Below are 144,179 nucleotides of genomic sequence, written 5' to 3'. Positions count from 1 at the left end.
GCTAGTGTCAGGTTTGGGGCTTTGTGTCTTCCTCTTCGAATCCTGCCTCGGGCATGGATGTGTGTGATGTCCTTAGGTTAGTTAGGTTTAATTAGTTCTAAGTTCTAGGCGACTGATGACCTCAGAAGTTAAGTCGCATAGTGCTCAGAGCCATTTGAACCATTTTCCTCTTCGAGGTTTTTAATGTAGTTTTATTCTTGCCAGGCAGTCTATATTTGCACCGTTTCTGACTTGGACATTTCTAATATATCTGTTGTTTGAATAAGAGATTAGTACATTGTCAATATGGAGTTCACCGATGAGTAAGTTCGGTGATCTCCGTGTCATCTGTTTTGATAATTTCTTTTTGAAGTGTGCTGACATGATTTTAGTGTCGAATATTCTGAAGAGTTCCAATAATGTTTGTCTGTTTTGGTTGATCCATTTATCTGCTCGAAATTTTCAGATTGTTTTGTTACACTGTCTTTCTTTGGCCAGCTGTGCACTGAAGTCGCCCAATAGAATTTTTACATGTTTGTATAGAATTTTAGATACGATTTTTTGTGGTGTTTCTCACAACTTATCTACCTTTTCTTGGTTGTTTTTATTTTCAGCATTGATAGGCATGTGTGCACTGATTAGTGTGTATGTTTTATTTGCATACTTTATGGTGATTGTCATTAGTTTCTTGTTTACAAGCTTCACGTTTGTCAAGGTGAGTATGTCTCTGTTGACTGCAAAAGTGATTCGTAATAGTGGTGTATTTTTCAATATTCATTTGTGTGTTGTAACTCTGAAAAGTCTGTAGTTCCAAAATCCAATGAATTTTCAGCAATCAGTTTTCTTTCTTGAAGTGCCAGTATTTGAATTTTTTTTACCCTAATTCATGCAACTTCTCTGCTGGTACGAGGATATTTGTATTCATCGTCTCGAAAAAGGTTTTGGTGTTTGGGCGAAGTGGGGCAGAGGTCTTCGACACCCCCTGTATGCGTGGCAGTCCAGAACAGATGGTACTGGTTATCTCCAGTTTTTGATGGATGTCCAGTTTTTCTGGGACTTGTATGTTAGTTCTAGAACAAGAATTCCATCCGCACCTTTGATGTTCAGAGGCTGACCACTTTGCCGCTTGATACAAGTCACACGCGAAGTGGATAGCGCAGGATGTCTCCTCCGTTAACTCCGCCATAATGATGCTCTTCATCACCGCCTTCATTGCCGCTGAACACCTTACGCTGCAGACTCGTTCGCTTCCCCTCGCCTCTTACAAGGCAGCAAGTTAAGCTTCTCTGCCTTGTCGTCTGGAACACTCGGGACTGAGCCACCTCTTCACGACAAGGACTAGCCTCTGGAGGGATTTTGTATTACATTTATTACGATAAGCAATCTTGGAGTCAACTGGTAAGCTTTAGACCAATCACTAACTTCCTCTATATTTCTGACGCTGTCACCTCCCTGTGTACAAATATACTGGTGTCAAAAATCAAAGCAACAAACGGAAACTTTGCAAGGTTTCGTTCATTTTGTCACAAAACGATATAAATATGTGATAAAAGTGGAAACAATGTAAAGAATTCAGAACGTAAACAACTGCAACATTCTAAGACGTAGACAATCATGTTCTTCGTTTTTTCCAACTTTTCGGATTTGCACACACATTCTGACAATTGGTTAATGTGCTCAGTATGGGGTGTGACCTCCTCTGGCAACAATACAAGCCCAAAAACGACGGGGCATGCTGTAAATGATTGTGATCAGTCTCTTATTGTGGCAATAACGCCCGTTCTTCCTGCAGACCTGCTCGCAAGTCTTGGAGAGTGGTTGGCGGATGCTGATATAGTCCAACGCATCTCCCTATTTCATCCCAGACATGCTCTATGGGATTCAAATCGGTACAACGAGTAGGCCACGCCGTGTGTGCAATGTCTTCCGTTTCCAAGGAAACGTCAGCCACCTGTGATCTTTGAGGTCGAGCATTATTATCTATCAGTACATAGACTGGGCCCAGAGCTCCGCCGAGCAACCGCACATGAGGTACAAGATCTTGTCACGATACCTGACAGCAGTTACGTGTTGTTGATTCACTCACACAATTTCGTGGAGAGGCGTTCGACTGGTCAGTATAATCCCTGCCCACACCATTAGCGATCTTTCTTGATATCCGTCTGTTACCACACTGTTTGGATACCAAGTCACATTCCTCGTTTACTGCAGACTCCAAATCGTCGAGAATCACTTTCCAGAACAAATCGGGACTCACCTGTGAAAAGAATATTGGCCCGCTATTCGACTGTCGAGCCGAGCGGAGTGGCCGCGCGGTTAGAGGCGCCATGTCACTGGTTTCGCGGCCCCTCCCGCCGGAGGTTCGAGTCCACCCTCGGGCATGGGTGTGTGTGTTGCTCTTAGCATCAGTTAGTTTAAGTAGTGTGTAAGTGTAGGGACCGTTGACCTCATCACTTTGGTCCCTTAGGAATTCACACACATTAGAATATTTCGACTGTCGAGGTAGCATGTTGACGACTCTGCTGTAGACGTTCCTGTGGTGTCACCGCCAGACACCACACTTGCTAGGTGGTAGCCTTTAAATCGGCCTCGGTCCGTTAGTATACGTCGGACCCGCGTGTCGCCACTATCAGTGATTGCAGACCGAGCGCCGCCACACGGCAGGTCTAGGGAGACTTCCTAGCACTCGCCCCAGTTGTACAGCCGACTTTGCTAGCGATGGTTCATTGACAAATTACGCTCTCATTTGCCGAGACGATAGTTAGCATAGCCTTCAGCTACGTCATTTGCTACGACCTAGCAAGGCGCTATTATCATTTGCTATTTATCTTGTGATGCATGTACCGTTAGACCGATGTTCACCAATTATGGATTAAAGTTAAGTATTCCAACAGGTACGTACTTTATTTGCTAGACTCAGATCCTTTAACTGTTCCAGACCTCACGCCAGCCTACGTGAGCTTAAACGCGTGCCTTTCGGCTTCACCTCCTAGTGGCTTGGCTGTCTTGCCAAGTCACAACAGTTCCCTTCTGTGAAGACACTGTGAGGTACACATTCAGCAGGTCTCCGACAGAAAAGGCTACTCTGTCGAAGCCTTCTGTACACCGTTTACCTCGATACAACACGTCCAGTGGATGCCAGTTGCCGTGTGGTACTAAGACTGTACTGTCGTGCCCTTACAGCCAAAAACGGTCTTCTCTCTGATGTCACACATGGTCGGCACTGTCTTGGTCTCTGGGATACAGTTTCGGTCTCTATAAATTGTCGCCACATCTGAGAAACAACAGAACAATTCACATTAAGCCATCGGACCATATCAGTTTGCGACTGTCCAGATTCCATTACTTCTGTCGTCCTCGACCACAGGAAGTCTGGTAGGTGTCTTCTCTGTGACATACTGCACCGTTTGTGACTGTCTACACGGCTATTGAGGGTGTGGGACTGCCCGGAAAACATTACCCCGTTTGAGAGGTGCCCTGACGCCATCGATGACGTGGTTGTCCATTGACTGGAATGCCGTCTTCCGTGCAGAACATAATAGTTCGGAGATCTGTTGACAGTTCGTATGATTACATTGTGAATCAGACACAGGACTGGGAAATAGCGGTTTGTTACTTTAATTTGGGACACCAGAGTACGTCACCAGCGAACAACCTCAGAGAGGTACAGACTTCGTTCGTCAAGTCATTTATACATACTGTGAACTGCAGTGGCCTGTCATACCTTAAGGTATGCCAGACGCAACTTTCGCTTCTGACACCTCTTCATTAGCAATGGAACTCAAGAGTTCTGTTCGTTAGGAAACCCTCAGTCCAATCCCACATCTGTTAGCAAATGCCGTATGCACGTATTTTATTTATTAGACGACGCTTAGGAAGTGTAGCGAATGCTGTCGAGAAGTAAAGAAACACTCCAAGTGTAGACCTGTCTGGTCTGTTTGTCTGGACTGGTTCTGTGATTTGTTTCTTAAACGGGATAACAGACCGGCTTTGCCTAAAACGGCGTGGGAAATCGCCAAAAAACAAACCCAAGCTGTCTGGTGTCACGGAGTAACTGTCGTCAATTCCATCCACAGATTACACCCGGATGAAGCTACCTGCCCCACAAGACGACACTCTACGGATTAAGTCTGCCCTTTTTGCAATATGTTCATGTTGTTGTAATCGTTAGTCCGAAAACTGGCTTGATGCAGCTCTCCGCGCTGGAGTATCCTGTGGAAGTGTCTTCATCTCTATGCAAGACCATCAAAAACATTCTGAAAAACTTATATGGGTGCCGCAGGATAGGTTGTACTGAGAAGTAACTATTAAGAAAAAAACGCGATATGTTGCGACGTTTCCGAGTAAATTAGCATTTGAGTTAGCCGGTCAGGCGATTGTGAACGGCACGCCAGTTGCAATTAGTGTCTGTTGTTCTCAAGACGTAGATCATAGTACTCGAGAGTGCTCAGCCTTTGGCTTGGGTTCGATTCTTATTACCGTCCTATGTCCAATTTTGTATCGCTATTTTTTTCGTTTTAGGAAACAAAGCACACGTATGGAGACACCGTCTCTGGCGGGCCGCTTGAACCTGCGCGTGCAACGGTCTCATTGCTTACCTTCAATGCTGATTAACTCGGAGACGGCGCAACGTATCGATTTTTTTTCTTAACAGTTATTTCTTAGCACAACTTACCCTGTAACACTCTTACAAGCTTTTCGACTGTTTCTGACCGCCATGTATACAGCTGTTGAAATTTACATTCGTTTCTGCGTTACCTACAGGCATACTCACCGTGCTACTGTATGGTGCGTAGCGAAGGGTGCCTTGCTGTCATTTCCTTTCCTATTCCACTCTCAAATAGAGCGAGGGAGAAACGACTATCTGTATGCCCCTTACGAGTACTAATTTCTCTTATCGTCATGATTCTTACTCGAAATGTACGTTTGCAGCAGTGTAATCGTCCTGCAGTCAGCTTCAAATGGCGGTTCTCTAAATTTTCTGAGTGGTGTTCCTAGAAAAGACCGTTGCCTACCCTCCAGGGATTCCCATTCGATTTCCCGAAGCATATCCAGAATACTTGCGTGTTGTTCTAACCACCGGTAACAAATCTAGCACCCAATCTCTAAACTGCATCGATGTCTTCATTTAATACGACCTGGTTGGAATCCCAAACACTCGAACAGAACTCAAGAATGGGTCGCACTATTATCCTGTATTGATGAACAACATTTTCCTAAAATTCTGCCAATAAACCGAAGTCGACCATTCTCCTTCCCTACTGCATTTATTAACTACTCGTCCCATTGCATATCGCTTTTGCAACGCTACGACCAGATATTTAATCGACAGGACTGCGTCAAGTAGCACATTACTAATGCTGGACCCCTAATCCTGCAGTAAACCGATGTTACGGATGTTGCATTGCAATTTCGAGGGTCCGTTCTTTTACCGTTCCTATATACAGGAGTCACCTGCGCTTTTTTCCTGTGGCATGGGATTTTGCGCTGGGCGAGAGATTTGCGATAAATGCAGGCAAAGTAAGGGGCCAGTCCGGTAGACTATTCTTTGTAAAACCTAATTGGGATTCCATCTGAACCGGGCGACTTATTTGTTTCCAACTCTTTGTTATTTCTCTAAGCCAGGGATGCCTAATACTATGTCCTCTATACGGAAGTCAGTGCGATCGTCAAACGAAAAATGTTTGTACGATTCTCCCGCGTGTACGATTTCTTACACGCGAAATTTATAACTTCGGCTTTCATTTTGCTGCCTCCTATTTTCACACCAGACTGGTCAAAAGTGACTGGATAGCAGCATTCGATCCACTAACCGATTTTACGTAGGACCAAGCATTTCCTCGGGTTCTCGGCAAGATGACGATGGTAGGTTGTTTTATCCTTCGCACATCGATATTTTTATCAGAAATGCGTACCTCTAATAAATTTTGCCTGTCGTCATTTGCGCGTTCCCTTCTAAACCCGCCGGCCGGGGTGGCCGTGCGGTTCTAGGCGCTACAGTCTGGAACCGAGCGACCGCTACGGTCGCAGGTTCGAATCCTGCCTCGGGCATGGGTGTGTGTCATGTCCTTAGGTTAGTGAGGTTTAATTAGTTCTAAGTTCTAGGCGCCCTCAGAAGTTAAGTCGCATAGTGCTCAGAGCCATTTGAACCTTCTAAACCGAAAATGCAACAGTCTTTGCTTACTCAGCATTTTATTAATGTTGTTGTTAAACCACGGTGAGTTTTTACCACCCTTAATCCACTAACACGGCACATACTTCTCCAAAGCTCGATTTACAAACCTTTGAAACGTTACCCACAGTTCATCTGCTAACGGTATTCCTTCCCCTCGCATACCCCTTACCCTTCTTCCTCCCTCCTCCTTATTGACACACACCATTTCCACTGTTACTAAATTTTTCCTTGATGGCTCAGGATGTGTCCGATCAACCTGTTCCGTCTTTTAGCCAATTTGTGTAATAGAATTTCTCTCCAATCTTATCGTCTAATCTTCAGCATCTTCCAGGCATAAACTTCCAGAAAAATCTTCCCAACACTTCAGTTTATGTCGGATGTTCGCGTAATTCCCTTTTTTTGGAAAAACTTTTATTTCAAAAATGGTTCAAATGGCTCTGAGCACTATGGGACTGAACAGCTGAGGTCATCAGTCCCCTAGAACTTAGAACTACTTAAACCTAACTAACCTAAGGACATCACACACATCCATGCCCGAGGCAGGATTCGAACCTGCGACCGTAGCGGTCGCGCGGTTCCAGACTGAAGCGCCTAGAACCGCTCGGCCACACTGGCCGGCTAACTTTTATTTCTATTGCCAGTCCATTTTACTTCAGCCAGTCTATTCATACGAAGGGTAACATTCTTCTTACTACTACTTTTGCAGTTATTAACGAAACGTTCTCTTTAGTACGATGACCACTAATTCGTTTTCTGAAAAACGTATAATTGGGAGAAATCGCATATGTTGGAGCCACAGCAACGAAAAAGTGAATCTAAGCTATTTGTTATATTTCAAACTCAAGTAGTCTACGTGCAACTATATCGGAGACCCAACGGAAACGTTGCCCAAATTGTTCAGATATTGTCCTTTGTATTAGGTAAGTGTAATGTGAAGTCTTTGAAAGAGTACTGATGCTCAGGAATTTTTTTCCTGAAGTGAACGTATGAAGCTGCATTTTCGTATGATACTAAAGTAAACTGCCTCATCTCTTGTAAACAGAAATTACGCCTTGCACAGATGCAGTGCTGCATATGTTACTTATGTCTATACAAATGATCGTACTTAATTAATGCTGGTTTGATTAAAATTTGCTTTGCTTAACAATGGCGCGTTATCTCACAGGGTTGGGTAATAACAACGAAGATAGCATTTGAATAAAACTCTTAGTAGCGCTGAGTGTGAAGTACCCAACTTGGTAGGCTCATTAATCCTTAGACAGCAGGTAATGTTCTAAAAATATCTGAGTATTAGCGTGAATAGCATCGAAGTCCGGGATTTGGGCTGCAAGCACATAAAACGGCAACGTGCAGTAGCCTCTGTCCGTATCTTAGCAGTCACGCACGCTCTTTGGGCGGCAGAGCGCCGAGTTGAGAGGGGAGATGTGCTCAGCATATCTGAGCCACGGCTCTTGTCCGTAATATCCATAATTCAGGTAATGAAACCTGTTTGCAGGAGAGAAACCGGCAGTAATGAATACGGCCATAAATACTTCAAAGTTGATCCTTACACGCCATCGTTCAGGGTCCAACGGCGCGTGTTTATTTGCATCAGCTAGACCCTCCACGCTGCCGTCCGACGCACACGACTCGAATACCGATAGAATGTTTCAGGTAGCGGAGAACATTAGTTCAAACGGTTCTACCTCGGGATTCGTGCAACATTTACATTCGGGACACGTCGGTGGAGAGACAAGCGTTTTGATCACTTTCTTCGAGTTCATACCTTGCCGTTTTGTGGTGATTCCTAACTACCGATGGTGTTATGTCGAAAATACTTCTATTAAACTATGACGAACTTGCTTTCAAAAACTGCACAGATTCATGCTGATGTCCTAGAGAGTAGAAGATAAATATGAAATAAATGTTGGCCGGCCGGAGTGGCCGAGCGGTTCTAGGCGCTACAGTCTGGAACCTCGCGACCGCTACGGTCGCAGGTTCGAATCCTGCCTCGGGCATGGATGTGTGTGATGTCCTTAGGTTAGTTAGGTTTAAGTAGTTCTAAGTTCTAGGGGACTGATGACCTCAGAAGTTAAGTCCCATAGTGCTCAGAGCCATTTGAACCATTTTGAAATAAATGTAAATGGATCATACCGCCGTTTGAATTTCGACCAATTCATACTGATTTATGTCTTTCTGCACTATTCTAATAAATTTTGCGATTTGATACCTTTATTACTAAATTTGCAACCGAGATAAGTGGGACATTTTTACGTCAGTGAAATCCCATTCCAAACGTTGGAGGTTAAAATTTACATTCGGCCATCCAGATTTAGATGCTTCGTTGTTGCTATTAATCGCTTAAGACTAATGCCTTCCGAAAAGGACATGACCGCATTTATCCTCCATCCTTCATCAATCAGAACTTCGTCGTAGGCGTGGCATTAAACCCAGAGTTCCTTCCTTGCCTTCGTAAATTTGATATTATGTTCGAGCCGATGTTCCATCTTTAATTATATTGCTTTTAGCAAAACATTAACGACCGAACAAAACAAGAAACGAAATAGAATTTTCTGTAATACCACCTCGTTGCTATACGACTTTCTTCATTACGCACAATTAATATTAACCAGCCTCTCACCATATAATCTTTGACGCTGACAGACAAGCGTTAGAAGTAAATCGCTGAACTGTGCTTCTGAACTACAATTTTTCATCGATTTTCTATGCCACTCATTATCATGAAAGGCAACAATCGATATTTATTCCTTTTCGATCAAAACCTCTTCCTCCAATTGTCTAGTCAACCGTGTTCATTCTGCTTCCACCCACTGAAGTGTACTCGTCGCCTAAAAGAAGAGGAGGAGGCAAGTTTGCTGTGACATTTTTTGCAAAAATTACGTTTTATGTATCATAAGCAGGTAGAAGCAAAGCCGACTGCGTGATTAACTACTTTCCAGCGTAGTTTGTAAATAGTTATTTTAGTCACCAACAAAATGTGCTGTGGGTAAGCTGTAACGGCCTGAACGTTCGAAGAGAACTATGTGCCAAACCTTTCGTGCTTTATAGATACCTTGTCCTTCATACGCAGAATTGTTTCGTTTCTATAACACTGTGAAATAGATCAACATATATATGACATATAATCATAGTTCTGCACGTGAGGAATTGTATGAAAGAGACGTATAATGGCATGTTATTTTACCCAAAAAAATAAACATTTCTTTGCAGATATATGTGTGCGAATATTGTCTATGTATAGGTAAATTAGGGCACCTAACAATAAGCAAACTTAAAATAGCCATTTAAAATGTTAACATACTATTTCTGAAGTTTTTTCGGGTACTTTTTACAAGAACGACAATGAGCAAATCTGTGTGGACGAACGTGACTCCGAACAGAAGGACCGTGAAAATTGTAAATACGTGTTTATGGTATCAGCGCATATTATTCCTGACAGTTAATTATATCTACTTTAAATATTTGGATAACATTGTTTTGTAAATTGACTCATTTTGATGTCCTCGGTTACAATCAAGCATTCACTGAATTTCGTTCTTTCTTCCATGTTAGGCTCTTTTAATACTTCCATGTTGTCCATAAAGCATTGCAAGTAAACACGACAGTGATGAATGCATTGGACTCGCTTTCGGGAACAGTTGGGTTCCGAACCCCGACCGAAGTCGATTTCCTTTGTTTTCCCTAAATCACTCAACAATAATGCTACGATGAGTCCTTTAAAACAATTTTGGCCCAATTCTTTTGCTGTTCTTTTCCACTTCGAGCGTGTGATGTCTCCAGTAATCTTGTCGTAGAATCTACTTCTCGCAAAAGTAAGTTCGTTTAGATACTATTTGGAAGCGTAAAAATTAGAAGTGGGGTTTTGTTCTTAAAGCCGAAAAATTTGGCATTTTTTGGCACCGGGGAACTGAACTCATACCGCATGGTAGATGACTACTAGCACACCCTACTTTTTGTTAGCACGTTTTATTCTGTTCCAAGCTTTCTTAGCTCTTGATGTAGGCAACTGGTGTGTTTTTCTGTTTTATAAACAAGGCCTGTCTCTCTAACACGTCATATTACGTTATTCTGGATAATCAATCATGTAGCAGAAGTACTCATCACTATGCAGTAGAGAAAAGCCTTGCTCAGAACCGCCGCCGACCGGGATGGCCGCGCGGTTCTAGGCGCTACAGTCTGGAACCGCGCGACTGCAACGGTCGAATCCTGCCTCGGGCATGGATGTGTGTGATGTCCTTAGTTTAGTTAGGTTTAAGTAGTTCTAAGTTCTAGGGGACTAATGACCTCAGAAGTTAAGTCCCATAGTGCTCAGAGCCATTTTCAGAACCGCCGCGTTCTCGTATGGCTTGCTTATAGCCTGTAACTGCATTTGTAATTAGCCTGTGTATATACAGGATATTCCAGCAGGAGTGGTCAGTATCCAGGGATATGATAGGAGCGATCATTCGAGGCAAAAGAGTCTAGTAAGCATGGGGCTCTAAAGTTCATACCTTATGAGCTATGGGCACTTGTACAATAGAAGAGATGTGATTCCAGCAGCGAAGATAAACAACAATTTTTTCTTGTTTTGGCCCATACTACCCTCTCCTTAAAAGCGAAGACTGGCACCGGAAGAGGTTTGTTTCACAGAATCTTAGATGAACTAGTGTTCATAGCTCTTAAGATATGCATTTAGTGCCCATGTTAATTAAATGTTTTTGCACCGAATGATCATTTCTGTCATATCCCTGAATATTCAGCATTCCTCCTAGGACATCCTATATGCATGCTGTGAAGTATTTTTACTTCCGTTTTAAGACTAGGGACTACAAAGTTCTTATTTCTTTGGTCCCACTTTTCGTACTATTATGAAATCTTTCCGTTTCGATTGGTTATTCAGCCGAACATAGGGGTCTATTGATTTGTAACAGAGGTCACAGTATCTGCAATTGAATTTACAGAAACTTTCGTGTATGTAGCGAGTCAATCATTACATTTCGAAGAGTGTTATCGGCTACTTCATAGATATGGGAACAGCAGCGGTTAACTTTTTATTTCTTAATAATTCCGATTTAGTTAAATAATGCTAATTTTGTGAACTTTGAGACGCTGATAAAGATCAAATTATTTCGATAGAACAGCACGCAAGTGTGCGTTGTAAGAGGTGCCTCATGACGATTCAACGGTTGCCACCCTGCTTGGTCAGTTACATCGTATCTGCTTGACTCACAATCTCGCATAACGGCACAGCTTTCATCCGTGATAGATCTGTGCATCTATCTGAGATTACATTAGCGTGGTTTTGGTGAGCCGCAGTGTGTTTATAAGAAAATGATACAGTTTGCTATCCTCTATGAGCAGACGGTATGAAGGGACAGTGATGGTTCAAATGGCTCTAAGCACTATAGGGCTTAACATCTGAGGTCATCAGTCCCCCTTAGAACTACTTAAACCTAACTAACCTAAGGACATCACACACATCAATGCCCGAGGCAGGATTCGAACCTGCGACCGTAGCAGCAGCGCGGTTCCGGACTGAAGCTCCTCGAACCGCTCTGCCACAGCGGGCGGCGGGACAGTGATAAAAACTACTTTTTCAGGTAGTGAAATCGACAGTTACCAGTAAGCCCCTTCCTCTATTCGCATCATTATTAAAAGGTAACATCGATTTTTATCCTTTGCTACCCGAAAAATACATACTGTGGATATGAGGAGTCAGTGAGTGTACCTGGTCGGAGGTATGATACACGCGTTTCCCGCCGGTAGCGCCCACTCTCTCCTTGTCTTTTGTTTCCTCCTTGTCTCCGACAGACGCATAATGACTGAAGTGAAGAGAGCGAGGGAGATTTCTCCGTCGGGCGAACAAGATTTATATAGCTCCGTGTACCAATGCACTCACCGGTACACGACGATGACACATCGAAGTTTCACTCGTGCCTCCCTGTAACTAGTTGCGGACGAAATTGTAGATGTAAAAATCATCTCTTGATTAAGAAGAAGGGGAGAAGAATGGCGCCACACGTATTTGATCAGAGAGATTCGTGAGCGTTCTGTACTCGGAAATATGATACAACAGAATCATGATGATGAAGCAGTATTCGGCAGGGCAGGCATTCAGCCCGCGCCAAGATAAAGAATAAATTCCTGCTCGGAACGCGGGCCGGCAGAAGGAACTGCTTTGTCAGAAAATCATACGATTTAAAGTGGCTTTCGGTCCCACAGAAGGAAGGTGGGAAAAAAGAGAAGTCTTGTCTGGAGCCGAGCGTGCCGCCGGCAGGACTATGGGAGTATATCGCAGCGTACGTCGCTGCTCTTCCGTATGCACTCCGTTCTCTACAACTGGTTCTCCCGTCGTGTGGCTAATCGCAATGCTGTTTAGCGTCCTAAATATGCATACATAGACTGCACCATAACGCGTAATTAACAAATACAGGACAACTCTTAATGTTGTGCTGACAGTTACCGTTCTTCCAAACCTCACATCCGGAGTCACTGTCTCGTCAAAAACCGCGTGCTGAATATATTAAGTATATTCAGAAAACTGAATCTTTGTGTGACTGCGCCAAGGGCTGGAATAGATTTTATTTGAAATCTGTAGTTTGTACAGCTTCTTTTACCTTGAAACTTCGTGGCAGATTAAAACTGTGTGCCGGACCGAGTCTCAAACTCGAGACCTTTGGCTTTCGCGGGCAAGTGCTCTACCAAATGAGCTACCCAAGCACGACTCACGCCCCGTCCTCACGGCTTTACTTCTGCCAGTATCTCGTCTGCTACCTTCCAAGCTTTACAGAAGCTCTCCTGCAGGAGACGCCGGCACGGTAACTCAGCGTGTTCGGTCTGAGGGATAGCTGCCATCTGTAATAAAAACTGTGTCAATGGATCAACAACGAACTAAAACGGGTGTCTTGCGACGTCCGTCCCGAGCAGATACAACGAACAAAAACGAACAAAATGAAATTAATTTTAAAAAAACCTTGGTGGAGCACTTGCCCGCGAAAGGCAAAGGTCCCGAGTTTGAGTCTCGGTTCGGCACAAAGTTTTAATCTGCCAGGAAGTTTCATATCAGCGTACATTCCGCTGCAGAGGGAGAATCTCATTCTTTTACTTTGTTAGTCTAGAGATTAGTTGCAGTCGTGGTGTTATCTATATCTACATCAATACTCCGCAAGTGACCTGAAGATGTGTGGTCGAGGGTACTTCTGCAACCACTAACTAATCACCCTTCCCTTTTCCATTCGCGAATGACGCGTGGAAAAAATATTGTCGGTAAGCCTCTATATTACCTCCAATTTCTCAAATTTGCTCGTTGTGCTCATTTCGCGAGACGTATGTGCAAGGAAGTAATTTGTTATCAGACTCTTCCCGGAAAGTACTCTCTCAAAATTTCAGTTGTAGATCTTTCCATGTTGCACAATGCCTCTCTTGTAACGTCTGCCATTGCAGTTTGTTGAACATCGCTGTAACGCTCTTGCGCCGACGTAACGATCCTCTGAGGAAACGCGCCGCTCTTCGTTGGATCTTCTCTTCTCTCTCTCTCTCTCTCTCTCTCTCTCTCTCTCTCTGCCGGCCGGAGTGGCCGAGTGGTTCTAGGCGCTACGATCTGGAACCGCGCAACCGCTACGGTCGCAGGTTCGCATCCTGCCTCGGGCATGAATTTGTGTGATGTCCTTAGGTTGGTCAGGTTTAAGTAGTTCTAAGTTCTAGGGGACTGATGACCTCAGAAGTTAAGTCCCATAGTGCTCAGAGACATTTGAACCATTTCTCTCTCTGTCTCTCTATCAGTCCTACCTAGTAAGGGTCCAGACTGCTTAACAATACTCAAGAATCTGTCGAACAAGCCACTTCTTTAGTGGATTATTTAAATGTCCATAAGACTATTTCGACGAATCTCAGTCTTGTATCTGTTTTTCATACCAGTTAGTTCATGTAGTCTTTTCACTTAAGGTCACCCCGATAAGATACTCCTAGATATTTTACGGTAGTTACTGTTCCCAGAAATTGCTCATAAATAGTGTGGTTGTACAGTAGTGGATTTTTTTTCTTGTACCATGGAAACTCAAGAGAAGTAGTTTTAATTGTTCAACAGAGATCTTCTCTATGAATTGAAAGACTTCTCCACTGTTCTATTTAATGCCGTTAAAACTACGCAGGATACAACACTAATTCATTTTACTTCTCCTCTATTGGATAAAATGGGTCGAAAAGTTTTTAATCAAACAAGAATATATATCATAAATCCACTGACTAATAGCAACGTGGTCACTCCTAAGAAACTTTGTAATATCCAGAAACATCAGAAAATCTTGAATCAACAGAGTGTATCAATTCTGTATTAAAATGAAGAGATTCCTCCAGCTGTATTTAAGGTGTCAATTTTATTTTGGCAACTAGTTTCAACGTTGTAACAACGTAATCTTCAGGCCCATACACTTGCTGACGTCAACTGCTTACGGCTGATACTAGAAGTCAGTGGTGAGATATGGACGTGCTCCGTGTGGAAGGTGGGTGGTAGTTACTTACAGCCAACTGGAACATTATTTTAGAAAACTGCTATGTTCAATGCGAAGAAAACAAGACGGGATGGCAAAAGAATTTGGAACTAAAGCAGACTAGCGAAGTCTTGGGACTATAACAGAACTGGCAAATGTGTTCTCTGAACAGTAATAAATATGAGAGGAGGGATTAAAATTGAACAAAAAAAACTGACAGAAGCTATTAAACCTCATATCACAAAAATATATTTAGAAACATTGATGGTTGTTGAGGAAATAAAAATCAGAAGCCAAATAAACATTCAAGGCAGTATAGGAGAACATAATTCGATGAGGCAAATAACTGATACGCCCTTTCCGAAACTCAAAAAGAGAGCAATCGATGGAACACGAAATTTAAAAGTTGTACAAAGAGAGATGCTGGTGATATCTTAGAATACACATGTGGGTTAAAAGAAGAAGCTGAAAAGGAACAAGTATTGTCACTAGGCAGCAGACCACAAATCTACGTCCCCTTAAACAACCTGAATAAACGAACGTAACAACAGACCACATTACAGAAGAGCTATTACTGAAAGATGTATATTATGTGAAGTAATAACTGAAAGGTTACACTTAATTGCTGAACAATAGAGCGCTGCCAGCAGGATTTATAGAAAGAGGAAAGGTTATCCTAATTCAAAATGCAATGTTTGCGATTCTTCAAAATTGGTAACTATACTGCGGTTTCCAGATACTTTAAATGTCTTGCTATGCATTAGATATATATTAAAAATTAGTCATCGCCTCGTTGGAGACTAGTTCCGTACCTTATTCATCCAGTATTTGAGAATGAGAGCACCTAGTGACTTGCAACAAACATCACACACAATCTTAAACGTAAGATTTTCTTGCTGGTAACTCCCACAAAATGATGAAACGAAAAACATTTATAGTTCTTCCCCGTTCATGCAGAGATATTGCCGCATGAAGTATGACGTTTTAGTTTATTACTTCTTTACTACTAACTCTATTCGCAAAACATTTCATATACAGTATGTACATACAAAAATCTGTCGTTGTGCGTCACTTTGTTCAGGAGGTACAACGTCATAAACATTGCAACACTTGAAAATAGAACTGTAGGGCGAAATTTGCTGGATATACAGGTGCAATATGTGTGCAAATACGTGTGAAATATGTTAAATATACGAGGGTTGCCCTGAAAATAATGCGCCGCATTTTTTTTTCTCAGCCGGAAACAGTGCTACGAAAGCGAAACGTTACGTATGTATTATTTGAAGTCTTCTGAGTGAGTGCGGCAAGTTTCCATCACTTCCAACAGATAGCGTAGTTGCAGAACAGTTTCAGAATGGCTTCTGTAGATGATGTACGTTACAAGCAACGTGCCGCCATTGAATTTCTCACTGCAGAGAAAGAAACTATTGGGCATATTCACAAACGCTTTTGCAAAATCTATGGAGCATCTGCTGTCGACAGAAGTACAGTTAGTTGCTGGACACAGTGGGTGAGGTCACCAGAAGGCCGTTCGGCGGAGCTCCACGATTTTGCAGCTGTAGGGGAGACGATCCACAGCTGTCACACCTGACATGTTACAGCGATCTGATGTCATTCGCGAGGACAGACGCATTACGACTCGGTAACTGGCGCTACATCTATCAATCAGCAAAGGATATGTGGATGCATATTGAAAAGTGTGAGCAAGATGGGTAAGAACCACTTCTTGCAAAGGAGCAGGAGGAAATGTATACGGATAGGGGGAGGAGGAGATGGAGAGAGAAGGGAAAGAGGAGAAGGTGGACAGAAATGGAGGAAAAAGAGATGAGGAGAGAGAGAGTGGGGGGGGGGGGGCGGATGGACAGAGAGAGAGAGAGAGAGAGAGAGAGAGAGAGAGTAGGAGGAAATTGGCAGAAAGATGGGGAGCAGAAGACAGACAGACGGAGAAGGGGAAGGAGGAGATGGAGACAGACACGGGGGAGGAGGAGATGGACAGAAAGGGGTGGAGGAGGAAATGAACTGAGAGACAGGAGGAAGAGGTGGACAGAGAGAGGGGAGGAGCAGGAGGTGGAGAGAGAGAGGGAGGGGAAATGGACAGAAGGAGAAGGCAGAGGAGATGTATAGACAGAGGAGCGAAATGGAGATGGACAGAGACAGAGGAGGAGCAGATCGAGAGAGAGAGACAGAGAGACATAGAAGGGGATGGAATTAAAGAGGAGGTGGAGGAGATGGACAGAAGAGGAAGAAGCAAGTGGACAGATCGGGAAGGAGCAGACGGACATATGGAGAAGGAGCAGATGGACAGAGGGTGTACAAGAAGATGGGAAGAGGGGGAAGGAGATGGACATAGAGAGGCGGCGGAGGAGGTGAACAGTGTGTGTGTGTGTGTGTATGTGTGGATGAGATGAACAGAGAGAGGGTTGGAGAAGATGGACAGAGAGGGGGGAAAGCAGGAGATGGACAGAGAGCAGAGGAGGAAGAAGTGGCCGAGGTGTTTCTCGGCGAACAATTGTCATAAATCAAAACATTTTATCTGTCTTTCTTATCACGCTTTTCATTAATGAAGCAATTGTTGACACGTTTCATAAGCTTCTCTCGATTCCAGAATGTCTGAAGGTACCCCCCTAAAATTAATATTTTAAGCATGGAAGCAGTAATATTTTAAAAAGAAGGTTGGTACTTGGAATTTTCTACTGCGTCACTGTAAATGACTTGACTGTGGGTTCTTGGTGAAACAACGTAATTATTAGAAAGCAAAACACACTTTTCGTTTGTGTTTCATTTAATTTTAGTTTACAGGATCTTGATTTGGTGTTCCGAGCCCATTTTCTACTGTGGCTCTTTCTGAGATGTTATTCGTGACTTTTAGTGTACTATGAAACAAAGAATCTACAACCACTCCACGGAGACAATAAACAACAATGTGCTTAACTGCAAAGGTAGGCAGTCTCTCGTGAATAAAGGGGAGCGTATAAGATCACTTACATAGATTGCAGATCGTATTGTACAGGAAAATTATTGTAATATGAGTACACGTGATTAAAGGAACATCATTATGAATAATGGAAGTTGCAGAAAACAAACTCTATCTTTGCATATGATTGCTTAGATACAAACCATAAATATTCCGTAAATTTCGAAATGCTGCCCTCAGGTCATGGCTCGAAAAAGTTAGAAATTAGTAAACATCCGACGAGACACCCAGAACATTTATTGCGCAATCAAATGGATTTTGGTTCCTTAGCACCACTGAATATTACAAGAATAGCTAAAGGAAAACTGGGTTGATTCCTTCACTACACACAATTAGCTGTTCAGTTCAATAGCTTGTACCGAAATCTCCACCACTACATAATGTGAAAACTATCGAAACAACCGAGATCAAGTGTTATGAAGTTAATAATACCCTATTGCCAATGTTCTGTGGTGAGCGACTCGTTATTTGTGTAAACCTGTATAATCTGTTATACCATAATGCATCAGTGTCTTTGTAAATTACTTACTTTCCTTGTTATTTTATGCAAGCTCTTGATGAGTTTGGAAGTACAACTCAATTTCTTTGGATGTTGTTGATTATTTGTTTCATAGCATAGCTGAAGAGACAAATAGCATTTTTGAACAGTAACGCTTGGAAAAGGGACTGTAGTACGAAATCAAATTCGTTTAAAACAAATATTTGTGAAACATAGTTAAATAAATGTTTTTTCCCATGAAATAATCTCTTATAACCTAACTGGAAAAAAAGTTAAGTACCAAGAAGAGAAGGAGGAAGTGAATTGAAACTTCATCCATTGAGTTTTTAAATGGTTTAATTTCAGCGATAATAAAATCAAATTAAATGGGCAACGAAACTGGCAGAATAAGAAAACTGCGGGGGCATTGGTAGTATGATGTTTCACCTCCGTGGCCCTGGATGCATGCACTGATACGGGTGTTAAAGTTGTCATACAATCTTTGTATCCTCCCCTGATGTACAACAGCCACAACTGTTATAAATGGTGTCCTATATTCTGGATATTGGCACTGGAATGAAACATACGTCAGAGATCGTTCCACACGTGTTCTGTCGGGGACAGAGCGAGGAACCTTGAACCCTTCTGGCCAACACGGTGTGGGCAGTTCATACAGACGAGTGTTGTTCCGTTGAAGGATGGGTCCTATACCCTCAGCGCCGCCATAATTCCAGACGATGGTCCCGCAGACTCGACACTCATAGCGGAAAGTGTTGCGTCGCCCTTCGTCAGTAGTCCATACTTCCCATCTGCGTTAACAGGAGCATATTCAGGGCACGGTGATTCAGTGGCCTAAGAAATGAAAGAGGAAGCCGCCTTGTAGAATTTTGCACAGAGCATGACTTAATCATAGCTAACACTTGGTTCAAGAATCATAAAAGAAAGTTGCATACCTGGAAGAATCCTGGAGATACTAAAAGGTATCAGATAGATTATATAATGGTAAGACAGAGATTTAGGAACCAGGTTTTAACCTGTAAGACATTTCCAGGGGCAGATGTGGATTCTGACCACAATCTACTGGTTATGAACTGCAGATTGAAACTGAAGAAACTGCAAAAAGGTGGGAATTTAAGGAGTTGGGACCTGGATAAACTGAAAGAACCAGAGGTTGTAGAGAGTTTCAGGGAGAGCATAAGGGAACAATTGACAGCAATGGGGGAAAGAAATACAGTAGAAGAAGAATGGGTACCTCTGAGGGATGAAGTAGCGAAGGCAGCAGACGATCAAGTAGGTAAAAAGACGAGGGCTAATAGAAATCCTTGGGTAACAGAAGAAATATTGCATTTAATTGATGAAAGGAGAAAATATAAAAACGCAGTAAATGAAGCAGGCAAAAAGGAATACAAACGTCTCAAAAATGAGATCGACAGGAAGTGCAAAATGGCTAAGCAGGGATGGCTAGAGGACAAATGTAAGGATGTAGAGGCTTGTCTCACTAGGGGTAAGATAGATACTGCCTACAGGAAAGTTAAAGAGATCTTTGGAGAGAAGAGAACCACTTGTATGAATATCAAGAACTCAGATGGAAACCCAGTTCTAAGCAAAGAAGGGAAGGCAGAAAGGTGGAAGGAGTATATAGAGGGTTTATACAAGGTCGATGTGCTTGAGGACAATATTATGGAAATGGAAGAGGATGTAGATGAAGACGAAATGGGAGATATGATACTGCGTGAAGAGTTTGACAGAGCACTGAAAGACCTGAGTCGAAACAAGGCCCCGGGAGTAGACAACATTCCATTAGAACTACTGATGGCCTTGGGAGAGCCAGTCATGACAAAACTCTACCACCTGGTGAGCAAGATGTATGAGAGAGGCGAAATACCCTCAGACTTCAAGAAGAATATAATAATTCCAATCCCAAAGAAAGCAGGTGTTGACAGATGTGAAAATTACCGAACTATCAGTTTAATAAGTCACAGCTGCAAAATGCTAACGCGAATTCTTTACAGACGAATGGAAAAACTGGTAGAAGCGGACCTGGGGGAAGATCAGTTTGGATTCCGCAGAAATGTTGGAACACGTGAGGCAATACTAACCTTACGACTTATCTTAGAAGAAAGGTTAAGGAAAGGCAAACCTACGTTTCTAGCATTTGTAGACTTAGAGAAAGCTTTTGACAATGTTAACTGGAATACTCTCTTTCAAATTCTGAAGGTGGTAGGGGTAAAATACAGGGAGCGAGAGGCTATTTACAATTTGTACAGAAACCAGATGGCAGTTATAAGAGTCGAGGGACATGAAAGGGAAGCAGTGGTTGGGAAAGGAGTGAGACAGGGTTGTAGCCTCTCCCCGATGTTATTCAATCTGTATATTGAGCAAGCAGTAAAGGAAGAAAAAGAAAAATTCGGAGTAGGTATTAAAATTCATGGAGAAGCAGTAAAAACTTTGAGGTTCGCCGATGACATTGTAATTCTGTCAGAGACAGCAAAGGACTTGGAAGAGCAGTTGAACGGAATGGACAGTGTCTTGAAAGGAGGATATAAGATGAACATCAACAAAAGCAAAACGAGGATAATGGAATGTAGTCAAATTAAATCGGGTGATGCTGAGGGAATTAGATTAGGAAATGAGACACTTAAAGTAGTAAAGGAGTTTTGCTATTTAGGGAGTAAAATAACTGATGATGGTCGAAGTAGAGAGGATATAAAATGTAGACTGGCAATGGCAAGGAAATCGTTTCTGAAGAAGAGAAATTTGTTAACATCGAGTATAGACTTAAGTGTCAGGAAGTCGTTTCTGAAAGTATTTGTATGGAGTGTAGCCATGTATGGAAGTGAAACATGGACGATAACTAGTTTGGACAAGAATAGAATAGAAGCTTTCGAAATGTGGTGCTACAGAAGAATGCTGAAGATTAGATGGGTAGATCACATAACTAATGAGGAGGTGTTGAATGGGATTGGGGAGAAGAGAAGTTTGTGGCACAACTTGACTAGAAGAAGGGATCGGTTGGTAGGACATGTTTTGAGGCATCAAGGGATCACAAATTTAGCATTGGAGGGCAGCGTGGAGGGTAAAAATCGTAGAGGGAGACCAAGAGATGAATACACTAAGCAGATTCTGAAGGATGTAGGTTGCAGTAGGTACTGGGAGATGAAGAAGCTTGCACAGGATAGAGTAGCATGGAGAGCTGCATCAAACCAGTCTCAGGACTGAAGACCACAACAACAACAACACCTCCAAGTCTCCAGTCGGTGGAGAGAGATGACACAGTGTGACTTAGTAAGTCAATTACTTGTGGCCGGACGACCGTTACAGATGTGAAGAGATTACGATGCGTTTGGAGCATAGTAGGAAAATCTACGCTCTACAGATCTGACCGATTTGAACTTGGACGACGCGTGTGGTTTATCTCAGACGTCCTCACGCGCCACATGCCTAGACTTTGCGCAGTTCGATCTTCCGGGCACATGCAGACCTACAATAACGCTCCTTTGAAACTGGTATGTGCTGGTAATATTGCCTACCGCGATCACACGATATTTACCGTGATCTTAAAAATGCTCACTAATAACCTTGATAAATGATCACATTATGACGACACTAGTGCTCTCTAGTGACCGTTCTTGATGTCACAAATGATTTAGAATCTATTTCAGGTGTGTCCCAGGGAAGTATGTTGAGACCCTTTCTGCTCTTATTTACACCACCCGTCCAAAAGATTCCGAGACTGAGTTTATTCCTGGCGTACAAGCTACGTTAGCCCAGTAAATACGGTGGCAGCTTGAAGCAACAACTGCAAACACCACAAGTGCATACGACCTGCGAGTTGCGAGCAGGCGGTGTTAAGCAGTGGACGTACGGCCGTAGTGTGTCAACGTTGTTGTGTTCATGACATTCTCCAGAATGTTTTGAAGAAGAGAAAAGCGTGTGCAAAGTTTTCCCCGCAAATCTTAACATGAATGGTCAACTGTTTAACAACACACCTGACATTCAAGCCAATGCGACGAGTGAATTGAACAACATCCCAAACAAGGACTTTTCTGACAATTTCACATGGTTGTAAGAATATTCTATGCGTCGTAATATAATGCAGAGTAGGGAGGCAGATTATTTACAACGCCTGAAGCAATCAAGCCAGCATCTTAATTTTCTCTCCTTTTTTTTTTAGTCCGGTCTCAAAACTTTTTGAACTGACAGATGCATGCCAGTGACCTGAGAGACAATATTAATAGTAGTCTCAAACTTTTTACAGGTGATGCAGCCTTCTATTATGAAGCACTATCTAAAACAAAGCTACAAAAATATGTAGTCGGGTCTTGATAAGTTTTCAAAGCAATGCAATGACTGGTAGCTTGTGTTATATGCTTAGAAATGTCAAACTGCGCACATCACAAACATAGAACTTAATATCCTACGACAATAAATTCATTGAGTGACAACTGGAATCAGTCAAGTTATACAAATGCCTAGTTTTAACAATCTTCTGTGAATGTGAAATGATATGTTCACATAATTGACAACGTCGGTAAATCTGACGGCAGAATTCGGAGAAAATACAGACCGTCTACGAAGGGTATTATTTCCCAAATATTCCTTCGATCGCCGGTCGGAATGGCCGCGCGGTTCTAGGCGCTACAGTCTGGAACCGCGCGACCGCTACGGTCGCAGGTTCGAATCCTGCGTCGGGCATGGATGTGTGTGATGTCCTTAAGTTAGTTAAGTTTAAGTAGTTCTAAGTTCTAGGGGATGATGACCTCAGAAGTTAAGACCCATAGTGCTAAGAGCCATTTGAGTCATTCCTTCGACCCATCCTAGAATGTGGCTCATGTTTGTGGGACGCATATCAAATAGCACTGGCTAAGCAAACTGAAATTATACAAAAGAGGTCAGGATGTATGGTCACAGATTTGTTCGACCCACGAGAGAGTCATTCGAAATGCCGAAAATCCTGAACTGGCAGACGCTTGAAGATAAACACCAGCTATTCAACAAAAGTCTACTTAAAATGTGCCAAGAACCAGTATTTAATGACGATTCTAGCGATATACTGCAGATTACTTTGTATCGCTTTCGCAGCAACCAGGAAGACCGGATTAGATTTTTTTTTTTTTAAATCTTATGGGACTTGGCTGCTAAGGTCATCAGTCCCTAAGCTTACACACTACTTAACCTAAATTATCCTAAGGTCCAACACACACACCCATGCCTGAGGGAGGACTCGAACCTCCGCCGGGACCAGCCGCACAGTCCATGACTGCAGCGCCTCAGACCGAGGGAGGACTCGAACCTCCGCCGAGACCAGCCGCACAGTCCATGACTGCAGCGCCTTAGACCGAGGGAGGACTCGAACCTCCGCCGGGACCAGCCGCACAGTCCATGACTGCAGCGCCTTAGACCGAGGGAGGACTCGAACCTCCGCCAGGACCAGCCGCACTGGCCATGACTGCAGCGCCTTAGACCGAGGGAGGACTCGAACCTCCGCCGGGACCAGCCGCACAGTCCATGACTGCAGCGCCTTAGACCGAGGGAGGACTCGAACCTCCGCCGAGACCAGCCGCACTGGCCATGACTGCAGCGCCTTAGACCGAGGGAGGACTCGAACCTCCGCCAGGACCAGCCGCACAGTCCATGACTGCAGCGTCTTAGAACGCTCGACTAATCCCGCGCGGCACAGGATTGGTCTATCTCCAGCGCACACAGAGTTATTTAAGTAGCCATTCTTCCCGACCTCCATACACGAATGGAAGGAGAACATACCGTAATATCTGGTGCAATGAGAAGTACCTTCAGTCTTCACGGTGATTTACATAAAATAGCTGTAGATGAAGATACACTGACCAGTCACATTAATGTGACCGTCTGTAAAAAGCGTGAATAACTATATTTGCAGCGCAAACCTGTGTGACATGTATAGGAAGAGAACGAATGAGGTTCTGGAAGGTACCACAAGGGATGTAGAGCCGTTCTGACCCCAGTGCCGTGGCCAGTTGCACTACGTGTCTCAGCTGAGGATCCATGGCACGAACAGTCCGATCGATTGGCTTTAAATCCGGGTAGTTTGGTGGCCAGGGGAATACGTTTAACTCATCCTTGTGCTCTTCTAACCACGCACATACAATTTCAGCTGTGTGACACGTGGTATTGCCCTGCTAGTAGATGCCCTCTTACCGAGGAAGCCCAAACTGCGTGTAGGGACAGACATGGTCCCCTAGGATAGATGCACGCTTGTGTTGATACTTCGTGCCTTCTACAATGACGGGATCACCCAGGGAATGCCCTCCGGCCTCGACCCTTCCGACGATTGTTGCATGGTACTTACTTCCAAACGCTTCACGCCGTACCCGCCAACGGCCGTCTGTCACCTGAAAAGCCCACCTGTTGCCCCTCAGTTGACATCTGTTAGCGGTATTGGCCTGCAAAATCCAGTATTCCTCGCCGATGAACAGCAGTCATCATGAAACAGGTGCCTGCTGCGAAGGCCCATTCGCAGCGACATTCACTGAATGGCCATTGAGGGGACACTGTAGGTAGCCCCTTGTCTGCGCAGCGACATTCACTGGACGGTAATTGAGGGGAAACTGTAGGTAGCCCTTTGCCTGATTTGGGCGGTCAGTTGCTCAACACCGTCTCGCCGGAGGTTCGAGTCCTCCCTCGGGCTTGGGTGTGTGTGTTGTTCTTAGCATAAGTTAGTTTAAGTAGTGTAAGACTAGGGACGGATGACCTCAGCCGGCCGCTGAGGCCGCGAGGTTGTAGGCGCTTCAGTCCGGAACCGCGCTGTTGCTACGGTCGCAGGTTCGAATCCTGCCTCGGGCATGGATGTGTGTGATGTCCTTAGGTTAGTTAGGTTTAAGTAGTTCTAAGTCTAGGGGACTGTTGACCACAGATGTTAAGTCCCATAGTGCTTAGAGCCATTTCGATGATCTCAGCAGTTTGGTCCCTTAGAATTTCACACACATTTGAACATTTTGAGTTGCTCGACCGTTGCATATCTATTCGCCCCTAGACGTCTGCTCAGCCGTCGATCACTCCTGTCATTTTATGGCCCAAGGTGCACTATAGTTTCCTCGGCGCCGTTTTTGAATAGCGCCATTTTGCCATTCAAGGTATATTTTAACTACGGCGACATGTAAGCAGTTTGGAAACTTAGCTGTTTCGGAAATGCTTCCACCCTTGGCCCGAAAGCCAATGGTTCATACTCTTTTGGACGTCAGATGAATCGCTCCGTCTCCGTATCATAACGACTGCACTGTTATCCGCGTCCCTCGACATGCTTTATGTGCCCTCCACTGCTGTACTGCCACCTGCCGTCGGTGAGTGGTTACTGCACGCTAACTTGGAACATGGGCGGTGCTCACATTAATGTGACTGGACAGTGTAGTGTATGTGTGTATCGAATTACGTGTAAATAGTTTAATATTATCTATTACGGGTGTAAGATAACGGTTGTTACATTTTTACAGTATAAACTGGTAGCCATTCCTCCCACATGATTATGAAGAAGCTGCCTTCGACAGTTTAATGCACAGGGCAGTCAACCTACCACTGAGCAGGGAGGCTAGAGAGATGGAAGTAAACGTGATTAAGACGATAGCGGTTGATAATAGTTACAATGTACAAGCTGTTAATAAATTCTGCGCAAAAGTAATAAGAACAGAAAGAATAAAACAACGAAGAAGAAAATGGTCACTGTGCCGTATTTTGGATCAGTCTCGCAAAAGATCGCTAACATTTTTAAGGCGCATGTTGTTCAAATAGCGTTCCAGACAAAGTCTAGTGAGGCACAACATGACTTCGCAAAAAAGACAAATAATATCTATAGATAAGGAGTCAGTAAAATTCAATGCACATCTTGTGGAGCGAAGTACATTGGGCAGACAGGAAGAACATTTTCGATCAGATACAAGGAACATAAAGTTGATTTCAGACTGAGTAACTGTGGCAAATCACTTTTTGCGAATCATTTATACGAAACAGGCAATCCCCTTAAGTGAGCAGAAGACGACTTGGAAATAATGAACATAGAAAAGAAGCCGGCCGCTGTGGCCGAGCGGCTCTAGACGCTTCAATCCGGAACCGCGATGCTGCTACGGTCGCAGGTTCGAATCCTGCCTCGGGCATGGATATGTGTGATGTCCTTAGGTTAGTTAGGTTTAAGTAGTTCTAAGTCTAGGGGACTGATGACGTCAGATGTGAAGTACCATAGTGCTCAGAGCCATTTGAACCATAGAAAAGAAACGGAGGAAACTCGACTTGCTGTTAGAACTGAAGATCGTCACTCATGATAACGGAATGTAGATTTAGAACCGCCTCTTTGAAGAAGCAGCTAGAAACTGGCGATCGTGGGCGTAGGAAATAAGGATAACGTTGGTGACCAATAGAACAGATATTCGGTTCAACCAATAGCTGCGCTTACGCAGTAATACCGCGGACATGTTAGTTCACAACAGCCGCCTGTCTGCAGAAGCGTCTATTTGACAGTCTTGGAGCCCACAGCAGCTCAACAGGATGTGGCCTCGTGTAGTGCGCGGTGTGGAATGGGACGGCCACTGGCAGAAGTCGTCGATTTTAATGTAAGACGAGGACCCATAGTCCAATGCGTTGAAACTTCCCCTTTGAACAATTTATACAAGACTGTGCTTAAACTGACACACAATGTTTTTAGCGCAACGCAATCTGACTTTCAAAAATCCCTACAAAAGAATGGCCCTGACTAACATTAACCTATACGTTTCACAAATCACTTACCTCACAAAAATCTTGGTTACTCGAGCTACTGCAATACAGCGAGCACCACTACTGCCAGCTAAATAAAAGATTCAAACTACGGAAGGCACTAACTACTGATAGGGATAGTTAGCAAATGAAAGATATTAATAGAGAACAAACAATGTATTTACCTTAATAGTCATAATATATATAGCAGTTCATGAGAAATTACAAAACTCCGCCATCTCTCTCCCCACATCCACCACTGCTGGCGGCTCACCTCCCACTGCACAACGCTACGCGCTGTTCACATCCAGCTGCCGCTGCCCAACACTACAATGGCAGACAACAATGCAAACTAGCCACAGACTGCACACAGCACAGCCAGTGATTTTCATACAGAGAGCGCTACATGGCGGCGGCGTTACCAATATAAGAACCTGAACAGCCTACTTACATAAAGAAAACATAAACAGCCTACTTACATAAAGAAAACATAAACAGCCTACTTACATAGCCCCCATGCTCCCCACAAAAAATTTTACAAAATATTTTTGGGCAGTGGCCAAAAATGATTTGAAGAAATTTTTCATAATCACAATAACAAAGATATCAAATGCACACACTTATTGATACAATGTTGGTCAAAAGGTAAAATTTTCTCACAGTCCTTAAAGACAGTCCTCATCATTCGTCACAGTAAAATTGCAGTGTTTTTCTCAAAGTCTGAGCAGTAAAAGAAAATGCACACAGAAGTAGTGGATTTCCATGCAGTCTTGAAGAAGTACTGTTGTCCTTCCAACTGAAAGACAGTGCTGACTCTTGACATGCTGACAGGTAATGGGCCACAACAGAGCAAACCCACAGCAGAGTCATTCGACGGTTTGAAGAAGATTGGTAGGTAGGTCATCACAGAGCAGACCCACTGTAGTCCTGGTAGAGACTGTGGTATTGGTGGGCCACCAGAGGTGCAGACCCACTGCAGTCCTTGTAGAAAGTGTGGACAGGCCCACTGTAGTCCTGGTAGAGATGACCAGCAGCCATCTGTTGTGATTGTGCAGGTGCACAATCACCAGTGAAGAGTCTTGCAGTTAATATAGCAAGTCCATAACCACCACTTGTGCACTCACGAAGTTTTTTGGAATTGTCCTTAGAACGAGCAATGCTGTTATCCAGTCCCTTGCTGAATTATCAGCACACGTGCAAACACTAACAGTCCCTACTTCTCACATATTGTCCATATATTACGACCAACAGAAACGTGTGCAGTGAAATGGAACTTACAAGTTACTTAATTTGATTAACTGGTGTCAATTACAATATTATAACACGAAAATATAATTACAAAGGTACAAAATACATCATTAAAAACATAACAATACAGATAACATTTGTAGTACACGCTTTACAAAAGAATAGAAATAAACATATACATCAGTGTTACAGGAATTATGACAAGAGTACAAAAATAAAAGATCAGAATCACTTTCGAAACATCAACTTCACACATGAGCATTAAAACAAAACAGAATAAATAATGTGTAAGCATATTTATAAGGTAAATAACATATTATTAATGCCAATTATATTTGAGGATAACAGTATTCCTCATCATAGTGAATGTAGCTTAGTATTAGAAGAAGAAAAAATCCTATGAAACTACACAGAGACAGGAAGAAAACAAATACACAAGGGTACACAAACATATAGTGGGATAATACAAAAGGAAAGGACAGGGTTTGTTGTACTGCAGTATTTTGCAAACAAAACTTTCTTTACTTCTTGGAGATCTCCCTTCATTCATCATTATTCCCAAAAAGTCCTATCTATACCTGCTTTCTGTATTCTATTCATATTTCTTTCAATATAATTATTTCTCAGTGTACAATACTCATTTTGGCCCAAATCTTTTTCATATAACTTCGCAACGCATTCTTTACCTACTCTCCATAGTCAGTTTCTTATATAGTCTACCCCTCTTAAGCTAACTTAAATCTACTGAGCTCAGATGCTAAACTAAGGGACGAGGCAATGCAGCATCACATAAAACAATTAATATAAACAGCAATGAAAAAAAAAACGCAGATTTGCGAAGCAAGCAGCATTAAGAAATTAGCAAAGCAATTGTAATATTACAACTAATCTAAGGCAATGTGCAGCAAACAATAAAAATAAATCATTAGTAAAACTGGCTTAACAGAATAATGTAAAGTCAAATTCAATAACACTATGCCTGGCAAACAGCAGCAACTTATACCTAAACATGACATAGCTCAAGCAGAAAAAATATTATTTTGTAATTGTATTTTCATGTTGTAAATTTATAAGTGTATAGACACCAGTTCTTCACATTAAGTTCCATTTCACTGCAAAACAACAATGCAGATAAGGGAAATGTATATTCACATCTTAATGTCTATGTAATTAAAGTAGTGCACCACAACAACTTATTGTAAAAAAAATATTACCATGTACTTGAAAAGAAAATTATGTGTTCAGTTACTGTTACTACTGTTACTGGTCCCTTCTTATTGTTCTTTCCTTTCCAAGTGCTCCTTTTTTTAAAGAATGTGGATCACAAAATTATCATTTAATAGATCTGTTGACAGAAAGTGTTCACATTAGCAAATGCATCTAAGTTTATTTTATAAAACTAATGCTGTAACACAGCTGGAAAACAGGTATCAAATGAAATAAGCAATTACGCAGACCAAAGCATAAAAATATCATTCAATAGTCATGTGACATTTCATAAGTTAGTAGAAATTCTCTCAACTCTCGTAGAAAGACGCTTGTCGTAATCAGGTGTGCAGATGTAAAAATATTTCTCGTCATTTCATTAGGCATTTCAGTAAATATCATAAATTACGACCTCCACAGTATGCTTTCAACAAGGAAATGTCAATAGCGAGGATAATGGCCTCCCCCTTTTTTTTTTCTACCTGTGCTTCCGGAAAGGCACACCCTAATGGCTTGTTCTCCAGGTGTCTGACACAGCGGTGTGCCGACGACGCACGTGCAGGTGGTCACTTAACTTTCTTACGGAAATATTTACGACAGCAGTTTCCGCTACAGTGACAGTCTCATATAAAAATTTCACAGGTCGAGAATTTACGTTGCAAATGTGTAGAAACAAAATCCTATGAATATAACAGTGTCCAAAAAAATTTTCACCGGCATTGTGATACATTCACGCATTTACACACATTTCATAACTCTTAAAGTACGATTCTTGGTTTCCAACATCCTGTTTCACAAGTCAAGAGTCCCTAACTTCTATTCATTATTCATATACATATAAACACGTAATCACATTCCTCATATATGGTAGCATCATCTTATTGACATAAACATACCTCAACAGCATAATACACATCGTCGTCGTAAAAATAACATCATAACACCTCAGTCAAATCTCAAAAAAGTCGTAGCTTTCTGCAATAATTTCAAACCATAAAAGATATTCTCTGCTCATTTCAATAGTGTCATCTGCCTCAAACGTACTTTAAAAATCATGATCTCATACCAAATACATCATTCAAAGCTCTCATAGTATCACAATGGTTCCGAGAAAATATGAACAGTTTACAAAGTACAGACAAAATACAATTTCATAAGTGTGAAGTAATCCAACTCTGTAATTGCGTAAACATCTGTCACTGACGTAGTGAAAAAGTTTATCTCTCAGTTAAATGATCAGGTGGCTGTGTAATTCTGTGTTGGAGAAATATGGTACCGATGTGTAAAGTTGTATAAGCAAATACCATATTAGCTGGGGCTCCTTGTGCTTGCCACACACATGGTACACAAAGTAAGCGTGTACCCCCCTGAGGATTAATGTAATTATACCCTCAGGTGTTACAGATTACAGCAATGGAATGAAATGTATCACTGAAAACTTTCTTTGTAATTCAAAAATCTTTAAAAATAAATGTTTAAAGAATAAAATTAATCACTGAAATGCGTGTCCTGTAGCGCTAAATGTGCATCTTGTTGTAAGATAATCTCTGTGGAAGTGTCGTAGTTATTTTCCTCCGAAATCTAAGTTCTGCAGAAGCCAATGTACTTACCTCATGATAAACAAAAGTGAAATGCTTTGCGTAGAGATATCTTAGTTATTATGCTTATTGTTGTGATGATGAAAGCACTGTGCTGTAACGTATTGTTGTGCTATGGAAAAGGCTGTCTCCTTGTAGCTATACCACAAAAGTTACTAATAAAACATGTTTTGCTTTCCAGAAGAATTCAGAAAAACTGTGCAGATATAAAACAGATACACCGCAAAAGCAACAATGTAAATTATGTCACACATTAGTAGTGTCGTAATATAACCGTGTAGCTGTCAAAGAAACCAAATACTAAGTCATCTTTAATCTCACAGAAAGTACTTTAAATCCCAAATGTATTTTCAAGTAAACCAAAATGTTGCATTAAAATCTCATTAGCAGTACTGGTAAATGTTCTAATCGTGCAACTAACAAGCAAGAATGTACACACACAATAACACTGGGTCATCTCTTCACAATAACAATGCATTCGTAATTTCTGTTTAAAATGTTCCCTAGGTTCTTGATTGGATATTTAACATCAAACATTGTTGCATGGTAACAGTTTCTAAGTCTGACAATGCATACTAGAAATGTGAAGTGAAAAGTTTTATGGCAAAGACAAAGTTAAAAAGTAGATTATCTTTCAATAAACGGTTTTACATGTGAAATGTGGTGTAAACCTTTACTCTTCCTAGGACGCAGAGTTTCAACTTTAACGCAATTATCATGTGGTATACGTCGGTAAAGAATACTGGAATTTTTTTTTCTCAAGGTTAGCGTCTATGTTATTTTTCTCTGAGCCAGCCGGCGCACGCGGATGCCTGCGGTGCGAGTCATTGTCTGTTCCTTTGTTGGCGCGCGTCGTTATTGGGATTAGGAGACCTAACTTCTACAAATTCGCCTTGCCGAGAGGGCCCAGCCGTGTCAGAATCCCGCCAGTTCTGATGAAATTGACGTCTGTCGTTATGATTATATCGTCTGTCGTCATGTCGGTAGATTCCGTAGTTTCTTCCTTGTCGGTCACGTGGTGGAGAATTTCTCCCTGAATCGTAACTCCGCGCTGAACTGTTGCGTCTGAAGTTATTCTGTCTCCCCTGGTAATAATTGTTTTGGTTCTCATATTGTCTGTTTCTGTGGTTATCTCTGTCATATTCATTACTATGGAAATGCGATCTTTCTCTGTAACTATTATTACTCTGCCAGTGGTTGTCATATGGGTGGTGTCTGTTTTGGTCACGATTTGCGTTGTAAGAGTAGCCTTTTCGTGTCCAGTTATTGTTTCTGTCATCACGGAATTGTGACGTATGTGACCTCTAGTGATTGTTTTCCTGTTTTCGCATCCGGCGACTGTCTGTGTCAATTTCTAATTCTTGTAGGAGTCCCTGAAAAGCTTCAATGTCGTCTTTGCAACGTCCTGCCAAAATAATATGTCGTAAATGTTCAGGCAATTTGATTAAGCAAATGCGGATGAGTTCTGAGGGGCTGTATGGGTTTGTCAGGTACTGATTCTCGTGCAGCATGTCTTCAAAATATTTGACAAGACTGGAAAATTCAGATTGTTCAAAGTGTTTCAACATCATGATGCTATGTTTTACTCGGTCTTGTGTAGCTTGTGAGCAATATGCTGAGAGGAACGCATGGTAAAATTCTCCTTCACTGTGACAATCGTGAATGACCGATCGCATTCTTACAGCTGGTTCATTCTCCAAGTAGCCACACATAAATTCTAACCTGTGCTCCAATGACCAGTTGGGAGGAAAACAATGAGAGAATTGATGGAGCCACACTTGTGGATGAATGTCGTTGCCAGAATTTTTAAATGTTTTGAATTTACGTGTAGTCATGAACAGCTTATAGTCAAAATCATCATGTCGGCGAGTCGCATATCGGTCATTGTTAGGTCGTGTCGGCCGTTCCATCTCAAAATTCGGTGCACATTGCCAATTTCTTTCATAACTTCCGAAATGCCCTGTGTTATTATTTTGTGGCTGTTCCGTATTTCTGTGTCCCTCTTCCCGTATTGGGGCGCGAGTATCCTCTGAAATACGTAATTCTTGTATTACCTGTGTCAGCTGATCTTGTACTTCCCGGATTTCTCTTTTGTACTGTGTATTGATTTGATTTTGATTCTGTTTGAATTTTCTAATTTGTTCATACTCTTCTGTGTCAGTGAAGGCTACAGTTCTTGTGTCATTCAGATCATCATCTACCTTTGTAGATAAGTTAGTGACCTGATCCGAAAGTTCGGCTACTTTCTCCGATAGTGAACACATTTCCTCAGTGTGTTTTTCTGAACCAAGTTTCAGAGTGTCCATTTGTGTTGAAATCGAATCTACTGTGTCCTTTAAGTTTTCCTGAGTTTTTGCAAGTTGCGTAACCGAATCGGTAGATGCAACTGAGTCAATTTTAGCCCACAAGGTCTCATGATTTTCATGAACAATGGTTTGCAGTTCTTTTATGGCTGCTTCGTGATTCTGTAATGCATTTTCATGCCGCGAAAAAATAGGTTGAAAATGCTCACAAATTTGTGTTTTTACGTCATTACAGACTTTTTGACATTTCGATTCAATGTTATGTATTTCAGTAGTTAAACGTGTTTGTTCAAGCGTGGTGTGAAGATTTTGTTCCATTGCGTCTAACTGTTGCTGTGTTTGTCTCTGGTGTTGTTCCATTGCGTCTAACTTTTGAAGCTTTTGCTGTGTTTGTCTCTGATTTTGTTCCATTGTGTCTAACTTTAGAAGATTCTGTTCTATTGTGTCTAACTTTTGTAGCCTTTGTCCCATTTGTTGCATTAACTGTAATAACAGTGCACTGGTGTCTGAAACATGTTCCTCAGTGCTATTCGGCAACACATTTGAACCGGCAATATTCGCAGTTTGAATAGCAGAAAATGTGTCTTGACTTATTTGAGAAAAGGGTGAGGACGCAAAACCTGAATCTACAGTATTTGCAAGATTGTGTCCTGTCATTTCGGATTCCTGAGGCGAGCTGTTGCCGACCGATCGATCGATAATACTTCCCTGTTCACTAATTGTTTCACTGTCTACAAAATTGTTTGCAGCCCGCTCCATTTCCCTATGTACAATTACCAAATTACTACTTTGAACATTAGTTAATTCATTACTCGGTGGCGTTAACACACTGCTTTCTTCACTGTCATTTCTCAGTTTACTTTGGAGCCTAGTATTACGTTTTTCACACGCCATTATTGTCACAATATTTCACACGACAACACAGAAAAGCACAATTTTAAGAGCAAAAATAAGAGAACACATTAACATAGAACTGAAAATAATATCTAGTTAATTGCAGCTGCGAAATACTTGGTGCAAATCTACATGCATGCCACAACTGTTTTACTGTGCAACAATGAAAAACCACAACTACCAACTACCAAGGAGATTCTCTCTACATTACGCAATAGCAATAAACAAAATCTAAACTAATTACACAAACTACAAGAAAAAAATCAGAAGATTTCAGTGAGGTATCCTCGGCTAAGGGTCGACATATGAAACTTCCCCTTTGAACAATTTATACAAGACTGTGCTTAAACTGACACACAATGTTTTTAGCGCAACGCAATCTGACTTTCAAAAATCCCTACAAAAGAATGGCCCTGACTAACATTAACCTATACGTTTCACAAATCACTTACCTCACAAAAATCTTGGTTACTCGAGCTACTGCAATACAGCGAGCACCACTACTGCCAGCTAAATAAAAGATTCAAACTACGGAAGGCACTAACTACTGATAGGGATAGTTAGCAAATGAAAGATATTAATAGAGAACAAACAATGTATTTACCTTAATAGTCATAATATATATAGCAGTTCATGAGAAATTACAAAACTCCGCCATCTCTCTCCCCACATCCACCACTGCTGGCGGCTCACCTCCCACTGCACAACGCTACGCGCTGTTCACATCCAGCTGCCGCTGCCCAACACTACAATGGCAGACAACAACGCAAACTAGCCACAGACTGCACACAGCACAGCCAGTGATTTTCATACAGAGAGCGCTACGTGGCGGCGGCGTTACCAATATAAGAACCTAAACAGCCTACTTACATAAAGAAAACATAAACAGCCTACTTACATAAAGAAAACATAAACAGCCTACTTACAGCGTTTTTATTCCTTTTCTTCGTGTCGGACCCCCTTTTGCCCAGCGTAGTGCAGCAACTCGACGTGGCATGAACTCAAAAGCCGTTGGACGTCCCCTGCAGAAATACCGAGCCATTCTGCCTCTGCAGCCGTCCATAATTGCGAATGAAGTCCATGAAAGTCTTCAGGTAGGCTCCAAGCAGCCTAAAGTAACCACTGCGCGTCAATGATCAGTTCAGTTGGACAAGAGTCCCAGTCCTTTCCATGTAAACACAGCCCATACCGTTATGGAGCCGACACCAACTTGTACAATGCCTTCTTGACAACTTGGGTACATGGCTTCGTGGGTTCTCCGCCACACGCGAACCCTGCCATTAGCTCTTACCAACTGAAATCGGGACTCGTCTGAACAAGCCACAGTTCTCCAGTCGTCTTGGAGTGTTGGCAGCCAGGCGACTAGCACGAGTTTTGGTGTTCTCGTAAAGATAAGCCATTTTATAAATAACATTTAGTTCAGTACTGATTACGTGGGGCAACGGCCTTGCTGCGGTGCATACACCGATTCCCGTTAGGTCACCGAAGTTCAGCCCTGTTGGGCGTGGCCGGCACTTGGATGGGTAACCATCCACCCGCCATGCGCTGTTGCCATTTTTCGGGGTCCACTCAGCCTCGTGATGCCAATTGAGAGCTACTCGACCGACTAGTAGCGGCTCCGGTCAAGAATACCATCAATAGCGACCGGGAGAGTGGTGTGCTGACCCTACGCCCCTCCTATCCGCATCCTCCTCTGAGGATGACACGGCGATCGGATGGCCCCGGTAGGCCCCTCGGGGCCTGAAGACGGAGTACTGATTACGTGGTAAATAGGTGTATTAGTGTGCTTTTTAAGCGTACCATTAGAGGTTTCATTTTTATTTACTTAATATAGCTTAAAACGCGAAAAGATCGTAGATTCGGGTTACAGTCGTATTTTATGTCCACGTTCTGCCGCCGCAAATCTATAGAATTTCCTTTAATTGTTCTTTGCTCTCTCCAGAAATTTAACTGTAGCGTATTTCTTCATTATTTAATTCACTTTTCCGGAAAGTAGCGGAAAGTTTACGTTGTTGTTTCAGAAACTTTGCACGGTTGTTTTTGTTTACATACAGTTGCGTAAAGGCCAGATTTGTGGAATCATATTTTCGTGTTTATCTGTAATTTAACTGACTTATTGTTGATAAACTGTTACGTTTATCATGAGTGAAAAGTGCTTGAATTGCCGTAGAATTTTTAGGCCGGGGCTTTGGTGTGACGGGTGCTGTAGTTTTTTCCATGTGGGTGACTGTAGTGGCGTGGGAATAGGGGAAGTAAATGAGACTCATCAGTGGTTTTGGAGGATATGTAGTAGATATAGGAAGTTACTAGAAGAGGAGGGAAAATTGCCGCACTTCAGGCTGAGTTAGACAAGGCCAGGGGAGATCTTGACAGGTTAAGGAGGGAAAGGGTAAAAAGAGATGGGAACTGGTTCCAGGCAACAAGAGGAACAGGCCTAGAACTTTTGTCTGACAGCTTCGTGGTGAATGTGGAAAATAGATTTGACCTGTTGCTTCACTTAAAAGCTAGTGAGCCTCAAGCAGTTGCAGATGTAGACAGGGCACAACAAACTTTCAGCAGCAATTTGAAAGGTAAGAATGTAGGGAAATCAGTAAAGAGAAAGAAAGTGTTGTTAGGTAGTTCCCATGGAAGAGGTGTTGGCCAACTTTTGCGGGATGGACTACGATCAGAATACCAGGTCACCATTTTTTTTAACCTAGTTCTCGTCTGGAGAAGGTGACAGAGGATTTAGCATCACTTTGCAAAGATTTCACTAAGGAAGACACCGTGGTTATGGTGGGTGGGCCAGGTAACAGTATTGACAGATATCCTGGGTACAGTATAGAGTGTGACCTGGCAAAGACTGCATCGGCATCGAAGAATACTAGTGTTGAGTTTGTATCTGATCCTGGGCGCCATGACCGACCTCATTTGAACTATTCTGTCAAGAGGGTGAGACACTGGTGTGGTTCCTGTTGATTTTCTCAATAGGTGGGATTATATTAGGCATGGCCTTCACCTCAACAGGAAAGGGAAGGGTAAAGTGGCTGGGAAAATAGGAGGCAAGTTAAAGGGGGAGGCACTGTCATGAGTGATAAAATACAGGGTTCAGAAAAGACCATTTTTTATGGTAGGGAAGACAGAAAGAAACCAAGTTTTAAGAGAAGTTAGGATTGAGACAAACCTTCAGTTTGAGAAAAAAACCAAAAAACATAACTCTAGCTTATTACATCAGCATAAACAGCTGTTGGTTAAGAATTTTCAACAATCAGCAGAAATATATATTTATTACATTATAAATAAAAAACATTTTTTAAAATTTTAAATTCAGTGCATTAATGCGATCTTAGTAAATGAGTGTTGTAAAATGATCCTTTCATATAGTGTTCATTAAAAAAAATGACGATCATACCACTTGGGACCTGTGGAAGGTACGAGGGTTGGAACTTAAATGGTGGCAACTATTTATTCACAACTGATACAAAAGAGTTACATGTTTGCACCTGCTCCTGTCCTTCAAAGTAGTTACCAGAGTTGTGTAGAACCCGTTGCCACCCATGTGGAAGGCGTAGTATACCGTTAGCAAGCCTGTTCTGTTGATGGTCGAATTTCTGGAATAGTTCTCAAGCGAATGCCACGAAGTGGTTCCTTCATCTTCGGAATCAAATCAGAGTCACAAGGACTTAAGTCCGGGGGGTATGGTGGATGGTACAGTACTTCCTAGTCACATCGACCGAACAGAGCAGCCACAGCTTGCGCTGTATGCGCTCGCGCTTTGTCGTGCAAAATGATGGGTGGGTTACGCAGAAAATGTGGCCGCTTCTTTCGCAAAACTGGTCTCAGGTGATGCTCCGAAAACGAACAGTAATACTGTGCATTGACGGTCTGCCGTGGAGGAACGTAATGCGTTAGGATAACACCATCAAAGTCGTACACGAGAATGACTATAACTTTCATCATACTATGGCTCTGATACACTTTCGACTTTCGCGGCGACCCATAACGACGCCATTCCTTGGACTGGCGTTTCAGTTTTGGCTCGTACGATGTGGCCCATGTCTCATCCAGTGTTACGATACGGCGTAAGAAAGCCTTTCCTTCGCGTTCATAGCGCTCCAAGTGCGTCTGAGCAGCGTCGTAACGCACCCATTTCTGCATTTCCGTCAAGTCATGCGGAACCCGTGGTGATGCAATTTTTCGCATGCCCAGGCGTTCCTTCAGGATGCGGAGCACAGTCGTATGCGCTAATCTGGTTTCGTCGGCGAGCTCACGAATCGTATGGCGTCGATCACTGTTCACTAACGCGGCAACAGCATGCACTTCTTCAGAGACGCTGGGACGACCTACCCGATGCATGTCTGCCACAGTTTGACGACCTTCGTTGAAGGCTTTTACCCAACGTGCCACTGTTCTGTACGGCAATGCCGATCCCCCGCACGCTTCTTGAAGACCTTTCAGTTTGTTTTTCTGACATGCTCTACATTCTGAAGGACCTCCTCACTACGGATCAATTGTAATGTAAGTAAATCTAATCTAAACTAGTGTCCAGCATTTAAGGTCACTAACCTATCAGAAGCGCTGCATGCAGTGTCCTCGCGTCGGTCGTCTGCTGCCATACACCATTAGCGCCAAATTTCGCCGCACTGTCCTAACGGATACGTTCGTCGTACATCCCTCATTTTGATTTCTGCGGTTGTTTCACCCAGTGTTGCTTGTCTGTTAGCACTGACAAGTCCTCAGATACACAGTCGATCTCGGCCGTCAAGTGAAGTCAGTCGATCACTGCGTTGTCTGCGGTGAGAGGTAATGCCTGAAATTTGGTATTCTCGGCACACTCTTGACACTGTGGATCTCGGAATATTGAGTTCTCCAAGGATTTCCGAAATGGAAAGTCCCATGCGTCTAGCTTCAACTACCATCCCGCGTTCAAAGTCTGTTAATTACCGTCAAACAACCATAGGCAGTTCAGAAATTTTTCACACGAATCATCATATAATATTGATCGTCCCTAAAGCTGATGCCAGACTGAGATTCATTGGAAGAGTCCTAAGGAAATGCAGTCCGAAAACAAAGGAAGTAGGTTACAGTACGCTCGTTCGCCCACTGCTTGAATACTGCTCAGCAGTGTGGGATCCGTACCAGATAGGGTTGACAGAAGAGATAGAGAAGATCCAACGGAGAGCAGCGCGCTTCGTTACAGGATCATTTAGTAATCACGAAAGCGTTACGGAGATGATAGATAAACTCCAGTGGAAGACTCTGCAGGAGAGGCGCTCAGTGGCTCGGTACGGGCTTTTGTTGAAGCTTCGAGAACATACCTTCACCGAGGAGTCAAGCAGTATATTGCTCCCTCCTACGTATATCTCGCGAAGAGACCATGAGGATAAAATCAGAGAGATTAGAGCCCATATAGAGGCAAACGAACAATACGAGACTGGAATAGAAAGGAGAACCGATAGAGGTACACAAGGTACCCTCCCCCACACACCGTCAGGTGGCTTGCGGAGTATGAATGTAGATGTAGTTCCCGCGCCCGGGTTCCCGGGTTCGATTCCCGGCGGGGTCGGGGATTTTCTCTGTCTCGTGATGACTGGGTGTTGTGTGCTGTCCTTAGGTTAGTTAGGTTTAAGTAGTTCTAAGTTCTAGGGGACTGATGACCATAGATGTTAAGTCCCATAGTGCTCAGAGCCATTTGAACCATTTTTGTAGATGTAGATGTAGATGAGTATAAATGACAGCTCCACCAATGCACTGTCCTTTTATTCCACGTGTATGCGATACTTCCGCCATCTGTATACGTCTATATCGCTATCCCATGACTTATCCACCACAGTGTATGAACGCTGCCATTGTGTTGGGAGAAATTTTAGCGTTTTAAACTCGTGACTTAAGTTTTACAACCTGATAATGAGAGCACTGTCTCTCGAAACGCTTTGTTGAGCTGTGTGTGGGAAAAAAATACGGAAGGCTACCAATTATTACTATGCGTCTACGTAGGATCGTCTCTTCCAAGTCCGTCCCTGATCGGTGAGTGGTCTGCTAGACGGGATGTCATACCTAAAGGCCTGTGTTCGATTCCCGGCTAGATAGGAGATTTTCTCCGCTCAGGGACTGGCTTTTGTGTTGTCCTTATCATCATCATTTCATCCACATCGACACGCAAGTCGCCGAAGTAGCGTCAACTCGAAAGAGCTGCACCAGGCGAACGGTCTACCCGACGGGAGGCCCTAGCCACACGGCATTTCCATCTCTTCCAAAAACATACTTTTTCTTGTCATTGAGTGTGTATTTCCTTTATACTGGAGATTCTGATTCGAAGCTAGTACTCCTGAAGTCATTTTCAAATAGAAATGTATCAGTCATGGACTGTGTGATAGAAGAACCATGAAGCTGTATGTAGGTGCGGCAACTCTTCATAGAGCAGCCCCTTTCCGGTGGGAGCCAAGTCTGCCTGTGCCCGATAGCTGCTTACTGTCAATGAAAGCCTCCTTGTGGTTGCGGGACGCCCGTATTTGTTTTAATTGGAGCCGCTCTGCCTGGATGGAGCCGCCTAAGCACACATCGTTCTTAGGCAAAACAAACCGTTGGTTGCACTTTGTTGTCAGCGACACAACATTGTAGAGATAAGTGTAGGTAAGCCCGCGCACAGTCATCAGCCCAGACTGCGTGTGTGGCCGCTTCGCTGTGAGACACTCTCTGTGTTGCTTCCAGATAGTCGACCTCCTGACACGGCGCTCCCACAATTCATACATTAAGACAAACAATCGGAAAGTGGCGTTAGCTTCCCACACAGTAAATAGCCACGTTCGCTTCCCACCGCAGTATGGTGATCGAGACTAAGGAATTCTTCCCCGTCATATTACGAGGGCTATTAGGAAAGTAAGGTCTGATAGCTCGCGAAGTTGAAACGACAGTGAAAGTCCGATCAATCTTTGCTCAGATGAGTTGTTCAGTGTCTCTAGTATGCCTGTCGATTCAGTTCTGTGCATACCGTGGGCATGCAAAGATGCCTAGAACAATAGTGTCTCCCGCCAAGTATGGGTGTCTGCTGCAAGGTTTCGACTGATGTCGTGCATCCCCACATAACGCACCTTCGAGGCATTTTCTTCTTCATGACAGTTCTCGGCCACACGGTGCAATGGCAATGAGGACGCCCCTGGAGCGTTTTCGATCGGAAGTGTTTGATCACCTACCATACAGCCAGGACTTGGCTCCCTATGACGTTCATCTCTGCTCACTTGAACCACTGGCTATGAAGACAACGTTTTGGCATTGGAAACGGACTGCACACTAGCGTAGAGAAGTGGCGGAAAGCACAAGCAGCTGCCTTATGTGACGATTATATTGGAAAGTTGCTACAACGCTACGACAAGTGTTTATATCGGAGCGGCGACTATGTAGAGAAGTAGCTGGAAGGTGTAACAAACTGTTACAAATATTTCTGATTGTCACGCTGGTTTCCATTTCGCGACCGATCGGACCCTACTTCCCGAAAAGCCCTCGTATTTGTTTGGTAAATTGTTGTTAATTTGTCTGCTTACTGTTGATGCTGGCGAACAAACGTTTCTCATATCTGTATGGTTTGCTAAGAGAACGGCAACTATGGTCCTCAGTGTGCACAACAATACGTAGTCTCGAAAACAGTAAGCTCCTTGCGTGACATCTTGCCAGTGATCCTCACTTTTTGTAGCTCAATGGCTCTCAAATTTTGTGGCTCCGGCGCCCTTAATACATCTGAATTTTTCCGCGGTGTCGTGAGTCGAAACTGTGGTCTGTTTAAATCATTTGAGGTGCGCTGTTGATGAGACTATGTTAGTAAAAAATACTGCGTGTATCAAGAAGAATCATCCAATTTGGCACGTCTATATTTCTGAAACTAATAAACATATACAATGAATTTTGTTTCTTGATGAACGGGAAACTCAAAAGATTTTTTTCGTGCCTTTTCGTAGGTGTTCAGCATGCCCCCCTTCAGATGCACGGCATACGTCAATGCGGCATTCAAATTATTCCCACACTGCAGCGAGCATTTTTTGAGTTACAGCTTCCACAGCTAATGTTATGCGATGTCTCAGTTCATTTACTGTTGTTGGTATCGAAGGCACATAAACAGTGTCTTTTATAAACCACCTGAAGAAATAATCAGATACAGTCAGGTCCGGTGACCTTGGAGGCCAGTAATGTAAGGCTAAACCATTTGGTCCAGTGCGGGGGTAACGATGCACGATACCTCGAACTAACACAACCACACGTTGCATGCACTGTCGCAGATAGCAAGCCACTACTGCCCTTACTACCCGTCCTACTGTCGCAAAGGTTTTTTTCCATTGGCTCTTGCCTTGGCACTTTTTTTCCTCTGCCCTTACAACCGCTACCCTTCAATCGTTTTCGACCACTTCTATCTCCTGATGGACCATGTTAATGAGTAATCTTACCCAGACGCATGGACAACATCACAGCCCGCATCCTGTGACGCCTGATTCAAAAACTAACATGTTTACGGGGGTGACAGTAGAACTTTTGGTTTGGTCACCACGTTGGTGTGGGCGTGGAGGGGCCCCATCCTTTATGATGGTCCAGTGCGACCGATCCATCGTTCAGTAATACTTTGATTTAAAAATTCCCACTCTTCCAGATGCCAGTGCGGCGGTACCCCTTTCAAAATGACTCTGAGCACTATAGGACTTAACATCTGAGGTCATCAGTCCCCTAGAACTTAGAACTACTTAAACGTAACTAACCTAAGGGCATCACGCACATCCATGCCCGAGGCAGGATTAGAACCTGCGGCCGTAGCGGTCGTGCAGTTCCAGACTGAAGAGCCTAGAATCGCTCTGCCACACAGGCCGGCGCGCTGCCCCGTCTTGTTGGTAAATGAAGTCGTTCTGTCTACAACTGTGGGAAAAGAAAGTTCTCAAGCATATCGAGATATGTTGTTCCTGTAACAGTGTTCTCGGCAAAGAAAAATGAACCATACACCTTCTCCTGTGAAACCACACAAAGCACATTAAATCTTGGAGAGTCCCTCTCATGTTGTACCCCATATTCTCACATTATGACGGTTCACCTTTGCATTTAAATGGAATGTTGCTTCGTCACTAAACACTGAGGGTAGAAGAAAACTGTCATCCTCCATCATGCCAAGAACGAAATTACAGAACTCCACACGTTGTTGTTTGTCACCTTCATGAAGAGCTCGCAGTAGATGAATTTAGTATGTTTTCAAGAGTAAACGGCGAGATGCACGGCGAACGGATTTCTGCGGACTCGTTGTGAAACTGTGGCGGATACGTTCGACATCTGTTTCAGATACTTGGGGACGGCACGGCTATTTCCCCTCACACAAACAACCTCTTTGTCGGAAATGTTCATCCGTCGTCAAATGCTCTGTGATGTAGGAGGATGCACACCAAATCTGGTTCGAAAGTCACAATGAACAGCTATTACTGACCCTCACTGCGCAAAACGTGTACACAAAACACTTTCTGTTGTCCCGACACAATTTTTGCTAGAAAATTGGAAATCTGTGGTAAGATCTTATGGGACCAATCTGCTGAGATCATCGGTCCCTAAGCTTAACCTAAATTAAACTAACTTACGCTGCCGGCAGCTGTGGCCGAGCGGTTCTAGGCGCTTCAGTCCGGAACCGCGCTGCTGCTACGGTCGCAGATTCGAATTCTGCCTCGGGCATGGATGTGTGTGAGGTCTTTAGGTTAGTTAGGTTTAAGTAGTTCTAGGTCTAGGGGACTGATGACCTCAGATGTTAAGTCCCATAGTGCTTAGAACCATTTGAACCATCTAACTTACGCTAAGAACAACACACAGACCGATGCCCGGGGAAGGATTCGAACCCCCGACGGAGGGAGCCGCGCGGACAGTGACAAGGTGCCTCAGCCCGCGTGGCTACCCCGCGCGGCCCTTTTTTACTAGAACTGAAGTGGGCACTCACTGCTGCTACCTAGCAGGAACTATGAAAAACTCGAGAGTTTGCTCTTTCCAACAGTACGTTGTTCATGCGCATATCTCAAATAACGTAATAGTTATGATTGTTTTAAATCGGATAATTCTCTTTTGATACAGTCTATAATAACAAACGGATCACTATTTTACATTCACGACAAGTTTATTGAACAGATTTGTCATTAACATAATTAATAAGATGAATGAGCTCATAGTTCTTTATATAACTTCTCAAATTTCGGAATTAAACTGTGTACATCTAATTCCATGCTAATTTCTGCAAGATATTTATTTTTTATTACAGCGGACGTCGAAAACTCAGGATGTTGGAAATGGGAATATCAGTGGAAGATGAATAATCGCTGCTCAATAAAGTTACATGCTACTTCTTATGAAGTAAATTTAGTAGAGGAAGCTTTAGCTCTCAATGGGTCTTGAATCAAGGCAAATTTGCCGATATAATTTGCGTAAAGTAATTTTCCAGCCATCTGACAAACTGTGATAGATGACCTTAAAATACATTTCATGTCGAAAGACGAATTAACTTCATTGGTGTAACAACGGAAAATAGAAATTAATAACCTTTTTGTTGAAGTTTACTTTTCATGACTTAAATATTCTCAGTCTGTTTTAAAATGTCTGTGGTGGATTCTTCCAGCAAGAGATTAAATTAATTTAAGTTTTCAAACACACCACATAAATCTACTAGTTTAATCCAAGAAACCCACTTTCACAAAGTGTGCGGCACTCCCTATTCGCTGTTATTCTTCTTCAAGAAAAGATTGTATTTCGTGCCATAGTGGCAGCGTACGAGACAGTACATTGTCCTGATTGAATGACTGTAGGAGGATTCAAGATGACTTAGACAACATTTATAGTTGGTATGATGAATGGAAATGTGCTGTAAATGTAGAAAAATGTAATATAATGCGGCTGAGTAGGAAAAAACAATGCCGTAATGTTTCGAGAAATCAAATCGGAATCCATGAAGGTAAAACGACGTTGTTCTTTACGCAGAACACTATCGAGAAAATTTAGAGAATGGGCATTTGAAGTTGATTACAGAACGATTCTAGACTCACCAATGTACATTTCTCGTAAGGATGACGAAGGTAAGAGAAGATAAATTAGAGCTTGCACGGGGGCATACAGACAGTCGTCTTTCCGTTTCTGTATTTGCGAGCAGAACAGGAAAGGAAATGATCAGTATTGGTACACAGTACCAGCCACCATACACCATGTGGTGGCTTGCGGAGTATGTATGTAGATGCAGATGTAGACTGGAGAACCATCACGAGTAGCAACAGTACAACGAAGTGGTGTATACAGTTCCCATCTCCTCACAGCTGTTTGAAAATTTTGATCTCACTGGCAAGCTTTTGTATAGTATACTAACAAGGGAAACTCCCCATCGCCACCCCCCCCCCCTCACATTTAGCGGTAAGACGGCCGAGTGGATAGTCCGTCAAAAACTGAACACAGATCAAGCATGGAAACAGGAAGAAGGTGTACTGAACAAATCGAAACAGTGAATGGCCAAGCTCAAGATGTGTAACAGTGAGCGAAACTGTGTAGCGGCGTCGTCGTTGTTATGTGGTCAGGGTCTTGGATTCCGAAGGGGAAGATCAGTGTTCCCCATTATTATTATTATTATTATTTTCACAGAAGTATGTACCGTCGCCCAGTCGTTGACGTGTCTATTCGCTGTATCCGAATTTGTGTCTGTATCGTGGCTTAGCGTCCGTTTGCTACAGCTAGGTGCAAAGAAGGAACCTCCACACGTACATACACTATGTGATCAAAAATATCCAGACACCTGGCAAAAAAATAACTTACAACGCCCGCATCTCGTGGTCGTGCGGTAGCGTTCTCGCTTCCCACGCCCGGGTTCCCGGGTTCGATTCCCGGCGGGGTCAGGGATTTTCTCTGCCTCGTGATGGCTGGGTGTTGTGTGCTGTCCTTAGGTTAGTTAGGTTTAAGTAGTTCTAAGTTCTAGGGGACTTATGACCACAGCAGTTGAGTCCCATAGTGCTCGGAGCCATTTGAACCATTTAACTTACAAGTTCGTGGCGCCCTCCATCGGTAATGCTGGGATTCAATATGGTGTCTTCCACTCTTTGCCTTGATGGCAGCTTCCTCTCTCGCAGGCATATCTTCAAACAGGTACTGGAAGGTTTTTTGCGGAATGGCAGCCCATTCTTCACGGAATGCTGCACTGAGGAGAGGTGTCGATGTCGGTCGGTGAGGCCTGGAACGAAGTCGGCGTTCCGAAACATTCCAAAGGTGTTCTATAGGATTCAGGTCAGGACTCTGTGCAGGCCGTGTAACCACTCCGCCACTGGCCGTGCATTATGAACAGGTGCTCGATCGTGTTGAATGATGCAATCGCCATCCCCGAATTGCTCTTCAACAGTGGGAAAGAAGAAGATGCTTAAAACATCAGTGTAAGTCTGTGCAGTGATACTGCCACGCAAAACAACTAGGGGTGCAAGTCCCCTCCATGAAAAATACGACCACACCATAACACCACCGCCTACGAATTTTACTGTTGGCACTACACACGCTGGCAGATGGCGTTAACCGGGCATTCGCCATACCCACGCACTGCCATAGCATCGCCACATTGTATATCATGATTCGTCAGCACACGACGTTTGTCCACTGTTCAATCGTCCAATGTTTACGCTCCTTACACCAAGCGAGGCGTCCCTTGTCATTTACTGGCGTGATGTGTGGCTTATGAGCAGCCACTCGACCATGTAATCCAAGTTTTCTCACATCGCGCCTAACTGGCATAGTACTTGCAGTAGATCCTGATGCAGTTTGGAACTCTTGTGCGATGGTCTGGATAGATGTCTGCCTATTACACATTACGACCCTTTTCAACTGTCGGCGGTCTCTGTCACTCAAACGACATGTCCCTTCACGATTCCATTTCACTATCACATCGGAAACAGTGGACCTAGGGATGTTTAGGAGTGTGGAAATCTCGCGTACAGACGTATGATACAAGTGACACCCAATCACCTGACCACGTTCGAAATCCGTGAGTTCCACGGAGCGCCCCATTCTGCTCTCTTACGATCTCTAATGTCTATTGAGGTCGCTGATATGGAGGGGCAGTACAACGCGCCTAATATGAAAAACGTATGGTTTTGGGGGTGTACTGATACATTTGATGACATAGTGTACCTTCCATTTGTTCTACAGAAGTACCGCAAGTTATGACGATTACGTTCCGTTTTGAAGTTTTGACTCTTGAATTCCTTTGTTGTGACATAGTTCACACCCGTTTATTTGCTGTGTTCGTTCCTGTGAGAGGTGTCTATGCGACATCTCGCCTGCTCTCACTTGCGAAGGTAATATTATTCTTACCACATGACTTGTATTATATAACAATGTATAATATGACTACAAAAGGGGAACAGACACTTCAGTGACCGGACAGAAAGTCCATAATTTTGTGAAAAAAAAAGAGATGTGAGGCAGGACGGAGATTTGAATACTGATCTCCCGCTTCGCAGTCCAACACAACCACGAGGTTTTAGTTCTTTACGTTTGCTTGATGTTGCATATCTTGAGCTCGGACCGTTCGCTTTTCCTATTTTGAATCTTCTTCAGATTCAGTACAACTTCTTCCAGTTTTCATATTTGATCTGTATTCAGTTTATGACAGGCTATCCATTAAGCCATTTTACCACTAAACCTGAGGGAGATGCGGTGAGGAGTTTCCCTTTTAAGCACACCCGACCAAATATTAGTCACCCCCTTAAAAGAGCTGCTGATCACTATGAAGTGCTGTAGATAGAGTGGAACTGGTACTAGGCTGTTTTGTGATCCTCCACTACTGACGTAAGACATTACAGTGAAACGCTATCTCTGTGCCCGTCGCTTGTATGGAATCTGCACTTAAGACGGGTTGACATGGAAATGTGAAAGACTGGCAGAAATTATCTACCCTGTTTGGACTTGCCCATGAGCTGCCAGATTTGGTGGTGTACCAGGGCGGAATGTCCAACGGGTCTACAAGGAATGGTATACCACTCGCAGCCATGCAACAAGTCAGTTATCCCGAAAATATCCTGACCGATAGGGATCGGAGACGAGTGTCACATCTTGCGAGTGACAATCGTTTCACGCGCGACAGGTATTACTGCCAGCAGTGATCACAGTTACATTTCAACCAGTTTTTGAGCGAACATTGCGAAGGGAGCTGCGTGCAATGGACATTTGGAGTCGGATACCTCGAAAAACCCATTGATTGCAGAGCACATAAACCTGCACGTCTTCACCGGGCTAAACACAGAAACTGCGTTGCAGAAACAACGAAAAAAGCATTGCGAAATTGAAAAGAACGCAAAATCCCCATGATTGGCAAAGTTTTACAGAAGTTCGAAATATGGCCCGTACTTCAATGCGAGATGCTTTTAATAATTTCCACAACGAAATTCTGTCTCGAAATCTGGCAGAAAACCCCAAGAGATTCTGGTCATACATAAACCACACCAGTGGCAAGACGCAATCAACACCTTCACTGCGCGATTACAACGGTGAAGTTACTGATGACAGTGCCACTAAAGCAGAGTTATTAGACACGGTTTTCCCAAACTCCTTCACCAAAGAAGACGAAGTAAATATTTCTGAATTTCAATCAAGAACAACTGCCAAGATGAGAAACATTGAAGCAGATATCCTCGGAGTAACGAAGCAGCTTAAATCACTTAATAAAGGCAAGGCCTCCGGTTCAGATTGTATACCAGTCACGTTCCTCTCAGAGTATGCCGATAAAATAGTTCCATATTTAGCAATTGTATACAACCACTCACTCACAGAAAGATCCGTACCTAAAGACTGGAAAATTTCTCAAGTCACACCAGTACCCAAAAAGGGAAGTAGGAGTAACCCGCTGAACTATAGGCCTATATCACTAACGTCGATTTGCAGTTGGGCTTTGGAACATATACTGTATTCGAACATTATGAAGTACATCGAAGAACACGATTTATCGACACATAGTCAGCACGGTTTCAGAAAATATCGTTCTTGTGAAACACAACTAGCTCTTTATACTGTTAAAGTAATAATTGCTATCGACAGGGGATGTCAAATTGATTCCATATTTTTAGATTTCCAGAAGGCTTTCGACACCGTTCCTCACAAGCGTCTTCTAACCAAACTGCGTGCCTACGGAATATAGCCTCAGTTGTGCGACTGGATTCGTATTTTCCTGTCAGAAAGGCCACAGTTTGTAGTAATAAATGGAAAGTCATCGAGTAAAACCGACGTAACATCCGGCGTTCCCCAAGAAAGTGTTATAGGCCCTCTACTGTTCCTGTTCTATATTAACGACATAGGATACAATCTGAGTAGCCGTCTTAGATTGTTTCCAGATGATGCTGTCATTTACCGTTTTGTGAAGTCATCAGATGATCAAAACGACTGGCAAAATGATTTAGATAAGATATCTGTATGGTGCGAAAAGTGGCAATTGACCCTGAATAAGAAGAAGTGTGAAGTTATTCACATGAATACTAAAAGAAATCAGCTAAATTTTGATTACGTCATAAGTCACACAAATCTGAAGGCTGTAAATTCAACTAAATACTTAGGGATTACAATTACAAATAACCTAAATTGGAACTGTCAGATAGATAATGTTGTGGGTAGAGCCAACCAAAGACTGCGATTTATAGGCAGAACAGTTAGAAGGTGCAACAAGTCTACTAATGAGACTGCTTACACCACGTTTGTCCGTCCTATTCTGGAGTATCGGGTGGGACTGACGGATGACATCGAAAAAGTACAAGGAAGGGCAGCTCGTTTTGTACTATCGCGAAATAGGGGAGATAGTGTCACAGACATGATACGTGAATTGGAGTGGCAATCATTAAAACAAAGGCGTTTTTCGTTCCGACGGGGTCTTCTCATGAAATTTCAATCACCAGTTTTGTCCTCCGATTGCGAAAACATTCTGTTGGCATCCACTTACATAGGAAGAAATGATCATCACGATACGATAACAGCAAAATTAAGTGCTCTTTTTTTCCCGCGTGCCGTTCGAGAGTGGAACGGTAGAGAGACAGCTTGAGGGTGGTTCGTTGAACCCTCTGCCAGGCAGTTTATGGTGAATAGCAGAGTAATCACGTAGATGTAGATGTAAATGTAGAACTTTACAGCATCTGAATGATTGGAAGCGGCTAGTGCGGTTCAACGAGTCGGTTTTCTGCCTCTTATCAAATGATGAACGCATCGTGTGCACCGACAGCCCAGTGAGGCACCTAACCCGTGCGTGGAGTGTGTAAGGTCGGAGATGGTTCTGTCATATTTTTAGATTTTACGTGCAAGTACTTGGGTCCAGTCGTTCAAGTTACCTTTATCATGAACCATGAAGGTTATTTCGAAATACAAGGGGCGTTCAATCAGCAATGCTACATATTCTTTTCTAAAAGCAGGTTGGTTTTGTTCATTATTCCAGTACACCATATTGTTCGCCACTCTTTTGGCTACAAAGCCATATTTGTCAACATAAACTACGTTCAATGCGACACACCTTACTGAGAGGGCATGCATGCGCGCGTGGTACCACTCGAGTGGTCGGCATCGGAGCCAACGTCTTGCAACATGAGTAACCTCCCCATCATCACGTACTAATTCTCGCTGAGTGCATCCTTCATTGGGCCGAATAGATATAAGTCGGAAGATGGTAGATCCGGACTGTAGGGTGGATGAGGAAGAACAGTCCAATCAACGTTCGTGAGCTCCTCTGGGGTGGACAGACTTGTGTGAGGGCTTGCGTCGTCATGAAGAAGGAAAAGTTGAGTAGAGAGGTGTTTGTTTGTGATACGTCGACCACCTCGAATGAGAGTGTCCGCACGTTCCAACATTGCAGGAGTCACAGCTGTGTGCGGCCGGCGATGAAGACAGACGCCTCTCCCGACGAATTAACATGCTTCTGTTCACTGCCAGATCGCCGTAGATATTCTGCAAGTGCCTACGCATATCTGCGATGCTCTGGTTTTTCACCAAAGTAAACTCAATGACAACTCTGTGCCTGGAACGCACTTCTGTTAAATGATTCAAATGGCTCTGAGCAGTATGGCACTTAACATCTGAGGTCATCAGTCCCCTAGAACTTAGAACTACTTAAACCTAACTAAAATAAGGACATCACACACATCCATGCCCGAGGCAGGATTCGAACCTGCGACCGTAGCGGTTTCGCGGTTCCAGACGGGAGCATCTAGAACCGCTCTGCCACATCGGCCGGCGCACCTCTGTTACACACGCCTTTTCAGAGCCTACGTATAGCGCCGCAACCTATCGGAACTTCATGAAACCATAGAGGCTCCACGTTGTTCCATAACAAAATTTGCATTTTTTTAACCGAAATTGGCCAGAAAAAGAAACGTGTTGCATCATTACGTACTGAAAGAGTCTCGTACTAGGAGACCAATTGTTTCCTTTCTTCTAGATCCGATCGTTTTTTGACTACGCTACTCAACATCTTCTACGACGACCACAACAATGTTGACACGGTTGCGCAAAAGGTTTCCTGGTTAACTTTTTCACATGATGAAAGAGGAGAAGTTGTGTTAGGGGCACTGTTTGCAAATTGTGGGTCCAGCTCGTCTGCGCAGGTGTTGAGACTGAAGACTACATATGTTACTTCTGCAAATAGGTGAATGTAAAAAAAGTCTCCTCTGCTACATAAATAAAAAATTGTTTTAGAAGTTTGTTTGCAAGTTAATAAACTTCAGCAGTTTTGTTATGAAATCAAATTATTTGTTCTTTTAGTGATAAGTAATTCCTTTTGTAGCTTAAGAGAAATTTCGGTATTGTATTTTCTGTACACTAAATATGATTTTTTGCCAAACTCACATGATTATCTGCATTTTTACCATCGTATTCAATATTTCCCACTATACCGTATTTTTACAGCTTTCTTTTAAGTGAAAGTTTTTAAACATTTATTAAGGAAAAAACATTTCCATACAGTTGCAGTCTGTGATAATGTGTGTTTGGGAGCTAAGAGCTAAGGATGACTCAAATTTGGAGATCCAACTGCAAAAGTAAATGATACTCCGGAATACCCGAACTTAACCTACTTCGAGAAGAGTGAGACAACATATGACAGTGCTGGCCACTAAACGCAACGAAGGCAGCATGCAAAATTCATGAAATGGACATGGAGTGAACAACATGCTTGGATATGCAAATTCTTATCATTTCAGCCCAACAGCAGGAAGTAGCTAGTAGTAACGTCGTGTATATTCTGTGCATAAGATAATATACCAAAGAGCCACAGCAACTGATTCACCTGCCTAATATCGTGTACAGCCCCCGTGAGCACGCAGAAGTGCCGCAACACGACTTGACGTGGACTCGACTTACGTCTGAAGTAGTGCTGGAGGGAATTGACACCATGACACCTAAGGGCTGTCCACAAATCCGTAAGAATACGAGCGGGTGAAGATCACTTCTGTACAACATGTTCCAAGGTATTCCAGATATGCTCAATAATGTTTATATCTGGGGAGTTTGGTGGTGCCGGCCGCTGTGGTCCAGCGGTTCTAGGCGCTTCAGTCTGGAACCGCGCGGCCGATACGGTCGCAGGTTCGAATCCTGCCTCGGGCATGGATGTGTGTGATGTCCGTAGGTTAGTTAGGTTCAAGTAGTTCTAAGTTCTAGGGGACTGATGACCTCAGATGTTAAGTCCCATAATGCTGAGGTCCATTTGAACCATTTGAAGTTTGGTGGCCAGCGGAAGTGTTCAAACTCAGAAGAGAGTTCCTGGAGCCACTCTGTGACAATTCTGGGCGTTTGGGATGTCGCATTTCCCTGCTGAACTTGCTCAAGTCCGTCGGAATGCACAATGGGCATGAATGGATGCACGTGATCAGACAGGATGCTTACGTACGTATCACTCGTCTGAGTCGTATCTAGACGTATCATGGGTCCTATATCAATCCAACTACACACGCCTCACACCGTTACAGAGCCTCCACCAGTTTGAACAGTCCCCTGCTGAGATGCAGGGTCAATGGACTCATGAGGCTGTCTCCAAACCCGTACACGTCCATCCACTCGATACAATTTGAAACGAAACTCTTCCGACCAGGCAACATGTTTCCTGTCATCAACAGTCTAATATTGGCGTTGACGGGAAGAGGGTAGGCGTAAAGCTTTGTTTCGTGCAGTCACCAAGGGTACACGAGTGTGCCTTAGGCTCCGAAAGCCCATATCGATGATGTTTCGTCGAATAGTTCGCATACTGACACTTGTTGATGGCCCAGCATTGAAATCTACAGCAGTTTACGAAGGGGTTGCACTTCTGTCATGTTGAACGATTGTCTTCAGTCGTCGTTGGTCCCGTTCTTGCAGGATCTTTTCCAGGCCCTGCGATGTAGGAGATTTGATGATTTATCGGATTCCTGATATTCACGGTACACTCGTGAAATGGTCGTACGGGAAAATCCCTACTTCATCGCTACCTCGGAGGTGCTGTGTCCCATCGCTTGTGCGTTGACTGTGACACCATTTTCAGACTCACTTAAATCCTGATAATCTGCCATTGTAGCAGCAGTAAACGATATAACTGCGCCAGACACTTGCTGTCTTATTTAGGCGTTGCCGACCGTAGCGCCGTATTATGTGGAAGGTTTCTCATTTAGAAATTGTATTTGAGTGTCGGTTCTTTGTGGGAGTTCGCATTAGGTCTGGTGTAAGAAGGAGAAACAACAGCTGCTTGGTGTCGCTGTCCGACAGCGGCAGGGTTTTGTTCCATCGGGCCCGGGGTTAATTTTTCCTCAATATTGCTGCCCTTATTTATCGGAATCCCACGATTCCCATGCAAATATGCAAATATGCAATCGATGGGTTCCTAAGGGACATACTCAACGCCATGAAGGAGCTCACTGTCCCCGCGCGACTAGCATCCGAGCTTATAAGGCTTTTTGTTCACTCGGCTGTGCGGAGTTGTGCAGCCACGTCACATAGATTGAGTCAGGAAATGGGCTTATTCATAGTGATCCACACGGACAGTGCTGTCACGTTTAGAGCACCATGGACCGTCTCTCCTTCACGTGGCAGCAGAGAGGCGCCTCGACATGTTGAGCCCAACAACACTGGCACTGGGCATAGCACCACGATGGATCTGTCCGTGTGGGAGGCTCCAGGGTCAACGAACGTCGGCAGATTGCATTCGCCATCTTCATACGGGCCCAGCATCTAGCGTGATGGTACCGGGTGCGATTGGATACTCAACGCAGTTTCTTCTAATTTGCCTAGCTGGAGTGTAGCACAGCAGACGTTACATATCTAGCGTGTTAATGACGACGATTGTGTCTTATCTTCCTCCCAAGGTCTCCATGACGTAAACTTCGAATGAGATAACGCAACATCGTAAGTTGCGCGTGCTGTCCTGACCTACCTCGACACAGACTGTGTACGACGCGCCAGAGACCACGTTCTACAAATTTGTTTCCCATTTAAAACATCTGTTCACGTGTTACCGTGAGTCTCGTACGTCACCACTCGCAAGCCGCTACGACTGATAAACGCTGACACACAATTTGAGCAACATAAAGTACTTATATGTGATCGCGCCCGGGTAGCCGCGCGGTCTAACACGTTGCTTCCCGAGCGGGAAGGCGTTCTGGTCCCCGGCACGAATCTTCCCGGCGGATTAGTGTCGAGGTCCGGTGTGCCAGCCAGCCTGTGGATGGTTTTTAAGGTGGTTTTCGATCTACCTCGGCGAATGCGGGCTGGTTCCCTTTATACCACCTCAGTTACACTATGTCGGCTGCGCAAACACTGTCTCCACGTACGCGTTCACCATAATTACTCTACCACGCAAACATTTGGGGTTACACTAGACTGGTATCAGACGTTCTTGGTGGAGGGGGGGGGGGGCACTGGGAGCCGAACCACACAATAACCCTGAGTCCGTGAGGGGTGGCGGTGGGGTGGGTGTACTGGTGTAGCCTGTTGTGTGGTTATGAACCACTGAGAGGTACGGCGGGACGAAGCCTGTCCTTCGTTTCTACGTCCCCAGTTTAGTACACTATACACACACCAATATGTGATATCCAATCTCTGGTGGAATTGACGTCCAGCAAGGTTGGAGCCTTTGATACAGTCGGAGGTGGTAACTCTGTGCCAAATTTCGCATCTCGTATACCCTCAAATCACCTACAAATATAATCATGTATCCTTCCTCTTATAATGTGTGCACACAATAACGTAAACTCTGTCGACACGCCCTGACGAGCCCATCGGCACCGACCGATCGCCGTGTCATCCTCCGCCAATGGCGTCATCGGATGCGGTATGAAGGGGCACGAGATCAGCACTCCACTTTCCTGGCCGTTGTGAGTTGTCGTGACCTGGAACTGCTACTTCTCATCCAAAAAACTTCTCATTACGTATCATTAGGCTGAGTGCTCCCTGTCCAGCATTCCCACCAATGAAAAATCCCTGGCAGTATCGATACACACAACGAGAAAATTCTCTTATTTTATATCCTTCCTGGTGTCGCAGTTTTAATCTCGAGTAGTGTACTTCCTCCCGTAACCATCACGAGTAAATGAGAAACTTTAGATTCATACAGACATACCGACCGTCGTTCTTTGCACATAACATTTGCAATTGGAACGGGGAGGGAGGGTGATTATAGTCGTCTCTGAGTGCCCTCCGCTACACACCATAAACTGGCTTTCGGGGTGCAGATGTAGTTTCCATAAACGGTAGTAAATTTTCGAGGTGACCACAAAAATATTAGTGTTAGTTCGTCGTGTCTAATCACGTGCCTGTTTCTTTCTCGTAACTGTAACATGCCGCTCTTGAGACACCAGTTTTGAAGCCATAACTGTGAGCTGTCTACAGTATAGTATTAGCATCATCACTATTCTGCTGTCAACTTGCAGTCAGTGGACTGTGAGTTTGCCCATTCATCACAAAAATTGTCGGAGTTCATCCATAAAGTTTCATAGTTGCTGTGTCCTCGGCTGTAATGCAGGAAACTAGAGATACTATGACTCAGGCAAAATATGGCTGAATCTTCAATACATAAATCAAAGCAATTTCTCACGCTAACAAATCATCGAATATAATGTTCCCATTTCTTTAGTTAATGTTATGAGGCGCTTTTTCGACTCATTCTATTGATTAAGTGTGCATTTGAAAGTTTTGTTCCAGGAAGTAGTTGTGGTAACCAAAACTAATGACTTCTCATATTCTTTCAGAACAGACCATGCTATGTGCACGGGTTGCAGATCATTTTTATAGTGATCAGGAGACGCTATCGTTTTCCCAGGACATGCCATTCTAAGATTGTTTTTATTTATCTGCCTCTGGAGGCGAAGATGTTGACGCTCTACAGCCTTCGAAGAAAGCTAAGAAGAACACACAAAAACTCACTTATGTTAATAAAAACTATGTTCTGGAGCTTGACGAGATGTCCTTGTGTGTTTAGTTTTGAATAAATAGGGGGGTGATGATGCTGTGGGTTGCCGCTAACATTTTATGGACACCGGGTGTGAAGGCAATTGATACTGGAGAGAGAGTTATATGAAAGTGGGTGATGGGTGGGTGCTGGAAAGGGGTGTAGGCGGTAGGAAGTGGGTAGAATTGCAGTTACGAATGGGGCCTCGTTTTAGAATTGCAGACGAGGCGTAGGTAAAATGGCGTGGATAGATTTCGGGAATGATTTCATGGGTTCTGAGGGATGGCAATTAATTATCCTGGGATAGAATGTGTAGTGTCGGGAGATGCAAGGAAGACAGGGCACAGAGATAGATGCACTTAAGCAGCCGTAACTGGGGGATACAGTGTGGTACCGGGGTTCAAGTTTCATTGAGATAAAGAACTGTCGAAAGTATACAGGATACGTCTGGGAAATGATACAGAAACAGAGGCGGAGCGCTTGACGTGCAAGGATTTAGATGGAGCTTTGAAACATTCGAAGAGCGGAAATGGATGCAGCATTTGCCTAGGTAGTGATGAGAGTCTTGTAGGTATGTATGATGGTCGGAGTTTTTCGAACTGTTAGCTCTCAACTCTGAAACATTCATCTAAAGTATGAGAAAAAGGTTGCAAACTTGAAAAAAGTAAAAAATTGAAGACGCTATTCACGGAAAAAAGTAGTTGATGCTTACTTCCAAAAAGAAGAACATAAAAAGTTAAACCAAGTACAACGCTCTAACTACAAACTGCAGCTGCTGAAAATATCGCTGCTAAATAATGCTAATTACCGATGTGTCCCGACTTCGCACGGATATCAATCAGTATCTGACGTCCGACGACATGTCCAGCGAAGGAGAAATAAATTATTCACAAAAAACTTTCTCGTGAATCATTCTATCCAGCAGTGAAAACCGTATAGAAATCCTTGCAGGTGTTCCTGATATTCTCCTACGCATACAGATAGAAAAACGCTGGAGGAGACTTTAATTTGCAATATGTGTGGATTGGTATCTGTAGATTCTGGTGAAGCTTCGCTACTCTCTAGAGTTGCTGCGGCTGCTTACTTCGCTGCTTTTCCTGGCAGCCACCACCTCCTCTGCAGCTGACCACCTATTAGTTCACATTATTGGCACGAGATGTCACTGCAAACGCTAATTAAATCTGGAACACTTAACAGTACATACACTCCTGGAAATTGAAATAAGAACACCGTGAATTCATTGTCCCAGGAAGGGGAAACTTTATTGACACATTCCTGGGGTCAGATACATCACATGATCACACTGACAGAACCACAGGCACATAGACACAGGCAACAGAGCATGCACGATGTCGGAACTAGTACAGTGTATATCCACCTTTCGCAGCAATGCAGGCTGCTATTCTCCCATGGAGACGATCGTAGAGATGCTGGATGTAGTCCTGTGGAACGGCTTGCCATGCCATTTCCACCTGGCGCCTCAGTTGGACCAGCGTTCGTGCTGGACGTGCAGACCGCGTGAGACGACGCTTCATCCAGTCCCAAACATGCTCAATGGGGGACAGATCCGGAGATCTTGCTGGCCAGGGTAGTTGACTTACACCTTCTAGAGCACGTTGGGTGGCACGGGATACATGCGGACGTGCATTGTCCTGTTGAAACAGCAAGTTCCATTGCCGGTCTAGGAATGGTAGAACGATGGGTTCGATGACGGCTTGGATGTACCGTGCACTATTCAGTGTCCCCTCGACGATCACCAGTGGTGTACGGCCAGTGTAGGAGATCGCTCCCCACACCATGATGCCGGGTGTTGGCCCTGTGTGCCTCGGTCGTATGCAGTCCTGATTGTGGCGCTCACCTGCACGGCGCCTAACACGCATACGACCATCATTGGCACCAAGGCAGAAGCGACTCTCATCGCTGAAGACGACACGTCTCCATTCGTCCCTCCATTCACGCCTGTCGCGACACCACTGGAGGCGGGCTGCACGATGTTGGGGCGTGAGCGGAAGACGGCCTAACGGTGTGCGGGACCGTAGCCCAGCTTCATGGAGACGGTTGCGAATGGTCCTCGCCGATACCCCAGGAGCGACAGTGTCCCTAATTTGCTGGGAAGTGGCGGTGCGGTCCCCTACGGCACTGCGTAGGATCCTACGGTCTTGGCGTGCATCCGTGCGTCGCTGCGGTCCGGTCCCAGGTCGACGGGCACGTGCACCTTCCGCCGACCACTGGCGACAACATCGATGTACTGTGGAGACCTCACGCCCCACGTGTTGAGCAATTCGGCGGTACGACCACCCGGCCTCCCGCATGCCCACTATACGCCCTCGCTCAAAGTCCGTCAACTGCACATACGGTTCACGTCCACGCTGTCGCGGCATGCTACCAGTGTTAAAGACTGCGATGGAGCTCCGTATGCCACGGCAAACTGGCTGACACTGACGGCGGCGGTGCACAAATGCTGCGCAGCTAGCGCCATTCGACGGCCAACACCGCGGTTCCTGGTGTGTCCGCTGTGCCGTGCGTGTGATCATTGCTTGTACAGCCCTCTCGCAGTGTCCGGAGCAAGTATGGTGGGTCTGACACACCGGTGTCAATGTGTTCTTTTTTCCATTTCCAGGAGTGTGTATTACGCACCCAAAATTACTAAATTATAGATTATATTTAAAAAAAAATGTTCAAATTGTGTGAAATCCTATGGGACTTAACTGCTAAGGTCATCAGTACCCTAAGCTTACACACTACGTAACCTAAATTATCCTAAGGACAAACACACACACCCATGCCCGAGGGAGGACTCGAACCTCCGCCGGGACCAGCCGCACAGTCCCTGACTGCAGCGCCTTAGACCGCACGGCTGATTATATTCACAAACCTTCTCGTGAATCAGTCTGTCTGATAGCAAAACCGTATAAAAATCCCTGCATAGCTCCTGAAATAGGCCTTCACATACAGAAATAAAAACACGGCAGAGAATTTTAGTTTCTAAGATCGGAATCTGAGGCAGTGTGTATGCATAAGCAATGGGACCTAAACCTAGCCACATGTTGTATAAAGAGAACGGGGCCAACGTCGAAGGGACGGCCAGAGAACTATCATTTTAAATTAAATTAAATTGGAAGTAAAATCAGTGAACAACAAGTTATACGAGCATTGGGGATACCTTGGAGTTATCTGTAAGGTAGTGAGTAGTGTAGTGCTTGTCTACGGAGAAAGAACTCATGAACGCACACGCGAGTAACAGTGAGAGGCAATGGTGTGCCTGGAGGGGAGGGGCGTACCTTACGTGTGGAGTGAGGAAGGCAGAGTAGGGGAGGGAGTGAGGAGTGGGAGAGGGGATAGCGGCGCGAAACCTCGTGAAAGCTCCGAGGATGTACTGTATGCCGTGCGTCTTTGCGTTGCTCTCATTTTCTTTGTTTGTTATTAGAACACCTGGATCACTTTCATACGGGTACAGCTAGAAACTAGCGGAGAAAGACAAACATTATTTAATGGTTTATTTCGCACACACTTCACACGTGGAGCAATCGTTCCAGCGCCAAGCCTCGGGATAGAACTACAAGACTACACAAAATGAATAGAAGGTACGCAGCACTAACGAACGTGTGGGTTGCTAGCCGCGAGGCATCCTTATAAAACGGGCGGAAGTGGCTAGAATGCGGCGGGTTGTTTAGAGCGCGCCTGGCAGAACCGCTATGCGAGTCGAGCGCAACATCCTATGAATGGAAGAATATTACGGTAGCCGGGCCGGCCGAGTCAATGTCCTCGTAAACTGGCCGCGCTCCAACCTAGATCAGCGCGCCGCCGATAGCTTATCCTTGAATGCTTGCCAAGTGGAGAGCATTAAAATGAATTGTTACAATTGTTTCTGCCCGCAGCTACACCGTTCCTGTAGGCCCATCCCTTAAACGCGTATTGCGAAACCCGTTCTGGAATGAGCGTGGTGCAGATCGTGAAAGCGTTGTGCAGAACATGCATAAAATACCGCGAGCCGTGCTTTGTACTTCGCAGATGTTACCTTAAAAGCAGCGGAGAACAGTTGTACAGCGTTGAGGCTGTGCTAGATATCTCCCGCTGACATGCTGAAGAACTTTTTTGCCACAGGTAAGCCCTGAGAAAAGGAGCGCAAATATTAGTTTTTCAAGACTGTAAATCACATAGCGAGTTGACGCAGAGTTTAAAACAATGGAATGCAGCACATTTTAAACCCACGACATTATACCTTAACGTACGTCCCGTAGTTTCTCTGAAACCGCTGCAAGCTGTTGCTGGTCGGGTTATTTCAAAAGACCACAGCTGATTTACGCTCCATCCATTTCCCTTCCTTCCTTTACCTTACAAACAGCCCAATTTTTTAAAAATTAATCTGACTTTGCCCTCTTACCCTGTGACTAATATTTAAATACACAGCGTCTAAGAAAACGGTGGGTCGAATCTTTCAAGACACATTATTCACATATGTAAGAATGAAATATTTACTATGAACAACCGTCTGGAAAACTTGATTTACGTGTTTGTAAAACTCTCATATCCTTTAGTAATGGGAAACAAACGAAAACAGCATCAACCAGCATACCATATCAATCTCTTTGTTGGATAAAATACTCGAAATGCCGCCCGATAACATTGCAACACATCGTCTCATTGACTCATAAATGCACTGAGGTATCCATGGTAAATTATATATGGTTTCGCAGCCTCTATCGTTCAGATAAACAGGAGCTTCCTATTGGCCTCGCACTTAGAACTGTGGTAGGTGTAGGTATAGAGAATACGAAGGCCTGGGAACTGGTCTGTCTCCCTGTCTGTCACGGAATGTGTTATTTAGAAGTCGACGAGAACTAACACTGAATCACGGAGCGGCTACATTGTGCAAGAAGTGCATGTTTCATCGCACCCATAATTCACATAAAGTTCGTTTGCTGTGCCTGGTTGGAAGACCATTGGACCCTAAAAAACTCGCCAACAATGCCGGCGTAACAAGAGACCACTTTGAACTTTTAATGCAAGATAGAGTTTATTGTGGTACACTGCTACGGTTTGTTCGTGTGAGTTTCCCAAGATTAATATAATGTGAAGACTTACGGAGACTACCTGATGGCTCCATAATATTTCTTCTTGTGTGTTTGAGAAATGTATCCCGAAAGTTTGGCAATATCTTTTTGTTAAACGTTGCAGGGCAGGTGTTCTATGTCGACTCATTCTTTGATGTCCATTGAAAAAGAAATTACTGCCTCTGGTTAGAACACATTTCGTAACCCCCTCTACAGTGGAAAAAATTTGGTTAATGACTCCCGTATTCACTTCAACACAGTGCCGGAATAACTTGTTTCAAAGTCCACTGTCGAGTTTCAGCACTATCGTCGTCCTACCAAGTGATTTTGCGCAGGACTCGCATTCGGGAAGAGCAGGGTTGAAGTGTTCTCCTAGCCATCCAGATTTATTTTTTCCGTGATTTATATAAACGGCCCACGGAAAATGCCGGGTGACTCGTTTTAAAAGGCAAGGCCAGTTTCCTTTCCTGTCCTCGTAAAATTTCTAGCCTGTGCTCTTTCTCTAACGATCTGCTCACTCAGAGAACATCAAGCCTGAATCTTACTTCGCTCCGTACCCTTGGTCAAATGACCTAGTCTTCTGTCTTTATTGACGCTGATGTAGATGTAATATCAAACCATAAACTTCTTTCTCCAGATCCTCAAAATATTTTCCAATTGCCCTCTTAACGCCGACAGAAGTACAAAGTTACGCAGCGCTATTTGAACACATATTTCTATGGATCCCCTCTGACCCGTTATAAAAGCTATAGAGCACACTTTATCTGAGCTTAGGACTGAAAAACATATTCTGTGTGGAATGGGTCAAGAGGATCTTTGTAACTTCACGAAAAATTGACTTGCACCAAATTGTTTTGCTGCTGACGCAGTTGCAATAATTTGACTTGCTAAAAGCAAAATTCATTGCTCATGAAAAAGAAACTGATTTAGTGCTAGTGTAAGATAATTTTTTTCTAAAAGTAAACTGAATTGTTGTAACAACAATCATTCAGTGTTGCAGGCTAGAAGAAATAAGTTGCCGCGTACTGCACGGTGAAGCGTGATGAATTCGTTTGTAAGTAAAACCTTATGAATGTGTTGTTTGTGGGACGAGATGTTTTATTTGTCCGAACATTTAGTCATATAACAGACGTAGCGAATTTTGCACTTACATTTCTTTCCAAAAATAGTGCATGTTATATCATTTTCTCTAATTTTGCTGTTTTTAGTGTTGTTATGGAACTTAGATTTTTCTATATACAGACTCGATAATAATCGTTTCATACATCAGACATTTACTAGCATACATGGGTAAGACAACTTTTCTGACTGAATCACAGAATGTCCCTAAAATCAAGTATTGTATAATAAGAAAGGAGGAACATCGAACCAACATGAATATTCTGAAATTTAATGCGAAGGAGTGTAAACTTATTATACAGGGTTATTCCAAATGATCTAGACATTGTCAAGTGTAAAAATGTCTATATAGAGATTACAAACTATATGATGATATTTATGAAAACAGCAGCTCAAGAATTGTTTTGTTCTACGCTCACAAACGTTCAGTGTGTAAACCGCTAGTCACACGGCACACACCCAGCCCATAGTCGAGTACGGTCCACACACACACAGTGTCCACATCGGTGTCACAACTGCCCTGTGGGGTAGTGGAGGGGTGAAAACAGTGTCTTTGATGTAACCCCACACATAAAAAACACACGCTGTTAACTCCGGAGAACGTGGTGGCCATGACAACCACCTGATGCACCACCGATCCATCTTCATAGTAGCTTAGTATCCAAGAACTCTCGAACGTCGCAGTGCAAGTGCAGTGGAGTACCAACCTATTGAAAAACGAAATCATCACTCTCCTCTTTCACATGTGGTATGACCCACGAAAACCGCCTTCTCCGTTACTCTGAGAGCGCAGTTGTTGGCAATTACTGTAACAAAAAAACTTTTTGAGTTGCTGTTTCCATGGATGTAATCCTATAATACCGTACTCAATGCAAACATTTTTTACAATCACTTGAAATTGTGTAGGTCATTTTGAATAAACCTCTATAACATCGTTCTGGATTCCCAATATTCCACTGCTCCCTATTTTCTTGAATACCAGTAGACAGTTCATTAAACTGACACCTTAGACGCTTTTTAATTTATTTATCTCCTCCGGCAAAATATTTTGGACAAACCGAGTATATTTAGTGTGCTCGACAATATCGAGCCAGCCGCGATGGCCGTGCGGTTCTAGGCGCTTCAGTCCGGAACCGCGAGACTACTACGGTCGCAGTTTCGAATCCTGCCTCGGACATGGATGTGTGTGGTGTCCTTAGGTTAGTTAGGTTTAAGTAGTTCTAAGTTCTAGGGGACTGATGACCTCCTACGTTAAGTCCCATAGTGCTCAGAGCCATTTGAACCATTTTTGACAATATCGTTTTCCCTGGTGATGTACGTAAGGAGGCGTTAAAGTACACTCTCGTATTTGAAACACTCCGTGCAGAAAGGGCCTCAGTTCATTAGTCCTAGTTTCGATAAAACTGAAAAAAATCATTCTGGACACTACAGAATGAGTTCAAAGCTAAGGGAAAAAAAATCATTGCCGTTTATTGACCGAGTACGAAGCTCCTTAGAGTTTCAATGAATTTGAAGTGTTTTAAAATGAAAAAAAAGTTATTTTGTTGATGGACTGAAGTCTTTTCTGCATGGACCAAAATAGATTTTTACGTTTTTCGTATTTTCTTGGGGAAATGGTAATAATTAATTTGTTAGTTTGAGGGCATGCTTACAGTTTAGGAGTTTCAAGGGATCATGAGCATTAGATAAAGTAAAACAATTGTTTTCAAATCAATATTTATTAAGAAAATAACCGAGAAGAAAGAAATATGCATTACACCATTTGGAGTTTCTTTAGTCATATTGCTCTTGTGGGTTAACAACGTCACCTGTGGGCCGACGTGTAATTTTGTAGCAGAATTCTTGATGTCCATTAGGTATATAAGTGGCTACAACGAAAAGCCAGTCCAAAGGTGGAAATTTTACTTTTTTTATTCAGTCGATAACTAGTTTCGGGCCGAGACCCATTTTCAAAGCATCGTAACATAGTCAGAAATGGTATTTCCGAAGATGTGAAAAGTGTGAAAAGCACTTCAAAAATGTCCAACGAACAGTTAATCTACCAATGCCTTTTATTTTTGTTGCTTTTACTGGAATTTTCTACATGGAATAAGCACAGTTCGGTGCAAAAGTGGATTTTGAAATTTGCCCAGTATGAGAAAGACGGAATGTGTGTTTCACGATACAGTCACTAAACTTGGGTGTTATTACTGATTGACAGAGTTGGTTACTGTACGAAAACTGAATCGTTGTGCTGATGCCCAAATGTAGCAAAATCTCTGTCGCAGAGCGGGAAAGAGTGGCCTTTGACAGGAAAGAATTGATAGATTTTTTTAATTGGCCAATGACTCTTAAAGAGAGAAGTAGCCTTACTAAAGAATGGTTCTTATTCCGCCGTGCACAGTTGTCGGGAAACAAATGTAGCTCTGTAATTTCAGTAGGGAGTCCTGCAGGTAATTATACAATAAAGAACACACCTCATTACATCATTTCTTGGCAATTCCCTCGTGACAAAAGGAAATTCTAGCTTTATTTTTCCCAACGTCATGAATGCAAAACACATTGCAGTCAGATGGCGCAAATAAAATTTTTCCTGGACAGGAATACCTGGTAACTGAATGTTCTGCATAAAATCTCTTGCAGAGATAATACATGCGCTTGATGTTTCATTAGAGTTTCAGCTTCAGGTTTCTTATAGAATTTCTTAGCCTTTCTGTTGTGCACCACATCTCAGACAATGCACACCTTTCCACCACATCATTAAAATAGGGATTTCGAACCGTAACTTTTAACTCTTCACACAAGCAGCATGCAACTCCCTGAAGTTGCCCAAATGAAAAGGAGTAGTTTTCATTGAAAAATAAAGAAAAAGTCTGGTGGCTACATTTAACATCAGTATATTTCTCCTTGAAAGTTTTATGAATCAATTTTCTATTGAGTCTTGCGTCGAAATACATATTTTTCCTCGCAAAGTAGTGGCTTTCTTTCACTGAGTAGCTGTTTTTGTGTTCTCTGATAAGTTTTCTGATTTCGGATACAAAGCATGTACACTGGGGTTGGGTTGTTTTGGGAAGGAGACCAGACAGCGAGGTCATCGGTCTCATCGGATTAGGGAAGGACGGGGAAGGAAGTCGGCCGTGCCCTTTCAAAGGAACCATCCCGGCATTTGCCTGGAACGATTTAGGGAAATCACGTTGTACAATGGGTGTTTTCCCTCTTTCATTATGTGGACTCTGATCTAATAAAGACAGCCTTCTCAGTCGTTTCACTCTCTTCTCAGTTATAGTTAGAAGTGCCGGAAATGCTTTGTAACATACCTTCCTTTTGTTGTTACCCATAGTTACATGGTAAGTCCCTAGGTCGACGTCACTGTACGTCATGTGACTGAGTATAAATACCTTGTCCATCCTTAGAGGGGAGATTATGAAATCGCACTAAAATAAATTAATTTTCATCTGCACCAATGCCTTGAAAGCACTTTAACCTCTTCCGTCTGAAAACATAAAAGAATTCAGTGTAGAAACGTATTTAAGCAGTTAACACGACTATAATACAGAATATTATGTACTACAAACACTAGTAACAGTGTTCAAGAAACTATCGGTGACACCCAGTGTAGCTAAAAACTACCTGCACTGAGATCCTGTAATTTTAGCTGGTATGTGTTTTCCTTTAGAGTTAATATGTTCTTGGCTTACTGGCTCTGCTGTTTTGAAATAGTCCTCTTCCATGTTATAGTATCACTACTTTCTCTTTTCTTCTCTGATCTACTTTTTTCCTGTCTCGATACAGTTATGCCTTCCACCTCTGTCAGAAATGGAACTGGGAATATCATCTGCAAAAGAAATATGTAGGTCTACAGTGTACATCTACTGAATTCCTTTCTGTGGAGAACTGGTTCAAATGGCTCTGAGCACTATGGGACTCAACTTCTGACGTCATCAGTCCCCTAGAACTTAGAACTACTCAAACCTAACTAACCTAGGGACATCACACACATCCATGCCCGAGGCAGGATTCGAACCTGCGACCGCAGCGGTCTCGCGGTTCCAGACTGTAGCGCCTAGAACCGCTCGGCCACTCCGGCCGGCTCAGTGGAGAACTCTAAACTAGAAGCTTCTATTTGTATACTTCTAAGCACTGGATTTAATACTTTTTTGCTCAGTATGACAGGAACACCCATAAAGGTATGATTTTTATCCAAATCTCATTTTGCAAGTTTGTGGCTGATGCCCTTCCTGCATGGAGCAGCTTAAAAAATAGCACTGGAACAGTGAAACTTCTTACTCTTTACTCAGCTTACCTGGATTCACTGAAGGTTGTCACCCGCAATATTAAAATCCTTTTATCAGTAGCATATCTAGGCATTTGAGTAAACTGCATTTGCATTTACCGCTTAGCTCGAATACTCAGTTTTCAGCTCACAGATATGTATAAAATGTAAGTGGATAAGATGAAGTGCAAGACGCATGGAATTACTGTACACGTGATTTGCAAACAAATAACTAAATATATTTTGTTATAATTGAACACTAGAAACACACTCGAGTTTTTTCATGGACAACAGAGTCGACAATTCACCCAGTAACGACTAAAATAAAGTGCTACACAATTCTTTTATTGCGTCAAATGCTTGACGGATATTAGAATTCATCCCAGAGGCTATGGGACAAACCAGTGGCAAGTAGAGAAAGATAGGGTAAGAAGGAGACAGAAGTAGTGGGAATGAGCACAACAAAATTAATTTTTCACCTAGATGTAACGTTAAGTAACGAAAGATAAGAAACCTATGTAAATCACAAGGGCGTAAGCGTACAAAAGCTAAAATTATGACTACAATTATGCAAATTATGACTCGTTTCCAGTCGTAACGATCCAACTTACATGTAGCCTTCGGAACAAAACAAACACCACTCACATGTTTACATTGCAAAGACTTGACTATCTCTCGGCTTGCTGGAGCACTTTCTCTCAGTAACTTCCCAAGTACCTGCACTCTAACAGTTCCTCCTATTTGCTTGAGATACATCTCTAAAATCCCAGTTGTAAATGATTTGAGGAAAACAGGCATGAAAGAAAGAAATTTAAAAAAAACCTGTGCATCCGATATAGTTTGAATCTTACACTGAGGAAGACAGCAACCGGCAACTTCGTACAACGCTATTTATTTATTAAAATATCGCCGTTACCGGTTTCGAAACGATAGGTTCATTTTCAGACGGTTAGTTCACGTTTTACATTAGCTTTCGCCTTTCGTTTTCCCAACTCCTGAAACTTCCTTTGTGTGGCGGTGCCCTACAACCAAAAAGCGGTGTGATACAATGTCTTTTTAACTGTAATTGGGCCTCACAACGATTTTAAGTGAATTAAACAAATTATTAAAGGGAAGATGTTTCGGTTACTTACGATGATAAGTCCGCACCATGTTCCAGTGTAGACTGCTTGTGATAGTGCAGCAGCGAAAAGTGTATGATGTACTTTTTTATGTATATGTATGCACATAATGTAAAGCAATATTCACACACTAAGAAGTTTCATCACATGGAGATATATATACAAAGATGGCGATGTTACATCCATAACAATGCCAAAGACTTCCACTCTCTGAGATATTTCGTTATATCCATGTATGTGACAGCAGAAATTTACAAATTACTTTTGTTACATCTCTTACTATTTACATTAAAAGAGAACTGATTAAAATTAAGGTGAACGAATAAAGCAGTCAGTTTGTTATAAAGTGTTACTGCAGCGATATTACGTAAATATTATAGTATACATTGGAATCAAAGTAAATGATAAGGGCTGGATGTACCTAAATAAATATTACAGCTATGTATATATTATGTAAATATTATGGTCTTCGGTGCTCTTTATTCTATGATGGCTGGTAGTTTTGTGCATGGTAAATGTGGATTTTGAAATGTTGTTCAAACGTATGGCATCTACATGCTCTTTGAACGGAGTCTCAATGCTTCTTCCTATATAGTAAGAGGGCAACTTTTGTTGGGGGTGGGGTGGGGGCGTTTGTTATTCTTTAAGTTGTGAACTACTATCTGCTGGTGTTTGTTGTTTGTTTGAAAGCTTATTTTAATGTTTATGTTTTTAAACAGATTGCTTATTTTATAGGATATTCTCCCTACGAATATATTTTCTGTTGTTTTCTACTGCGTCTTGTGTTAGTTGCATGGTGTACGGCTTCGTTGTGTGACGGATTTTGGATTTTTTATGACAGTTTGTCTATAATGAGAGGGCTGTATCTATTGTTTGAGGCTATGGTTTTAATGAAATTGGCTCCTTTTCCTTTTTGAACTGGTTCAAGTGGAATTTTGTGTAGCCGATTCAATGTGGTTCTAAAATATGCCATCTTATGCTGGTTTGGACGACACGATGAGCTGTTGATACATACATCAGTGGATGTTGGTTCTCTACAAACCTCAAAATGATGTTTATGGTTCTGTTGGTGATTTTTACATGTAAGAGATTTATGCTGTTGTTGGTCTCATGTTCAACGGTGAGTTCAGTGTTTTTGTGCATGCTGCTCAGAATTGTTGCTAATGTGTCTATTTCCTCATTGGTTCAGTCAAAAAGTATAATTGTATCATCAACATATCTTTTGTAATAGATGATTTTTGCTTTTGATGTGAATGTTAGCTTCAAAAAATGTCTGCTCTAAGTGATTTATGTAAATATCTTCTAATATCCCAGTTAGGCTGCTGCCCGTTGCCAACCCACCTTTCTGTTTGTATATTTTGTTATTAAAAATGGAGTAATTGTATGACAGTACGAAGCCGAGTAACTCAATGAACTCGTAGATCATTTATGTACATCTGGCCCTTTTCATTTACTTTGGTTCCAATGTATACCATATTATTTACGTAATATCACTGCAGTAACACTTTATAACAAACTGACTGCTTTATTCGTTTACCTTAATTTTAATCAGTTCTCTTTTAATGTAAATAGTAAGTGATGTAACAAGAGTAATTTGTAAATTTCTGCTGTCACATACATGGATATAACAAAATATCTCTGAGAGTGGAAGTCTTTGGCATTGTTTTGATGTAATATCGCCATCTTTGTATACATACCTCCATGTGATGAAACTTCTTAGTGTGTGAATAGTGCTTTACATTATGTGCATACATATATATAAAAAAGTACATCATACACTCTTCGCTGCTGCAAGATCATAAGCAGTCTACACTCGAATATGGCGCGGACTTATCATCGTAAGTAACCGAAACATCTCCCCTTTAATAATTTGGCAACTTCACTTAAAATCGTTGTGAGGCTCAATTACAGTTAAAAAGACATTGTATCACACCACTTTTTGGTTGTAGGGAACCGTCACACAAAGGAAGTTTCAGCAGGTGGGAAAACAAAAGGCGAAAGCTAACGTAAAACATGAACTAACCGTCTGAGGATGAACCTGTCGTTTCGAAACCGGTAACGGCGATATTTTAATAAATAAATAGCGTTGTAAAAAGTGGCTAGTTATTGTTATCCTCTGTATAAGAGTCAACCTATATTTTGTACACAGCCACGGTCTCAAAATGTCAGTTTTTGACAAAATAGCATTGCGTATCCAAACTATGTTGTGTACTATTTTGCTGCTAAAAACGCTAGTGAACGCAACACACGAAAATGATCTTCGATGGTCAGAGTAAGCTCGAAAACAGCTTCTGCGACCATTGTAACACAGTTAAATAAGTCGAACTAAACGAAAAAACACAAAACTGAATGATAATTCGGTGGAAGAGTTAGCACGATTTGCTGGGAGACCATGAGAGGCAAGTTCAGTTTTTCCTATTCTTCGTGAGCACTGCCGTCCCTCTTTCTGAAAGTGTGACATTTTGTGTGGCAAATATATCTCATACATCTAGATATGTGTGTGTGTGTGTGTGTGTTTTGTGGTGTCATGTTGGTGTCGTATGATGATTATTATAATGGTAATAAAAGGGGGAGAGGTTCAAACCCGGTCCCGCCATATAGCCTACTCCTCTGGAGTAGCACCAATACGCCCGCCGAGCACAACGTCTCCATCCGACGTACGGGCATCCATCAAGAGTGTCACATGCCGTGAGGCACCGCGGAGAGGTTTGGAATTTAATCCAGGACGTTGGCGCGAAGTCTGATGATTAGAAAAATTACGCCACCACCCTTCTCCTCTTTTCCGGAGAGGCAAATCGGAAACTGCCAACAGTGCGTGACGCACCCAAGCGATCACACATTGAAGAATCGACCACGCCCAGCGTTGTTTAACTTCGGTGATCTGACAGGAAGCGGTGTATTCAACGTGGCAATCTCTGTCGAATGGATGAGGAGTAAGTGACAAATTCGCATTTTGCATTACTGAGTATTACATTTTTCATTGACATTAGAATTACTTGCTGATTTTCACTTTTTCAACAGTCTTTAGGAATTTATGTCATATATACTCTCATAGTTGCTTATGCAAGGTGTAACGGGTATAAATGCGGATATTTCTATATTTGGTACCTTAACATGTGCACACATCATTGTGTGGGTTGTTTTTACGCTGCATAGAACAGTCTTCCAACGAACACGTCACTTAATTTACCACCTGTCGTTTTTTAAATGGTTGTAACTGCAACAGTAAGTGGCTGATGCCTGTCAGTATGCGCTAACCGTTTTGCGTCCATGTGTCCCCACTTTAACACCTGACCCCGGTTAAAATAAGCATTAATGGTTTACTGATGCCACATGTACTTGGAAATACTAACCAGCCTAAAACATAATACTTCTAATGCCTGTAATTATTAGTCTGCAAATGAAGTAAATTCTGATGTAGTGCTGTTCAGTACACATTCTCATTCACCAATAAAAAGATCTGCACTTAAAGCCGTCACACACCGGTTAATGTGTTCTTTAGCCTTAAATAATAGCACGCGTTCATGCAAAACGTATATCCTACAAATATCAATAGCTCAAATGGTTTAAATGTCTCTATGCACTATGGGACTTAACATCTGAGGTCATCAGTCCCCTAGACTTAGAACTACTTAAACCTAACGAACCTAAGGACATCACCCACATCCATGCCCGAGGCAGGATTCGAACCTGCGACCGTAGCAGGAGCGCGGTTCCGGACTGAGGCGCCTAGAACCGCTCGGCCACACCGGCCGGCAGCAATAGCTATTCAGCGAAATTATAAGCTGTCTGTTCGAGCGTTTCCGTGTCTGTGAAATCCACCTGCAAGCCAAAGCAGCCTGTTATCTGTCTATCTGTCCTAGTACAGGGCTATTAAAAATGATTGAAGCGATTTCATAAATTCATTGTTCAAAATGGTTCAAATGGCTCTGAGCACTATGGGACTCAACTGCTGAGGTCATTAGTCCCCTAGAACTTAGAACTAGTTAAACCTAACTAACCTAAGGACATCACAAACATCCATGCCCGTGGCAGGATTCGAACCTGCGACCGTAGCGGTCTTGCGGTTCCAGACTGCAGCGCCTTTAACCGCACGGCCACTTCGGCCGGCTAAATTCATTGTAGCTCCATTCATTGACATATGGTCACGACACACTACAGATACGTAGAAAAACTCATAAAGCTTTGTTCGGCTGAAGCTGCACTTCAGGTTTCTGCCGCCAGAGCGCTCGAGAGCGCAGTGAGACAAAATGGCGACAGGAGCCGAGAAAGCGTATGTCGTGATTGAAATGCTCTCACATCAGTCAGTCATAACAGTGCAACGACACTTCAGGACGAAGTTCAACAAAGATCCACCAACTGCTAACTCCATTCGGCGATGGTATGCGCAGTTTAAAGCTTCTGGATGCCTCTGTAAGGGGAAATCAACGGGTCGGCCTGCAGTGAGCGAAGAAACGGTTGAACGCGTGTGGGCAAGTTTCACGCGTAGCCTGCGGAAGTCGACGAATAAAGGAAGCAGGGATCTAAACGTACCACAGCCGACGGTTTGGAAAATCTTACGGAAAAGGCTAAAGCAGAAGCCTTACCGTTTACAATTGCTACAAGCCCTGACACCCGATGACAAAGTCAAACGCTTTGAATTTTCGGCGCGGTGGAGATCATGATCAGCAATTCATGTCATGGCCTCCACGCTCTCCCGACTTAACCCCATGCGATTTCTTTCTGTGGGGTTATGTGAAAGATTCAGTGTTTAAACCTCCTCTACCAAGAAATGTGCCAGAACTGCGAGCTTGCATCAACGATGCTTTCGAACTCATTGATGGGGACATGCTGCGCAGAGTGTGGGAGGAACTTGAGTATCGGCCTGATGTCTGCCGAATCACTAAAGGGGCACATATCGAACATTTGTGAATGCCTAAAAAAACTTTTTGAGTTTTTGTATGTGTGTGCAAAGCATTGTGAAAATATCTCAAATAATAAAGTTATTGTAGAGCTGTGAAATCGCTTCAATCATTTGTAATAACCCTGTATATGTACACTAGATTTTTCTGTTAGCGCAGCGAGACAGACCTCTCTGTGCAAGAGACACGGCCGCATACTATGGCAGTGTTTGAGAATAGGTCGTAAAATGATTTTCAAGCACGTTCTCAATACATAGTGTTCCAAAAATACGCAGCAATATTGCAGGGCGGAGCTCAGAACATGCAGGAGATAAAATACGTCATATGAATATGGGTGCGGAAATAGATATGAGGCGTGGAAATCGGTTACCTAGCACGTGAGAAAATCCAGTTTATTTTCACACTGCTGCAGCCGTGAACTTACCTTATGTGTTTGGGTTGCCCGCATTCTGTCAATATGCTGGCTTCCGATCGCGAGGCAGGAACACATTCAAAAATTACTGGGGTTTGTGCATCCTCTTTGACCACTCACCTGAATTCTCACAAGAAGAGATGCTTCACCCGCCACATACACCAACTCTTTTAAATGGCGCGACAGAAAAAAAGTCCAACTCGTTTAAGTCAGGTGAGCATGGGGGCCAAGCAATTGGTCCACCTCTACCTATCCAGCGATTAGCATAACGACGGGCCATTTGTGTTGGTCAAGAACACTAAATTGGGCAGAGACACCATCGTCCACGAAGTACTTCTATTTCCGGAGTTCTAGTGAAAGATTTTCCAACGAAGGAGGCAACCTTCTGCGCAAGAACCTCCATCCATTCAGGCGGCTGGGAAATACAAGGGTCCTATCAAGTGGACTTATATAATCCCTGCCCAGACGTCGATGGCGAGTCTTCATTGATGGGAAATTTCAACAGTTTTATGTTGACCGACGTATGCCCACTCATACTGATTATGGAAATTCTTGATGCCATCGCGCATGAATATTGACTCATCCGTCCGCTAACACCATTGCTAAAATAGCAGAACTCATGCCGCGTTGTTGGATAAACCACTGACAAAACATAAGACCTGCAGGAAAATCCGCAGGTACCAATGTCCGAATCCGCCCTAGGTGCTACGGATACAGCTGTCGTTCACGCACATGTGGCCACAGTACAGATGTGGCCCAATATGTTGTGAGGGCATCCAGTCGACGCCCTAAGCGCCGAGGACTGATGTACGGTTTCTGGCCTACAGCATCAACGATAGCGTCCTCAGCTGCGGATGTGGTGCGTCGTGGCCGACCTCTTGTTCCAGGTAAAGACGTGAAGCTACCAAGCTCGCGTAAGCGGCAGTGGACTTCTTGGAATACATTCCTGTCGGGGCGGACTGGACATTGTTCGTGGTAAAACCGACAGCTTCTGCTGCATTGCCGTTTGCCAACCCATACATCAAATATATGAATGCACACGCAGCATTTGAATACACCATTGTGTAAAACAATATGTACAGGAGAATCGTCGGTTACGGTACAACATTACAGCAGGGCATTACCTATACCTGGAGAAACCTACCTTACGACCGTGTCTAGTGGCTAGCGTTGTTGCCTCTGGATCACGGGGTCCCGGGCTCGATTCCCGGCCGGGTTGAGGATTTTCTCTGCCCAGGGACAGGGTGTCCGTGTTGTCCTCATCATTTCATCACCATCCTCATCATTCGTGACAGTGGGTAGATTGAGCTGTGTAAAAAAATTGGACTATGTAAAAATTGGACTGTGTAAAAATTGTCCGCAGCTCGTGGTCGTGCGGTAGCGTTCTCGCTTCCCACGCCCGGGTTCCCGGGTTCGATTCCCGGCGGGGTCAGGGATTTTCTCTGCCTCGTGATGACTGGGTGTTGTGTGATGTCCTTAGGTCAGTTAGGTTTAAGTAGTTCTAAGTTCTAGGGGACTAATGACCTCAGCACTTAAGTCCCATAGTGCTCAGAGCCATTTGAACAATTTTTTTGTGTAAAAATTGGGACTTTGTACGAGAGCTGATGGTCGCGCAGTTGAGCGCCCCACAAACCAAGCATTATCATCTTACGACATCGGCAGCTGTGTACATGCTAAATAATTTGTAATAAACATCCATTTCCGGACCCATGTACATTTGACATTTTTTTATCTCCTACATGTGCTGAAACTCGTCCTGAAAGATTGTCCTGTATTTTTGCAATACTCCATATTTGCCGTAAACTATCAATGAATCGAAATCTGCTACTCGTTAACGCATGCAGGCAGCCTTATGCTTGTAGAAACATGTTACTTGACGTTATTTTGTAATAGATTTCACTTCATTCCTCTACAGAAATTTGTCCCCCATCTCTAACAACTGGCTCTCTACTGTACAAATGTCTACATTACTCAACAATTTTAGGAGCTCTTTTTTTGTAGCGTAAGGCGTCTTGTGCTCAAACTGCAGTACATTTAAAGAAATAAAGATGTCTGTTTTCTTAATGCCTATAAAGGAATTTTATTGTCATGAATATGTGCACTGAAAATTTCGGTTGAAAACCATATACCAAATTTGCGCTGAAGAGAATGTCTTTCGTCCGCTTTTAACGTGGCATGACGGTGTTATTAGTTGCATGACAGAGTAGGGAAAGGCCATAAGCAAAGGACGTGATGATACGTTTTGTGGGAATTGCCACAAAGTGAGCGGCGCCGGGCTTCACGTTCTGGTTCTGAAACCGATTCGCTACGCCTGTTCCACATTCGCACGGGGAACTAAACAGGCTCATTGCTGCAGTTATTCAGGTCGTTAAGTTGTAGTGCAAGCAGGCAAGAATTACGTTTCCAGGCGACTGGCGCTCGTACCTTAACGGTTCGTTCTACGGCTCTTCTCGTGTCTTTTATGGAATCTACCATACACGAAGATCTTCCGAAGTCCGAGATGTTAGAGGCTTCGGCCAATTACTCTCTGGTGAAAGGGAACTAATGAGTTCCCAATGACGACTACATCATAATATGCCTTCTACGAATAAGAGTCGCCGAGAGAAATCTCTCACATATGAAAAATGAAGACATATTGCAGCTCACACTATCACACTTTATCCACACTACATCTCTGCTTCACCCTGTAGTTGACTATGTTGCTCTCAAACTACACTAATTTCCAATATCCATTAAAGTAGAACTGAGAGTCGTAACGCATTTCAACTGGTAGTCTTACTCTCAGCCGCTAATTTGCTATGCACAGCTTTTTAACACGGTATTTTGTTAGCAGATGGCAAATACACGGCGCGTTGCACGAGAACTGTGAGCTGCCCGGCTACATGTGCTTTTCCGTTTTGTCGCGAAGGAGGGAACTTTCAAGTCGGCTATTGCATTTGAGTGTTATTAAACATATATAAATATGTTTACACTAATTTACATGAAAGTAAAGTAATATTTTAGGCACTGGAAGGACTCAACTGCCTACGTACAATATCCTATACTTTTTAACATAAATACAAATAAATTCATCTATATGCTTCATTATGTTCAGAAAACCTCATTTACTCGAAAAAAACTTTAGTTATTCTTGAGTTTTCAATGTTACTTATAATCCGTCTTGACTGCAAAATTTTTATTCATATGACCGGTTTCGGTTCATCTAGAACCATCTTCAGATCTGATATTTCGGTTATGAGAAACCCGTCCAAATCCAGCAACTTTCACATGCAGCATGTTCTAGATGAACCGAAACCGGTCATATGAATAAAAATTTTGCAATCAAGACGGATTATAAGTAACATTGTAAAATCACTGATTGCTGCTATCCTATCAGACATTATGTCTGTTTTTGCAAAAATTCTTGAATTTATTGCGATAACCGAGGAACATTTAGGTAACATATGGAACCATTATTGTTATTTTACAAAACACCTAACTCCTGTTAGCTGCAGTTTTTCCACATAGGGTAAGTGCAGAATGTCTAATTGTACTCAGCATCTAACAAGGATCTCGCTCTGCTTCGTGTTCCATATAATATCGGCTCAGATGATTTCGTGAGAACAGACTGGCACATACAGTTTTTTCGCACAAGAACAATACCGTACACTAGCAACCGCATACAGAGTCTCATTTACACCGTTGCTTCTTATTTCGTTGCGTTTATTGTCAAAATGACTTCTTATTCAGCCCTTTCCAGTTGGACATAAAAGACTCTTTTCCACTATTTGAGGAACGTAACGTGATGCCCAGAGAAATGTGACGGCAGTATGCTCTCCACCTGGAGGTGAAAGTTGGAAAGTGTTCGATGTACAGCAAACATTTATTTATATGTTCATAGCTCTCTGGAAACCTGCTCCGTAATGTATCTTAAGCATTTCATACAAGAAATTCAATGCACTAATATTCTCTACACATTTTTTAAAAATTATTAGCTCTAGTAATGTAGCAATGGAGGTAGCAGTATCTACAATATAAAGCAACAATAAAAATGCCGGGGGGGGGGGGGGCTTGTGGTTCTAGGCGCTACAGTCTGGAACCGTGCGACCGCTACGGTCGAAGTTTCGAATCCTGCCTCGGGCATGGATGTCTGTGATGTCCTGAGGTTGGTTAGGTTTAAGTACACTCCTGGAAATGGAAAAAAGAACACATTGACACCGGTGTGTCAGACCCACCATACTTGCTCCGGACACTGCGAGAGGGCTGTACAAGCAATGATCACACGCACGGCACAGCGGACACACCAGGAACCGCGGTGTTGGCCGTCGAATGGCGCTAGCTGCGCAGCATTTGTGCACCGCCGCCGTCAGTGTCAGCCAGTTTGCCGTGGCATACGGAGCTCCATCGCAGTCTTTAACACTGGTAGCATGCCGCGACAGCGTGGACGTGAACCGTATGTGCAGTTGACAGACTTTGAGCGAGGGCGTATAGTGGGCATGCGGGAGGCCGGGTGGACGTACCGCCGAATTGCTCAACACGTGGGGCGTGAGGTCTCCACAGTACATCGATGTTGTCGCCAGTGGTCGGCGGAAGGTGCACGTGCCCGTCGACCTGGGACCGGACCGCAGCGACGCACGGATGCACGCCAAGACCGTAGGATCCTACGCAGTGCCGTAGGGGACCGCACCGCCACTTCCCAGCAAATTAGGGACACTGTTGCTCCTGGGGTATCGGCGAGGACCATTCGCAACCGTCTCCATGAAGCTGGGCTACGGTCCCGCACACCGTTAGGCCGTCTTCCGCTCACGCCCCAACATCGTGCAGCCCGCCTCCAGTGGTGTCGCGACAGGCGTCAATGGAGGGACGAATGGAGACGTGTCGTATTCAGCGATGAGAGTCGCTTCTGCCTTGGTGCCAATGATGGTCGTATGCGTGTTTGGCGCCGTGCAGGTGAGCGCCACAATCAGGACTGCATACGACTGAGGCACACAGGGCTAACACCCGGCATCATGGTGTGGGGAGCGATCTCCTACACCGGCCGTACACCACTGGTGATCGTCGAGGGGACACTGAATAGTGCACGGTACATCCAAACCATCATCGAACCCATCGTTCTACCATTCCTAGACCGGCAAGGGAACTTGCTGTTCCAACAGGACAATGCACGTCCGCATGTATCCCGTGCCACCCAATGTGCTCTAGAAGGTGTAAGTCAACTACCCTGGCCAGCAAGATCTCCGGATCTGTCCCCCATTGAGCATGTTTGGGACTGGATGAAGCGTCGTCTCACGCGGTCTGCACGTCCAGCACGAACGCTGGTCCAACTGAGGCGCCAGGTGGAAATGGCATGGCAAGCCGTTCCACAGGACTACATCCAGCATCTCTACGATCGTCTCCATGGGAGAATAGCAGCCTGCATTGCTGCGAAAGGTGGATATACACTGTACTAGTGCCGACATTGTGCATGCTCTGTTGCCTGTGTCTATGTGCCTGTGGTTCTGTCAGTGTGATCATGTGATGTATCTGACCCCAGGAATGTGTCAATAAAGTTTCCCCTTCCTGGGACAATGAATTCACGGTGTTCTTATTTCAATTTCCAGGAGTGTAGTTCTAAGTCCTAGGGGACTGATGACCTCAGAAGTTAAGTCCCATAGTGCTCAGAGCCATTTGAACCATTTTTTTAACATGAAACATATAGAAAAGAAATCTTCGTTATCTAGGAATGAATGGCAATGAAAATACATAGTGAATAAGCAAAAATGGTGTAAGATGGCAAGAACTATGCCCCTTACACGAAGTCATTAAAGATCACCTAACTCACGTTGAGCGAACAGTAGGGCTGAACAAAATGACTGACAAGGCACAATGCATCTTGTAGATGGTATAGTATGGACATATTGGAATAATCATTCTCGGGTGATGGTTTTAAAGTAATTCACACGACATGAAAACTTTGTGGAAACGCGTCGATTTACTGGAGGCTAGTTTATCCCAGGGAAGTACCCAGAAATGACCGGCGGTTTGTGTTTTTTGTTAATTCAGAAGAAGGGATGCACCGCACCTGTGCAAATAGGGGAAGTTTATTTTGCAATATCCTTGGAGAGTAAACTACGTAACCGCAGAAACAGGAACTTGATGTTCTTGTAAAAAAGTGCTAGGAATTTTATATCAGGTGAAAGTTTGACGAACAGGACGAGAACTGTGCCTTCCACATAAGCTGTTCGTCCTGTACTACACTTCTGGCTGCTTAAAAGAACCACGTCACGTGTCCTTTGTTGTTCCCATCATTTGCATGGAGTCAACAGTCCACGCAATTGATGGTTATTTTTGTCTGATAAAAACAGATGAAATAACGTCGAAAACGAGGAAAACTGTGTAATATACTAAATTACTGCCTTCTTTAAGTCCTGTATATCACAGCGAGGCATTCCCGATAGCAATACCTCCTGAGAATGTGAGAGTGCGTGAAGGCGAATACAGTGAGAAACACGCAGAAGACAGAAAACGGGATGTGCATGACGAGTCGACAGCTGCAGGCAACTCCCAAGCAAATCAGCACTACTTTTCGTCTCAAAGAGATATCAGCGATGCTCTCCGTGGTTTAAATTTGTCGAAGTAACAATGTGAAATTTTAGCTTCGAGATTCTAAAATCGAGTATTTCTATTCGCAATTCGAAAGTGAGGGAGTGTACCAACCGTCATCCCGTTTTTATGAGTATTTCTGCAAGGACGGAGAAATGGTTTTTTATAATGGTATTGAGACTTGTGGAGACCCTTGGTCTTGATTTCGATGTAAAGGACTGGTGCTTGTTCATATCTTTCAGAAAAGTTCATCTGAAAGCAGTACATCACGACAACAGTAATAAATTTCCTTTCGTTCCGATTGATCATGCAGTTCACCTGAAGGAGACACACGAGAACTTTAAACTGCAACTCACATATACCCAATACGAGAAATACAAATGGCATATATGTGAGGCTCTCATGGTAACAGCAGCTGTCCTTAGCATGCAGCTCTGTTACAGAAAATGCTGCTGCTTTCTATGCGATTGGGACAATAGAGATGAAAAAAACTCTATTACGGGAAAATTCGCGTGCTCGGAATGAACTACTGCCCGGACAGAAAAATGTGGCGACCACTCCTCCTGTGAGCCCGAAGAAAGTGTAACTACCTCTGCTGCATATTAAATTCGGTCTCGCCAAAAACTTGAAACCCGTGGACAAAACTTCACGTGATTTATGTACTTATGAGAGACGTTTCCAAGGATCAGTAAAGCAACAGTAAAGAAAGGAATATCTGCAGGATCGCAAACTAGGGAATTTATGTCATATGAAATTTTCATTTTTTGAATGTTGTTGAAAGAATATCATGGCTGTCTCTCCACAAGTGACTACAAGAATATCTTAGGCAAATATACGACAAAGAACTATCGTGATATTGTACTTGGCGAACGGTTCCACCAGGATATTTCGCAAATGGGAAAGTGTTATCAAGGCAAATAGACTACGACAATGTTGTCCTAGTACTCCTGATCCTTACGAAAAGACGTCCCTAGCGCAAAATATCGCAGGAATTTGTGCAGGACATATTTTTAGGTATGACTGTTTATTTTTAGGTATGACTGTTTAGTTTTGTAACTCATTTCTTTATTCCTTTGTGTACTGATAGATTATTTTACTGTTTGCATTTGCAAGTCTTGTTGCGGGAGCATGTCATTTTGCTAGATACATGCAATACATAGTCCGCTGTAACCATTTACAAATATCATTATTACATGAAAACTAAAGTCAGTATAGAAGTCCTAAAATTATATCTGGATTCAGGCCCGAATTATCTTCCAGAAACAATGTATATTGTTCTTAGGACTGAACATTTTTTTAATGTATCAGTGTAATGAGGAGTAAACAATTTCATCAGACATCCTACAATTTTTAACTTTTCATTACAGGCTGTCACTTATAGTCGTGTCTTACCACTTCCTAATGTTACTGTTGTAACTCAGTTCATTTCGTTGATCAGTAGTGGTAGGTATGCACATGCCGGACGCCCTTTGATAGCCGCGTGGTCTGGGGCGCATTGACACGGTTCGCGAGGCTTTCCCCATCGGAGGTTCGAGTCCTTCCTCGGGCATGGGTGTGTGTGTGTTGTCCTTAGCGTAAGTTAGTTTAAGTTAGATTAAGTAGTGTGTAAGCCTAGGGACCGATGACCTCTCCTAGGAACGTACCACAAAATCACCAGCACATAAAGGATGAGGAAAAAATCGGGGCCTCTGAGTTAATACTGTAGTGTAATTACTTGTTTAGTAGCTATCTACAATAAAATTTTGCTTTGTGAATATTTTCGTTCTAAAAAGACATAAAAGAATGGCAATTTGGTTACACTATCCTTCGTCCAACAGAAATAGGTGCAGATGCAAATATGATGTATGTTGAAGACAAATGTGCGAGAGTGGACTCAAAATTAATGCCGCCCATTTATTTTCATGAAAACTACAGCAAATCCAGAAAGCACAATGACAAAGTGAATTAATGCAAGAGCTCAACTACGTCCTATGATTTCTCCAAATAGTCACCTCCCTTCGTTTTGCACTTTTGTCAGCACAAGAGCCTGCATGCCACTGTCGTAAAAGGCCTACACCAGTTAAGACTCTCCAATATCTTACAGCATTGATGACAGCATCTGAATCTAGAAAATGTAGGCCACGTAGTCTATCAGGACTGTACGGTAGCTGCATGTAACAGTCCATTCAAATTTGACAGTCAGTTCCATGGCCGGAAAACTTTTTGTACTTGGCATTATCGTGTTGCGAACGAAAGAGTTTATTTTTATCTGGCCTGATCTTGAAAATTCCGGCTTTCAGAAGAGTGTGTCACCTAGTAGCGTTCTGAAGTGACAGTTGCTCTAGGCTCCAATACATCCAAAAGAACCACGCCCTGCATTTTCCAGAAGACTGCAGCCAACTACTAATTGTTGGAGAATTCTCATGTCGGCACTCCATGATCTATTTCCTGAATTTCTTCTCGTATTGGTGACACATCGTCTCATCTCCTGTGAATCTGGTGTTCACAAAATTACCACTTTCAGAGTCGTATTGGTCCAGCATGTCCCGAAAAATTTCCATTCGATGGTTTTTTTTTGTTCTCATGCAAGCATCCGTGGGATCCATCCCGTACACACTTTGCGCAACCAAGAGTGTGTAGTGTCTTGTGTAAGGTATTACAGCCGACCTTTAATTGTGTACAGAATTCTTTGGTCGTAATTCATGGATGAGTTGACAAAGACACAACTCATTACGAGTGATGACAGTTGAGCAGTGTCGACCAGGGCTTACCATGTCGTGCACATCGTTTCCCCACTAGTGATACGCAGAAGCCACCACCTCGCATTACCCACATCTACTCTATCGTCTCCAAACCCTTTTATAGCAAGCGTCGATGGATTTCAGTTGGCAGAATATGTTCAACAGTGAGGATCACAATAACAAATCTCCGTTTCATAGGCATCTCGATGTGAGACGCCATTCTAGAAAGTTCCCATGTCTCTGCTGTCTGTCGCAGAACAACTAACCAATAAAACATTACCAGGAAGACTCACAAATTAGGACTACACTAAAGTAATGTGGTTAGGACACTCACAGTCAATACAAAAAATAGCAGGTGTTAGGTTTAGAATGACCGTCGTAAGTGTTGAATGTGAGGAAGGCTCGACGCAGGAGCGTGCAGATATGAGGACGTGGCGCGTGGGAGCACCTCCGTGGGCCGGTCTTTGGCGGCAGCTGAGGGCAGCAAAACAAACAGCCGCGCAGGGCCAACTGCCTGGGTGGTCACTCAAGCGATTGTCAGGTTGCAGCACGTGCTCCTCCACCCTGAGGCTCTACAGTGCATATTGCCCACACTGGACACGTTACATCTTATAGACTGCAGTTGTGAGGCACACGAAGGTTCATCAAAAAGACCTTCCTGTCATTTATGGATTCTTCCGTCACTTCTTGGTAGAACAATTCCATTTTTAAGGTTGGATAACAAATAAACTGTTTTGTTCTACTGATTTTTTTTGTTGCTATCTATTTTTCAGCTTATTGGATCGCCTTCCGGAAACAACTGAATAGCGTCCGCAAGGGACACTAGTTCTTAGGTAACCAAAAGTTATAAGCGAAGATACAATCCACTTGCACATAATGTTGTGCACCGAACTTGTTTTTTAACATTGTAAATTACACTTTACGCAATGGGGAACATTAAACGCAGTGAATAATTAAACTACACAATATTACAGGTTATACAGTTATGATGCTATAATTTGTAAAGTTGTTAAATTGCTTGAGAATCTGTCTAACTGAACACTAGTCACTTTGTAACCTCCACCTCACTTATCGGCCTTAATGACAGTGAAAAATTAAACCACGTGTACCTAATGGAAATTTGGGAAAAGCAATCGTCACCGAAGTTAATCTGTCGGTAAAGAGGAGGAAGGGTTACATCTAAATGAAAGGAAAAATGCAAATGAAATTGGTGGAAATTAATTTTGAAAAAGGGTAAAGTTAATAAAGAAAGTAAATGTACGGTCGTTACGTTAACAATTAACTGGCGTTAATTAGATATTTGAGATTTGGGGAAAATTACGGTCGCCTGTCCTATGGACAACTACTATAATAACTGAAAAAGAAACGTTATTGCACATATAATTATCACCAAAAGCGTGGCAACTGAAGGCTGACACGTGTTGTGTGAAAACTGAATGTTTGTCAGAAGTAATAAATTTCGCTAAACTCTGACTTAATTTAGCAAAAGAATTAATAAAACCGGAAAACTGAAAGTTAATTTAGTGACTGAAATTAATACTGTACTTTGTTTCTGAAGCACTACGAAATTAAATTAAATAAGGTTAGTCTTGAGCTACCTCAACAATCATCTCAAAAGCAACTTGAATCAACGCAATTTAGAATAAGAGATTTAACTTTGAACTTGAATTAAACGATTTTGAACAATTAACAATAGTAAAATTTAGTACGTACAAAGCTGAGCTGCAGTCACAGGTAAGCTAAAATATGGTAACAAAACTCGCACTCTTAATTTGTGCTTGTATAATCCAAATATTGTAGGTAGCTATGAATACTTTAACTGAACTTTGAAATTAAAGCAGTGAAATGGAATGATATTACTTTAATGCTGGCGTTTGAATTTCAACGACACTCGGGTTCATTCCGGAAAGGGAAGGGACCCTGCTTGGTAATGCAATTGGGACATTGAGCAACAAAGGTTCATACTAAGTTACCGTATTTTTGTGATGCAAATGGAACAGTTTGAAAAGCTGAGGTCTGCCATACAGTTCTAAAACTTTACGTGCTTTCAGTCTTCCTTGTTGGTTGATTGAAGGTTGGAAGTCATCGATCGAGAGGTGGCGACAATCACTTATTGTCGGCCGTCGCTGTTGCAGAAGCTGGATGTTGGCGCGCCTTCTTCTCGACACGGTCACCAGGCGAAACGGGGTCTTGATGTGTGCCAGCTAATGTTTCCCGTCCGCGACACCGTGCCAGAAACTATCATAGCAAGTCGAGCGCAACTACATGCTGCCAAATGCCGAAAGCGCGGCAACTCGCGGGAGCGTCACTCAACACACCTGCTCCACCGCCCTACTCCAGCCAGCCTCTCCTTTGCCGCGCTCCACGCGGCAGAGTTAATGTTATCAAAGATCCTAAACACTTTGGATCTCCACACGACCTATCAATGTAATCGTTCGATATCATAGTTTTCCCTAGCCAAGACTCAGCGTGAAAATACAAATAATATTTACAAAACAAACCAATTACACATCGACATACATATATAGTACAATAGATGGAAATAGGAGGATATGCATTTCTGGCGTTACAACTTATTTTGTGTAACAAATATGTTTTTATATTGTAAATTATAGTTGATGCGATGGACAGTATTAAATACAATACATGATCAAATTACACAACATCTCAGTATTACAAGTTTCACTGTAAGAATGCTTTAGTTTGTGAAGTAAGCAAGATGAGAAATATGAAATTCTATTGTAATTTCATGTCATGTAGCAGTATGTGTCATTGTGATGGTCTGTGGGTATGAGGCTGATTGATTGCATCATGTGAAGCTTAAAAAGGGGCATCCGCTTAGAACCAGTTAGGGTTCTTGAGCTAAATGTTTGTTTACCTCATGTACTTTTACCAGAATTAGTTTTCTTCCTTCGTCGGCTGCATGTACTGCTTGTGTGTGGGCTTGACATCTGTGTCCTTCCTACAGCACATGTTCGGCAAAGCTGGAGTCTGACTTATGTAATCTCCAGATGTGTTCGCGCTCAATCAGCCTAGTTGCTGTAGTCCTGCTTGTTTGACCTATACACAGCTTGTTACAGGCACTGCAAGCGATTTTATCAAACACCAACGTTAGTTAATACACTGAAGCGCCAAAGAAACTGGTACAAGCAAGCGTATTCAAATACAGATATATGTAAACAGGCAGAATACGGCACTGCGGTCGGCAACACCTATATAAGAAAACAAGTGACTGGCGCGGTTGTTAGATCGGTTACTGCTGCTACGAAGACAGGTTATCAAGACTTAAGTAAGTTTGAACGTGGTGTTACAGTCGGGGCTTGAACGATGGGACAAAGTATCTCCAAGGTAGCGATGAAGTGGCGATCTTCCCGTACGACCATTTCACGAGTGTACCTTCAATATCAGGAATGCGGTGAAACCTCAAATCTCCGACATCGTTGTGACTGGAAAAAGATCCTGCAAGAACGGGACCAACGACAATTGAAGAAACTCGTTCAATGTGACATAAGTGTAACCCTTCCGATTGCTGCAGATTTCAACCCTGGGCCATCAACAAGTGTCAGCGTGCGAACCATCCAGCGAAACACCATGGATATGGGCTTTCGTAACCGAAGGCCCACTCGTCTACCTATGACGAATGCAGGACACAAAGCTTTACGCCTCGCCAGGGCCCGTCAACGCCGACATTGGACTGTTGATGACTGGGAACATATTGCCTGGTCAGACGACTGTCTTCTCAAATTGTATCGAGAGAATGGACGAGTACGGGTGTGGAGTCAACCTCATGAATCCATGGATCCTTTATGTCAGCGGGGTACTGTTCAAGCTGGTGGAGGCTCTGTAATGGTGTGGGGCGTATGCAGTTGTATTGATATGGGACCCCTGAAACTTCTAGATACGACTGTGACAAGTGACACGTACGTTAGCATCCTGTCTGATCACCTGCATCCATTCGTGTCCATTGTGCATTCCGACGGACTTGGGCAATTCCAGCAGGACAATGCGACACACCGCACGTCCAAAATTGCTACAGGAACACTATTCCGAGTTTTAACATTTTCTCTGGACACCATACTCCCCAAAGATGAACACTATTGAGCATATCTGGGATGCCTTGCAACGTGCTGTTCAGAAGAGATCTCCACCTGATTGTACTCTTACGGATTTATGGACAGCCCTGCAAAATTCATGTTGTCAGTTTCCTATAGCACTACTTCATACATTAGTCGAACCCATGCCATTCCGTGTTGCGGCACTGCTACGTGCTTGCGGGGGTCCTACGCCACATCAGGCATGTGTACCAGCTTTTTGGCTCTTCAGTGTAAATCTGTTTTGTCGTTGCTGTTGAATAACATATGAGCCTTCTTGTGACATTATTATGGAGTACTCTGCTCTCCTTAGATATTAAAAACCTAACAAAGTGATTGCAACACAAAAAATTATGTAGGGCTGAAATGTAGAGCACATTGTGACTTCTTCTTCGTACACATGGCTTTCACTCCACCACTCGTTGTGCCGAGGGTATCTGTACTCTGTTGAAAGCCAGGGTCTCTGATGAGTTCAGTCAAGTTCAGAGGTTAGCACACCCTAGACGCTTCATCTGTGTTATTGCTTCTCTGGTGGTGTCCATCATGCAAGTGTTATGCTCAGTGAATCTGAAATTTGGGATTAAAGCGAGAAAATGTACAATGGCCGTACAGTGTCCAAGAACGTTCCGATGATTAAATAAAACCATCTGTGAGGCTGACAGTACAAGTGGTACAAGCGCTTGCCGAAGTAAACTAAGTCAATAATTGCCGAAGTTAAACGATTATTTGTAAATTATGTGTGTTACTATCGAAACATCATATATCTTCTTCTAATGGTCAGTTAATCCGAATGCAGCTATAGGTGTGGTTCAAGATTGTAGTGCTTCTGCATTATTTTTATAATATATTTAAACAGTTTATATTCCTTGAACGTTAAAAATTATAAGAATAAAACAGGCACAAGTAGGAAAACATTTTCTTTACTTTATTATGCTTACCCATTACGGATATTTTAGAGCCGTGACTGTATATTAATGTAAATAAGTTATACACAACTGCAACCAGTCACTTTTTTCTGACTGGCTGCAGTTGTGTATAACTTATTTACATTTTCTTTACTTTTTAAGCTTATTCATTACGGAAATTTCAGGACCCGTGACTGCTAATTGAATGTAAATACACAAAACTGCAACCAATCACTTTTATGAATAATTACTTATTATTCCATGAACTGGTTTAGGAACCTTTTCTTACTAATATTCTAGATCATGTTAACGTAAGAACAGAAATAAGTCAACAGTTCATTTGAAGGTATGTTACTGTTTTAAATTTTAAATTTGAATGTAACTTCGGTGATCTGATTGGAACCGGTGTTACCACTGCGGCAAGGCCGTTGGCGCAAATACTATAACTCTACGTTATTTTAATCCTGGACATTCATGTTAATGCCAATATTGATTAAAATATATGCTCATAAACTGACTATATTATATGTTAATATACGAATAGATATAAGACATCAGATCACTTGAAGTTTGTTCTTGTAGTAATTTATTTATTTATTTATTTTATTTTGTGCTCACTGATTGAAGTATTTGGCCTTATATCGACTTAAATGCGCGTAAACAAGAACAAATTACGTCTCTGAGCAAACAATCATATACTATATCATTTTGTCAAGATCTTTGTTACAAGCAACGGTTGTATAGCACATGCTGGATGCTGGCGAAGTTTCTCTGTCACAGTGTAAACGAATATAGATTGTGTAAAAGTGTGTGAAGTGATATACCAAGTGGCCATCAAAATGGTAGCAGACTGATGGACACTAATGAAAAAAGCCGCCCATACTTTCGCAGTAAGTAAAAACCGAAATTTGCATGCCTTATCGACATATAAACAGTGGTCATGGCGGTACATTTAAGTGCTCCATCTTCTGATCACAGAGCCAGCACCCAGAATTATGTTAGAAATAATGATGTTACTTCCAGAAAACACCTGAAGATGAGCCTGAAACGGTTCGAAAACCGTTTGGTGAAATAATTAATAATAATTCAAAAATGTAACTGGTAGCAGTTTCGTGTATTTACTTTTTTTACTGTGCTTTACTCTGAATATTTTTTGGTACACCACACGATACTCACACTACAATACATGCGCGTATAAAACTGGCATATGTGCATAATTAATGCAAAATTAAAGTAACAAACAGAAAAACAATAGCTAAATAGAAAATAAAATGAAAATACCAAAACGAAAATACACACATCAAAAAGAGTTTTGCATGACCTCGGCTCCCAGAACTCTTGAAGATAGACGTTGACTGTGGATATTGTATCACAGACGCAGTCCCTTTGACTGTTCGGAGATGTCACTAAACTCGCCCAAAGATGTTAACAACCATACATGAGCAGTCCCTATAAGACGGAGAGGGTCCGACAGCCGATCAGTTCCAGTCATTCCACAAAGAAGGAGGTACACGGCTCGTGTTGTCTGTAGTTCAGCCATGCCTAGACGGTCAATACCGAGGTTCGATCGCGTCCGCATTGTTACTTTGTGCCAGGAAGGGCTCTCAACAAGGGAAGTGTCCAGACTTCTCGGAGTGAACCAAAGCGATGTTGTTCGGACATAGAGGAGAAACAGAGAGACAGAAACTGACGATGACATGCCTCACTCAGGCCGCCCAAGGGCTACTGCTGCAGTCCATGATCGCTACCTACGGATTTAGGCTAGGAGGAACCCTGACAGCAACGCCACCATGATGAGTAATGATTTTCGTGCAGCCACAGGACGTCGTGTTACGACTCTAACTGTGCGCAGTAGGCTGCATGATGCGCAACTTCACTCCCGACGTTCATGGCGAGGTCAAAAAAAATGGTTCAGATGGCTCTGAGCACTATGGGACTTAATTTCTGAGGTCATCAGTCCCCTAGAACTTAGAACTACTTAAACCTAACTAACCTAAGGACATCACACACATTCATGCCCGAGGCAGGATTCGAACCTGCGACCGTAGCGATCCCGCAGTTCCAGACTGTAGCGCCTAGAACCGCACGGCCACGTCGGCCGGCGAGGTCAATCTTTGCAACCACGACACCATGCAGCACGATATAGATGGGCACAACAACATGTCGAATGGACCGCTCAGGATTGGCATCACATTCTCGTCACTGATGAGTGTCGCATATGCCTTCAAACAGACAATCGTTGGAGACGTGTTTGGGGGGCAACCTGGTCAGGCTGAACGCCTTAGACACAATGTCCAGCGAGTGCAGCAAGGTTGAGGTTTATTGCTGTTTTGGGGTGGCATTATGTGGGTGTGACGTACGCCACTGGTGCTTATGGAAGGCGCCATAACGGCAGTACGATACGTGATGTCTTCCTCCGACCGATAGTGCAACCATATCAGCAGGATACTGGCGACGCATTCGTCTTCATGGACGACAATTATCACCCCCATCGTGCACATCTTGTGAATGACTTCCTTCAGGATAATGACATCGCTCGACTAGTGGCCAGCATGTTCTGGAGAAATGAACCCTATCAAATATGCCTGGGATAGATTGAAATGGGCTGTTGGGGAGTGGGACAATCTAGACCTACAGTGCCTTGATGAACTTGTGGATAGTATGCCATGACGAATACAGGCATGCATCAATGCAAGAGGACGTGCTACTGGGTACTAGAGGTACCTGTGTGTACAGAATTCTGGTCCACCACCTCTGAAGGTCTCACTGTATGGTGGTACAACATGCAATGTGTGGTTTTCATGAGCAACAAAAAGGGCGGAATTGATGTTTATGTTGATCTCTATTCCAATTTTCTGTACAGGTACCAGAACTATCGGAACTGAGGTGATGCAAAACTTTTTTTGATGTGTGTATATTGGTTTGGTTCCAACACATACCGCACAAAAGATTATTCATTGTTACTTTCTATAATCCCCTGACGGTCAGTGCCTTAATATAGAATCAGAATCATTTACTTCTGTGATATTTCATGAAGAATGTCTTTCCTGGGGCAACACTCATGCTGTATTCTCGTGTTGTGCATTTTCAGACTTCCATGGACCCTTCTTTGATCACGCCCTCGTCTTTCTCCACTCCCTCTGCTTACACCTATGGTAACTGCTGTCTGGTAATGGGATATACGTTGTTATAGAACTCATTATAAATTGGAGGGATGCAGTTATTTATTTACTAACGATTTTTTCACTTCTCGCAATTTACATCATATTCATCTTGATGCAGAAGAAGTATTGATGGGTGACCCATATTTTACCTCCTAAAATCCACTTCAGTAAACTCAAGATTACGTTTGATGTAATACTTGCACTGCAACTCAGAGGATTTTCTTTGCTGATTCCGGTTCTATTAATATTCCTCCATCGAATTTTGTTTCCTTGAGTGTCTTTGCCGGCCGCGGCGGCCGAGCGGTTCTAGGCGCTCCAGTCCGGAGCCGCGCTGCTGCTACGGTCGCAGGTTCGAATCTTGCCTCGGGCATGGATGTGTGTGATGTCCTTAGGTTAGTTAGGTTTAAGTAGTTCTAAGTTCTACTGGTTGTCGACGGGACGTTAAACACTACCCACCACCACCACCATCACGCCGGGTGATACGCCAGTATGACGATGACGAATACACGCTTCCAATGTGCGTTCACCGCGATGTCACCAAACACGGATGCGGCCATCACGATGCTGTAAACAGAACCTGGATTCATCCGAAAAAATGACAGAGATTCTGCTTGGCATGGATTCTACAGTTCGTCGACAGGACTCCGGAAGTGTGTCTCATCAGATACCTACGCACAGGTCAAGAAATTCCCGCAAATTATGGGATAGTGGTTTACGAGCACGCAGCTGGCGCCAGATATATGTTCCAATGGGTACAGATCAGCCTCATTTCCTGGTCAAGACATCAATGTGAATTTGCTATAATGCCCCCTAAACCACTGCAGCACGATTCTCGCATGAAGCGATGCAGGTGTTCTGCAGTTACGAAATGGTTCAAATGGCTCTGAGCACTATGGGACTCAACTGCTGAGGTCATTAGTCCCCTAGAACTTAGAACTAGTTAAACCTAACTAACCTAAGGACATCACAAACATCCATGCCCGAGGCAGGATTCGAACCTGCGACCGTAGCGGTCTTGCGGTTCCAGACTGGAGCGCCTTTAACCGCACGGCCAATTCGGCCGGCCTGCAGTTACGTTCAGGTAGTCCACTGCGGTCACGATGCCTTCAATTACTACCACAGCTCCCATGGAATCCCAATCCAATGTATTCCATAGCATAATTCTACCCTCACCGGCCTGAATCTGGCGCGGTGATGTTTCGTGCAGCCATTCACCTGGAAGACGGCGTATAAGGATCCAACCATAGACCCGGTTTAACAAGAAATGAGATTCATTCGACAGGTGACACCTTTCTATTGATCCACGGGGCAAACTCAGCGATTTTGTGCCCACTGCTATTATAACTGACGATGTCGTTGGATTAACATAGGAACACCTAGGGGTCGCGTGATGTGGAGCTCCATGTTCAACAATGACATTTGAACGGTGTGTTTCAAAACACTTATGCCTGCGCCAGCATTGCATTCTGTCGTTTTATCGGCCACATATCGGTGCCTATCCTGGATTACATAGTGGAAGATTCTTCGACATCTACGTTTTGTGTTGAGACGTGCCCGTCCAATACCATACGGCCCACTCGTTTTTTCACGATCTCTCAACCACTATCCATAGGTGCTCACGACAGCAGTACGCTAACAGGTGACCAGCTTCGCAGTTTCAGAGAATTCGTTTTCAGTCGCAGCTCCACAACAATGTGCCCTTGTCAAAGCCGATTATGTCAGTAAATTTCCGCATCTGCTGCCCGTACCTTCGCTATAATGACTGTCCATCATCTCTCTTCCCCCTACATTCTTTACCTACCAGCAATACCACCAGGAGGCATCAACCTCGCTGTGCGCAGTGGTCATAATCTTTTGGCTCATCAGAGTATGTTAACAGTTACGTTGATTACTTTCGAAATAATAAAAAGTTTACATACTTTTTTCATTTGTGTCGTTTTCATCTAGCTGCCCCCTTTAGACACAACCTCTCAAGAGGTTGCTTGATTCCGTGCTTGCAAGACTGCAGGAGACGCATATAGCTGAGGAGTAAATGCTAGTCACCGACAATGCAATAATGCAAAACACGTTTTCTACTTGGAACATTTCCGCAGTCAAGGATAATCATCCGTCACACCCATGGAGCAATGGTTAAATTACTGGATTCGTATTCAGTAAAATCCGCATACCCCCAATCGACCCTACAAATTCAGGTTTCTCGTCGTGTTCTTCATTCCGACCGTCACTGAACCTACCGTTTGAGTAGTTTATTTCAAGTGAACAATGATAAATGGGCAGTCTCATCTCATCAATAATCACGCTAACAATAAGAAGGAAAATAACATAAGTTTTCAAAGACCGCTGCCAATCACAAAATTTGTTGACCACATAGATTTTGTTTTGAACAGCAGACCAGCATACCAAGTGAATATTCCCATATTCCCTCACATTCGGTTATCCTTGTCTTTCTCCACAGGATGACACCAGCGCATGCCAAGACTGTACAGAACAACTTTAACATCTATACTACCGTGACTGTAGAAAGTTTAACTTTGTTGACGAAGCCACAACCTCACTTATCCTTGCATCGCTTCGACGCTATCAAAGTGGAGTCCTCGAAGGAGTTCTTTCAGTTTTGAAAACACATTGGACGGGGCCAAGTCGGAACTGTATGGAGGATGACCGATGGCAGTGAACCCAAGGTGTCGGGTTGTTCTAGATATCGCAACGCTCACGTGCGTTCTGGCATTGTTATGCTGAAGGAGGGGGTGCTTCGTGTGTGGACGAACTCTTCGAATTCGAAACTCGATTACAACACGCTGTTTCTCACGCTGCGACGTGGTTAACGCTACACGCCAGTACGTTATGCATCCTCTAGCTGTAGAGGGCTGCAAATACAGGGTGTTTCAAAAATGACCGGTATATTTGAAACGGCAATAAAAACTAAACGAGCAGCGATAGAAATACACCGTTTGTTGCAATATGCTTGGGACAACAGTACATTTTCAGGCAGACAAACTTTTGAATTTACAGTAGTTACAATTGTCAACAACAGATGGCACTGCAAGTGATGTGAAAGATATAGAAGACAACGCAGTCTGTGGGTGCGCCATTCTGTACGTCGTCTTTCTGCTGTAAGCGTGTGCTGTTCACAACGTGCAAGTGTGCTGTGGACAACATGGTTTATTCCTTAGAACAGAGGATTTTTCTGGTGTTGGAGTTCCACCGCCTAGAACACAGTGTTGTTGCAACAAGACGAAGTTTTCAACGGAGGTTTAATGTAACCAAAGGACCGAAAAGCGATACAATAAAGGATCTGTTTGAAAAATTTCAACGGACTGGGAACGTGACGGATGAACGTGGTGGAAAGGTAGGGCGACCGCGTACAGCAACCACAGAGGGCAACGCGCAGCTAGTGCAGCAGGTGATCCAACAGCGGCCTCGGCTTTCCGTTCGCCGTGTTGCAGCTGCGGTCCAAATGACGCCAACGTCCACGTATCGTGTCATGCGCCAGAGTTTACACCTCTATCCATACAAAATTCAAACGCGGCAACCCCTCAGCGCCGCTACCATTGCTGCACGAGAGACATTCGCTAACGATATAGTGCACAGGATTGATGACGGCGATATGCATGTGGGCAGCATTTGGTTTACTGACGAAGCTTATTTTTACCTGGACGGCTTCGTCAATAAACAGAACTGGCGCATATGGGGAACCGAAAAGCCCCATGTTGCAGTCCCATCGTCCCTGCATCCTCAAAAAGTACTGGTCTGGGCCGCCATTTCTTCCAAAGGAATCATTGGCCCATTTTTCAGATCCGAAACGATTACTGCATCACGCTATCTGGACATTCTTCGTGAATTTGTGGCGGTACAAACTGCCTTAGACGACACTGCGAACACCTCGTGGTTTATGCAAGATGGTGCCCGGCCGCATCGCACGGCCGACGTCTTTAATTTCCTGAATGAATATTTCGATGATCGTGTGATTGCTTTGGGCTATCCGAAACATACAGGAGGCGGCGTGGATTGGCCTCCCTATTCGCCAGACATGAACCCCTGTGACTTCTTTCTGTGGGGACACTTGAAAGACCAGGTGTACCGCCAGAATCCAGAAACAATTCAACAGCTGAAGCAGTACATCTCATCTGCATGTGAAGCCATTCCCCCAGACACGTTGTCAAAAGTTTCGGGTAATTTCATTCAGAGACTACGCCATATTATTGCTACGCATGGTGGATATGTGGAAAATATCGTACTATAGAGTTTCCCAGACCGCAGCGCCATCTGTTGTTGAAAATTGTAACTACTGTAATTTCGAAAGTTTGTCTGCCTGAAAATGTACTGTTGTCCCAAGCATATTGCAACAAACGGTGTATTTCTATCGCTGCTCGTTTAGTTTTTATTGCCGTTTCAAATATACCGGTCATTTTTGAAACACCCTGTATATGGCCATGGAGGAAGAATATGTAGAATGTTAATAGCGTTTGTTTTCTGTAAAAGGCTTTAAGAGTTTTCACATAAAAAGTTCGGAGGCATTATTTTGCTGCACCCCCTTATAGATGGTCGCATTGTGATTTTACTCCTCTTCTCCCGGTTGCCAATCCAGTGTCCTACCCATCTCGTTCGATGCGTCAACGGCAGCTACAGGTATGTTCACAAGTCAAGCGGTGGACGGACTCAAGACGAATAATCAACGCGTAGAGGGTCAGAATTCATAATATGCCAACCAGGGCAGTGACAGACACGTCCCCTCATTAAGTCGTCGGGATCCGTGTACTCACAGACTGAGCTTAGCGGTAATGTGAAATAATCGAAAATGTATGTCCGTATTGCGTATTGTAGTGTTGTGTCATTATCAGTATGAATTAAATCAAAGGGAGAAGACAGAAACCGGTTCTCGAACACAATCTAATCTCCAGAATAGCGATATGGCTACTATCAGACAACATATTAACATCTGATGATCCCATCATCATTGACAGCGTCCTCATTGCCACACTCCGTAGAGCACTGAAGTATACCCAAGATATTGGAGTACATTTCCGTGACCAAACACATGTTTCGAGAATTGAAATTACTTTCAAACTAAAAGAAAACACCTTCTGGTCCCTATGTTTTTTTTGTGATCGATTTAGTCCTGATTAACAACCATCTTTAGATTTGGTGCTGCAAAGCGCACTTTGTCCATATCCGTGTGGATGTAACATCAAATTAACTTTTTCTTTCCTTCCACTCACGGCTTAAGCATCGAAGAATCGCTGATTGTGCGCCCCTGTTCGAACTGTCTCTTATCTCATAAAAGGAAAAGGAATTCGGCAATCACTCGGAAATCAAATTTGTATTTTTACTGCAGATCTATATTTCAGATATTGAAAAGCTATTTTCAGTACATTTAAATAACATAGGCTCGTCAAGCGTTTGACCACACATGTCATTATACGACCTTAGGACGTACATTGCTAATTATAAGTTAGAATCTAAGTTATAAATTGAAATGCACGTCCTAAAGTCGTATAATGACATGTGTGGTAAACAGCTTGACGAGCCTATATGACTCGATTTAAAAGCACTGAAGATAGCTGTTCGGTAATTGAAATATATATCTACAATAAAAAAACAGATCGAATTTTTGACTGATTGCTGGTGAATTCCTTTTCTTTTTTTTGAAATTTACTAAAGTTACTGCGCACAACGGCTCCAATGAAATCAAACTTTGGTATTTACCTTTTTCTGTCAGCACGTTATCTATGTGATCAACATGGAGGAGGGTGAAGAACATTCATAGTTTCTGCCGTGAAACACAGTTCTTGGAGTTTTCAAAGCACTTACTTGTGAGATGTACCGTGTTTTTAATCGATTTACTGACAGTTATGTTTAAAAGTTTCGACAGCAATAATACGACAGTTACTGTTCTTTGAAGTGTGGGAAGATGAATATTTACCTGTGAAAGTAAAATTTTATAGAGAAAGATACTTTTAAATCAGTTACCTTAATTTGTCATTTAAAATTTCAGGAACACGCTCAGACTCACGGTGTTTAAACTAACAAAGAAGGAAGATCAAGGATTAACGTTCAGTTTGCGACGATGTCGTTAGAGACAGAACACATGCTCGGACTGGGAAAGAAACCGACCGTCTTATTTTAAAAGGAACCATACTAGCATTTCCATTAAGCAATTTAGGGAAACTGCCGGAAAACCTAGGTTTGAAACTGCCTCTCCACGAGGTGCCTTTGCTGACGGCTCCTGTCCCATTGTAACAATATTCTTCAGTTGCTTTGAGGTGATCTTGCAGTAATCACTGTGTTCTGTACTGCTAGTAAACATACCTACTTTTGTTTCGTATAGCGGATGAATAACGAGAATAATCTCAACACCAGCAGAAGTCTGTTGCAGAACAGAAGTTCTTTGTAGGACGATAATAGGAATCCCCGTGATGTGTAGACATAACGGCGATTTAAAGTGCCTTTGCAGCGAGCGTTATTGCAGGCTCCGGGCCGTTTCTTGTGCAGTTCGCTTTTCTAATGGGTGCCTCCGAGTGGTCGTGCGTCCGCCAACGTTTTCCGGTGCGCAGTGCAGACCCACAGTAAAAGAGATTGCCTCAAACGAGGTCCGCGAGATTTACCACTCAAGTAAAAGCAAACAAACGAACGACACGAGAATTCTAGGCTGCAGCTCTGAGTAGCATGTAGTGTGTAACCCCCCTGCAGTTGAATCCCGTGGAAGGTTGTTTCTGGTGTGCCTAGGGAGCTGCATCGAGATTCCTTTTAAGCAGCAACTAAAGATTATTCCAATGGACAAATGGGTGTATGTAGTTTTACCTAAAGCAACCGAATTGCTTACTAATACGAGAGGGTGTAAAATGAAAACTGTAAATATTTTTAAAATCTTTTTTATTGAACAAAAGTGGAACACGAGTGTATCATTTTTCGACATAGCGTCCCTATCGTTCAATATACTTTTTCCAGAGCGAAGAAAGAGCACTGATTCACTGATTCCTCTGGGGAAAAAAAACCTTTTGGTCGTGTGCGCAGCCTCTCGAGCACCGCCTGTTGCCTGTTGGGTCCGTTCATCGGAGCGAAATTTCCTTCCTCCCATCGCCTCTTTGAGTGGTCCAAACACGTGGTAATCACTCGGTGCGAGATCCAATGAGTATGGCGGATGTGGCATAGCATCAAAGTTCGGGTCGTCTATGGTTGCAAGTGTCGCACAGGCAGTATGAGGCCGAGCATTGTCATGTTGTAAACTGTCACCTGATGTTGGAAACCCACGTCGCTTTGATCTTATTGCAGGTAAGCGCTGATTTTTTAACATATCGGAATATGACGCACTGGTGATGGCGTTTCTGCTGGTCGTATTGTTATCCAAGACAACGCCTCGTCATCCCAAAGGAGGCAACAAAACCTTTCCTACAGATTCCTGCTTCAGGAACTTCTTGTGGTATTGTGGTGACGAATGGCGCCATTCTTTGTTTGCTCTCTTTGTTTCGTGTTGGTGGTAATGTACCCAGGTTTCGTCTCCTGTATCAATTCTCGCGAAGAAGCCATCACCTTCTGCCTCGAAGCACCGCAAAAGTTCTTCACAGACGTCAACACGTCGAATCTTTATTTCTGGAGTGAGAAACCGTGGCACCCATCTTGCAGACATTTTGCGAAACTTACGCATTTCATGAATGATGTGATGTGCTGAGACATGACTAATGTTCGGATGTGCGGTTATTTCATCCACCGCCATGCGGCGATTTTCCATCACAATGGCTTCAAGTGCTGCAGCAGACCCTTGTGTCACAGTAACAGTAAGGTGTGCCTTACCCAGGCACTGAAGTCACGCCATTTCTGAACTTTATGAGGCACTCATACACTTGCTGCAGTGATAGACATGCATCTCCACACTCATTCGCCGGTGGATTTCAATATGTATCGTGCTTTCATTCCTTAGAAAACGTAATACAGAACGCTATTCTTTCTTGGTGCCTGTCGTAAGCGGGGCAGCAATTTTGGACTAGTTTTATGACCGCGTTTCGCTTGTCTGCAGCATGCTACCGAGCGAGGTGGCACAATAGTTAGCACACTGGACTCGCATTCGGGAGGACGACGGTCCAAACCCGCGTCCGGCCATCCTGATTTAGGTTTTCCGTGATTTCCCTTATTCGTTTGAGGCGAATGCCGGGATGGTTCCTTCGAAAGGGCATTTCCAACTTTCCTCCCTAATCCGATGGGATCGATGACCTCGCAGTTTCGTCCCCTCCCCAAAACCAACAATCTGTAGCATGCTGCTGCCTGTAGGACATTTCTTACATCACTGGTAATAGTACTGCCAGCGTACAGAAAAACAGCGTGACGTGTTGATTATTATTTACAGTTTTAAGCTTTTCATTTAACTCCCCCAAGTAATAATATTTATGAAGTATTATTATCACATAATTATGGAGCACTTATTGTGTTCGCGGACATGTAGGAATCAACATGGTTTCCGCAAGCACCGATCGCGTGAAACAAAGCTTGTTCTGCTTATTCATGATGTCCAGAAGGAGCAGATTGTAGACCTTCAGGTTCTTAGCTTCCAGAAAGCCTTCGATATATTTTCACATAGAAAACAAAAAAACCTTCACGAGGAATATTAGAAAAGTTATACAACTGAATTCAAAACTTCTTTCTGAACAGAACTAAGTGAGTTAGTTAGTTTCAAGTTTCATGGATCCTCCTTAGGGGAGAGTGATGTACCTTCAAACAATTTTCAGGCCTTTTCTTCTAGCCAGCTCTGTAACTGAAGTTTTCTTTTTCTGTTTTCAAATAAAAAAAATGGTTAAAATGACTCTGAGCACTATGGGACTTGACATCTGAGGTCATCAGTCCCCTAGAACTTAGAACTACTCAAACCTAACTAACCTAAGGGCATCACACACATCCATGCCCGAGGCAGGATTCGAACCTGCGACCGTAGTGGTCGCGCGGTTCCAGACTGGAGCGCCTGGAACCGTTCGGCCACTGTGGCCGGCTTCAAATAACAGAATTCCCTTTTCCTGTGCTGCAGTCTTTTCTGAAATTACAAAAAATACTTCGGAAAAGTAAAGTTTTTCCAAATGGGAAGAAACGTTCAAAGGTAGAACATAGTAATGTACATAGGAATAAATATTATGTTGAAATTTAAAAGTGTAGCAATCGAGAAAATCTTGTCAGTGCAGTGTTCAGTAGCCTTGCAGTTGCACTACTACTCTACTACACCGATGAGCCAAAACATTATCGCCGGCCGGTGTGGCCGAGCGGTTCTAGGCGCTTCAGTGTAGAATCGCGCGACCACTACGGTCGCAGGTTCGAATCTTGCTTCGGGCATGGATGTGTGTGATGTCCTTAGGTTAGTTAGGTTTAAGTAGTTCTAAGTTATAGGGGACTGATGACCTCAGGTGCTAAGTCCCATAGTGGTCACAGCCATTTGAACCATTTGAAACAAAACATTATCACCACCTGTTTAATGGCGTGTTGGCTCACTTTTTAAGCACAGTACAGCAGTAATTCTGCTTGGCAACGATTCTAAAAGTCGTTGATAGGTTTCCAGAATTATGCGGCACCAGATGTCTAATCACAGGTCAAGGAATTCCCGAAAAGTACGGGATGGTGGTTTGTAGGCACACAGGTGGCATCCGATATGTCTTCCAATGGATACAGGTAAGGGGCACATGCTGGCTAAGACATCAATATGAGTTTACTATCATGCTCCTCAAACCACTACAGTCCGATTCTGGCCTTGTGTCGCGGAGAATTATCCTGCTAGAAGATATCCCATGAAGGGATGCGGGTGGTCCGCAGTAATATTCACGTAGTTCACTGCCTTCATGGTGTCTTCGAGTACTACCATATGACCCAAAGAAGCAGAACTCAATGTGCCCCATAGTGTAATTCTGCTCTTACCGGCCTGCATCTGTGGCGTGGTGAACGTTTCAAGCAGCCATTCGCCTGTGTGACGGCGTGTAAGGCCGCAACCATCGACCTGGAGTAACAAGAAATGCGGTTCATTCGACAGGCGATACGTGTCTGTTGATCCACTCAGTGATGCTGTGCCCACTGCAGTTAAAACTAACTATGTCGTTTGGCCAACACAGTAATACGTAGGGGTCCTGTGATACGAAGCTCCATGTTCAACAATGGCCTTTGAACGGTGTGCTCCGAAACACTTGTGCGTGCACCAGCATTGTATTCTGTCCTCATATCGGCCACAGATCGCTGCCTGTCGTCGATTACACAGTGGGGGATCTATGTTTTGTGATGAGACGTGGTCGTCCAGTACCATACGGCCTACGCGTTATTTCACCGTCGTTCAATCACTTTCCATAGGTACTCACGCTAGTAGTACGCAAACAGTTTCACAGCTTCGCCGTTTCAGAGATTCTTGTTTCCAGCCACAGCGTACCCACAACTTCACCAGGAGGCATAATGTTGTGACACAGCAGTGTATATACCGTGAACCAACAAATGATATCAAATGAAATAGAAGTATTATCAAAAACCAGTTACAAGTTAAATACAATTAAGATAGACGCTATTGAACACGAACAGAAACTTCCATTTTTAAGACTTTAAAGAAACTAAATTCATTTGCAATTATCACTTGTTCCGTGGCAGAAGACCTTCATTCGTTTCAAGTTATAAGACGGTGCACGACCGATGAAGTACGGCTTAACCGCCTATACGTTATATAACTAGATTTAGAAATACATTGCACTTTACTTAACATAAACTTCAGTAACTGAAAAATTAACAATATCTTACGAATACTCTAAATGTATTACCCAGAACTGAAATGTATAGAACCAAAAATATTTCCAAATGGGGCACAAAACACGACCTAATTCCTCAACACAACAATAACAGTAGAAAATGCCGGAAACTGGTAATGCCGATCTCTAATATTCCTTCTTGTGATTCTACAGTCGCTCATTACGTTGAAACACCGCCGAGTAAGTGACGCCAGAAACCATTTCCAGAAAGTTAAGTGATTTAGACAGGAATATAACTTAGTTTAACGCTGACAACAAATTAAATACGTGCATTAGTGTATCGTTTAGTCTTGCCGTTAAAGGTTTGACTTTTCTTTGCGTATTTTTTTCAGAAAACACGAAAAGATCGTAACTTCGCGAAGTCGCGCTTAGGCTTAAATTTTGTAAACGTGTTTGTTTCTTGTTTCAAGGTAATTTAACTAGTTTCTCGGTAACAAATAAGTAAACTACCGTAAATAGCGTATAACTTCATTATTTTAATACAGATTTCAGAAAAACAGCGTAACTTTATATCAGAAACTTGCCTATATACATTTGTTTATAGGCCTAATTCTCGTAACGTTTTTGGAGAATCAAAGTTAAAGTATCTCGTTTAATTGCCCTTTTTTCATTCCATCGAGTGAAATATATAATAAATAGCGTATACCTTCGTTGTTTTAATACAGATCTCAGAAAAACAGCGGAATTTTAAATCAGAAACTTGCTTATATACATTTGTGAATAGGCTTAATTCTTGTAACGTCTTTTTTGATTTTCGGTAATTTAATTGATTTATTCTAGCTAAAGTATTATTTTTGTCATGAGTGAGAAGTGCCTGACTTGCCGTAGAATTGTTAGTTCCGGGGTTTGGTGTGATGGATGCAGTAGTTTTTTTCACTGGGGGGACTGCAGTGGCGTGGGTGTTGGGAAAGTGGATCAGGCTCATCAGTGGTTATGTAGGATTTGCAGCAGAGATAGGAAGACAGTGGAACAGGAGGGGAAAATTGCTGCCCTTCAGGCTGAGCTAGATCAGGCTAGGGAAGATCTGGACAGGTTAAGGAGGGAGAAGGGCAAAGAGAGGTGGGAAGTGGCAACAGGTAGCAGAAGGAACAGGCCTAGAACTAAGTCTGACAGTTTTGTGGTGAATGTCAAAAATAAGTTTGACCTGTTGCTTCAGTTAGAAACTGATGAGCCTCAAGCAGAGGTAGGCGTAGACAGGACACAACAAACTTTCAATAGGAAATTGAAAAAGAATGTAGGAAAGTCATCAAAAAGGAAGAAAGTTTTGTTGTTAGGCAGTTCTCATGCCAGAGGTGTAGGCCAGCTTCTGCAGGAGGAATTAGGACCAGAATACCAGGTCACAAATTTTTTCAAACCAAGTGCTAGTCTGGATCAGGTGACAGAGGATTTAGGTTCACTCTGTAAAGGATTTACCAGGGAAGACACCGTGGTTATTGTGGGAGGGCCAGGGAACAGCATCGACAGAGATCCTGGGTACAGTATAGAGTGTGACCTGGTAAAGATTGCGTCGGCATCGAGACACACCAATGTTGAATTTGTATCTGTCCTGAGACGCCATGACCGGCCTCATTTGAACTCTTCTGTTGGGAGAGTTAATTTGGAGTTGGAACGGCTGCTTGGGTCGGGTGCGGGGGCTCATATTGGTGTGGTTCCTGTTGATTATCTCAGTAGGTGGGACTATACCAGGCACGGCCTACATCTCAACAGGAAAGGGAAGGGGAAACTGGCTGGGGTAATAGCAGGAAATTTAAGGGGGGGAGGCACTGCCATGAATGGTAAAATACCAGTGGTTACAGGTGTTGGAGCAGCACCTTTTTTAGGATAGGTAAGACAGAAAGATGTCAAGTTCTACGAGAGGTCAGGATTGAAACAAATCTTCAGTTTAGGAAAGAAATTAAACAGCACAATTCTAGCACATTGGATCACCAATCACAGCTATCAATTATAAATTTTCACCAATCACCAGAAATTTTATCTCCACCAAGTTGTATCTCAGTCCTAGGTAATTGCACTGATGAATTAAAGTCACCCAACCTAATTGACATAATCTGCCTCTCTGAACACCATGTGACCACTGGTATAGGAACTAGGCCTAAGCACAATGAGAAACTCAGACAGGAGAGTACTGCAAATGTTAGAATAAGGAAAGGTTCTCATAAAAGTATAATTAAAAATAATGTAAGTATATTTCATCAAAATATTGGGAGTTTAAAGAATAAAGTAGATGAGCTTCTGGTTTGTTTAGAAGATTTAGAAGCTGAGAATGAAATAGATATACTATGCCTGTCTGAGCATGACATTGTTACTGATATAGACGAGGTAAATGTAAGTGGTTATAAGCTCTCTGCACATGTAATGAGAGAAAATATGGAGAAAGGAGGAGTTGCCATATATGTCAAAAGTTATCATTGTGCAAAAAGTATAGAAACAAAAAAGTTTTGTGTAGAGAAACATATAGAAGCATGTGCCTGTGAGCTTAAATTAAATAATGGCAAATTTATAATTGTAACTGTATATAGGTCCCCATCAGGAAATTTTCATCTATTTCTGAAAAATTTGGGCTCCTTGTTGTGCTATCTGTCAGACAGGGGGAAGCAAATTATTATTTGTGGGGACTTCAATGTAGATTCTCTGAAAGAGGTTAATAGGAAAAATGACCTTGAAGTATTACTCGGTTCTTTCAATTTGACACCCGTTATTGATTTTCCTACTCGGGTGGTAAAGGATAGCAGCTCACTGATAGATAACTTCTTTATAGACCAAGATAAGTTTAACCAGATAAATGCTCAGCCTGTTGAGAATGGTCTTTCTGATCATGGTGCACAGCTAGTTACAATATATGACATAGCTCCATTCAGCAGTACTAAACAGTCCTCCAAAGTAGTACGTTCAGTCAACGATTTAACAATTGAAAATTTCAGGGAAAGCCTACAGCAGTTAGACTGGGATGAAGTGTACCGTGAACCAGATGCCAATTTAAAATATAATTTATTTCATGACATTTTTGCAAATGCATTTGAAAACTGCTTCCCCAAGAAAATAGTTAAATATACTCGTAAGAAACCTTGTAACAAACCATGGCTTACTAAGGGTATAAAAATATCTTGTAACCGGAAAAGGGAAATGTATCTGACAGCAAGAAAGAGTAGTGACCCAGAAACTATCAAAAATTATAAAAACTACTGTGTTATATTAAGAAAAGTTATTAAAAAATCCAGGAGTATGTGTATCATGTCTGAAATCAGCAACTCTGATAATAAAATTAAAACAATTTGGAATATTATTAAAAGAGAAACAGGTCAACCAAGAGCAGAGGAAGACAGTATTACCATAAAATAGAATGAAAACTTTACGAACAAAAAGTCAGAAGTTGAAAATATTTTTAATAATCATTTTCTAAATGTTGTGGATATAGTAGGATCCAGGTGGTCATTAGAAGATGCTAGGCTGTTAATGGAAGAGGCCATACCTATGCAATTTGATACAATTGAAATCTCACCCACTTCTCCCTCTGAAATTAGGAAAATAATAAACTTGCTTAAAAGCAAAAACTCACATGGAATTGATGGCATTTCCAGCAAAATACTAAAAGCTTGTTCTCAACAGATAAGTAAGATTCTCAGCCACCTGTGTAATAGCTCTCTGGAACAGGGCATTTTCCCTGATAGACTGAAATATGCTATTGTTATACCTTTGCATAAAAAGGGGGATAGATCTGACATCAACAATTACCGTCCAATCTCCCTTCTAATAGCTTTATCCAAAATTTTTGAGAAAGTAATGTATTCAAGAGTAGCTTCACATATCTGTAAAAATGAAGTACTAACAAAATGTCAGTTTGGTTTCCAGAAAGGTTTTTCAACAGAAAATGCCATATATGCTTTCACCAGTCAAATTTTGAATGATCTGAATAACCAAACACCACCCATTGGGATATTTTGTGATCTCTCAAAGGCTTTTGATTGTGTAAATCATGAAATTCTGCTAGACAAGCTCAAGTATTGTGGCATGAGTGGGACAGTGCACAAATGGTTTAATTCGTACCTAACTGGAAGAGTGCAGAAAGTTGAAATAAGTAGTTCTCGTAACATGCAAAGATCAGCATATTCCTCAAACTGGGGAACTATCAAGAATGGGGTTCCACAAGGGTCAGTCTTGGGTCCTTTGTTGTTCTTATTATATATTAATGACTTGCCATTCAATATTCATGAAGAGGCAAAGTTAGTTCTCTTCGCTGATGATACAAGTATAGTAATCACACCTGAGAAACAAGAATTAACTGATGAAATTGTCAATACTGTCTTTCAGAAAATTACTAAGTGGTTCCTTGTAAACAGACTCTCACTGAATTTTGATAAGACACAGTACATACAGTTCTGTACAGTGAATGGTATGACGCCATTAATAAATATAGACCTTAATCAGAAGCATATAGCTAAGGTAGAATATTCCAAATTTTTAGGTATGTCCATTGATGAGAGATTAAATTGGAAGAAACACATTGATGATCTGCTGAAACGTTTGAGTTCAGCTACTTATGCAATAAGGGTCATTGCAAATTTTGGTGATAAACATCTTAGTAAATTAGCTTACTACGCCTATTTTCACTCATTGCTTTCATATGGCATCATATTTTGGGGTAATTCATCACTGAGGAATAAAGTATTTATTGCACAAAAGCGTGTAATCAGAATAATAGCTGGAGTCCACCCAAGATCATCCTGCAGACATTTATTTAAGGATCTAGGGATATTCACAGTAGCTTCTCAGTATATATACTCTCTTATGAAATTTGTTATTAACAACCAAACCCAATTCAAAAGTAATAGCAGTGTGCATAACTACAATACTAGGAGAAAGGACGATCCTCACTATTCAAGATTAAATCTAACTTTGGCACAGAAAGGGGTGAATTATACTGGCACTAAAGTCTTTCGTCACTTACCAAATAGTATCAAAAGTCTGACAGATAACCAACAAGTATTTAAGAAGAAATTAAAAGAATTTCTGAATGACAACTCCTTCTACTCCATAGAGGAATTTTTAGATATAAATTAAGAAAAAAAAGAAAAAAAACAGAAATATTAAAAAAAAAAACACAAAAAAATAAAGTTGTTATATTAACTTAAGTATGTTGTTAAATTAACCTAATTATGTCATGTATTGGAAAATTCGACTCGTTCCACATCATTACGAAATATCGTATTCGTGATCCATGGAACTAGTATTAATCTAATCTAATCTAATCTAATCACGTGTTCCTAGGAACACTGCCTCAAGCTACATCATCCCCCCTGCGATTAATCGTAATGATGTGGGACAAGTCATTTTACATTCACATTACGCAGTCATATGTATATCTGACCATTTATAAGTCTTCTTTAATACAGATGTGGATTATTAATTAGTACCCATCACCCTTTATGTATGACACAAATAGAAATTCTTCTACGAAATAGAAGGATTTGTCAGGGAAAAAATTTCTCAGTTTGTTTTCGTATTTAACTTTGCTATCTGTGAGATGTTTCATATCACTGGGTAAATGATCAAAAATTATGGTGGTGGGGTTGTGCACCACTTTTTGAGTTAAAGACAGCATTAATGTTGGTTAATTAATGTAACATTTTCTTCTGGTATTCTATTGTTCTTGTTCAACTATAGTGGGTCGTTTACAACATATGCCACGAAGGAAAGATGAGCTGTGAAGCAATAGTCAGAATGCCTAAATCCTTAAACGAAGACGAACGTAAGTGAGCACCACATATTATTTTTACACACAAAAATTTCTCCCATATGTAGGGTGAGAATATTGTATGTTATAAACATAACAGCTCGTAGACCCATAATTACAACCGACAGTTACAACCTTATGTCCAAAATAACTGTCCTAGTTTGTCCGTATTTCGATAACTTGTGGGTAATAAAGATTTCAATCTTCTGTTTCTCTTCTTTAAAGTGCTACTGTCATTTTTTTGTTTTTTAATGAAATAAATACAGGATGGGGCAAATGACAGTTGCCCATACCATTCTGGCAGCATTAATAGAAGAGGAAAAAGAACTATAGTTACTTCCAAAGTATAGAACAACTGCCCACACACCCGGACGAACCTTGGAGCACATTTACACGATCTTCACGTCAGATAGTACTTTTGCCGGCCGCGGTTCTAGGCGCTTCAGTCCGGAACCGCGCTGCTGCGACAGGTTCGAATCCTGCCTCGGGCATGGATGTGTGTGACATCTTTAGGTTAGTTAGGTTTAAGTAGTTCTAAGTCTAGGGGACTGATGACGTCAGATGTTAAGTCCCATAGCGCAGAGATACATTTGAACCATTTTTGATGGTATTGTTAGCGGAGGTCACATTGGTCGCGGCCCTACCTGAGCAACCAGATCATCTAATCTGTCAGTGTGTGATTACTTTTGTGGGAAACCCTCAAGTCTGTGTATCGCAACAACTCTCATAGTCTTCAAGTACTGCAGCAGAACATTTCGGACGAGACTGCAGCTACTCCAGCAGTCTAGCATCGATACGTCTTCAGCAACTTGGTGAACATTGCTCAAAATTGCCAAGAGATTAATTGTTGTCACCTTCAACATCTGCTATAGTCAGGTTTGTACTGTATTTCCTTTCCTCTGCCGTGTTTCTTTTTACCCTGGAACTCTGTTCCCCGGAACATTTTTATTTGCACCACCCTCCCTGTACGTTGCAAGCGTTGTGAACGTTGCAAGAAATGTGAACTAGTCGATATACAAGAAAGTGAATAATTCTTCTGAGACTGGTCCCAGTGAGAGTTAATGTCCTCTTTCTACAATGAGTTAATTTCGTCTTTCCAACGAAGTAACATGGTAGCTGTAAACTATGAGAGCAAATATTGGTTGCTACAAGAACAAAAGTTGAACCTTCACGCCAGGTCGTGATTAGTTGCTCAAACAGATGAGAATAGTGGAAGGAGGTGGCTGTGGTCTTGTCGAAGGACTCACTGAAGCTTTCGTCTCATATTATTTAGGGAAACCGTGGTAAATTTACATAAAGACCGCCGAACGAGGTGTTCGGGGTCACTGCGGTCTGGTCACTGCGATTTACGTTATCCGTGACTCTGTGGAATGCCAGGGTGCTTCTTTAAGCAAAGCCAGGACAGGTTTCTTTACCCATTTTTGTCCTGTTCCGTCTCTAATGACCTCGACTTTCACGGGATGCCAGTCTCTAACTTGCATTTCTTCCTTCCGAACGTAGATTTAAGGATTTGAATTTCATAACTCCCAAAAGCCTCGTCTAAACGATTCTTCCACCTACGTCAGTCTTACTGTGTACGTTTAAGCACACGCCCATTCACACTTGATGAACAAACGAAACGATTACTAGACGAAAGTGGCTGCTGGCAGAGGGATTAGACGCAGATGTAGTTGGCGTTAATAGCTCGTCGCAGCTGTGATGTGAAAAGCACGTAGGCTGCCCGGAGCCGGGCTGGCAGGCTTCCGGTGCTGGGAGCGTAGTCTGGGTACAGAGTCCTAATCTGTATGCCGGGTCGCGCTGCCCCAGCTGTCCGGAGTTCTTACTGAATTTGTAGCGACGTCTGAGCGGACAAAGAGACCTTTAAGTAGAAGCCCCAGCTCTCCGTAAGTAAACAAACTGAAGCAGTGAACGGAATCAGGGAACGCTCAAGTGAGTGGAATGTATGCTCTGGCTATATCAACAGTGGCGCTATCATTCAGGCGAGCGCACCTAGGAAGGCAGGCTGGCGCAGCTCTAAACAAACCGACAGCGCAAGTGGCACGTACTCCTTCCCTCCAGTCTCACGTGCGTAAATCGTAACATTTTTGTTCCGTACATGGCCATTTCACCGGATCTCCTATCTTACTTAAAAGCTTGTGGGTGGTCTTTTTCTTAAACTGTTGCAGCATTCCCCCTGTTCTGTGTTTGTGGCGTCATTGCGAGGCTTTTTCTTCTTGACTCTGGCTTTCAAGCCATCCAGCCGTATCGACTGTACGCGAATTATAAACATTTACTGAAACACATGTACTAGACCTCACTGATAATTTATTGGAAGATAACTAGTGTCACATATGTTTATGCGCGTGAACAAATCGAGCGAGGTGGCTCAGTGGTTAAAACTCTTACGAACGTTTTTTGGTTTATGAGATAATACCTTAACTATTATTTTTCCTTTGTTTATTTTGTAGTTAATCTTATGATGCCCTACGAAAGTGAAACGCGTCATTACAGCATTATTTTCAAAACCAAGACTCTTTTATCTTTTAAAAAATAATCTTCATACGGTTACTGTATCAGTCGGCTAGATGGAGTGCGAGGTATTTATTTATTACTAATACCAATTGTGCACAATTTTTGCTGCTATGGATGCAAATGGGAATACATGAAAGGAAGAGCACGTACTAAGTGCCACAAAATTGCCGATCGGAGTGGCCGAGCGGTTCTAGGCGCTTCAGTCTGGAACCGCGCGACCGCTACGGTCGCAGGTTCGAATCCTTCCTTGAGCATGGATGTGTGTGATGTTCTTAGGTTAGTTATGTTTACTTAGTTCTAAGTCTAGGGGGACTAATGACCTCAGATGTTAAGTCCCATAGTGCTCAGAACCATTTCAACCACAAAATTTCGTGGTCTGTTTACGACAAAATTCAACGACTGGACTATTCATTATTCACATATCTTCGATCAATATGGATATACTGGCCTTCTGTATACGACCACGTAGATCTTTGTATTACACGAATCAACAGAAAAAAGTATTTCATCTTGTCATTATGAAGAGTGCTGGTATGGCATCAACAATTATCCTGGTGAAATGCCTGTGTATATTATGTGCATGGCAGCTGGTCCTTGGTGACAGTTATTAAGATGGACTACCCCATCACATGTAGTTTGTTATTTAGTGTGAAACTTTTAAGTGTTCTATTCATTTGTATTCCTGATTTCAGTAATGGACACTGTGTTTATTGAACCTCGCTGTTCTCAATTTATCACCAGCGCCATATGACCTGTCTATAACGGCTGTGATGTCGCACTACCTTTCAAGAGCGTATGTGAAATATGAATATGTTAATTGTGCCAAAAGCATATACCGTATGTTGCTATGCTTAGGCTTCGTAAAGTCATATAGGATCGTGTAATAGCTGACATTGGAAATTATTTTCGTTTCAAACATTAAAATACAGCATATGACAGTAAGGTCGATATAAATAGCAGTTATTAAATATTTTCCTATCGAGATTTTCAGTGTTCCGTGTATGATCATGTCTAGCTTTAAGGGGGATATTTTCAACGAATGGGACCCAATCAAAGTGACATACAATCTGAAAAACTTGTATGGATGTTGCTGGGTAGTTTGTACTGAGATATAACTGTTTAGAAAAAAGTAAGATATTTTGTTCCGATTCCGGGTTGATTAACATTTACGGTAGCCAATCAGGCAGTCGCGCGCGCAAAGTCAAGCGACCCGTCAGATGCAATCAGTGTCATTTGTTCTCATAGCTCAGATGATTAGCTCACGAGACTGCTCAGTCTTTGCCTCGGGTTCGATCCTTATTACCGTTCCATGCCCAGTTTTTGTCTCGCTTTCTTGTTCGTTTTTTTGGTGGGCCGCTTGAATTTGCTTGCGCAATGGCCGGATAGGCTAACTTAAATGCTAATTAACTCTGAAACTGCACAACTTACAGGATTCTTTTCTTAAAAATTATTTCTCAGCACGACTTGTCCTGTAACACCATTACAAGTTCTTCAGACTATTTCTAACTACCCTCTGTATTGTGAAAAATTCCTATACTCAGAGCTATTTCACTGTTGGTAGTTGTTGACCAGAAAGAAAGATAAATGTCACGTATATGCAATCGAACTGAGCGGTCTCGTTTCACGCTTCCCAAAAGACACAAAAAATGTCGAGATATTTTACAAAAACTGATAGAATGAATGGGGAAACATCATTTATATAGAAGATATGTCTGAGATAACAAGGCCGGGCGTGGTGGCCGAGCGGTTCTAGGCGCTACAGTCTGGAACCGCCCGACCGCTACGGTCGCAGGTTCGAATCCTGCCTCGGGCTTGAGTGTGTGTGATGTCCTTAGGTTAGTTAGGTTTAAGCAATTCTAAGTTCTAGGGGACTGATGACCTCAGAAGTTAGGTCCCATAGTGCTCAGAGCCATTTGAACCATTTTTTTGAGATAATTGGCAAATGATGCGAAGTTATTAATATTGTTTGACTAAAATAACATTTTGACTGACAGATTGCCGGAGCAGATAGGAGGTAGTCTACGGTACGCACAACAGATAGCACGTGGTACTCGAGAAAAAACTACGACTGACGGCTCGCCATTACCGCTAGACTCGTTGAAATGGGAATTAAAGTTATTTTAATACAAATATAATAATAACAAAAACATATATGAATTGTAACTCGTGCGTGGAAAAACCGTTCGCGTAGAGCCATACTCATCTTGCCCACAGATGTTCGGTTTACTGCTTCAGACAGGTTCAAATGGTTCAAATGGCTCTGAGCACTATGGGACTTAACATCTGAGGTCATCAGTCCCCTAGAACTTAGAACTACTTACACCTAACTAACCTAAGGACATCACACACATCCATGCCCGTGGCGGGATTCGAACCTGCGACAGTAGCGGCCGCGCGGTTCCAGACTAACGCGCCTAGAACCGCTCGGCCACATCGGCCGGCGCTTCAGACAGGACCGCACTCACTGAATTTATATTTACATGTTCTCGCTAAAGGGTTGCGAAAATGAAAAAAATATAATAATCCCGTAATAAGATACACCATTCCGCACATGCACTACGAGAATTTACATTCTCCTATTGCTACATTTTACGACGCTTGGACAAACCTGATAACCGCAAGCAACATGTTCATAATCTCGTCTTATAAGTTACCTATCAAGAAATTGCTCGAATTGCCATCAGATTGTAGCTGGAAACGTAAACAAACGGTTTAAAGCAAGCCCCAAAAACGAAGATTGGTATCCCTCACACAGGTAGAACGAGGCACGAATGTCGTTCAACACAAAATGGGAAGATTAAATCAACAGTAGCGAATATGGACATCCAAAGGAATGAAAGATATAAGCGACAATTCTCACGTTTCCATATTTTGTGAACCCGTATACACTGACAAACAAAAGAATTGTGATGACCTGATTAATACTGCGTTAGTCCACTTCTGAAACGGAATACAATTCTGTTAGTATCCCGAGTTTATAGCACGTCAGTGCAGGTATAGGTAAGAAAATAGAATTTCCCTTCTCTTAGTTACATCACTGTAGGTATTTTCTCCTTGTAAGATGTGGCAACTTTATTGTGCCTCCTCCCGGTTTTTATCTTTTAAAGCAAATGAACCATTGTACTTCGTTGCTACCACACTCCGTTAATTCGGTCCAAACTAGGGACGATGCGATTATGCAATACAGCCGATGACCGAGGACGACAATGAGAAACTCCCGGACAGACCAGGCGTGGGCAGTCTTGCACATGCATACGTCCGCACCATCATGCGTGCATAGGTACCATCTAACAGGCCGCGCCACACGACAACGGGTGTATTATTGTCCCTGCAGAGCTGTACCGATTCTTATATTAACATATGTTTTTGGGTGGGGTCTGTCTTTAGCAAAACACAATTTTTGACAGTGTCTGTTTTTCTTTAAAGTTCCTCTTTACAGCTAGTCACCTGCAACTATATACAAATTAATGTAGGCAAAACTTTTACGCAAAAATTACGATTTCTAAAACTGTTATGGCTGTGCCTGAGATTTATGTGAAAGGTTGGGTGTGTGTGTGTGGGTCAAAAAGAAAAAGAGAGAGAGAGAGAGAGAGAGAGAGAGAGGGAGAGAGAGAGAGAGAGAGAAGGAGCGAGGGAGGGAGGGAGAGAGTATGTTTGAGGATTTATCATTATTATTATTATATATTTATTTTTTAGTTTTGTGTGTGTGTTTGTATGTATGTGTCTGTGCGTGCGTGTGAGAGCGGGGGGGGGGGGGGGGTGGATGTTATATAGGTTGGTATTATCTAATAATTCTTTAAGGGCAAAGAACAGAGTTCCCTTGCAGAGAGCTGTGTATTCATTTATTACTTGCTTTCCTTCAACTATGGCCTTTTGCATTTGATAATTTTCTTCAATTACTAGTTTTTGTGGGGGGCTGTTGCGGCGTTTGAGATTTTTCAAATCAGTGTTGATGTCTGTAGGGCTATGTTTATTGGTCATAAGGTGTTCAGCAAACGTGGAACTACAGCTGTTGCTTTTTAATGCTCTTCTGTGTTCTGTGTATCTGGTATTTAAGTTTCTGCTTGTCTGTCCTGTATAAACTGATTTGCAGTCCTGACACCTTGTTGGTAAATACCGTTGTTTGTCCTCAGTTTCCTCTGTGTCGAGTTGTCTGTCCTGTAGGCTAAAGGCGGACCCCACCCAAAAACACATATCATTGTTAAAGCAAACACAGACGAAAGAGCTTCAACCTCAAGATGATTCTTATATTCTTTGTTTCTCGTTTCTAACTGCCATCATTGCTATTAAAATAGCATTCTCCGCTTTTCATATTTTCTATAATAACCAATATTTCAAAGGAATGGAAGTTTTAGGAATAAACACTACTTGTTTTTTATAAAAAAGTTTCATTTTTTTTTAAAGTTTCATTTAAGGCCGGCTGGTGTGGCCGAGCGGTTCTAGGCGTTTCAGTCTGGAACCGCACCACCGCTACGGTCGCAGGTTCGAATCCTGCCTCGGGTATGGATGTGTGTGAGTCCTTAGGTAAGTTAGGTTTAAGTACTTCTAAGTTCTAGGGGACTGATGACCTCAGATGTTAAGTCCCATAGTGCTCAGAGCCATTTGAATCATTTTTTTTTTTCATTTAAAAGCCAAAAGTTGTGGCACTGCCGTTACAGAAAACTGATATGTTGGTTTCTTTGCCAGGTTATTAGTAACAATGAAATCCTGTTAATACTGAGACCAAACCGAAAAATCCCAGTTACTTAGAACTGAAATACCGGTATCTGCTTTAACCGGCAGGTTTTCCCCATCTGTACCATAAGGACTTAAGAGTACTCGAGTGGCGCCAAGGGACATAAACAGCTTGAGTGTGGCGAGTGGAGTACTCGTAAACATCATCACTAGAAAGGACAGACAAGGCTGGAAGTCTTCCAGGGACAGCCACGAAACCTTTAGCGTATGTAGGTTCAAATGGTTCTGAGCACTATGGGACTCAACTGCTGAGGTCATTAGTCCCCTAGAACTTAGAACTAGTTAAACCTAACTAACCTAAGGACATCACACAAATCCATGCCCGAGGCAGGATTCGAATCTGCGAGCGTAGCGGTCTTGCGGTTCCAGACTGCAGCGCCTTTAACCGCACGGCCACTTCGGCCGGCTAGCGTATGTAGAATAGAAAAGTATCTGTAAGTCAAAAATGAGGGTTTTCTTTCCTTTAATTCATTGGTGATAGATGTCTTCCAGTTTCGTTTTACTTTACTTTCTCGTGCTTATTACGCCATGTTTAACATTTGTTTCGCTAAAATCAATTTATGGCTATACTCTGCAAAACAATGGATTATGATATAATCCACTTTGTGTGTTATACGCCGTTGTGACGTCGCGGCTACGTGACGCGGTAAGGGAAGTATGTTAGCTGAGTAGAGACGATGATGATGATGATTGGTTTGTGGGGCGCTCAACTGCACGTTCATCAGCGCCCGTACAAAGTCCCAATTTTTACACAGTCCAATTCGTACACGATCCGCTTTAGCCACTACCACGAATGATGATGATGATGAAATGACGAGGATAACCCAAACACCCAGTCCCCGGGCAGAGAAAATCTCCAACCCGGCCGGGAATCGAACCCAGGACCCCTTGATCCAGAGGCAGCGAGCAGAGACGACTAGGTGGTTATTTTAGCGGGCCGAAAAACGGGGAAATCCTATCATTGTAAGTGGCCTCGACAAAGAATAGATCGAAACAGAAATAAATAGATAAATTAAAAAGTCTTTTGTAAAGGTGAACAAATGTAAACAAATCAAAAGCAGCCTTTATATTCCGAAATCACAGAACATGTTCTACATAACAATGAATCTTAGCTTAAGAAATTGTTTAACATCCAATACAATTCTGGGAATCTAAGATGTTCGATAGCGGTATTACTTAAGTTACTTCGGTGCTAACAAATACACTATGTGATCAAAAGTATCCGGACACCTAGCTGAAAATGACTTCCAAGTTCGTGGCGCCCTCTGTCGGTAATGCTCGAATTCACTATGTATTTGGCCCTCCCTTAGCCTTGATGACAGCTTCCACTCTCGCATGGATACGTTCAATCAGGTGCTGGAAGATCGATGTCGGTCGGTGACGCCTGGCACTAAGTCGGCGTTCCAAAACATCCCAAAGGTGTTCTATAGGATTCAGATCAGGCCTCTGTGCCGGCCAGCGCATTACATATATGTCATTCTCGTGTAAACACTCCGCCACAGGCCGTGCATTATGAACAGATGCTCGATCGTGTTGAAAATGTAACCGCCACCCCCAAATTGCTCTTCAACAATGGGAAGCAAGAAGGTGCTTAAAACATCAGTGTAGGCCGGTGCTGTGATAGTGCCATGCAAAACAACAAGGGGTGCAAGCCCCCTCCATGAAAAACACGACCACACCATAACAGCCGGCCGCGGTGGCCGTACGGTTCTGGCGCTGCAGTCCGGAACCGCGGGACTGCTAGGGTCGCAGGTTCGAATCCTGCCTCGGGCATGGGTGTGTGTGATCTCCTTAGGTTAGATAGGTTTAAGTAGTTCTAAGTTCTAGGGGACTTATGACCTAAGATGTTGAGTCCCATAGTGCTCAGAGCCATTTGAACCATTTGAACACCATTACACCACCGCCTCCGAATTTTACTGTTGTCACTACACATTCTGGTAGTTGACGTTCAGCGGGCATTCGCCATACCCACACCCTGTCATAGGATCACCACATTTTGTACCGTGATTCGTCACACCACACAACGTTTTTCCACTGTTCAGTCGTCCAATGTTTACACTTCTTACACCAAACGAGGCGTCGTTTGGCATTTACCGGCGTGATGTGTGGCTTATGAGCAGCTACTCGACCATGTAATCCAAGTTTTCTCACCTCCCGCCAAAGTGTCACAGTACTTGCAGTGGATCGTGATGCAGTTTGGAATCCCTGTGTGATGGTCTGGATATATGTCTGCCTATTACACATTACGACCCTCTTCAACTGTCAGCGGTCTCTGTCAGTCAACAGACGAGGTGGGCCTGTACGTTTTTGTGCTGTACATGTCCCATCGCGTTTCCACTTCACTATAACATCGGAAACAGTGGGCCAAGGGATGTTTAGGAGTGTGGAAATCTTGCGTACAGACGTATGACACAAGTGACACCCAACCACCTGACAATGTTCGAAGTACGTGAGTTCCGCGGAGCGCCCCACACTGCTCTCTCACAATGTCTGATGATTACTGTGGGCCGGCCGGGGTGGCCGAGCAGTTCTAGGCGCTTCAGACTGGAACCGCGCGACCGCTACGGTCGCAGGTTCGAATCCTGCCTTGGGCATGGGTGTGTGTGATGTCCTTAGATTAGTTAGGTTTAAGTAGTTCTAAGTTCTAGGGGACTGATGACCTCAGAAGTTAAGTCCCATAGTGCTCAGAGCCATTTGAACCATTGGATTACTGTGGTTACTGGTATGGAGTACATGGCACTAGGTGGCAGCACAATGCACTTAATATGAAAATCGTATGTTTTTGGGGGTGTCCGGATACTTTTGATCAGATAGTGTGCGTGTTAACTCTCGTTACAATGGTGATGCAGCAAATAGTGGTCAGATAATGGTTGGTAACTCTAATCAGCTTGAAGCTCACATTATGGAGTATTGGGTCAGATAGAGAGATATGAGTGGTTTGGAAGTATGAAGTTGTATGTAGACGAATTCTAAGAATTGTGGGAAGGGAAGGCGAAAATGTTTGAAGTCAACTGTATTAGGTTTGTAAGGTGTAATAATGGAAACAAGACTCCGGAAAAGGTTAAAAAAGTTTTTTAGAAAATGATTTTAATCATCAGTTGTTTTCTTGACCTATCTATCTTCTACCGATTTCGGTCATATACGATGGTCACCGGATGTAAGGTAAAACAGATCATTTAATAAAATGTCCGATTTTCCTTTTAAGCTAATACAGCATCAGGGTTGTCACAGTAAAACCACCCAAACGACTATCGTAGCCGGTCTTTATACTACCGAACCTATCTTACAATGCTTCAAGTGTGTTTGACGAGGGAAATGGGATATGTTTTTAACTGATCTGTTTTACCTTACATTCAGTGATGATGGTACGTTGAAAAAACCGGGGGATCATATTTATGTTAAATAAAGCAGCTGGTGGTTAAAATGCATTTTCTAAACTATTTAACGCCGTTTGGGACTTACCTGATGAATATATTAAAAAAAAGTTGTTACACGTGTCGCCAGCAGCAGCTTTCTGGATCAGGAGGTGAGAGCCTGCCGAAACCGAAGTAAGGTGAGGTGTAAGGATGTCTTACACGTAGGTTTGGAAGTAGCAATGGTACAGGTTTGGTAGGGCAACGTGATTACGTTGATTAGTTTCTGGATATTTACTGGAGTGTCGTAGGAAGAAGAGAAGTGGACAGACTTTGAAGTAGTACTGGACATCTCCACCCCGTGGATTGGCTCTTTCAAGCAACGTGGAAAAAGTGGGACTTAACAACTCCTATTCTAGTGACACCGCTGAAATGTTTCTCTGAGCAGTTACGTTTCCCACTTTCTGTGATATCGGAACATGATACGAGCTGTGTGAAATGGCACAATTTGATTATAGTGATCTTCGTGTGCCACTGCAACAATGCAAAATCTCCCTTTAAATCGCGAAACAGTTCAAATACCTTAAAGCAGAGTTAAGTGTAACGCTATAGCGATGTTGTCACTTAATACGTCAAGAATCAAATGAATCGGTGCAATGTGCACCAGAACGCCACATGATGGGCTAAGACTGACAGCCGAGATGAGAGAAACCGAAGAAGTGGAGAAGTGTGGCCTTGATCTGCTCTGACTCCACAAACCGCAAGTAGGCCGCATCCAGCCCTCTGTCTGCAGTTGCCTTCATATTACTATCCATGTATTCCAGAAACAATCACCATCAACCTGTGAAATGCACGATATGTAGGAAAACGGCTTGGCGGTTAACATTTGTTAATTACCACGTACTTGTTCGACCGAGACTACGGTATATTGAAGTCTTAGGAACCATCGGAGATCTCGAAATTTGTTGTCAGATCTTTACATAGTTCTGTCATATAACACATACGAATAACGTTCGTCACTGTAAAAGCAAACTATTTAGAATTATTTAAAAAATTTTAAAAACCTATTAAAATCTGAAAATCTTCTGGAAGACGCATTAGCTGTTAATAGTTCCTTTACATATATTCCATGTATATCCATACTTCTTGTTGACCGCTTCCCTCGGGCGTAGTATGCGTCGGCAGTTTCAATAACACTACGTCAACTGGGCTAATTGGTTCCCTGGCCGTCCTACTTCAGGCATAGTCATGTCTCCACCATGTGGCTTTCGCGATCATCTGTTGATTTTTCATCACTGGTTAGTCTTTATATTTTTATATCCAAACCCAGGTTCATTCCGTGTAGTTCTCTTCCGTGGTCTCATCTGAATTGCTTTTTAGGTCCATACCAGCAGCTTCCAGCGCTCATGTACACTGCCTGCGCCTGCTGCCCGCTAGAATTTTGGATGTTTTATTTTGTGACCATCCAGTTTAAGCGGTTCTGACAATTCTAACCCCATGTGAAAGTTGGGAGACCATGTATTTTTAGTGACCCACTGCTAAATGACTCACACGAGTGGTTGTTCCCCCATCTTTCTGGTTTAATTGTATTGATTTTTGCCAATATTATACTTTCTACTTCCCATTTCCATAAATGTATACATCTGAGAATGTGATTGAATCAAATGTTCCAATGTATATGAATACCTAAGGGACCACACTGCTGAGGTCATCGGTCCCTAGACTTACACACTACTTAAACTAACTTATGCTAAGAACAACACGCACACCCATGCCCGAGGGAGGACTCGAACCTCCGGTGGGAGGGGGTGATTGAATCATTGTGAAAGCGATCGTGTAGTATGATCCTTTAATAAAGAACTCTTAACAGATAATGCTGCTACCAGAAGTTTTTAGAAGATTGTAATTGTTTTTTAAAAAGTTTTTAAATATTTACACTATGTCTCTAAGCCGTGGGTGCCAAAACCGTAGAATTATGTATTTAGCAGTCTCTGGCAGGTACAGGGCCCTCAAGTAATTAAAAAAAGTGCTACGGTGCAATAAAGATTGCAATACAAATCCTGCGACAATCATATTCAGCACCCAACTCATCAAAATCAAAATCAGAGAAGTGTTAAAGTATATTTTATTTTCTACTTTTTCCGTTTAGGTTATCTAAGAACCACGTGACAATTTATTTTGATGGTTGCTCCTTTGTTCTCCTTTCTTCCTCCTCCAGTATTATTTCATATTCTCACAACGTGTCCTTCTTCTCATCTCAGACCATTTTCAACCCGTCTTCTTCTCACTTCTGACTTGGAATCTTTCCATTTTTAGCAATTACTTCTTAAAAATCACTCTTTCCGTTGCGTCTTGTTATTTTGCAAACTTCTCTTGAATCCAGGCTATTGTTGACTTTTTGTCTTAAAGATATTTAAAAATCTGTATGGTTCACCTGTTGCCGTTCATTCTGTATAAATGCCCACAAAATAGCAGTCGCCTCTTCCGTAGCGTTTCAGTTATGTTGTCTATGTTGCGATATTCTTCTTCATTGCTTCTCAATTTCCATACCTCTGTATTTCTTAACAGACCAAGTATTTCTCGAATGAATCTTCTTCCTAGGACTTGAAGTTTGTGTAATTTGTAATTCAATACTAAACATTCACTTGCATAAAGACATTCTGTTTTCACTACTGTGTTGTAGTACTGTATTTTCACATTTTTAGACGGAGACCTTCTGATTTAAATGTTCCTAGTTATAACACATGCTCTTTCCATTTTATGTACTATTTCTTCTACAGCGAATTTTTCTAGCCTATTTTCCTGAATCATCTCTCCCAAATATTTAAATTTATTAACCTTCTTTATCTGTGCAGTAGCTGCCACTAGGATTTATGGAGCATTTTTTATGTTTCTCATAAATTTTTTTTTTCTATAGAAATTCTTAAACCTGCATTCTTTGATATTTCTTCTAAGGGATTGATTCGTCTCTCTGCATTTCTTAGATTTTCAGAAAGAATGACAAAATCATTCGCAAGTGCTAGACAGTGAATGTCAGTACCTTTGTTCTTAGTCCCCAGTGTTATTGGCGATAGCTTACATTTTTATAGTTTTTGTTTCCATTCTCGTACTACCTTCTCTAGAACGCAGTTGAAAAGGAGTGGAGACAGGCTGCCATCTTACCTGATATCTGTTTTTATTTTGAATGCCTTAAATATTTCACCCCGAAACTATACTTTTGATCTGGTGTCTTTGAGCGTTTCGCGAATAAGGTTTACTAGTTTAGATTTAGTGCCAAACTCACGGATCACTTTATCTAGTGTATCCATATCAACTGAATGAAATGCCTTTTTAAAATCTATAAATGCTGCAACTATGTCTTTAGAGTTTGTAAGTCTGTGACAGATTATTGACTTTAGATTGAAAATCTGTTCTGAGCAAGATGTGTCCTTTATAAATCCACTATGATATTCCCCCAAGTGTCTATCAAGTGTTGCTTCTACCTTGTTTCGTAGTACTGTTGAAAATGTTTTGTAACCCACTGGCAACAGAGATATACCCCTGTAGCTATTTACGTCATGCTTATCACATTTCTTATGCAAAGGATGGGTGAGAGCCACGTTCCAGTCTTCAGGAATCTTTTTTTATTGTTTTTTTTCAAGTTTTGTTGTTTGTCATAGAAGCGTGTTACAGAGGAAGAGGATGCTGTCCATCTCATGGTATCAGTTGATGAAAGCATTTGATGCTACAGTGAAAGTCGTTACTCATAGATAGTCATAAGGAAAACAGAAGAAGTGTGCCGTGATATACTGATGACCCAAAACACCATTAACACTGCCTACCGCGAGACTGAATTCCACCTGGTGACGTTGTGGGTTGTGGCGCGGTAGGGAAAGTATACAAAAGTAGCAGAGACGAATAGGGAATCATTCTTGCGACGATACTGGACAAGAATGAGGAAATCCACTGGCATAAACAACTGCGACACAGGGCAGAGTGTTACGGCCCGGTCCCTCAGAACGAACATTCCAGAAACGGGGAAGCTGGTCGCGTGTTCTCACGCTACAGCTTCGAAAGTGGTTGAAGGACGGTGAAGCCACAGGAGGCGATAAGATGTTTGACGCCCACACCCCATCGCAGAACGTGAAGGCTTGCCCACAAGCACGATGGCCGGAAATCTGTGGCAGATCTGACGTCAGATTACAGTGCTAGTGCACATTGTTGAACATGGGGCTCTGCGGCAGACGAACCCTACATGTCCCCACGTTGACCCAACGACATCATCATTTACAATTGAAGTGGGCACAGGGTCACCGAGGATGGACCGTAGATTAATAGTAATGTGTTGCGTGGTCGGATGAATCACGTTTCTTGTTACAGAAGGTCGACGTTCGTGAAAGCATTCACCGTCATGCAGACGAACGGGCGCTCGATCGAAGGCCAGAATTCTAGTACAGCCGTTTGAGGAGCATAATAACCAACTGACGTTGATGCCTTGGCCACAAAATTCCCCTGATCTAAATTCTACGGAACACATCTGGGACGCTACCGATCGCCAGCTCCACGCCTATAAATCGTCAGCACGTAATTTACGGGATTCCCGTGACATTTACGTAGACATCTTGTGACAAATATCTTCGGAAACTTACCAGGAACCTGGTGAACCCATGCGACGCTTAATACTTGCTGTACTACGAGGGTTGGAACTTTAATAGTGGCAACTATTTACATACAGCTCGTACAAAATAGATACGTGTTTCAAAGTTTTACTGACCTTCAATGTAATCACCAGCATTGTGTATAACCCGTTGCCAGCGATGTGGAACTCGTAGGATACTCTTAGTAGTGTCAGTTGTGTTGACAGTTCGAGCGGCCCGGTCTATTGCCCGACGAATTTGTAGCAGTTCTGAAGCGAATGCCATGAAGTGTTTCCTTTGGTTTAGGAATCGTCTTGAACTTATGAGGGCTTAAGTCAGGGGAGTGCAGTATGTGGTATAGCACTTAGCACTCCCATCAAACAGATCAGTAACACCTTGCATTGTACTGGCTTGAAAATTGTCCTACAAAATGATGGTCAGGTCCTACAGAAAGTGTCATCACTTCTGTCTCTATGCTGGTCGTAGGTTGTGTTCCAAAAATGAACAGCACAGACACAAAAGTGATGACATTTTCTGCAAGACCTGACCATCATTTTGCTTGATTCACAAATAATAATGTATTCGATCATTACGATTTTATTTTTCCTACTCATCTGCATTAACGTGCACTATGTGATCAAAAGTATCCGGACACCTGGCTTGAAATGACTTACAAGTTCGTGGCGTCCTCCATCGGCAATGCTGGAATTCAATTTGGTGTTGTCCGCCCCGGTAGCTGAGCGGTCAGCGCAACAGAATGTCAGTCCTAAGAGACCGGGTTCGATTCCCGGCTGGGTTGGAGATTTTCTCCGTTCAGGGACTGGGTGCTGCGTTCCCCTAATCATCATCATTTCATCACCATCGACGCGCAACTCCCGGTAGTTGAGCGGCCAGCGCGACAGAATGTCAATGCTAAGAGCCCGGGTTCGATGCCCCTCTTGGTCGGAGATTTTTTCCACTCAGGGACTGGGTGTTGTGTTGTCCAAATCATCATAATTTCATCCCCATCGACGCGGAAGTTGCAGAAGTATAGTCACCTAAAAAAACTTGCACCCAGCGAACGGTCTACCCGACGGGAGACCCTAGTCACACGTTCAAAATATGGTGTTTGCCCACCCTTAGCCTTGATTTCGGCTTCCACTCTCGCAGGCATAGGTTCAATCGGGTGCTGGAAGGTTAACTGGGGAATGACAGCCCATTCTTCACGGAGTGCTACACTGAGGAGAGGCATCAATGTCGGTCGGTGAGGCCTGACACGAATTCGGCGTTCCAAAACATCCCAAGGGTGTTCTGTAGGATTCATGTCAGGACTCTGTGCCGCCCAGTCCATTACAGGGATGTTATTGTCGTGTAACCACTCTGCCACAGGCCGTGCATTACGAACAGGTGCTCGATCGTGTTGAAAAAGCAATCGCCATCCCCGAATAGCTGTTCAGCAGTGGGAAGCAGGAAGGTGCTTAAATCATCAATGTAGGTCTATGCTGTGATAGTGCCACGCAGAACAACAAGGGTTGCAAGCTCCTCCATGAAAAACACGACCACTTCATAACACCACAGCCTTCGAATTTTACTGTTGGCATTACACATACTGGCAAATGACGTTCACCAGGCATTCACCATACCCACACCCTGCCATCGAATCGCCACACTGTGTACCGTGATTCGTCACTGCAAATGTTTCAAATGGTTCAAATGGCTCTGAGCATTATGGGACTTAACAGCTGAGGTCATCAGTCCCCTAGAACTTAGAACTACTTAAACCTAACTAACCCAAGGACATCACACACATCCATGCCCGAGACAGGATTCGAACCTGCGACCGTAGCGGTCACGCGGTTCCAGACTGTAGCGCCTAGAACCGCTCGGCCACCTCGGCCGGCGTCGTTTAACATTCACCGGCGTGATGCGTGGCTTATGAGCAGCCACTCGACCGTGTAATCCAAGTTTTCTCACCTCCCGCCTAACTGCCATAGTACTTGCAGTGGATCGTGATGCAATTTGGAATTCCTGTGTGATAGTCTGGATAGATGTCAGCGTATTACACATCTCGAACCTCTTAAACTGTCGGCGATCTCTGTCAGTCTACAGACGAGGTCGGCTTGTACCCTTTTGTACTGTACGTTTCCCTTCACGTTTCCACTTCACTATCACATCGGAAACAGTGGACCTAGGGATGTTTAGCAGTGTAGAAATCTCGCGTACAGACGTATGACACAAGTGACACCCAATCACCTGACCACGTTCAAAGTCCGTGAGTTCCGCGGAGCGCCCCGTTCTGTTCTCTCACGATGTCTAATGTCTACTGAGATTGCTGATATAGAGTACCTGGCAGTAGGTGGCAGGACAATGCAGCTAATATGAAAAACGTATGTTTTTTGGGGCGTCCGGATACTTTTGATCATATATTGTATATTTTTCTACAGTCATGGTTACCTGCCATTCAACACATTAGCTGTAAATCTTATCTAAGTCATCTTGTATTCTCCTACAGTCACACTTCCTCGTACATCACAGCATCATTAGCAAACAGAGGCAAATTGCTTGTCACCCTATTCTCCGGTTCATTTTTGTATTCAGGAAATAATAGTGACCCCATCCCTGGGGCACACCTGAAGATACCCTTGTCGTCCGTACTATGGACTACGTACTCGGTTCTATTACTTAAGAAGTCTTCGAGCCACTTATATATCTGGGAACCTATGCTGAATATTTGTAGTACATTTGTTAACAGTCTGCAGTGGGGCATCGTGTCAAATGCTTTTTGAAAATCGAGGGATATGGAATCTGCCTATTGCCCCTCATCCATAGTTCGGAGGATATCATGTGAGAAAAGGACAAGCTGAGATTCCTACAGTAGCTTCACAAACTCCAGTAGGTATGTTGAAAGATATGTCCCTTATTTTCAGTAGTAATAAAGTTCAGAATTAAAAAGAAACATACGATCGACGGCATCAACGCATACGCTTAAATGTAATTGAAAGAATAATGGGTGTCTTTTACCATTTCAGGAAACTGACCTTACCCTAAAATTAGCGATATACGAAAGCTTAAATGATGTAGATATGTCGTCATTATGAAGTATAACTCTCTGACCGTTCGTACAGTGACGTCACGAGCAACAGGTTAAAAGACGCTGCCTCAGCCGTATTCGCGTAGTATTGGGAGCTACGGGTAGTGACACCCTGTGTGTCGCACGTTATTTTTCCATCTGTCACAATGTTCATTTATGTTCTTCTATATTAGCAACAGTGATTTCGACCACGATAAATTTGTAGCCATTGTCATTTTAAGCATACTATGTTTGGAAGGCTAATATAACAGCAAATACACCTCAGAAAGTTGGTCGTTTTATTTTGTTTGTTGGTCATTCACGAACACCAAAAACCTAAACAGAAACAATAGACTTGCACATACAGAAGACACAACAATCTAAAACCTTTAAAAGCTAGGTATGGTATTCACCGAAGTCTTGGATTTGTCGATCTACGTGTTTCCTTTCATTGCTACTCTAATAATGAACAACAAACGTTAAGTCGACGGGACACAGGACTTGTATTTGGCAAGAGCTGTATTTCAAACCCCATTCGATCACTCAAAGTTCAATTTTCTGTGATTCCCCTAAGCAGATTAATGTGAATACAGAGATGATTTCTTTGAATTAGACATATGAAATTTCCTCCACTTCTTTGTCCTAGCAAAGCACGCGATTCGCCTCTAATGGTGTCGTGGTCGACGGGCCTTATTCCCATTCTTCCTTCTTTCTTTTACGAACACTTTCAGAAATGTTTGGAAGAAATGATGGACCAGAGATTATGTGCTGTACCCCCTCCACGATTCATGCTTCTTGTGGTAGGGAGTAGCGGTTAAATCCTCCGGACTCCACATAACTTTCTCCGTCTTCACCTCATTTAAAGAACGGGTCAAAGAGCACCCAGAATACGTGGAATGACTCACACATTTGTGCCGCCGAACACACATTCTCACGATACTTATGCCTTGTGAGAGCTATTAAAGGCAATTCTGTTGATAGTCGTCCCATAGTTTTTTTCCGGGAATTCCACATTTAGCTGGTGTGTGAGTCCGTAAAGTGACTTAACAAACTAAACACTAAAAACAATGAAAGTTCGCCGGCTGTACCACTATCGCTCCAGCCGCGTAATGCGAATGAGGTCAACGTAAGTAACGAGTTCGCCAGATAGTTCAGTGTATACGGTACGATGACTGCACTACAAACAAGGAACGATATTTCCCCGGAAATAAAAATCGGCTTCTGCCGACAAAGAGTTCCTCATTAACACCTAAGTAGGTACATTTTTGTTACATCAAATACCATCTGTTGTTAAAGGCCTGCCGCTGTGGCCGAGCGGTTCTAGGCGCTTCAGTCCGGAACTGCGCTGCTGATACGGTCGCAGGTTCGGATCCTGCCTCGGGCATGGATGTGTATGTTGTCCTTAGGTTAGTTCGGTCTAAGTAGTTCTAAGTCTGGGGGACTGATGAACTCCGATGTTAAGTCCCATAGCGCTTAGAGCCATTTGAACCATTTGTTGCTGAAGTTACAACGGAAACACAAGTAAGGAAAAATCTAAAGTAATGATCTTAATAGTGACACTCTTATACTGAGTTATTACACTCAACCACATCATCATTCTTCTGAACTCTTTTAATCAACGATTCAAAATTTTATAGATGTCCATTAGGGGCTATTGTTTCGAATACCTTCCACTTTTACTATTTAACGGACAGCGAAGTATCGATTTGGCTTTGCGTAAACAGCTTTCTTCTACATTTTTTGCTAAATTATTTCTCTTTCTGTATGGTAAATACGACAAAGATAAATATTTATAAGCACAATAAAATAACATACTTACTCCACATGACTTTATTTTTAACGCTTATCGCGCCTTGTCATTCGAGAAAAGTCTGAATTTATCGATCCTCACCTTCGTAGAAAAACTTTAAACAAAGAATAACTGAAAGATTGAAAGCTATACATCCACATCGTCATCGTCAAATGGTATCCTCGCACCTTCTGTGTTCCGCTGCTCGTGCGAGCGGAGTTTAATTTTGTGTGGGGTCATCTTCGATCAGTTCTTCCCAGATTGTCGTCAGACATTATAGGATTGCCACAGCCGGTTACTGTACACGTCCTGCACAACTCAGTATCTCTAACGATCTCCACGTTGACGGGACGTGAAATTATAATTTTCTGTCATAACTTTTACGAACTTTTCAGTAATGTGTGGAATTACGAACGAGAAGACGACATACAATTACATCTATGCCTCTATTATACCTGTTTTTTAACAATCATTAAACGAATAGACTGATACTAATGAGATTAGCTTCTTGAAAAAATAATTGTCTTATAGCGATTAATTAAGGGGTGAAAAGATCGTAATAGATGGAAATAGAACAGAGCGAATGTCATGTGCATGAATCTGTAATGAAAATGTAAAGTAATCTATACTTTAGACCAATAATTCCAACTTTTCTGAGACCATTACGCTTGAGTACAGTTAGATATTACGTAGAACGCCCCCCTCCCAGCCTTTCCTTCCCCGCCATTTAGAATGAAAAACAATTTTCTCTGAACACTTTCATAATTAAAACAGCGAAAGATGAGTGATATTTAGTTTTTGTAGATGTTCTGTTAAACCTTGAGCTAATGAGTCATTGACACAACTGGTACTGTTTTACTGTAACAATTTTTTATAGACTGATTAAGCAACTCTCAGTGAATCATGAGTGCTACCTACAACGCCTTCCTAGAAAAGAAAGCTGAGTACCCACATTGAGGTTAGACGCTTGTTACAGTACATGCTTCCTCTGTCGCATTACTCCCCATAGCGACAGTTGCTTCACCCATACCCTGCATCCCTATTTCAAATCAACCAAATTGAAAGGTGTGAACTACATTTCCTGTTTGTAAATCATTTGATTGCTCTGTTTCTTGCTTCTGAAATGGAAGACATATGAAGACATCAGACTGTCAATGCGCTGTGTCTGCAACTAATAAGTATAGTAATACCTACAACAGCGTAATAGCCATTACATAGTCACTGGTGTATTGTGCTATCAGTTTGTTCGTTTATTGTTGCGAAGCGTATAATGAAGCAGTTCTTGGTCTATGGAGGAAAATACCTACTACTCGGAGGAGGCATTTACATGAGATATTTAAGCGTATCTGATATATACGTCTCAATTTCACAGTTATAGATGCATGGTGCAAAGTACTAAGTATGTGAGTAGTGGGTGTACAGGATGAGAAAGATATTCATAAATTCATTTTACAAGCTGTAACCTTCGCCACAGTGGTTCAAATGGCTCTGAGCACTATGGGACTCAACTGCTGAGGTCATTAGTCCCCTAGAACTTAGAACTAGTTAAACCTAACTAACCTAAGGACATCACAAACATCCATGCCCGAGGCAGGATTCGAACCTGCGACCGTAGCGGTCTTGCGGTTCCAGACTGCAGTGCCTTTAACCGCACGGCCACTTCGGCCGGCTCGCCACAGTGGATCTCGCTTCAGAGCTAGTATTTAAAAAACAAAATGAAAAATAAAAAAAGTAAAATAAAATGAAATAGTTGAGTATAGTAACGATCTCTTAAAAATAATTTAGTTTCGTGACTGAAACACAGTTGGACTGTTTTGTTTTCTGTAGCGTTCAGAAAACTTCATTTTAACCCTCAGGAGGTAATCTTCCCTAGACTGAGAACCACTGCTGTAGAGGGTACAGTACTGTACGTATGCTGAGAACCTTTTGTGTTCTTGCACTGATATTACAAGCGTGTTATGATACTACCAACGCCATCATTGTAAAGAGAAAGATGTATTCCCAAACCAAATTGTGGCAAATGTGAGCTCAGTTGATGTTAATACTTCAGCAGAAAAGCAGTGATTTGCAAGAAGACATCCGAACGATGTGCGCAGTAAGAGACACTGGCTTTTTACCATGCCTGAAAAGAAAACTGAAGCACCCAGAAGTTATTGTCGGATGTCAATGTAGCATCGGACACATAGGCGTCACCGGAGAGTATAGTATGACACGGTCTCACTGACTGTGGGAGTATTGCATGCAATCGTTTGTCGATTCGGCAGAAGACTTGGAGAACCCAGTGCATAGTTTCATACGTAAGTTGTAGCAATTTTGTGACTGAGCCATATTTTGTTTTTGTTATGTTTTGTCCAGCTATTTGCTCACTCACACACGTAATAAAAGGCTTGTACACTCCTCATCTTATTTCAAATATTTGAAGTTCTACATGTCTCCGGGACAAGCATGACTTTTGTTTGAGGAATATGCAGTAATGCCTTTGATCAAGTGTTTATTTCTTTTGTTTAAGCTATTTTTATATCTCTGACGACACAATCGTATAGTTAAATTGACTGAGATGTTTGATATTTGATTTTTAGAGTAGACGATATCACGTGCAGTTTTGTTTTAGATGTGAACTAACGGATTTAGTTTTGCACAGCGACAAAGACCCGGGTAAGTGTTTCAGTTTATCATTTTACAAACGGAATTCACATCTGTATAGGTAAGTTTTACCGTCATTTGACGGTAAAACCAAATGTACGCTGGTGTCTAGAATTAAAGCAACAAACCACTATTTCCCCGTCCTGTGTCTAATTCGCAATATAACCGTACAAACTGTCAACAGAAGTCCATACGATCGTGTTCTGCACGGAAAATGGCATTCCGGTCAACGAACAACCACGCCAGTGATGACGTCATGGCACCTATCAAACGGGATAGTGTTTGCCCGCCAGTCCCACATCCAAAATCGCTGATAACACAGTCATAGACGGTGCTGGATGGCACAGTGAAGACGCCTACTAGAGTCTTTGCGGTGGAGGGACATAGGAAGAATGGAAGCGCGGCAGTCTAAATTGGTGTGGCCCGATGGCTTAAAGTGAATCGTTCTGTTGTTTTTCGGATGTGGCGACAGTTCATAAGACAGGAACTGTATCCCAAAGACCACAGCAGGGCCAACCACGGGTGACGTCAAAAAGAGAGGATCGTTATTTGGCTGCAAGGGGATCACGGTTTCTCCATATTACTGGGCGGCAATTGGCATCTGACTTCGCAGCCTCCATTGTACGAGTTGTATCGAGACAAACAGTGAACAGAAAGCTTCTGAAGAGTGGCCTTTATTGCCGAAGATCTGCTGTATGTGTAACTCTTATGCGTCTTCACAGAAGGGAACGTCTAGAGTGGACCTGTCAACATGCCACCTGAACGATCGAACAACGGGACAGTGTCCTTTTCACAGTCCCGATTCGGTACGGAAAGTCTTTCTCGACGGATTCGCATCTGGACGGAAAGTGAAACACGATTTCAGGGCACAAAAATTGTGGAAAAAGACCGATATCGAGGAGGGTCCCGAATAGCAGGGATTATGTCGACCACTCGAACACCCGTTCATGAACCTGCACGGTTGAATCGGCAAGGTTTAGCCAGTGTGAGGAGTACGGGACGAGATCTTGGGACCTCATGTGGGGTTGTTACGAGCCGCTGTAGGCCCAGACCTCGTACTCATGGATGAGAGTGCTCGACGTCATAGAGCACGGGTGGTAAATATTTCCTTGGAAACGGAAGAATTTGTACGCATAGCGTGACCTATTCGCTCTCTGGATTTGAATCCCATAGAGAAAGTCTGGGATAAACTAGGGACGCGGGCATCCGGCAACCACTCTCCAAGACTTGCGAGCAGCTCTGTAAGAAGAATGGGCGTTGTTGCCTCAACATGAGATTGCTCACATCATTTACAGCACGCCCCATCGTTGTCAGGCCTGTACTGCTGCAAGAGGTTGTCAAACCCCATACTGAGCACATTAACCAGTTGTCGGAATGTGTGTGCTAATCTGCGAAGTTGGAAAAAACGAAGAACATTTTTGTCTACTGTCATGCATGGTGCAGCTGTTTACGTTCTGTATTCTTTACATTGTTTCTACTTTACTACCACCTGTTTGTACTGGTTTATGGGAAAATAAACAAAACTGCAAAATTTCTGTTACTCTAATTTTGGATAATTCACGTTATTGTGTTTTTTGTGTAAACTGCGCTAATTATTGTAACATATGTAGGTTGTGCCCTTTACCACCACATTTATAAGTAACCGTTATAAGAGGTAACATTAGATGGAGCTTCCTCGACACTCTTGTGTGGAAAGTAAGATATGTGATTATAGTCTTTTACTGTGACGAAAGTGTGTAAAGAGGTTTTATGTACATTTATGTCTTTATTTTTCTACTCTTGAAGGTGCTGTAACTTTTGCGTTTGTTTCACTATCATGTAGCTTGTAAGTGCCCAATGAGTCGAAAGTAGCCAATAGCACAAAAAACGTGAAATAAAGTGTTTATTTCAAAAATAAAAGCAGCCTATGGACAATGACTTCCTTGAAGAAATCTGAAGCGGCTGTGGACCCATATGCACACAACACAACTGATGAAGAATTGAATCATCACTAAGATCTGGTTCAAATGGCTCTGAGCACTATGGGACTTAACTTCTGAGGTCATCAGTCCCCTAGAACTTAGAGCTACTTAAACCTAACCAACCTAACCAACCTAAGGACATCACACTCATCCATGCCCGAGGCAGGATTCGAACCTGCGACTGTAGCGGTCGCGCGGTTCGAGACTGAAGTGCCTAGAACCGCTCGGCCACCCCGGCCGGCGCTAAGCTCTGGTTTAAGGATCATGAAAGATGGTTGTATATGTGGGAGAGAGGTTTTAAATCGATTATGTAATGATAATTCTGAGATTCATTAACCAGGTTTTAAAATGTAAAACATATACAAGTGAAAATGTGGACTCTGATCACAGTTTACTGGTTATGAACTGTAAATTAAAACTGAAGAAACTGCAGAAAGGTAGGGAATTAAGGAGATGGCAGCTGGATAAGTTGAAGAACCAGAGCGAGTTGAGAACTTCGGAGAGAGCATTAGACAACGATGCATTGCAGTACTAGAAAAGAATACCGTAGAAAGAGAATGGGTACCTTTGAGAGATGAAATAATAAATTCGGCTGAGGATCAAATAAATAAAAAGACGAGGCCTAGCAGAAATCCTTGCATAACATAGGATGTTTTTAATTTAAGTGATGAAAGGAGAACACACAAAAACGCTGCAAATGAAACAGGGGAAAGAAATACAAACATCTAAAAGATGAGATAAACAGGAATTGCAAAACGGCAAAGCAGGAATAGCTAGAGGACAAATGTAAGAATATAATAGCGTGTATCACTACGGGAGAGACAAATACGTATGGGAAAATTAAAGAGGCTTTTGGAGAAAAGAAAAGCACCTGTACGAATATAAAGAGCTCGGATGGAAAGCTAAGCAAATAAGGGAAAGCTGAAAGCTGGAAAGAGCATACATAGGGCCCATGCAAGGGAGATAAACTTGGAAGTAATATTATAGAAGAGGAAGAGGACGTCGATGAAGATAAGATGGGAGATACGATACTGCGAGAAGAATTGGACGGAACGTTGAAACACCTCAGTCGAAACAAGGTCCCTGGAGCAGACGACATGGCGGCAGACCTACTGATATCCCATCTGGCGTTAAAGACGTATGAGCCAGGTGGAAAACCCTCGAACTACCAGAAGAATATAAATAATTTCAGTTTGAAAGAACGCAGCTGCTGACGGGAGTAAGTACTACAGAACTGTCAGTTTGATAAGCCGTGGTCGCAAAGTACTAACACGAATTCTTTATAGAAGAATAGAAAAACTTGTAGAAGCTGATCTCGGAGAAGATCAGTTTGAATTCCGGAGGAATGTAGCAGCACGCGAAGCAATACTGATCCTATGACGTTTCTTAGAAGATGAGTTAAGGGCAGGCAAACCTACGTTTAGAGCGTTTGTAGCCTCAGAAAAAGCTTTTGACAATGGTGACTGGAATACACTCTTTGAAATTCTGAAGGTAGCGGGAATAAACTACAGGGAGCGAAAGGATGTTTGTAACTTGTACAGAAACCAGACGGCACTTATAAGAGTCGAGGGGCATGAACGGGAAGCAATGTTTGATGGTTCAAATGGTTCTGAGCACTATGGGACTCAACTGCTGTGGTCATCAGTCCCCTAGAACTTAGAACTACTTAAACCTAACTAACCTAAGGACATCACACACACCCATGCCCGAGGCAGGATTCGAACCTGCGATCGTAGCAGCAGCGCGGCTCCGGACTGGAGCGCCTAGAACCGCACGGCCACCGCGGCCGGCGGAAGCAATGTTTGAGAATAGAGTGAAACAGGGTTGTAATTTATCCCCGATGTTATTCAATCCGTACACTGAGCGAGCAGTGAAGGAAGCCAAAGAAAAATTTGGAGAAGGGATTATAGTTCAGGGAGAAGAAACAAAAACTTTGAGGTTTGCCGATAACACCGTAATTCCGTCAGGGACAGCAAGAGCAGCTGAATGGAAAGGTAGCATCTTGAATGGAGGATATAACATAAACATCCACAAAGGTAAAATAAGGATAGTGGAATGTAGCTGAATTAAGTTGGGTGATACTGAGGGAATTATATTCAGAAACGGGATACTTTAAGTAGTAGATGAGGTTTGCTAATTGGGCAGTAAAGTGGCCGAAGTAGAGAGGATATAGAGTGAAGACTGGCAATGACAATAAAACCGTTTCTGAAGAAGAGAAATTTGTTGACTTCGAATATACATTTAAGTGTTAGGAATTCCTTTCTGAAGATACTTGTCTGGAGCGCAGTGATGACTGTAAGTGAGACGTGGACGATGAACAGTTTAGACACGAAGACAATAGATGCTTTTGAAATGTGGTTTTACAGAAGAATGCTGTAGATTAGGTGGATAGATCGGGCAACCAATGAGGAGATACTAAACATAATTTGGGAGAAAAGAAATTTGTGACACAAATTGACTAAAAGGAGAGATCGGTTGGTAGGATACATTCTGAGACATCAAGCGATCACAAATTTAGTATTGGATGGGAGTGTGGAGGATAAAAATCGTAAAGGGAAACCAAATGATGAATACAGTGAGAAGATTCAAAAGGATGTAGGTTCCATTAGGTATTCGGAGATTGAGAGGCTTGCACAGGTTAGAGTAGTATGGAGAGCTGTATCAAACCATTCCTTAGACTGAAGACCACAACAACAAACAGTAGCCGGCCGGTGTGGCCGAGCGGTTCTAGGCGCTTCAGTCGGGAACCGCGCTGCTGCTACAGTCGCAGATTCGAATCCTGCCTCGCGCATGGATGTGTGTGATGTCCTTAGGTTAGTTAGGTTTAAGTAGTTCTAAGTCTAGGGGACTGATGACCTCAGATGTTAAATCCCATCGTGCTTAGAGCCATTTGAAACAACAATTACAACATAAGTAGTCCATCTAGTACAATGACTCTGAGTAGCGAGTTAAAAAGAATGGGACACGGTGCTCGAGCTGCAACTCACGAGGCAAACATTTATGTAGTCTACGCCTGAGGTGGTGTAAACAGACACTGGACGGTGGAAGACTGGAAACGAGTGATTTTGATGGATGAATCACACTACACCATGTAGGAATCCTATGGAAGGGCTTGGGTTTGTCGAATGCCTGGAGAAAGTTATTTGCCATCACGTGTAGTGCCACCAGTGAAGTATGGAGGATGCTGTGTTACGGTATGGCGAGGTTTTTCGTGGTTAGCGTGTGGTATACTTACTGATCTGAAGAAAACGCTTAGTACCCAACAATATAAACACGTTTTACACCATTGTGCATTGCGTGCATTGGAGGAACACTTCGAAGACGATAGAATGAAATGGCCGGGAGGCCCCCTCCGGGTACGTTCGTCCGCCGAGCGCAAGTCTTATTTCAGTCAACGACGCATTGGGCGACTTGCGTGCCAGTGATGAAATCTCCAACCCGGTCGAGAATCGAACCTGGGCCCGCTGTGTGGGAGGCAAGCACGTTGCCTCTCAGCTAAACAGGCGGACTTTGAAGACGACGATTGTTTTCGATAGCGTGACAAGGCACCCTATCATAGAGCAGGATTCGTCAGGCAATGGACTGTGAACAATAAAGATCTCTGAAAAACACTGGGCGGCCCAGAGTCTCGTCCAAAACCCATACGAACAGCCTTGGGTTGAGTTAGAACGTTAGCTTTGCTCCAGACCAAGCATCCAACATCACTGTTTTCCCTGGTTTTGCCTCTTGGGGGAGAATGTACTGAAATTCCTCCACAGACATTCAGACATCTTACTGAAAGAGTCCCCAGCAGAGTTCAAGCCGTCGTAATGGTGAAGCGTGGACACTCCCAATATTAATGTCACTAATAGGTGCCCGCACACATTTGGTCATACAGCGTACATCCTGTGGAATGATCACGAGTCATATGGAGGCTTACTGTCTCACACACCATTCACGAATGTATGGGTAATGGGGAAATGATAGAAGTACCCATCATTACAAGTGTGAAATGGAGTGGAGAGTGTAGATGCAGATGTAAAGTAAAGCAACTGAGAACAAAGCGTGTGTTTTTGGAACTCTCACTGTTGAAAAAAGTGCAAACCAGCCTCATTTTTTGAATGAATGATTTTTGCTCCGTGGCTAGGCCCATTGTTAGACTGCTGCGAGGACTCCTGGCAGAAATTTCACATTTTTATTCCATCATAGAACAGAACCATGGAAGAATTCTGGAGATACTAGTAGGTATCAGATAGATTATATAATGGTAAGACAGAGATTTAGGAACCAGGTTTTAAATTGTAAGACATTTCCAGGGGCAGATGTGGACTCTGAACACAAACTATTGGTTATGAACTGTAGATGAAAACTGAAGAAACTGCAAAAAGGTGGGAATTTAAGGAGATGGGACCTGGATAAACTGACTAAACCAGAGGTTGTACAGAGTTTCAGGGAGAGCATAAGGAAACAATTGACAGGAATGGGGGAAAGAAATACAGTAGAAGAAGAATGGGCAGCTCTGAGAAATGAAGTAGTGAAGGCGGCAGAGGATCAAGTAGGTAAAAAGACGAGGGCTAGTAGAAATCCTTGGGTAACAGAAGAAATATTAAATTTAATTGATGAAAGAAGAAAACATAAAAATGCAGTAAATGAAACAGGCAAAAAGGAATACAAACGTCTCAAAAATGAGATCGACAGGAAGTGCAAAATGGCTGAGCAGGGATGGCTAAAGGATAAATGTAAGGATGTAGAGGCTTATCTCACTAGGGGTAAGATAGACACTCCCTATATGAAAATTAAAGAGACCTTTGGAGAAAAGAGAACCACTTGTATGAATATCATGAGCTCAGATGGAAACCCAGTTCTAAGCAACGAAGGGAAAGCTGAAAGATGGAAGGAGTATATAGAGGGTCTATACAAGGGCGATGTACTTGAGGACAATATTATGGAAATGGAAGAGGATGTAGATGAAGATGAAATGGGAGATATGATACAGTGTGAAGAGGCTGACAGAGCACTGAAAGACCTGAGTCGAAACAAGGCCCCGGGAGTAGACAACATTTCATTAGAACTACTGACGGCCTTGGGAGAGGCAGTCCTGACAAAACTCTACCATCTGGTGAGCAAGATGTATGAGACAGGCGAAATACCCTCAGACTTTAAGAAGAATGTAATAATTCCAATCGGCCGGCCGGAGTGGCCGTGCGGTTCTAGGCGCTACAGTTTGAAGCTGAGCGACCGCTGCGGGCGCAGGTTCGGATCCTGCCTCGGGCATGAATGTGTGTGATGTCCTTAGGTTAGTTGGGTTTAATTAGTTCTAAGTTCTAGGCCACTGATGACCTCAGAAGTTAAGTCGCATAGTGCTCAGAGCCATTTGAACCAATAATTACAATCCCAAAGAAAGCAGGTGTTGACAGATGTGAAAATTGCCGAACTACCAGTTTAATAAGTCACATCTGCAAAATACTAACGCGAATTCTTTAAAGACGAATTGAAAAAATGGTAGAAGCCGACCTCGGGGAAGATCGGTTTGGATTCCGTAGAAATGTTGGAACACGCGAGGCAATACTGACCTTACGACTTATCTTAACCTTTCTTCTAAGGAAAGCAAGCCTACGTTTCTAGCATTTGTAGACTTAGATAAAGCTTTTGACAATGTTGACTGGAATACTCTCTTTCAAATTCTGAAGGTGCCACGGATAAAATACAGGGAGCGAAAGGCTATTTACAATTTGTACAGAAACCAGATGGCAGTTATAAGAGTCGAAGGACACGAAAGGGAAGCAGTGGTTGGGAAGGGAGTGAGACAGGGTTGTAGCCTCTCCCCGATGTTATTTATTCTGTATATTGAGCAAGCAGTAAAGGAAACAAAAGAAAATTTCGGTGTAGGTATTAAAATCCATGGAGAAGAAATAAAAACTTTGAGGTTCGTCGATGACATTGTAATTCTGTCAGAGACAGCAAAGGACTTGGAAGAGCAGTTGAACGGAATAGACAGTGTCTTGAAAGGAGGATATAAGATGAACATCAACAAAAGCAAAACGAGTATAATGGAATGTAGTCGAATTAAGTCTGGTGATGCTGAGGGAATTGGATTAGGAAATGAGACACTTAAAGTAGTAAAGGAGTTTTGTTATTTGGTGAGCAAAATAACTGATGATGCTCGAAGTAGAGAGGATATAAAATGTAGACTGGCAATGGCAAGGAAAGCGTTTCTGAGGAAGAGAAATTTGTTAACATCGAGTATAGATTTAAGCGTCAGGAAGTCGTTTCTGAAAGTATTTGCATGGAGTGTAGCCGTGTATGGAAGTGAAACATGGACGATAAATAGTTTGGACAGGGAGAGAATAGAAGCTTTCGAAATGTGGTGCTACAGAAGAATGCTGAAGATTAGATGGGTAGATCACATAACTAATGAGGAGGTATTGAATAGAATTGGGGAGAAGAGGAGTTTATGGCACAACTTGACAAGAAGAAGGGACCGATTGGTAGGGCATCAGGGGATCACAAATTTAGCATTGGAGGGCAGCGTGGAGGGTAAAAATCGTAGAGGGAGACCAAGAAATGAATACACTAAGCAGATTCCGAAAGATGTAGGCTAAAGTAGGTACTGGGAAATGAAGAACCTTGCACAGGATAGAGTAGCATGGAGAGCTGCATCAAACCAGTCTCAGGACTGAGGACAAAAACAACAACAGAACAGAATATTTCCGATATTATAGTTCACAAATGTTTTTATGTTATGAGCAAGGTCATTACATTTTACTTACTTGGGGAAAAGTTTTTCTTTATATATTACAGCATACAAGCCTGATTCGTTGGTATGTGACGTGCTGTAATACGAGCTAGACTAATGAAAAGGGGAAGGAAAATCTGTTCACTTCTGACCTCAGGTCAGCTAGTGGTTTAGTTGTCTGTATGAATGAAGAAAATAGTACGGTAAGGAAATACGTCTACAGCAGTTATGTATCACTGGCAAGGATCCCTTTTTTTAACTTAATTGTAAGGAAAGCTATTCATTAAACTTTCAAAACTAGTGGCAGTGACCAGTGACGTTTTTTCTAGGATAATGTTAAGCCTTCTATTTTGATTAACTAACTATGCGATACAAATAACCTCCCTATAATTTTGTATGACCAGAAGTAATATTTTTACTGCCATACGTAGCTTAGTTAGTTAATCAAAATGAAAAACTTAACAATAATGTGGAAAACAATGGTTGAACATTTGATAGAACCGAGCAGTACCATATTGAAGTTTGAGAGCGAAGAGTAAAGTGGGTATTCTAATTGTCAACAGCAAGTATCATGGGCGAAGGCAACAAAACAGTTTAAATATTCTTGGAAGAGATTATATGAAGATTTTTATGTTTTTGTTCAATTTTTTGTGATATTTTGGTTTGATGGTTGATTTGGGGGAGGAGAGCAAACAGCGAGGTCAACAGTCCTATCCGGTTAGGGAAGGATGGAGAAAGAAGTGGGCCGCGCACTTTCAAAGGAACCAACCCGACATTTGCCTGAGCGATTTAGCGAAATCACGGGAAACCTAAATCAGGGTGTCCGGACGCGGGTTTGAACCGTCGTCCTCCCGAATGAGTGTCCAGTGTGCTGATCACTGCGCCACCTCGCTCGGTGTGATAGTTTGAATAAATCACTGCAGGATAAGTATATCCCAACACTAGTTTCCACGATTAGACCCTAATTGTTGTTGTTGTTGTAGTGGTCTTCAGTCCTGAGACTGATTTGATGCAGCTATCCATGCTACTCTATCCTGTGCAAGCTTCTTCATCTCCCAGTACCTACTGCAGCCTACATCCTTTTGAATTTGCGTAGTATAATCATCTCCTGGTCTCCCTCTACGATTTTTACCGTCCACGCAGCCATCCAGTACTAAATTGGTGATCCCTTGATGCCTCAGAACATATCATAGCAACCGATCCCTTCTTCTAGTCAAGTTGTGCCACAAATTTCTCTTCTCCCTAATTCTATTCAATACCTCCTCATTAGTTATGTGATCTACCCATCTAATCTTCAGCATTCTTCTGTAGCACCACCTTTCGAAAGCTTCTATTCTCTTCTTGTCTAAATTATTTATCGTCCATGTTTCACTTCCATACATGGCTACACTCCATGCAAATACTTTCAGAAACGACTTCGTGACACTTAAATCAATACTCGATGTTAACAAATTTCTCTTCTTCAGAAACGCTTTCCTTGCCATTGCCAGTATACATTATATATTCTCTTTACATCGACCATCATCGTTTATTTTGCTCTCCAAATAGCAAGACTCCTTTACTACTTAAAGTGTCTCATTTCCTAATCTAATTCCCTCAGCATCACCCGATTTAATTCGACTACATTCCATTACCCTCGTTTTGCTTTTGTTGATGTTCATCTTATACCCTCCTTTCAAGACACTGTCCAACCCGTTCAACTGCTCTTTGCTGTCCCTGCTGTCCCTGCATACAAAACTATCAGAACAGATGTCTTGTGGATGAATCAGTGCTTGCGAAACGTTGCTGGAGCAATGGTGTTTTAGTTTTCAGTGTTTATACAGTGAAGCGCCAAAAACTGGTATAGGTATGCGTATTCAAATGCAGAGATATGTGAACTGGCAGAATAGGGCGCCGTGGTCGGCAACGCCTATAAAATACAACAAGCGTATGGCACAGTTGGTAGATCGGTTAGTGCTGTTACAATGGCAAGTTACAAAGATTTAAGTGACATTGAACGTGGTGTTTAGTCGGCGCACGAGCGATGGGACTCAGCATCTCCGAGGTAGCGATGAAGTGAGGATTTTTCCGTACGACCATTTCACTAGTGTACAGTGAATATCAGGACTCCGGAAACACATCAAATCTCCGACATCGCTGTGGCCGGAAAAAGATCCTGCAAGAACGGGACCATCGATGACTGAAGAGAATCGTTCAACGTGACGGAAGTGCAATCATTGTGCAAATTTCAGCAGAGTTCATTGCTGGACTATCAACAAGTGCCAGCGTGCGAACCATTTAACGAAACAACACCGATATGTTCTTTCGAAGCCGACGGTCCACTCGTGTACACTTGATGACTGCACAACACAAGGCTTACGTCTCGCATGGGGCAGTCAACACCGACACTGGACTGTTGACGACTAGAAAGATGTTGCCTGGTCGGACGAGTCTCGTTTCAGATTGTATCGAGCGGATGGACGTGTACGGGTATGGAGACAAACTCATGAATCCAATCACCCTGCATGTCAGCAGTGGATTTTCAAGCTGGTGGAGGCTATGTAATAGCGTGTGGCGTGTGCAGGTGGAGTGATGTGGGATCCCTGGTACGTCTAGTTATGACTCTGACAGGTGACACTTACGTAAGCCTCCTGTCTGATCGCCTGCATCCATTCATGTCCATTGTGTATTCCGACGGACTTGAACAGTTCCAGCAGGACAATGTGACACCCCACACGTCCAGAATTGCTACAGAGTGGCTCCGGGAACACTCTTCTGAGTTTAAACACTTCCACTGGTTACTAAACTCCTCAGAGATGAACATTATTGAGCATATCTGGGATGCCTTGCAACGTGCTATTCGGAAGAGATCTCCATCCTCCTGTACTCTTACGGGTTTATGGAGAGCACTGCAGGATTCGTGGTGTCAAATCCCTCCAGCACTACTGCAGACTTTAGTCGAGTCCAAGCCACGTCGTGTTGCGGCACTTCTGCGTGGTCGTGGGGACTCTAGGCAATATTAGGCAGGTGTACCAGGTTCCTTGGCTCTTCAGTATGTATATGTGTTTACCTACATATGATGACGCTATGTTATATAAAATCATTCATATTTATAAAGCGTACAACTAAAACATAGTTTGCATTGTACGATACTTCCTATATTTCTTTATATTCAGTTGAATTACTTCCAAACATTTGAGAATGGCCTAATGGCCGGAAGTGGTCATGTTGAGAAATGTATTTTTATTTAAAATATTAGTAATTATCGCCTATATGAATAAAACACTGGAAAAAATAATAACCAAGGTATTTTGAAGGAAAGCAACGAAAATTATCGAGGATACAAATAATTTCATTTATCTATTTGCCTGTGTTCAGACTTTCATATGTACTGCGCCAAGAAAGGGAGTGAAGTTGGAAATCCGTTTCCTCTGCCCAGAGGTGAAATTATTGCTCGTCTGGCCCTTAAGAGCATGGCGACGTCTGTGTAGTCGTATTTCGCTTTCTCCAGGCTGGTGTACCTGCGAGAAGTATGCATGAGAACCGTAAAGACGCGGAAACAAAGGGCGATTACGACTCGTCAGTTAACGCTCATGCTTCAACAGTTTTTGCATCCTACGCGGTGTATGCATAAAGTTTTTAACTCATCATAAAAATCGCGTTTCGCTTCATAAAGAAGCACTTTTTTCTTTACCGGGGCGTGCCTTCTTAGTTTCTAGAGGAGCTGTAACTGCCGGAGCGCAACAATATTCTTCCACTGAGCCGCTCGCCAGACATTGCAGTCACTCTTTTATGACTGTTAAATTTTAAATTCTTTGTCAATAACGACTGCTCGCTGACCCTTTGCGAGGTGTGGGCATACAAAGGGTTTCTCTGCGATTCATTCCTCTGCTTGCGCATTCAGTGGCAGGGAAACATTATTTCCACTACAAATCTGCGCCGAACGGTTCTCCGTGAATTAAAAAAAAATCTTTAGTGTAGTTTCATGTAAGTGTATGGGAGAGTACACGAGACGAAAAAGAACTGACGGCATTGGTACTTTTAACGATTCGTTTTAAAAACCTTCCTACCAGACCCCATGTTTTATAGAAAAAAATTAAAACGCTTTTCCTCACCACTGAGGAGCGGCCACAAACATTTTCCAGGGTGATTGGTTCAGTCAGTCACTTTAAGAAAGTGTAGAAACGCATCTTATTTAGACAGTCTGTGACAGTCGTGACCGGCACCTGTCGCGTCGTCTCTAGTTCCAATTCTTTGAAAAGGAACTATTCATCTTTCATATAAATAAGCGCAAAAGAAATATATGGTTGTTTCCTGATGTGTGTCGATATGCTGGTTTTACCCACTTCGTTTCTCGTAATGTTACACGCGGGCACACACACGCATTCGATAGCCGGCCGCTGTGGCCGAGCGGTTCTAGGCGCTTCAGTCTGGAACCGCGCGACCGCTACGGTCGCAGGTTCGAATCCTGCCTCGGGCATGGATGTGTGTGGTGTCCTTAGGTTAGTTAGGTTTAAGCAGTTCTAAGTTCTAGGGGACTGATGACTTCAGATGTTAAGTCCATAGTGCTCAGAGCCATTTGAACCATTTGAACACGCATTACCAGAAGGTGAGTAAAATCAACATCATGTCGATAATTTTTGGTAACATTTTCGGGAAGCAGCGATCTTGTAATGTATATAAGATCAGTGGAAAAACAATCAAGACCGGGTTGGTACTTTATTAAAATGACCGGGCCGGCCGAAGTGGCCGTGCGGTTAAAGGCGCTGCAGTCTGGAACCGCAAGACCGCTACGGTCGCAGGTTCGAATCCTGCCTCGGGCATGGATGTTTGTGATGTCCTTAGGTTAGTTAGGTTTAACTAGTTCTAAGTTCTAGGGGACTGATGACCTCAGCAGTTGAGTCCCATAGTGCTCAGAGCCATTCTGAGCCAAAATGACCGGTTTCGGCCTATACTTCGGCCATCTTCAGACAGCACTGTGAAAGATAGAAAACGTGCTAGTTACATAAAGAAGCCAGTGACTTAAAATAATTTATACGTATTAAACTCGAAGAGCTGCCGACTAGGCACCATTGCGTTATATAGGTCTGGTGAGGGCACGTTTGTGCTGTATTACGTAAACGTCAGTCAATGAGGAACGATTTACATAAATTACGTACGATTTGAAGTTGCAGTTTATCTAACTGTGAATAATTATAAAAAGTAGTACCTGTGGGACAGAACAGAATGTTAAAAATAGTGGGTAACGTAATAAGGTCATTTAAAAATTGGGTGTCTTATTTCTTTTTGTACCATCTGGCAGAAATAATTCATGTAACTAGGTAAAGTATTCATATCATTGGCAGTTTAACCAGTAGAGTGAGTGTTTAAAGCAAATGGATTAATGTAAAATAATCATCATCTATGGTAATAATGCAATAAGTAAACTATATGCTGAATATTACGAAATTTAGTGAACATTGGCGCACTGTTCTGGCTTGGACATGCTATCTAAGGACGCAGTTGTCATGGAGACGTCGTAGTAGGATGTCTAGGAAGTATCAAAGACGTATATCATGGACGCCATGAGTTACCATAACGACTGAGGTCGATCGCAGCTGTCAAAGATAATCGGGATGGTGT

The sequence above is a fragment of the Schistocerca serialis genome, chromosome 3 (assembly GCF_023864345.2).
Source record: "Schistocerca serialis cubense isolate TAMUIC-IGC-003099 chromosome 3, iqSchSeri2.2, whole genome shotgun sequence".
Classification (NCBI taxonomy): domain Eukaryota; kingdom Metazoa; phylum Arthropoda; class Insecta; order Orthoptera; family Acrididae; genus Schistocerca; species Schistocerca serialis.
This window is presented reverse-complemented; position numbering follows the sequence as displayed.